Source organism: Eleutherodactylus coqui, chromosome 11, assembly GCF_035609145.1.
Source record: "Eleutherodactylus coqui strain aEleCoq1 chromosome 11, aEleCoq1.hap1, whole genome shotgun sequence".
Lineage (NCBI taxonomy): Eukaryota > Metazoa > Chordata > Amphibia > Anura > Eleutherodactylidae > Eleutherodactylus > Eleutherodactylus coqui.
Window position 1 is genome coordinate 115,916,094 of NC_089847.1, and position 144,179 is coordinate 116,060,272.

Below are 144,179 nucleotides of genomic sequence, written 5' to 3' on the forward strand. Positions count from 1 at the left end.
GGCATGGAAGTATCGTCAGATGCATGTCAAATTTTTCAACCTGATCGGACAGTTCACAGCATCATAGTTCTGCCGCTCATTGAACAGTCACAAATCTGTTACTCTGCAGCCGTGTGAATGATGGGGGTCACACAGGTTCTTTATGGGTTCCCTCCAAGGGCATAAATAGAAGTTGTCCTGATTGGATTTAAGACCATTTCCTGATATAGCCACTTGTTAAAGGGATGAATGGCGCTACGCTACTCCTCTTGTTCAAGCGGTGCGATGGAAATGCTAAACTTTGCCCCCTCTGGCTGGGCAGAGGGAATATCTGTCAGAGGAGCTCAGCGCAACGAAAGGTAATCAAATGGAACCACCAGTAATAAGAATGCTGTTTGCATAAAGTACTGCGAGCGCAGAGGAGGAGGCCCCATGCCCTAAATGAAGTCAGCGGTGAAGCGACTAGTGCATAACCCCTGAGAGACAGCTTCTATACACAAAGTGTACAGGGATAAGCCCCGCCCCCTCTCAAGAGTCTGCCCGAAGGTTCTAGGCACCCTATAAGAGTTGCATAACAAGCAGAGTTTATAAGTGATGCATCTAAATGGCAGACAGCAGCAGCCCAGCAAAGACTGTCATAGGGGTGGCAGCAGTATAGCGGTAGTTACAGAGGCAATTTATCCAGATTTGGGGAGTGTCCAGGGGAGCTGCCGGTAAAAGGGCTCTGATGAATCGGGGGCCGAAGCAGGTGAGGGTCCTGCTGACTCATGGGCTATAGCAGATGAGATTGCCACGGACCCGGATCTGGATAAGCAGAAGCAAACTGGCAAAAGGGTCCCGAGGAGGTGTTAGCATAATAATTTGGGGGACAGTGTTGCTTAAATCCCTGGGCGGGGTGGGGAATGTGGATATCCTGGAACATTGAACGTTAGCGTACAGAATAGGGTGCAGCATATAGATAATACAAAGCCTTGCACAGCAGGTACAGATGATTAGATATGTTGCAGTATAATAAAATGGTATGAAGTGTGATGTGTATTGTTTTGTCACGGCATGGTAAGGCACCTTATGGGTAGAGCAGTACTGTATATTTAGGGTGGTGTGTGACGACCTCTGTGAAGTGATGTCTACAATTTGGGGTATCCTGAGCGGAGAGGACGCAGCTTCTACGGAGTGTTACTGGTTAAGGCTATGGAAGTGGAAGCTCAGGTTAACGGGTGTGCTGCATTCAAGTGAAGTAGAATTGGGAAAGGCCTGGATGTTCATGTGGCTTGCTGCCACCTGGGGGGCCTAAAACGCTGGGTAATTAAAACAACACTTCATTTGTCATAATTAATTGATTACTATCTCTTTAAGAGAGAGTTAACGAGATTTATAATGCAACATTCAAGTTTGAGACAAAATAATATTCCTGTTGTTGTGTAAAGTTATTTTGGATTTTTTAATAAAGTACTCTACCTCCATCTGTCATTGTCACATCATCATAGACCATCCCTTACACACTGAGCCACACGGACAGGTACACAGGAAAGGAGACCTTCAAAGGCCACTGGATAAAAAGTTGGCATGCTGTACTAGAAACTGGGAAATGGGCTTTATTTTCCAAAAACCTCAAACGATATAATGAAAGTGAAGGCTGTGAATAGCAGATGCCACCTTCCTGTTATTGTGCTCATCAGGCATGACCGCTACGGAGGAGGCAATTTATGGCACCAGACGCTGGGAAACCACAAATTGTCTGTTACTTTGTGTTCTTGTAGTAAATAGAGACCGCTCAAACTGAAAGGACCCAAACCGTGGAGCAGACGGAAATATAATCCAGACTCAACCATCTATTGCACAATCGTGCATATATATATATATATATATATATATATATATATATATATATATATATATATACCGTTTCCCTGAAAATAAGACATACCCTGAAAATAAGACATAGCATGATTTTCCAGATTTTTTTGAGGATGCAAAATGATTTTTCAGGCTATTTGAGGATGCTTGAAATCTAAGCCCTACGCCAAAATTAAGCCCTGCTAACAGTTAATTTAAAAAGTCAATTTAAATAGTGTCCAGGCAGCTATACATGTAAAAAAGTTAAACCTTTTTGAACAAAAATTAATATAAGACAGTCTTAATTTCGGGGAAACATGGTGTGTGTGTGTGTGTGTGTGTGTGTGTGTGTGTGTGTGTATGTGTGTGTGTGTGTGTGTGTGTGTGTGTGTGTGTGTGTGTGTATATATATATATATATATATATATATATATACATACATACATACAGTGGTGCCTTGACATACCAGTTTAATCCGTTCCGGGACGGAGCTCGTAAACCAAAAAACTTGTATGTCAAAGCATTCCAATGCATTTCAATGGGGAAACTAACTACAAGTAAAAAAAAATAAAAAAAATCAATACTCGCCTACCGCTGGTGTTCCCTGATAATGTTATTGAATGGCTGTGATTGGTTAACCCAGCACCGGCTTTTATTGGCTGACGCTGCACTGAGTTAACCAATCAGAGCCTAGCTTGCTGGAGGCGGGGAATTCAAGCCCCGCATCCAGAGAGCAATGCTCTGTGGTGGCATGGACGAGGGAGCAACAGCCCCTAGGAGTTGCCACTTTGCTGAAAAACCTAGCCGTGGGCCTGATGTTGGTGCAGCTACGACTAGTAGTAGCTGATGGTGACGGTACGGCCCTTATGCTTTTCTGCGACACCCTACTTGCTGCCTTGGCAGGATGTTGCCCCGGAACGTCCAACTCTTCCTGCTTCGAGCTGCTATCATGACTCTCTCTGTCTATCCATATTGGGCCAAGCACCTCGTCATCTTTCACCTCCTCATCATCGTCCTTCTCCTCTGAGTGGACTCTATGTCACAATGTGCATTGGGAGCTGGCACTTCCGTTTCTTCATCCCGGCTGAGTACACATTGCCTATGGAAGGCTTACTACGTGCACTGACCCACCCTCTTCTTCCTCTTCGGAGTAAAAAATTGGTTGGGCTTCAGTGTATTCAATGTCTTGGTCTTCTCTCTCTGGTTGTTTGGACAGCCCTGTTGCAATCCATGACACTGAATGATGAAACAGCTCCTCAGACTGATCAACTGCTTCAGAGGGTGCGGAGGATTTGGCACAGGGTGAAGTAGATCGGAGATACTTATGGCCGACTTGCAGACTGACTGCTGTTTGCCTGCGGAGGAAGAGAGGTGATGGAACGCACGGACAGAAATGCTAATAAGGAATGACAATGGGCTTGCCTCGTCTCTTGCAGAACGTGGAACTATTACTTCAGTGGGAGACGCTTAAAATTCCAACTTGGCCCATCCTCTACCAACACCACCACGACACATCCTCTACCCCTTGCTTTCTTCATGTTTTTGGGTAATTTGTTAATTTTTTTTAATTTTTAGGCAGCAATCCCAGGGTGGTACCATATGTGAGAAGAGAAGGCCAAAGAGTATATATTGTATATTCTGGATTTTCCCTGTGTTGCCCACACTCCACAGGCAGCTGCATCTCATATGCTAGTAATTTCTATTGGCCAGACTCGTGACTTGTTTGAGAACACAAATAGGGAATAGGAATATTGCCCACCGAACAGCAAAGTTTGTCCATCTGCTGAGGATAGGTCATCAATAGTTGATGGGCTGGAGTCCACTACTTGGGACCCTGGCTGATCACCTGATTGGGCGACCACTGTCATTGCAACTACACAAGGGTAGGGATCGGAAATTTCTGCTCCAACCCCTATAAAGTGGCCGCGAGTTTCACTAGATCCTGTTTTTGGCCATCCACAGTAGTTGCAGCTGTTTTCTAACTACCTAATGCCCACTGTGCGCTGCATTGTCCAGTCCTGATCACATGAGCAGCCCCTGCCAATCAGACAGCAGGTATAAAGCATTAGTAGTCTAACACTACCAATGTACTGTGAGGATTAGGTAGCCTAAAGACTGTCAGCCATCTAGGATGGCCAAAAAGAGGACCCTGAACCATCAGATCAGATGATCTGTAGAGTAGAACAACTGCAGCTAATCCATTAACAACTCCATTCTGGTCTTGGGACACAATTTTGTCCCAAACTGAAGGGTTGCTTTAAATGTTTTGGATATCGTATGGCTGATGAATGGGGTCCATCTAGAGATCTATTTTGTTCCATAGCACCACTTGGACCATAAAAGGGGTATTGATTACATGCTTTTTTTCGTACCATGCTTCCCCGATAATAAGCCCTACCATGCTGTAAATTTCCACGATTCTCCACGGTGAGCCTATCTGTCAGATAGGCTGACCGCGGAGATCCATCTGCCGGCTCCTGCTCCCACGGCAGAGATCTGCCGCGGGATAACGCAACGCCCGTGGACAGGCAGCCTTAAGTCCCCTACAGGAACTTTAAAAAAAATGTGAAAAAAATTATAGCTTAAAAAAAAAAAAAAAATGTAAAAAAGGCCCTAAAACTCTTTTTGCTCACTTTCCCTTCTGTATAATCCCCCATATTTGGTATCATCGAATCCGTAACGACCCTCACAATACATTGAACACACTATTTGGCAAGAACCATAAAAAAATCATCACGAACGAGTCATAGAGCTCCGGCCGTGGAAGAATAAAAACGTCATGGGACTATGAATGCAACAATGTAAAAGAAATTAATTTATAAAAAAGGGGTTTTATTGTAAATGTGGAAAAACCTAAAAAAATAATAATTTTGGTATCATTGTAATCGTACCGTCCTGCAGAAAAAACGTATCATGTCATTTATGCTTAATTCAAAAAATACAGATAGCCCCCAACTTGCGAACGTTCGAGTTATGAACTTCGCAAGATGCGAACAATCTGTCCTGCACAGTATGATGTAATGCTATGGCATTCTGTGCAGGGACCGGACAGCCTTCGAGCAAGCCTGTCCGGTCAGATCGCGGGACGCTGTGCGGTTGCTAGGCAGCCGGGGGCCTAAGGCTGCCTATGCAGAGCGCCTATCAAGCTGTGCTTCATAGGCACTCTACATAGGCAGCCCTGGGGCCTTTCAGAAGGCCCCCGGCTGCAATGACATCCGCATAGCGTCCCGCGATCTTATCACAAGACTCTGTACGGGCCCCCTGAGCGTCAGGCGCAGGCTGTTCTTACAGCGGACACTCGGCGGCAGCAGTTCCGAATACCCCCACGCCACTCGTCAGAACTGTTAACGCTTTAAATACCGCTGTCTATTCTGACAGCGGCATTTAAAGTGTTAACAGTTCTGACGAGCGGCGCGGCTCGTCGGAACTGCTGCCGCCGGGGGTCCGCTGTAAGAACAGCCGGCACCTAACGTTGTATGGAGCGGGATCCACCCGCTATCCCGCTCCATACAACCATTTGTTCGGACATACGAACAAACGGACTTGCGATCAGGCTCCTGGAACGGAACCTGTTCGCAAGGAGGGGGCCACTTATACAATGGCAGAACTGATGTGTTTTCTCTCCCTGCCTTCCAGAAAAGGTAAATAAAAGTTATACATATGTGCCCAAAAATGGTACTAATAAAAACTACAGCTCGCCACAAAGCAAGCCCTCGTACGGCCGCGTCGTGTTATGGCTTTCGAAATGTAGAGATGAAGATCCCCAAAAATTGTTGTCCTTTGAACCTAAATACACGCAGTCTTTAAGGGGTTAAAAAATAATAAACGTCTATTAGGAAATAAAATACTACTAATAATATGTATTATAACAATCTCAGCACTGGTACGACACTGCGTGACACTTTACGGCCACAGGGGAGGAGCCGCGCACGACACGTGACTAGTATCAGTCCGCTGGGGGGTCACGTGGTACTCCTCGGCGCTTCCTTCCTTTTGTGTGGCGGAGGCGGGCGGATGTGACGTCGTATTTCCGCGCCGGAGAGCGACGAGAGGTCTGCGCGCTGATGGGGAAGAAGACGCGGGCGGCCTCGGGCCGGAGACCCATCCTTCAGCTGTCACCCCCGGGACCCCGAGCTGCCGCTGTACGGGAGGAGGCGGGCTCCGGGTCAGACGGTGAGACGCCGGCCATTACTGTGCGGGGGGCGGTAGTAGGCCCAGCCATGGCCGGGGGTAGTTATGGGGGGCAGTTATACCCCTCCTGTGCCGGTTTGACATGTCGGATGGTGTTTGTATGTTGGGGGTCAGTCTGCATTCATTGTGTCTGACCAACCGCAGGGACGCTGCGGCTCGTGCTGACAAGTTCCTGTCAGAGGGGTGCAGCCATTAGTCATGATTGAGGTTCTCCCGCTGCCGCCATCGTGCGTACGGTCACCGCCATTACTCTGTGGATGACATATTAGACGTTTATAGATTGGCGCTTTTGTACGTATTGTCTGTTTTGTGAGTTCTGCGGCGGCCATGAGTCACCGTGTCATCAGATTACATAATCCGGACCGCTGGCAGCGGCTGAGTCACCGCGACATCCAGGTAATGATGCCGTGACTCAAGGCGACCGCGCCCGCGACTAATCTGCGTACAAGAGGCCAAATTATAAGGTGTCAGGCTGCCCTCACAGGCGTTCAACAGCATTTTTTTAAATGCACCCCATCATTACAATGGGGGGTGAGGGGAGCGAAAAATCGCTGAAACGCACCAAAGTAGAGCTGACAGCGTCCGAAAACCGCATTAGAAACTCTGCGATCAAACGGCTGTCTGAGAAGCACCATAGAGCTCAGTGGAGGCAGCTTACAGCGCTGGCAGGCGGTCTGACAATAACATCCTGATGGCGGGTCCATTTAAACAATCTTCCTTTTGCCCCTGAGTGCCCCACGGCAAGAGTTTTTTTGTGGGGGATCCGTCAGTGAGTGACGCAGAACACGGACGTAAGCGTAAAGCGCTAAGGGGGTTCCGCAGCGGTTTACATAGTTTTTACCACTGTGGTCCGGCGTATGGCGGCAAAATTGTGCTGCGCACGACAAGGTATCTCGCACCCACTGTCCAACACGCTGATGTGATCAGAAGTGCGCAAGCAGTGTAACTGATCGCCTGCAAGTTACCGCAAATAACACGAACACGCGGACCCCGCGTAATACACAGAAGACATAACGCCAGCCTCAAAGGGGGTTACCAAAAATGACTTCACCTTTGCATGGGATACCTCTGATCGTTGGGGCCTCCTTGCTAAGACCCCCACTGATTCTGAGAGCGGGGGTCCCATGCTCCCCCTCTCCTCACTACAGGCGCACTTTTACTGTGACGTCAGATTGGTGATGGCATCGCTCCATTTGTTTTAGAGGGGCCCACAGAGATTGCGGGGTCCGCTGTGTGCTCTGCAGTGATATTGATAGTTGTCTGGGGTCTTGTTTTTTTGTGGGACGTCCTCTAGTTTCTATTGCTACCGTCTTGGAGTACATATGACTATTTGATTGTCTTTGTTTTTTTTTTATTACATTTTTTTTTCTAGGAGATTGGGTGATCGTAAAAGTGGAATTCTGACAATATTCGCTGTGCAGGGAAAATAATGCGCTAGATCGGACTTTTATGGACGCAGCGATACCAAATGCTTTTTTTAAATTTAGATTTTGTTTTAATTTGAAGTAAGGTGTTTTTTGTTTGTTTTTTTTTTAAACTTATTACCTTTTTTTTTAAGTAACACTTTAAAAAAAACAAAAACTTTTTCCTTTTATTCTTAAGTTTCCATAAACGTGGGATGGTTTGATTGCTCCTCCAATATGATGTAATACCGTAGTATTACATTATACCGCAGTCTGACAGGCAATCGTATCAAGTCACCCTACAGGCATACCGTATATACCGGCGTATAAGACGACTTTTGAACCCCGAAAAATCTGCTCTGAAGTCGGGGGTCGTCTTATACGCCGGTAATACAAAAACAAAAAGTGTAAAAAAAAAATTCATTACTCACCTCCCCCGGCGTTCTGTCGCGCTCCGGCAGGATGTCGCTCGCTCCTCGTCCCCGGCGCAGCATTGCTTTCTGAATGTGGGGCTTGAAATCCCCGCCTCCAGAAAGCTAATACACACGCCGTCAGCCAGTTACAGCCATTCAATGACAGCATTGAATGGCTGTGATTGGCTGAAGGCGCACGTGTGTTAGCAATCACACCCATTCAATGATGTCATTGAATAGTGTGATTGGCTGAAGCCACGTGTGTTTTAGCCAATCACAGCCATTCAATGATGTCATTGAATGGCTGTAACTGGCTGCCGGCGTGTGTATTAGCTTTCTGGAGGCAGGGATTTCAAGCCCCGCATTCAGAAAGCAATGCTGCGCCGGGGACGAGGAGCGAGCGACATCCTGCCGGAGCGCGACAGAACGTCGGGGGGAGGTGAGTAATGATTTTTTTTTTTCTCCACTGTATTACCGGCGTATAAGGTGACAGTTGGGGGGTCGTCTTATACGCCCCGTCGCCTTATACGCCGGTATATACGGTAGCTTGATAGGCAATCTACAATGGCAGCCCAGGGGGCTTTCCGAAGGCCTCTGGCTGCCACGCCAACCGCGCTGCACCCTGTGATGTCAGCGATGGGCTGTTTTCATGCGAGTGTATTTTTACTTTATATTTGGTCCATGTTTTGCAGACCAACAAGGAGAGAACATAAATTGATGTATCTCTTTATATGTCTGTATCTTTTACAGCATGACTTAATTTTGTCCCTTTTTTTGCCTCAGATGGAGTGCTGATAACATACAATGCTGTGTTATCTCTAACACCTCCACCTTCACATCCCTATTACAGACCTGTGACCGTACGCTTGTCTTAAACTCGTCCAGGGGGTGTTTAGGATAGCGTACCAAATGAATGCCATAATTACAGAATAGGCATCTGGTATTCATTAGGGTATGTTCACACGACAAAATCGGAGGCGAGTTTCAATTAAAAAAAGCCACGGCGGAAATCTGCATATTTAAAGGGATATGTAAACAATATTTGTGGTCTGCCACTCACGACCCTGGCCGATCAGCTGATCGAGCGCCTGCTACAAATAGGAGTACGGAGCCGAAGTTGCTGGTTGCTCCAACTCTGTGCGGTAGCCGATGCTTGTAACTGCAGGCTGTAGTCTCATTAAAATCAATGACAGCTGCACCTGCAATTACCAGCGCCAGCCACTACACAGTGGTCAGAGCAGCCAACCGCTTGCACTCCATACCACTGCGGGTGCCCGATTAACTTGTTGACCTGAAGACTGAGCAGCAGACCCCAGACCATCAGCCAGAATAGGTCCTCAATAGTATTTCCCTCTCGGTGTGGAGTTCCATATTGGCTGCTGCAGATCCGCACACAAACAGTGAAAATGTTTGTGTGCCGTAGGCCTTAGGATGGTTTCACGTCTGGGTTGCAACCTCCGTCCAGAGGTTCCATCACAGCTGAAAATTCCAGAAGAAAAGGGCCGCATCCAGTGCTCTCTTCCGTCCAAAAGCTGGGCGGACCCCGTTATAGTCAATGGAGTCTATTCGGTTCCGTTCAGAGAAGGAACCACTTGGCTGCGGGGATTCTTCATTCGGGCAGCAGGAAAGCAGAATCCCCAGCACAGATGTGAAGCAGCCTGCTGATCAGACCTGTGGATGTGGCATCAGGCCAATGCTATCTATACACCAAGTCACTAATCTTGTATCTCCCCAACAGATGATGCAGATCCTCAGAAGGGGCTCATTCCTCCTGCCACAGCCATGGTGACACAACTGAAAGCTGCTGTAGTGAAGCCTACAGGTAAGGAATGAAGGCATCACCTGCTTACCATCCTGCTGCCACTCAGTGCGTGATGATTGTCATCTAGAAGTCTTCCTTCTCCTTCCACAGGTGGATTGTGTCTACTTGGAGCTTATACAGACAGTGACGACGAGGATGGAGACGCAACAGACAAACCTACATCTATAGCCAACGCGAAAGGAAACGCTTCCACCGATATTGATAGCACTTTGGCCAATTTCCTTGCGGTAAGCGGTGGCCTCGATAGCGGTCGGCTATTCCTTCTTATTCCTATTTCATGTATTTAACAAGATACACATTTTTATCCGATGAGGGGAATAAGTTCTGCTGGACCTGTTTGACAACAGCTTTTCTCCCCAAGGAACTAAGGTCCACGCATCCCAGTACTTCTTTTTCTTGATATCTACTGCTGGGAAGAGTCTGGAGACCCCCTGGACACATTCTATAAGTAGACTGGCTTTCTTGGCTGTAACAGCTGTGCTTTATGGGAGGTTGTCTGGGAGTTTTTACGTTTTTCTGTTTCAATTGATGGCCTATTCTCAGAAGATGCTGTCAATAGATGATTATCGGGGTCTGCCGCTCATGGTTCGCACTGATCAGCTGATTCTCGGGGCTGCTGTCAATTTGGTCAGCTCTGGAAACAGAAAGCATTGAGTCTGTCGCTCAGGATCCTTGCTGATCAGCTGATTCCTGGTGCCGCTACCGATGTGGTCAGCGCTGACTGCTTTGGTACTGCAGTCACAGCCCTATTTCATTCAATGGTAATTGCACTTGCAATGCCAACCTGGGTTGCTGCACTATGGACAAGAGTATCTGCTTTCTCTACTGTGGTTAGTAGCAGCAAGCTCAGGAATCCGCTGATTGGTGGGGATCCTGAGCGGCAGACCCCCAAAGATCGATCATTTATTTATTTACCTGTCCCGAGGATAGTTAGGCAATTAAAAAAAGCAAAGTCCCAGATAACCCATTTAACCGCTTAAGGACCTGGCCTATTGTGGGCATAAGGATGCATCGATTCTTGGAAGATTTTCATATCCATTTTTCAAAAGCCGGAACTTTAAAAAAAAATTTTCAGTCAACGTGGCCGTATAACTGCTTGTTTTTTGCGTGGCGAACTGTAGTTATCGGCGCCATATTTGGGTATGTTGACTGTATTGTAAAACTTTTTTTTATATTTTTTTATGATAGCAGGGAGAGAAAACACATAAATTCTGCCATAGATTATTTTTTTTCTACAGCATTAGGCCTTATTCACACGGGCGTATTTTTCTTCAATATTTTGTGAGCCAGAATCAGGAGCGGGTCCGAAATATGGAAGAAATGCAAATCTTTCCATTAGACTTTCTCTCCACTCCTGATTTTGTCTCACAAAATACTGATGAAAAATACACCCGTATGAAAGAGCCCTTAATCATACAGCATAGACGACGCAATACATTTCTTTTCTGCGGGTCGGTACGATTACAATCCCACAATTCTTTTCTAGGTTTTTCTGCAATAAAACCCCCCTTATTTTTCTTTCTTTCTAAATCGCTGCATTCAAAGTCCTATAACTTTTTATTTCTCCATGGATGGAGCTCTGTGAGGGGCTTATTTTTTGCGGGACGAGCTGTAGTTTTTATTGGTACCATTTTGGGGTACATATGGCTTTTTTGATCACTTTTACGTTTTTTTGGGAGGCAAAATAAAAAAAGGATAAGCATTTTGGCTCAGTTCTTTTTATTTATTTTTATTTATTTATTTTTTGTTTTATGCTTTTTGCCATGCAACATAAAAAGCCCAATTTATTGTATGCGTCGTTATGGAAATATGTGGGATTTTAATTTAATTTTTTTTTTTTTTTTAATGCTAATATGGGTTGTTTTTTTCTAACTTACACTTTTCCTTTTTTGTTTTTACACTTTTTATGTCCCTGTAAGGGACTTGCACCATAGCACCTATGATCCCTATGTCTTAGCGATCATAGGCACTGCCAATGCAGGATGCTGGTATCTTGCGTCCTGTTGCCATAGCAACCCGCTGGCACCCCCCGCAATTTGATCGCGAAAGTCTGTTGCGTCACAGAGGTACATGCCGTGTTCTACATAGATCGCGGCAGGGAAGGGGTTAACAGTGGGGTAGCTGCACCAATGCACCTTCGCTGTTGCAGAGGGAGGCTGGTTATCAGTGACAGCCGGCTCCCGCTGCCGGATAGCGCGAGTTCTCTTCTGATCTTGTGCTATCCACTGGACATAAATGTACGTCTTGTTGCATTAAATACCCCTCTGCCAGGATGTACATTTACATCTTGTGGCGGGACGGGGGTTAACAGGGTTGTTTAGGGACTAAATTCTTTGTAATAGTCTCCGTGACGAAGGTATTAAGCCTATACTCTGCCTCCTTTTCTGGTCTCTGTTCGCTCCTGGGAAGTGTGATTAGTTGCAGTGGTCATACACTTAGGCCGCATCCACACGGGCGACTTTATCGCACAATTTTTTCGTTATGTGACAGCGCTACAAATCGCATGTATGTTAAGCCCATGCTTTCCTATGGGTTCTTCCACACGAGCGATGTTTTGTAGCCTGCGACATTGCAGGACTACAAAATCGCGGCATGCTCTATACAGCCGCAATTTTCAAATTTTTTATTTTTTTTTGTAGCCCATGTTACCCAATGGAACCTTCCTTTCTGCTGCATCGCATGAAAATGTGGTTTTTCATGCGGTGCAACCTTTACAGTGCTATCCTGCTCTGTTGCATCTTCTTTCCAGTCCCCAGCACTGTTCATTTCTTCTGGCCGCGGATTGAAAAATCCCTGCCTTCTGGAAGCACTGCCTCTGATTGGCTGAGTGCTGTGACACTTAGCCAGTCAGAGCCAGCGCTCGATGAACCAATCGAAGCCATCTATTGAGCGCTGACTCTGAATGGCTAAGCATTCAGCCAATCAGAGACAGCGCTTACAGGAGGCGGGGATTTTTCAAACTCCGGCCAGAAGAGATGATTAAAAACAATGCCAAGTGCCAGGAAGAAGATGTAGCGGAGCCGGACAGCTCCTTGGTCTGCATGTAATCACTGACCTCTATGGTACCAGCAGTGCAGGTGAGTGTATAGTTTTCTATTCGCCTCAGCAGCTGTTCTGAAACTATCACAATAATGTTCGTCCCTGGACAGATCCTTCACTGTGTTTGCTTCTCCCTGCTTTCTGATACCCAGCAGAATTTTGACCAACCCCAAGCAGGCGTTATGTGTATCAATGTTTTATTGGTATGTCTTGTGTTTCAATTCCTCAGAATTTTGTAACATTTGTCATGAATGGGAACTCGCTGGTTGATGTTCAAAAACTAATAACTTGTGCATATCTAATTCTTCTCCTAGCTCAGTTTTGCTGCCTCTTTAATCGATCTATATACACTATCTTACCCAAATGAATTGGACACCTGAGCAAGAAACACAAGTAGTATTTATGTCCATGTGTTAATACTTAGTGGGGCTCCTTTGGCCCTAAGGACATCAGATACATTCCATAGCATATTTACTAACGTCTGATACACTTCGGCTGGTGGTTCTCTCCATTCACCCTGCAAGCATCTGGCGGGTTCTATCAAAGAATAGTCCTGTCTATAATGGTGCAAGGAGCTTTGTCATTGGACAGTTGAGCAATGGAAGAACATTCTATGGAGTGAGGAATCGCACTACTCCATCTTCACATCAGATGGAGGTATCTGGGTGTGGGGGATGCCTGGAGAACGCTTTTTACCTGAGTGTGTTGTGCCAACAGTTAAAGTACCTGCACTTCGGAGAACTTGTGCTCCTTTGGCTGTTTTCAGCTCCTTCCAGCAGCTGAAGATGGGCCCCATATAGCGCCATATGGGGCCGTTTTCAGTTGCTGGAATGAGATGAAAATGGCCGACAGAGCTTTAGCGCTGCAAAGTGAAAACGCAGGTACTGTAAGTATGGCGGAGGTTCCATTATGGTCTGGGAATGTGTTACGTGGCATGGTCTCCATCCGTTGGTTGTGGTGACAAGAACCATGAACACTGACTTGACCCTGACATCCTAGACAATAATGTCCTGCTGCTGATAATGTGACAATACTCTGGGAATGGTCGGCCATACTTCTAACAAGACGACGTGCCTTGTCACACATCCAACACTGTTTTACGTTGGTTTGAGGATATGGATGTTCCATGATTAGATCGGCTGCAGAGTCCGACCTGAACATCTCTGAGAAGAACTGGAACCGCGTCCATCTTGTTTGAGAGAACTCGCCAGACATTTGCAGGATGGAAGGTGGAAAATACCAGCTGAAGTGTATCAGACATTAGAAAGTTTGCCACAGAGTCTCTCTGATATCATTAGGACCAAAGGAGCCCCACTAAGTATTTAACATATGGAAACCAATACTACTTTTGATTCTTGCTAAGCTGTCCAATTACTGTTGGTAGGATAGTCTAATCGTTTGCAAGTAGAAGAAAATATCAGCACAAATCTGTCTCTTCTCCTGATATTTGAGATCTTGAAAATGTGAAGAATTGAAACACAAATTATATTACAAAGTTGAGAACATTTTACGGCTATTAAAGGGGTTGTGTCCCCCCCCCCCCCCCCCCCCCCGTTCGGCGCGAGACAAACCTGATGCAGGGGTTTTAAAAAAAAACCGCATAGTACTTACCCGAATCCCCCGCGCTCCGGTGACTTCTTACTTATCTTGCGAAGATGGCCGCCGGGATCTTCACCCACGGTGGACCGCAGGTCTTCTCCAATGGTGCACTGTGGGCTCTGTGCGTTCCATTGCCGATTCCAGCCTCCTGATTGGCTGGAATCGGCACATGTGACGGGGCGGAGCTACAAGGAGCAGCTCTCCGGCACGAGCGGCCCCATTCAGAAGGGAGAAGACCGGACTGCGCAAGCGCGTCTAATCGGGCGATTAGATGCTGAAATTAGACGGCACCATGGAGACGAGGACGCCAGCAACGGAACAGGTAAGTGAATAACTTCTGTATGGCTCATAATTAATGCACAATGTACATTACAAAGTGCATTAATATGGCCATACAGAAGTGCTGAACCCCACTTGCTTTCGCGGGGCAACCCCTTTAAGTGCAATTTACTGGAGGATATGTTTTGGGCTAGGGGCGCAGTATTGACTTTCCACCGCTGCTCAGGGACTTGTGTCTGACATGTTTTGCTGATTTTTCTCAGGAAATTGATGCTATTACTGCCCCTCCCCCTCCTGATGGAAACTCTATTTCGACATCTACTGTTCCTCCACCGACTCCTCCGAAACCAGATCCAAAGGATTCTCACGGCTCAAGTTCTGCTGTGCACAATGGATCCGATCCAAATGCATCTGGAGATCTGTGGCATTACGACACCCAATGTTCTCTGGCTGGAGGTGAGTGAGCGCTCAGATCGGGTGACAGACGTGAGGGAGAATGTAATATGATGGGTTAATGCATTGTTCATACTTGCGATTTCAGTTGGAGTTGATATGGGAGACTGGCAGGAAGTGTGGGACGAAAATACGGGATGTTACTACTACTGGAACACACAGACCAATGAAGTCACCTGGGAACTGCCTCAGTGCCTGGCCTCACAGGTACAAGGTGCACAAGGATTCGGCAACAGGTAAGGAGGTTATATACAGAAATGTTACTCCTGCTATTGCTGTATTGGTGGGTAATAAGAGATTATTATTCACTTGCAGTGTTGAGGCTTCTGTACCATCGGGAGCAGTTACAACAGAGTCTGTGCCGGAAATGAAAGAAGAGGCTGCCACAGTGGCAGCCATCTCCAGTGTCGTCAGCAGCATGCCAGTGCCTGTGAAGAGGGAGCCAAAGAAGGTACGTTTACTTCTGGTCACTAAGTTTTGCATAGTGTGCTTCATATGTAATGCATATGTGCTTCTAGAACTGAAGATCTGGACTAGCATTAATTAGTTTGCAGATGTGCCAAGGGGGAAACGGCACACATTCATTACAATATATGGCATATTGCGTTGTGGCCACTTAATGGATCGGATTGGAGTAGATTGAAGGGGTTGCCCCATGACAACGTAGTTAATTTTATAACCCATTATTAACCCCTTAAGGACCAAGCGCAGTAAATGATACATTGCTTGGTTCTGAGCTTTAATCCCGGCCGATAGCAAAAATACGGCGTGGGATTAAACCTCTGCTTCTACAATCAAGCTGGAGCAGGTCAGGTCCTTGGCTGCTAGTCACAGCTGAGAACCTGGAACAGAAGGGACAAACGTTTTTTTAACTACTTTTGCCTTCTCCTTTCCCTGGTACATAGCGCTCAATCCCTAAGGTGTCTGGTCCTTAAGGGGTTAAGGTGGGTTGTGACCCATGGCACGCTCACTGATGCTGAGAATAAGAGGCCCCCAAATTTCTGTTCTGTGGGAGAGCAGGACCAGCATGAGATAAAGGAGATGCAGAAATAGCTGACCTTGCTTCATACTCTGCTGCTAAGAGCAGGGATGTGGTGGTCTCAGAGGTTGTACCTCCGCCTAACTCGCTTGCCCCTTATAATATGAAGTTGGCACTCGCTAGTTCTTCTCTACCAGAGCGTCCTACAAGGAGGTCTAGTCTATAGGAACTGATGCTTGTATAGCTTTTTGTAGTGTGTAGGCTAAATGACAAGAGAGAAAAACCATTCATCCCAAAGTCTGGCGTTCAGGTTTCCCCATTGGAAAACATCCAAGGCATTTTCTGTGCGTCTGTCCTTGGTTTTTATCCCCGTTCCTTCTTGTAGGAGGTTAATGAAGCCGTTCAGGCCCTTTCCAACAAAGAAGAAGAAAAAGTTGGAGTGGCTGCATCACTCCTTGCGCCACTTTTGCCAGATGAGGTGAAAGAAGAAGAGGAACGTTGGCGGAAGAAGGTAATCTGTAAAGAAGATGTGGTGGAAGGCGCTTCTGAGGATGAGGAGGACGTGGCCACAGCCTGTACAGATGGAGAACCTGCTGTAGACGACCAGGCTCAGGATGATATCTGCAGTACCGTCCAGTCTGGAGAGAGTGAAGAAGAAATGGAGGAGCAGGACACCTTGGAGCTCGAACGGGTATTGGAGAGAAAAAGGGTTTGTGATCCATTCCTCCCTTTTGTGTGCATGACACTTAATTACGAGCTACTAATAAATTACTGCGGTGGTAGAATATACGGTTTGTTATATAGTTGTTAGAGTAGTACTATAAAATGTATTAACGGTTATGGGTAAATGGAGTATCGCCTATGGAAAGAAGGATACAAGATCTGCAGGTACGGTACCAGCAGTTAAGTCACCCTCCAGGCCTGGACAAACAAAGATGGCTGCACTACGTCTGACTATCTGATACACGCTGTGCATTAGTATGCATCATTGGTCTAGACACTATACAATGCTTTGATTGGGCAGTGCTGCTCATTGGGGGAACAGCATGTAGTGTCTTAAGACTGCCGATACATACTATGAAAAATAGTGGAACTGACAAATAAGGGGAGTATGCACAGTTTAATTGAGCTTTTCTTGGGGTGCACTTTTTAATTCTGCATCTCGTGCTGCGCAGTCCGACTCGATTATATGGGCTGTATTGCCTTCCATGTTGATAATATGAACAGTCAGTATTTAGCTTGTGTTAGTCGTGTGGGTTGCTGTGCTTTTGGGTCATTGCGATTACTTTTTATTTCCCATAACAGGCTGAGCTGAGAGCATTGGAGGAAGGAGAAGTGAGTGTGTCCGGATCCAGTCCACGCTCGGACTTCAGTCAGACCGATGAAGCTCAGAAGGCCAAGCCTCTCTCCAGCAAGTGGAAAGTTTTTGTGCCTATAGCCAGCCCTAGCTCAAGCCGCAGCTCCAGCAAAACCGGCCGCGATACGCCTGAGACTGGTAAGTGGTGCTTGTTGTTAATTGACTTTCTTCAGAAGTGCTGCAGATCATTTTGGATTGTAATGTTTCCAGAAATGGGGGCTGAAGCTGCAGAGTGTCCAGTTCCTGCGAAGGAGCCAGAGTGCGAAAGCGAGAAGACGAAGCTACCTCCAAAACCTGCACTGGAAGGACAAGAAGATGATGATTTGAAGGTAATGTTAATCTGTTTGAAAGGTTCTTCCTTCAGTTCTGTGCAGCTAAAGAGATTTTTCCATCAATGTACCTTAAAGGGGACATCCACTTTCATTACACCCTTTTAATGTATATGACGGTCATAGAAGAGGGGTCTCCTGTATGTGCCAGTGCAGAAAACTGTAGCAAAGGGTGGTAGATGTAAAGGGGTTATACCAAGATTGGAAGTTATCTCCTATCCACAAGATGGGGCATGACTTGCTGATCGGGTTGGTCTTTCTGCTGAGACGCCCCGTGGATCATGAGAACTGGCTTCCTGTGTCCCGCTCTGCCTGTCGCTGTGGTGGTCACTTCTGTTCCCCGCAGTGGTGTCAGAATGAGTGGAGCACTAGCTGAATAATTGTATTGTGGCTGAGCGGGTCCGGCTTCCCTATCTCCATAGTCCCAGTGCTTAATTCAGTTTCATTATCACTACATGGTGAGCTGTAGTTTTTATTGGCACTGTTTTGGGACACATTTGCCCGCCCCCCCCCCCCCCCCCCCTTGCTGTTTTTTTTTTTTTTTTTACTACTACTACGGTACTTTTTAGCCTCTTTTGTATGTCTGTAGGGGGCTTTAGCGTGCAATTTAATGATTATCTCTATTCTTTCACAATTCTAGCTATGGTGCACCTGGACATTGCTATGGCAATCATTCAGCCCTCCACATTTGGATGGCAGAGGGCCGATGACTGCACCGAGGGAGCTACCTTCCACTGTTACTGCATACATGCCACAATCAGCGTTGATCGTGGTTAACAGTGAGGATTGGTGTTCGCTCCCATTCCCACTTCTGCAGTGGGATCCAGGCTGTCAGTAACAGCCATTGAGATGCCATACATGTATGACGTGGAAAGCCCTTCCTTCCCATCATAATGTGTGTCTCTGTGGGTGGAAAGGGTTAAGTGTCCATCCATTATACAGACGTGACAGATCTACAGCAGCTGTTTTGTTAGCTATTCCTCTGCTTTAAAAGGGGGGATTATAACTTCTCCGTGTGCCCTAATAATAAGACACCTCTTTCCATAAATACTCAGAGCATTCCTGGCGTTTAAGATGTTCTCTTTTGCGTGGAGAATAGAGAAGCTTTGTACTAGAACTTTTCCCTCTTCACTTAACAGTTCCAGATTGGAGAACTTGCTAATGGCCTCATCAGTAAACTGGAATTTTTGGGCATCAACAGGCAGAGTGTGTCCAATTTCCACGTCTTGCTCTTTCAAACTGAGGTAAGCGTTTTTGTAGGTTCTCCACCCCCCCCCCCCCTTTTTTTTTTTTTTTTTTTTTTTTTTTAAACAGCATTTTTAATTGTTGCTGACCACCTTTTTTTTTAAAAGCCTTGTACCAGAATGGACTTTTATCACATATCCATAGGATAAGTGATAAAAGTCTGATTGGTGTTGGCTTCGCCACTGGGTTCCCCACAAGTCCTGAGAATGGGGGTCCCATGTCTCCCTTTCGATCTTATTGTGGGCTTGCTGCACTCCCTCCCCCGCAGTAACGAAATTGAATGGAGCAGCGGTCGCACGTGTGTGGTGCTGCTCTCTGCTCAACTGCACTGTTGGAGACTGCTGAGCGCTTATACTTGGCTATTTCTGTAAGTTTTATTGAAATGGAGTAGCGCCCTCCATGCACGGCCTCCATATCACAAGACCCCCATTCTGTGTCGGTGAGATGCCCACCAATCAAACGTTTATCAGCCATCCTAAGTATTGGTGATAAGTCTATTTTGGGAATACCAGTTAAAATTAAATCTGCTATTTTTATTGCTTGCAGACTCGAATCTCAGATTGGCGAGAAGGTGCGCTCAGTGGAAGCTACTTGAAACGTAAACTTCAAGACGCCTCAGAACAAATAAAACAGTATGAAATTAACGCCACTCCTAAAGGCTGGGCCTGCCACTGGGACAGGTACGAATCTTCCCCAATTTTCACCTTTCACATCTCAAACATGACTTGTGACATCACCACCTGACCTCGTGACCTCATCTGTCTGGAGACTGAAAGCTGCTGAAATGTAGTTTCTGGGGCGCAATGAGCGCTTGAGACTGCAGATTGGAAAAAAAACAACTTGTTATTTAAGTGTATGCATAGTGTTCATGTAAAGAGGTTCCTGATTGGACGCAAAGTTGGTTAGAACTTCATTCAAAGCGTTGAGCGCAATGCTCTGGGAGGGGAATAGGGGGAAGCGCATGCGAGAGTTCTGTGACCCTTTCAGGATTTCTGGAACCCTTCATTTCCCCCGTGTAACATCGGTGAAGTTTCTACAAGCTTCATGATGCCAAGTGTCAGCGAAGAACAGGATTCTGTCACTCGTGTCGCAGGTCAGATCTAATAATTATTTTTTACATTTGTCTTTTTTTTTGTTTTGTTTTCCTTTTTCTTTTCTCGTTTGTTTCTTTACACTTTTTTGTTTTTTGTATTTTTATGCTTATTGAAGATCTTTGCTCTTTATCTTTCAGCTCTGAGAAAAAATACACAATTACCTAGTTTGTCTCAATGAGTGGAGCTATTAGAGGATGTCATAGATTTGAGCTTGACATTCCCAGAGTGATGCTTGCCTCTCCATTGTTTAATCCTCCCTCCCCCCTCCCCTGTACTCTTGAATTGGTTACCAACTAAGACTTGCCCCCCTTTTAATTCACAAAGTTTGCTAACCTTTCCCTGCAAGCAGATGCCATCCTTGTTGTAGGATGGAGTTTTCACTTTTTTTATTTTTTGTGAATTTCACATCTATTTGTTGGGTTCCCCTCCCCTCTGTGCGCTGGATGCAGCCACAGCGGAAAGGACCTAATGAGGAGACAAGGTTTACAGAAGGCAGGAACTTAAAATCTTTCTCTGTTTTTGTGATTCAGGGATCATAGACGTTATTTCTATGTTAACGACATCTCAGGAGAGTCTCAGTGGGAGTTTCCCGATGCGGAAGAGGAGGAGTCGGCACCCAAAAATAAGTCGGAAGCAGCCTCTAAACTGGCTGAAAGGGACAAAATCCCAGGTGCCCCAGCTCTTCCTCCTGAACCACCAGCACCTATAGCAGGTAATTCTAGATGTCACATTCTAATGTGTTCATTATTCACGTTATTCAGTGCCACCTATGGAACATGACTGTTTGGGTGACTTTACACGGGCCAACCATCTGGTGAAAAATTGCTCAAGTGAGACACATTTTCAGCGATGGTTGTCCCATGTAAACGCAGGACGCTGAGTGTTGAATCGCGAAGTGAAGTGACTAGTAAGCAACTTGCCGTCCAGTATAAATGAGCGTTGAGTTATCTATGTACCACTGCCTGTTCACAGTAAATAAGGCAGGTAGCCAGAAAATATTTTCGGCGCGCTCCGGCTCCATTCACTGATCAACTATTGCTCCTCTGAGAAAGCACAGGAGCGATGGTTGTCCCATATGAAGCCACTCTTACAGGGTGTTCACATGACCGGGACAGAAGGCTCCTATTTACGGACTCCAGATCTTAAAAACTGCGAGGACTGCAGAACGTTTACCCTTTTCTGTGCTAAAACCGTAATCCTATAATGACTTTAAGTGAAATCGGGTTTTGGTTTTAACACTCATTCATTCTTTCTCTTACAGAACCCATCTCTACTAAACCTTCAGTTGCAGCTAATGTGCCAGTTTCTCACTTCTGGGAGTTTGCACAGCCACCTTTGCCTTTAGAAGCACCTCTTCCGCCGCCACCACCACCACCTCCCCCTGAGTCACCCCCTCCTCCTCCACCTCCACCACCTCCTCCACCTCCCCCTTCCTCACCACCCCCTACTCCCCCAATGGACGATGGCGAGATAGAAGAGGTTGAAATGGAAGAGGAAGATGGTGAGGAACCTCCAGTCCCAGGAACAGAAGCTGTGCTTGTGAAATGTGTGAATTCTGAAGTCCCAGCAGCTAAGGTGAGAAGACACGTGACTTAAAGGGGTATAACAGGCATTTACTATTGATGACTCAGGATAGTAACACATGCTTCAGCACTCATGCACACTTTATAAAATGCAAGGTTCTGGATGCACGATGTGATCAAATTCGTTTGCACCTGCCGGCCACATGAAGGCGAACCTTAATGGATGGCTACCTAACCCTTTTTTTAGGCTAAAAGCCTCCACCTAAATGGGAAAGCTGGATGACTAGCTATAGACCACCAGTGAACCAACTGGGACACATGCATGAGAAAAGTGCATTTGTTTAGGAGTGGATGCCTGCAATGCATACAAAAAACAAGTCTGCCCATCCAGCAAATAAATGAAGTGCTAGTGGTCCCTTGCCCACACAATCACATGACTCAGTAGTACATCGAGGTTTCTCCGCTAACTGGGGTCTTTAACATATTGGTATGACAGAAGGGATTTAAAGCGATAGTCCAGACATTTTGCCATTGATGTCTTATCCTAAGGATAAGTCATCAATAGTTGATTGGCAGGGGGTGCGCTGCTCAGTTGATCCTCTAACCCACTGTCAGTGTAGTGCGGCCAGACCTCTGCATTGGTGGTCAGGGCCAAAAGTGTAATAGCCGATTCACTGCCATTGAAATCAATGGGAGTGATGTTTTCTATTACACTTCCGTTTCCTCATTGTGGTCAGAGCCAGAAGTGTAATAGGAGGCATTACACTCTATTTTAATTGGAGTGAAGCCGTCCATTACATTTCTGACTGTGACCACTGACGTAGACGTCTGGCCCCAGTACACAGTCGTCAGGCTGGAGGATCAGCCGAGCGGCAGACCCCTGCTAATCAACTATTGATGAACTATCTTGAGGATAAGTCATCAAATAGCAAATGCCTGGAATGCCCTTTTATCACTCTCCTGCATCCTGCCATACCAGTATGTTGAGGACCCCAGTTAGCAAAGGCACCTTGATGATGTACTATAGAGTCATGGGATTGTGTGGGCATGGGACCACTGGCACTTCTAGTCAATCTGCTGTGATTGGGGGAAAACTGCCACACTAGCAGTTAACATTCTGTGCTGTGATCATGCCTGACTGCACCACTGTACAAGGGGAGGGTAGCCCCTTGTAGCTGTGATTGCCAAGGCGGTTGCAATATGGAGACTCTCTGTCTGAGACCAGATAAAGGTCACCATGGCTGTCTCTTGTTAAAACTTGCTGGAGCATCGAAATATACCTATTAAAGCATAGAGGCACTGACACCATACAGTACAAATAGTGTGGTGTAAAATTAAGTCCTTATGCTTATAGGGCGGGGAATGTGAAGTACAGGGGTGTGCTCTTGTTATACTTAACTTGCTGTCACCCTTGGAAGTTAGCTCTGGGTCTGAGTGACTTTTTTTTTTCTTTCTCTTCTTCAGTCAAAAGTTTGTCAAAGTCACGCTCACATATCCAGTGATGACTTTCACGGGTAATAGTGTAGCAATGGGGAGCCTACTAAGTATAAGTAGTACACCCCCCAGCTCCCAAGTTGCCTGTCCTATAATTTGGTTTATGGTATTTGTAGGACATGACAGGTTCCCTTAAATAGTGCATGTAGAAAGGACTTGTCCCTCAGCAAATTTGACCTCATATTGATGCAAAGATATATAAAAAAAAGCTATTAGTTCTGAAATGAGGAGACGAGAAATGCAACAATTTTGTCATTTTGAGTTGGTTGTGTAGGACTAGAACCAGCACCACGCCTGTTCATGGGCTGTGTCTGATACTGCTGCTTAGCCTGATTTAGGCACTTGTATCACACGCTTGTCTTTTTTTTTCCTAGTCAAAATCAGAACCGGCTACATCCGGAAAAGTCGCCAAGAGGAAGGCCACTGACGTTTTCGGAGAACAGTCTGTGACCATTGGAAGTTGTCCCATTATCTATACTCAGCAGTCCGTCTCTGCAGGTCTGATGTTCTCTACTCTCTTATAGGACAATGATTTCTACATAACCCTTTAATATTACTTATTTTCCAATTTTAACACTTTCAATTCATTGTTCTTCCAGCTCCTGTTCTGGCTGCCATGAGCCTCCCCACAAATTACATGGGACTTCCACTACAAGTCCCTTCTCCTGTCATGATGAGCAGCATAGACTACACCATTCCAAGCACTAATGTGGTGCCCTCCATTCAGCATGTGTTGCCACATACGTCTTTGCCAACTTCTTCAGCTCCAGAGCCTCAGGTTTCATCCTCCCACATCCATGCACCTCCAAGCAAACCCTCACCTATAGAGAAACCGAAAAAGAGCAAAAAGCTAAAGGTAAATGTCACGGATTTGTAGCAGCATTTGAGTTCTTTTTCTAGGCATGTTATGGAGTTCAGTTGGGTCCCGGTACCCATAACAATTCTAGTGAGTGGTCAGGAGTCTTTCATGGTCCGTGTTCTTCATGCTTTCACTTTGCAGGTGAAGAAGAGTAAGGTGAAGATGCCCTCCCTGGTGCAAAAGTGGCAGAACATTCAAAAGGAGTTGGATGAGGAGGAGAATTCTAGCTCCAGCGATGAAGATCGAAGTGTCGTGAACCAGAAGCGCATCGATGAATGGAAGATACACCAGTTGTCCAGGTATGTGCCTTAATGACACCAGTTGTCCAGGTATGTGCCTTAATGTACTGCAAGCTGATGATGCATGAAGTATCCCTGTAGAGGTGTGTGTTGGTTACCGCTGCAGTGCACATCTACAGTATACATTACAGGGACGTCATTCTGCTTTTCAGAGCAAGCGTTCAAGACTACTTGGGTCTCCATCAGACGCTCGATAAAGACCTAAGTAATCTTGTGCTTTTTTTTTTTTTTTTTGCTGTTCAGCTAATATTTTGCTTTCCTCTCTTACAAAAACATTGATAAAGCAAAATATTTTCTGGGCTTTCTGCATAATTACAAAAAAATTACAGACCTACATCTCAAAATAGAAAAGGCAAAACCTGAAAGAAGTTGTAGCTGTCAGAATGCAGTGTGGCAATATGCTGAATCCTCAAAACTAAGGTTTTCTAGTTCAATACTATTGATGACCTTTCCTGAGGAAAAGTCGTCAATAGTAGATTCCTAGGATCCATCTGCTAATTTGAAGGACTGGAAGCCAGCCCGTAGACTCAAGTATCATCTGATTGGTAGTGGTCTGGTACGTTCAGGTACCTTTACACAGGACGGCTGTAAGGAACATAACTGCCCGACAGCTGTCGCACAGCTTTTGCACAGGAGTGATAGTTGCTCAATGAATGGAGGTCGAGTCCTCCAGAAATGGCTGTGGCCGCTATTCACTGCAAACAGGCAGTCTTTGAAAGCTTGAACAACTCCTGTTTGTTGGCCAACAGTCACTTGGTTTTTAGGGAAGCTAAAAACCCAGCGACTTCCAACAAGTGAGCTATTTGCCGCTCAGTACCCTGCCAGCGGCCACTTGTGCACTTTGCCATTGAAGTGAATGTCCCGGGTCTCCCATCATACCACCATTCTGCTATTAATGACCTTTCCTGAGGGTGGGTCTTCCATGGTATTGAACCAGAAAAGCCTTTTTAAGGAGTTAATTCTTCGGGATGCATTATGTTTTACGGGTTCATTAACAATTATGCATTACAAATCCGTAGAGGGGTTCCTTTCAGTTTATGGGGGGGTCGCGATTCTGTAACCCAGTAAACTGTAATAGAAAATGCAAGACTTAGGCCTAGTGCCCACGGCCCACACTTACTCAGGATCCGCTGCCCGACGTCCCACATGATGCTTCGGCGCGCATGCGCAATATGACACTCCCACAGCGTCACATGACGTGGTAGGCGGGGAAGCGTTTTCACGCTATCTTCCGATGTGCTACAGTGGAAGATAGCAAGACGGACGGCTTCCATTGACTGCAAATAGAACATGTCACGGGTGAGGATGTGTGATTTCACACCGTGAGCATTGCGCTATTAGGTACAATAGAACCTAATAGCTGCAGGGCAACGCAGCGGAAATCCGTCCGTGGAAAGGAGCCCTTACACTGCCCTTTCTGAGCAGGTGGAAGCTGCCAAACAGCTGTATGGGGCTCTTGACTATCAAGAATTTGTAGGCTATTGATAGACTTATTGCATATCAGCGCAGCATCTCTTCAATGTTGCCTGCAACATTAATTAAAATTGCATATAACACATTCTAACACAAAAGTTCGTTCGCCTCTGCTGCATTTTGTATAGCGTAAAAAAGTTTCCATCTCTAGTCTGCCCTATAATCGGTCTGCAATACTTTATGATCATCTGGCATGGACCTCAACTGAAATTCATTATGATTGCTTTCTTCTCATTTTAGTGGCATGGCAGAGAAAAATGCTAACTTTGAAGTCCTCCCTGAAGATTGGCGAGAGAGATTAAAGAGGAGGAAAATGGCTTCCGGCACGACGACCTGACCACTACTTGGGATCCTGCACACTTGTCACACAAATGATACTGTAAGAAAAAAAATGACACTTCTTTTCCTTCACCATGGTGGACTTGTATTCAGTTTTAGGAATGTTGAATTTTTAGTTATTTCCCCAGATTACGTGTCTGTTGTGACTTTCACAAGCTCAGCTGTTTTTTTTTGTCCAGCACTTGGTTTAATTTCTTATTCACTTCCCTATGGTAAAGTACATTCCTTCATTGTACCAGGACTATTAGTTCAGTGGTCTCAAACCTGCGCACCCCCAGCTGTTGCTGAACGACAAATTGTGTCTGAGCATGCTGAGAGTTGTAGTTCTGCAGCAGTTGGAGCACCATAGGATGCTGATTGTTCTATGTCTATGTGAATGCAAAGGTTAAAGAGTAACTGCACTCTTAAAAAAAACTTTTTACACGTCAAGTTTTGATCTGGCTGGGTCCGGGTGGTAAGACCCCTGCTGATCGCTGCAATGAAGGGGCTGCAGCACTCACCTGAGCACTGTGTCTGCTTGTCGGCTCCTGCTGGCCACTGAAGATGGACGTATAGATGTCTATAAAAGTGTATGCGTCCGCTGCTGAGAGGAGCTGACAGGCTGCGAAGACAGCCAAAGGAACACCGCTCTAGGGTGAGCGCTGCAATCCCTTAATTTCAGCGATCAGTGAGGATTAGAGATGAGCGAGTATACTCGCTAAGGCACATTACTTGAGCGAGTAGTGCCTTAGCAGAGTATCTCCCCGCTCGTCTCTAAAAATTCGGGGGGAGAGCGGGGAGGAACGGAGGGGAGATCTGTCTCTCCCTCTCCCGCCCGCTTCCCGCCGCAACTCACCTGTCACCCGCGGCGGCCCCCGAATCTTTAGAGACGAGCGGGGAGATACTCGGCTAAGGCACTACTCACTCGAGAAATGTGCCTTAGCGAGTATACTCGCTCATCTCTAGTGAGAATCTCAGCACCCGGATCACCACTGAATAAAACTTTTGACATGCTGCCCTATATGTTCTTAATACGTGCAGTTACTCTTTAAAAGCTATCCAGAAACCAGAAAGGGGAAATACCCTGATACAGCAGTGCTGACACCTCCATTTCCGATCTGGTTCTGACACCTTGTTACGTGATATAGAGCTTTTTCCAGTTTTCCGTGTCCGTACCGTCGCCACAGGTGGCTGGCTGGTTGACTCCCTTCAATACGTAATCTGGCGCCCTTCTCTGTCATGGCCCTTGCAGAGACAATGGGGGGCTGGCATACTTATTGAAATGAGTCAGTTGGTCAGCCCCCCAGCAGTAATATATATCACATATATATCACAGACAAGGACAGCTGGAGGATGGACGCCACGTGACCCAGAATCGGACCTGGGCCAGAAATTGAGGTTCTGTCACTCCGAACCTGACTCTATTTGGTATTTCCTCTCCCTGGAAACCCCCCTTTTGAAGACTGAAGCATTTCTGTTTTCTTGCAATGATTAGACAGTGGAATCCTGCAGAAAAAGTACAAGCTGAAAATTCACCAGCAGGTTTGTGAGCTGAGGAGATAATCATGGCACTGCATATATTAAGAATCATAGCAGCACTTGTCAATAGGGAGTGGTTGTGGTGAAAGCAGCCCGGTCACCTACATACAGTCAAACATGGCATCTAGAGGGGGCAATGCTCCAAAAAGAATTGGTGGTCATACAGGATGACCCGCGATGCGGCTATATTGTCTTTGTGAAGGCGACTGGTCTGCGGCGGAGTGGATTCTGCGCTATTTATTTAAAAGGCATTCAGTTTCTGGTGCCTGTTGTCTGTGTCTCATGCATCAAATGTAAATACAGTCTGGATGGATGGATGAGCTGGATGTCACCATGATGAAGAAAACTGTGTTTTAAATTGTTCAGTTTTTTTCCACTATTCTCTGTAAATGCTGTAAATATTAATAAATGCATTTTTACCGAAAATCAAGCTCTGTCCTTGTATTGCTTTATGAAAAGGCCTTTGTTAGAACAAATGTGCCCACTTATAAACCTGCTGAGACCAGATGGGACAAGTGTAGCGAATAGATGCAGCTGGAGGTGAAGTGCACTTGAGTTTCCAATTCTGTCCATTCAGTCTAGTCCGACTCTTCGATACTCCAGAGGCCCGTCCTCTCCATGCTCCTCTACAGCTGCTTTCAGTTGCCGGATGTCCGTTCCCGTGTCCTCCTTGATGGTGTCTGTTTCCCTTTACCACTGACCATTCAAGTAGCATCTCTCTTTCTAGCGCATTCGCCCTCATCACGTGTCCTAAGTAAGTCAGTCTGTCTCATGATCTTGCCTTTCAGGGACACCTCTGGGTTGATACGTTCCAGAACAGCTTTGTTGGTGAACTTAGCTGTCCGGGGGATTTTGGAGAAGCTTGCTCGAAAGCATCAATTTCTCTTCTGTCTGCTATCCTCATTGTCCACGTCTTGCAGCCATATGTTGCAATCGGAAAGGCAATGGCTGTGATTAACCTTTTTTGAAAATCCACACCAAATCGCCGTATGAATGAACCGTTAAAGACGTCTTCAGCTTTTTTTTTTTTTTTTAAAGCCGCAGGTAACGGGGAGAAATAATGAATGTATAGGCACCGACTCCTGACCAGCCCCTCCCGTCATTCCCTGCCTGCTCTGTTTACATGCTACCATTCATATACAGGCTGACCACTGCAGGCAATAATAGGCCTCAGTGGTGCACCGTGGTTGGCTGCAGCACTCTGCTGTATATGGAACATCACTGAGTGCAGCATGTAAGCAGAGCCGGTGGAGACAAGCGCAGATGCAGCGCTGGAGCCGTGGGGGCCACTGGCTGTGTTCTATTTTTTCTATTTGCCTGCTGTATAACGAGAAAAAAAGTATCTGAGAGCCCTTTAACGTTGGTACATCATCACATCAAACTCATTCTGGTGTACAAAGAGGAGACAAACGCATGACACTTTATAGCCATTTATGTACCGATACAAGGCAGGTGCTGTCACTGCAAACTTCTACAATGTATAACACAATGTGCACATGATTGCAGCGGCTTGCGTCCGTTTGTTCACGATGATGGAAATAAAAAACGGAAGGGATTTTATATATTTTTGGGACTGTATAATTTTCCAGCCTGATTGTCAATTAAGCTTATGCAGATTGCCCAAAAACCTTAGAGGGGTGATCTAGTCATGTGTAAGTAAAGCCTAATCACTGTGCGATGAAAATGTAGAATACTTAATGATACACTTTGCATATTCAACTCCTCACCATTTTCAATATGCTTGCTGTTATTGAATAGCAACGTAGTAAACGGGTCAGCGTAGTTAAAGGGGTATTCCGGACTTGTACTATTTATGACCTGTCCTCAGGATAGTTGATCGGCACGGGTCCACGCTCAAGATCCCTGCTGATTGTCTGGCCTGCTGTCAGTGCAGCGAGCTGGACGTCGTCATCGGTGATCAGAGCTAGAAGTGTACTGAGCCTCGTGTGGCGCAGAGTGTAAGCTCTCGCCTATGACCTGAAGGCTGCAAGTTCGATCCCCGCATGATTCAGGTAGCTGGCTCAAGGTTGACTCAGCCTTCCATCCTTCCGAGGTCGGTAAAATGAGAACCCAGCTTGGTGGGGGGGAATAAGTAATTATTACCTGAAAGCGCTGCGGAATAAGTTGGCACTATACAAATACCAAGATTTAATAGGATGCATTGATTTCAGTGAGAGTGAAGCTATCTATTACACTTCCTGCTCTGACCACCGATGCAGATGTCCGACCCGCTGGACGATCAACTGATTGGTGATTTCGAGTGGCGGACTCCCGCTTATTGATGTTCTATCCTGATAAGTCATTAGTGGTAAAAACCCGGAATACCCCTTTAAGAGCTTGGATTCAAGACAAAAGAGATTTGTGCTGCATTTACAGAAAACTGCTTCTACTGATACTGTAACAAACCCTGAGCTGTGAACAGGAAGGTACATAAAGGTTTTCAGCATCTGCACGTAAACAAGAATGTCCAATTCCCTGAAAGAGACCTCTTTAACATGGTGAGGTAATGAAACGCAAAGCATCATAAGAAGCTGCAGAACTTCTTTATACACACTGCAACAGCGGAAGATGAAAGGAGTCCTATTTTATGGGGTCATTTTTCACCAAGAACATGCAGGGATCCCAGACCCCAGGAACAAGGAAACCTGTGGGAATATTTTTTTCTCTTCTGCGCTCTGACTAGTTGATAGAACGCCTCTCCTGGTCACTCATGTAAATGCAGCTCCAGCGCTCCCATAGGAGGGTCTGCTTTCTGTCGTGAGCCGTTTGGCAAATTTGACTTTGTTCCTTTCACGTTGGTAGATGGTAAGTCTTCTGAAGCGCTTGTGGTGAAGGAGTCCGACTTGCCTACACTTGGTAATACAGAGACACTAACCGGGTCTGAAATAGATTTCTTTGGTTTTGACAGGCAGTTTTCCAAATAGTCTGTGAACAAGAAGAAAATGTTGGTGTGATATCCCCCAGCGAAGATTGCGATCCATCAAATCCCTTTTTATAAAAGGGAACATTTCAGGATATTCGCTTCACTTGTAAGGGGGGCTTCATATCTATGGTGGGGGTTTCGGTTTTCTACTCCGGCGAGCAGGAAAGAGAAATTCCCTGATTGAATGGCGCTGAACGGACCGCATTGACTATAATGGGGTCAATTTGCTTTCCGCTCAGCTGCCCAGGCTGTAAGCCAGAAGAAAAAGTACTGCATGCAGCATTTTTCCTTCTGGTATTTTGTGACCGAGGGTCCATCACATGTGAACCTACCCCAATACATCCCAGACATGTTTGTGTAAAACAGAAGAAACTCTTAAACAAGAAACTTACTTTTTTTTTTTTATTGGGCACATGGTGGGCTATTGACCTGGTTTCAAGTCATGGGGTCAGCCGCCGGACCCCCAAGTCATCGTGTCATTCCATAATGCCCACATCTGTCGTCTGCACAAGTGTCTGAGATCTTGAGCTTGCCTCGACAGCAATAGCCTCCAGTGCATGCGCAGTGCTTCAGGGAACTTGAGATGTAGACGCCCCGACTCAATGCGCATGTGTGTTTAGGACCGGATCAGAGGGCAGCGTGGGGTTTCACCGCACCATGCACTGATATCAGCGGCATGAAGAGGCGGACATCTAGGTTACAGAACGTACATTTTTGGAATGACACGGTAGCCCGCCTCTAAGTTGAAACCAGGCCATTCGGGTAACAGGTACTAAAAAATAGACGTTTTCAGGTTCAAGAGCATTCTTCTGATTTACACAAACATACACTATTCTACCAAAAGTATTTGGATACCCCTATCAGTATTGGAAATATGGGTTATGCCGCTGCACCCAAGCGGCCCATCAAGAGGCGCAATTAATCAGTTTATCTACAATGGTGTAAGGAGCGTCATCGGACAGTGGAGCGATGGAAGAACGTACTATGGAGTTACAAATCACACCACTCCATCTTCACATCAGACGGACGTACCTGGGTGTGGAGGATGCTTAGAGAACACTTTTTACCTGAGTGTGTTGTGCCAACAGTTGAGTACAGCGGAGGTTCTGTTATGGTCTGGGGATGGTGTACCTGACATGCCATTGGTTGTAGTGGCGAGAACCATGAACACGGAGGTGTATCCTGACATTCTAAACAATAAGGTGCTGTTGACAATGTGGTAATATTCTGGGAATGGTCGGCCATACTTCCAATCAGACGACGCGCCTTGTCACACATCCAACGTTATTTTACATTGGTTTGGGGATATCTAAATCCTAGTTCATTCCAAAGATGTTCAGGTTGGCTGGACAGAGTCCCAACCTGAACCCTACTGACCATTTTGGCATGAACTGGAATTTGGGTCAGGAAATATGAACAGCATTTATGTTCTTTGAGAGAACTGGCCAGATGTTTGCAGGATGAATGGAGGGAAATACCAGCTGAAGTGTATCAGACATAAGTAGAAAGTATGCCACAGAGAGTATCCGATGTCTATTGATTCTTGCTCCAATTACTTTTGCTAGGATAGTGTATGTCTGTGGTGGATTTTAGAGGAGGTTTTTGTTCCCTTTGAACAAAAACCTGCTGTAAAATCGGCATGGATCCCCACTATGACGGCCACAGCCTGCTATACTTAACCCCCATGTGCCCTGATTTCATACAGAGAATACCACTGCCGGTATACAGTGAAGGAGCCTACAAGCATTACTTCTGGTGGAGAATACTACATTTCACATAGGCACCATATGGCATTATTAGTTTTTGAGATTTTGAAAGATCCACAACAGATATAACGGAGTCATTACAAGAGTGGACATTTACCTGTAGTCACCAGAGCTATCAGTGATCCCTTAGGGGCCCGGCTGTTCCTTCGGACCATAGGGCTGAGGCTCAGCTGCAGATCATTTGTAGATGTTTCTGCATGCTTCTGTCTGTGCACAGTTGATGCAAAGCTAAAAATGTAACATTTACATAGGAAATGCATATTCAGTAATGATAACCATCCCTTGAAGGTGGAGCAAACTCTACAGTTAAAGGGCCACTCTGGCAAAAACATTTTTCTATCCCTGCCCCCCTCACCTGATTGCTTGTCACACTCTGGACGCCTATTATGTATGTTGTAGTCACTGCCATGCAGTGTAGTCCCTTGTGTGATACATGCTTTGCTAACACTCCCATGATGCACCAGCACAGCATCAAATGAGCAGCTAGAGCTAGTACCATCTCTTCCTGCTGGGAGGACACTGCTATTACCATCTGTAATTATTTAAATAATAAACTATGCACCATAAATATACAGTTAGGAGGATAAGCTGTGATCTCCTTCATTATAACTGTGTGACAGGAGCCTCTAATTATCAGCAGTAACTAACAGGAGTGTCTGTGTTTCCCTATGAAGAGTAGTAAAGTTCATCACAGAGGAATAAACATACAGTTTGGAGGATGTGCTGTGATCTTCTTCACTATAACTGTGTCACAGTAGCCTCTAGTAACTAACAGGAATGTCTGTCCTCCCTATGAAGAGCTTGTGTGGTAGGGTCCATCACACAGGAATTATGCTGACTGAGAAACTGACTCATTTGAGAAAACATAAAGCCAAGTAATTCTCAGGTGATCAAAATGAGATGATATGACCCACCTGAGGAGACGGACTCCAAGAAGTTAAGAAGGCAATGAGTGAAAAAAAAAACACATTGGAGAGGTCCTTTAAAGAAAGATTCCGGGTAGGATAGACTTTCAAATAACATCCACTAGTAAGTTTAGTAGAAGTCACGTCTAATAATTACTTGTAAGCCATTCTGACGGTAATCTTTTTAAATGGGTGCCCAACCAGGATATGCCCTGAAGGCGTCTTACCTATATGGCTTTGTTCCCGCAGCCGGTACGAGAGGCCGAGAGGTAAAGGCTTTTTCTGAATGAGAGAAGAATAGATTTAAATTAGAGCGTTAACAGGATTACTAAGTGTTCTATGGTCTATCCAAGGGCTACACGGAGACTTGTGGTCATTTGCAAGTTGCGTTTAAAGGGGTTGTCCCGCGCCGAAACGTTTTTTGTTTTTTTTTTCGGCGCCCGTTTGGCGCGAGACAAACCCGATGCAGGGGTTTAAAAAAAAAAAACGGATAGTACTTACCCGAATCCCCGCGCTCCGGTGACTTCTTACTTACCTTGCGAAGATGGCCGCCGGGATCTTCACCCACGGTGGACCGCAGGTCTTCTCCCATGGTGCACCGTGGGCTCTGTGCGTTCCATTGCCGATTCCAGCCTCCTGATTGGCTGGAATCGGCACACGTGACAGGGCGGAGCTACGAGGAGCAGCTCTCCGGCACGAGCGGCCCCATTCAGAAGGGAGAAGACCGGACTGCGCAAGCGCGTCTAATCGGGCGATTAGACGCTGAAATTAGACGGCACCATGGAGACGAGGACGCTAGCAACGGAACAGGTAAGTGAATAACCTCTGTATGGCTCATAATTAATGCACGATGTACATTACAAAGTGCATTAATATGGCCATACAGAAGTGCTGAACCCCACTTGCTTTCGCGGGACAACCCCTTTAACCCCTTAATGACGCGGCCCCTTTTTCTTTTTCCATTTTGCGTTTTTTCCTCCCCCCTTCAAAAAAATCGTAACTCCTTTATTTATCCATCAACATAACTGTATGAGGGCTTGTTTTTTGCGGGACGAGTTGTATTTTTCAATGGTGCTATTTAATATCCCATATAATGTACTGAAAAACTTTCAAAAAATTCTAAGTAGAGTAAAATGAAAAAAAAAACAAAACGACATTTTGCTATCTTTCAGTGTGTCTTGTTTCTACAGCGCACAAACGGCAACAGAAGCAACATGATAACGTTATTCTATGGGTCAGTGCGATTACTACCATACCAAACTTCTATAGGTTTTTTTTTTTTATTGTACTCCCCAGTGGCCCCCACGGCTCCAGTGCTGTATCTGCGCTTGTCTCCACCGGTTCTGCATGATGTCCTGTAGTTTCTGATAGTACCAATTTGGAATACATACGACTTTTTGATTGCTTTTTATTGCGTTTTTTCTGGGAGACAGGGCAACTAAAAAAGTGCAGTTACTCTGTAAGCCCCAACATACACTATGGAAGGCAATGTAGCATCGCAATCATTGCAACATGTCAGACCTGATGAGCAACCAAATCTAGCCCAAACCTTACTGCTGCTATGTTATGTACGTCTGACAAAGGCCAAGGCTTCACGGCCCTGACCAACAGTCATGATAAAAGAAATGGTCACAAACCGTGCCAAAAGTATCATGGCTTGTCGCAATTTACGAGAACAGTTGTGTAAAAAGCTAATTTTGGAACGTTTTGCAAATTCTTGCACATGCCCACTTCCTCCTCCTTTCCCTTCCCAGAAGTTGTGCAAAGATTACGGCACCACCTGATTTTATCATGACCACAAATCATGAAGTCCATGCCTTAAAGGAGATGTCCCGCGCCGAAACGGGTTTTTTTTTTTTTAAACCCCCCCCCCCGTTCGGCGCGAGACAACCCCGATGCAGGGGTTAAAAAAACAAACAGCACAGCGCTTACCTGAATCCCGGCGGTCCGGCGTCTTCATACTCACCTGCTGAAGATGGCCGCCGGGATCCTCTGCATCCGTGGACCGCAGCTCTTCTGTGCGGTCCACTGCCGATTCCAGCCTCCTGATTGGCTGGAATCGGCACGTGACGGGGCGGAGCTACACGGAGCCCCATAGAGAAGAGGAGAAGACCCGGACTGCGCAAGCGCGGCTAATTTGGCCATCGGAGGGCGAAAATTAGTCGGCACCATGGAGACGAGGACGCCAGCAACGGAGCAGGTAAGTATAAAACTTTTTATAACTTCTGTATGGCTCATAATTAATGCACAATGTACATTACAAAGTGCATTATTATGGCCATACAGAAGTGTATAGACCCACTTGCTGCCTCGGGACATCTTCTTTAACTAATGCTGTAGATGAAATATTGACCATATCAGCGGTATGTGAACAAGATCAAGACAAAAAGCGACAAGGGTTAATGGCTGCTGTGACATTCTCATCGCAGCCACTTACTGTATACACTGTTCTACCAAAAGTAACTGGATGCCTGGGCAAGAATCAAAAGTACTAATTATTTCCATTTACTAATACTTAGTGGGGTTCCTTCGGCCCTAATGACAGTGGATGCTCTGCTTGGCATACTTTCTACTAACGTCCGATACACTTCAACTGGTAGTTCCCTCCATTCATCCTGCAAATGTCTGACAAATTCTTTTTTTTAAAAATGCATCGGCTCATGTTTTGATGCGCAAATGCGCAGTGAATACACAGGTTTTCTGTGTATTCACTGTGTATTTGCTCTAGCCCATTCCCTTCTATGAATGATGTGTAATACGCATTAAAATAGGACGTGCTGCATTTTTTTCAAGCAACCGAAAAATTGCAGATGTGAACGAACCAACTGAAATCTCTGGGTTCTATTGACTGTATGCTCCGCACGTACTATGCTGCACAATTATGCCCGTGTAAATGAGCCCCAAGTATTAAACATATGTAAATAAATACTAATTTAGATCAGGGGCGTAACTAAAGGCTCAGGGGCCCTGATGCAAAACGTGAGCTGGGGCTCCCCCTCTATCTGTATCTGTACCCGTACCCATACCTAAACCATGCTGCACAGAGGCATAACTTGAAGCTCTTGGGCCCCAATGCAAAACCTGTAACGGGGCCCGCAACTATAATGCTTTATTCATAGTTCTGGGCTCCCTATATGGAGAAGAGAGGCCTTATGGGCCCTCCAAGGCTCCTGGGCCCGGGTGCAACCGCATTCCCTGCACCCTCTATAGTTACGCCCCTGATTTAGATTCTTGCTCTGGTGTCCAATTACTTTTGGTAGCAGTCTATACAATGTAACAGAACAATCCACACATTTTGAATAGTGGGGCATAGGGCTCTATCTGCAGCATACATTAGAGATTCTAAATGCATAGTTGGCCAGTAAGGAATGATTCGTATGTCTCCGTCAGCTATCCCAGAATGATTGTTCTGTGGATTCTGTGAAGCTGAGTTGCATTACCAGACACAACCCATTGACAGATGTGGCGCTGTTCCTGGAATGAAGCAGCCATGTTCTTTTAATCCTGTCCTACCCCTTTAGGCCTATATTCCTAAGGCCGGCGGCACACGAAAGGGTCAGATTCGCATGCGAGAGCCCACAGTGGAATCCAGCCCTGTGCCTGGCCGGGGACTGTGCATACCTGTTTAAATCTGTATTGTGAATGGCTGCAGCAAGCCGCCGTCGGACATGCACAGTACAGTTTTTTTTTCTCAAAACTCTTGTTTTTCCCGCGCCGTTGCTAGGTGATGATATGGGCACCCGCAACCTATCCACAATGTCAATTGCGGATGGGCCGCGGGTCGCACAGCTTCCATTAACTTCAATGGAAGCCGTTCACACTGAATTCGGACAAAAATAGAACATGGTGCGATTTAATTTCATGCGAATGTTCTATTTTTGTAATGAATGAGGAATGCCGCGGATGGATAATGATCGCGGATTCCGCAATTCAAATACAGTCGTGTGCCACCAGCCTAACTGCGAGACTTTCTTGACCAGTAGTTGTGCGTACCTCGTTTCAGAACATGATCAGATACGTTGCTTCGGACATTGTTGTAATCGAGCATGGCGTGGAAAGGCGGAGGGTGCTGTTTGATAGGAGAGGAGTCTTGGGATAAGCTACCTCGCTGGATGACCGTGATAATGAGAGGAAGACGATTTCCACCAGCAGGTTCGCGGGACTTCAAGGTGGCATGACGAGGACAGACATGCTCAAACGAAGAGAAGTCTCCTGAAGGACAAGAATTTTGGCATTTTTGTATTCCGTTATTACCTATATTTTGGCGACCCTACGAGACCTCGCAGGTACCTGGTACTTATGGGCAGCTGACTCACCAACGAAGGAGGTTGGGAGTCTGTTGATCAGCAGGGGCTTCACAGAGACGGACTCTGGCTTGCGGGCGTAGGTCAAGATGGGCTTTTCTAGGAAAGGTACAAGTGAACGTGTTATTTGAAGATGCTTTCTTGAGGAGTCACTTTCTGTTTTCTCTTACCTGCCACTTGCAGTGTAGGTGTCTGCACCACATCAGGTTGGAATAAGGGGCTTTCATGGGACTTTGTCTACAAAAAGGAAATATTATAAGGTAAGCTTAAAGGCCAGCGACACCTTTGGGGGCATGGGTTTTGGACTGACAATCCTTTTTTTCCATAGGGTTTGATTAAGCATCTTGCATCGTTTGTCTTCTGCAGCTTCTACATATCACTGTATATAGACACTGCAGTCTAAGGGTAGTCTTACACGGGCGATAGGCCGAACAATTACTCAAACAAGCGATTTTGACCAATTGTCATCCCGTGTGAAAACGGGACCGGAGAGGGTACTGTGGGAGAAGTCGCTAGTCACTTTGTTTCAGCTCACTGAAACAAAGCGACTAATGAGCGGCTTTTCACTGCTGCTTCACTGTGAATGGAGGTGAGTGGAAGCGATCTTCAGCGCACTCCACCTCCATTTACAGAATGGCTATTGGTCCTTACGAAAGTGCAGGAGTGATAATTGTTGGGACAGTTGTCGGGCACTCATACACCCGATAGTTGCCCTGTGTAAAAGGAACCTAAGTCTCAGTAGGAGATCCGTCAGTGAGGCTGGACTGACAGCTTAGTTTTCCTCTGCTCTTTCTTCTCCTGCCCCTTCTTACTATCTGTTTTTGACCAGAGGAAAGTTTATCTCAAATTAGCTGCTAAAAAGTGTAGGAGAGAAGAGATAAGGACTGAAAACCGAGCCACCAGTTCAGCCTCACTGACTGATCTCCTGCTGAGACTTAAGGCCCATTTACATGCAAAGATAATCTTTCAAATGACTGAAAGATTTTGCAATCTATTTGCATAAAGTGTTAATGGCCATTAACACTTTATCATCTTCATTTGAATGTAAAAGGGCCATCAGGAGCTGTTTGCAGAGTCCAGCGTGTGATTAATCATGTATTGTTCTGCTCACGGTTGCTGGCAAATTACCATGTTATCTACCGACTCCCGTGGAGATAACAGCATGTTGTCTATTGAGAGATACTATTCTTAGGGATTTCCAGACTCCCCCGACAGACCAACGATGGACAGAATGAGCTGTGATGGAAAAAAAAGGACCAAAAAAATGAAAATTATCTGCATGTGTAAACCGAAATTGTTTAAAAGCAAACAACTTGGTCATTGTTCACTCGCTCCAACGATTAATTGCTCCAGGTAGAAGGACCTTTCAAATAGCTTTACACAGGACAACTATTGGCCTTAAAAAAAAACAAAAAAAAACAAAACGCTCAAACCGAGCGAGAACTCATTCAGTAATCACTTCATTTCAGCCCACTGAAATAGAGCAACTAGAGAGCAAGTTCTCCCTCGGGGGAAACAGGCAGCCGTTCATCTTTGAAGGACAGCCTGTTTACAGTGAATGGAGGTGGCCGGAAGAGATCTCCGGATGCTCCGCCTCCAATCACTGAACGAATAGCGCTCCAGTATGAAAGTACAGGAGTGATAAGTCTTGAGACAACTCTAGGCTGCTCATGCGGTTGACAGTTTTCCCATGTAAAGTCACCCTCAGACTGCAGTGTCTCTATAGAGTGATATGCAGAAGCTGCAGAAGACAAACAGTGAAATATTCCTAATCCAACCCCATTATAAAAATGACTGCCAACCCAAATGACATGCATTTAAATTAAAAAAAAAGTGCCCCCCCCCCCTCCTCCTCCAAAGGTGTCCATAGTCCTTAATATTTATATAAAATAATGTAATGACATATTAATGAAATATACCTAGGAGAAAATACATCCTGTACACCATGTAACCAGTGCAGACCCCAGCCCCTTCCTGGGGAACAGCTGTTGCTCTGATCCCAATAGTCAACATGCGGTAGGTCACCGATGGGGGTCAGTCCAACACCAGACCCTATATTGTGCCGGAATGACCTTCATCTCATTGGTTAAGTCTAAGAAGTTCTGCAGGATTAGACAAAAGAAGTCTGCAATGTCTCAAGGAACGGTAGAACTCTTCTCTTGTCTGTTTTGGCATTACATCTCTGCACCATTTATGTGAATAGGGCTGAGCTGCAATACCAGGTACAGCCCATTGACAAGAGTGGTGCCGTTTCTGGAGAAAGAAGACTTTTCTAAACCTGGATAAGCCTGGAGTATTTTCAGAAGCTGGAATCCCTTTAGCATGAAAGGCGAAATATGGTGGATCCCTACCTAAAGTGATGACAAAGAAGGCCAGCATGTAGAGGTGCTCCTTGTAGGCAATATGGGGAGAGGACCAAAGTACATGATAGACATCTACGAGCTGCCTGATTACTCACCTTGTGTTTTCTTTTCTCTACATCCACTTTGCCAGAAGTTTTTGAGGGTGTGGATTTGGCCGTTTGGCTAGATGGCTCGGTGATGTCCTATGAGAATGGAAAGAGACAAGGGGTTCTTAAAACATGGCAAAAAGAACGGGACGCCAGATATGTAAGTCACCTGAGAAACTACTGCCTTCTCTCTTATTATGTTGGCACATGGCGTCAGAAGCGGATGGTGGCGGTATGGCACTAGAGTTTCAACTTCCCTCTGCTATGTGATAAATGTTGTTGCTGTGCAGCAGAGGGGCAGTTTGACCAAATGCGTCTGACTACGAAATGCAGAGCATCTCAATCAGCTCATCCGCAAGAATCGGTGGACCATCATTTCCAAATCAGTGAAGCCATCACTGATATTCAGCTCCTTACACTGCCGTAGTGCACACATGAGCTGATCGAGACGCCCTTTATTTCATGGTGGGCATGGCCATCCTTAACGTGGCTTCTCCTTCACGTCACTGTCGCTACTTTTGAAATGCATTACCCACCGCCTCCCAGCGCTAACGTCCACTGCTTGTGCTCTATAAAAGTTCAGAAAGCGTCAATGGGTGGAGGAATTCAAGGACACATCTTTGTTTTATACGCACTTTCATGTCAGATGCAATTTGCCAGACTGACCCTCTGCTGCCATCTGTCAAAATGTACAACATATGAGCAAGTAGGTTCAAACTCTATTGCCAAACTGCCAACGCCCACTTCTGACGTCGTGTGCCAACACAATGTGATAGGAGGCATTAGATTCGGAGTGACCCACGTGCAATAATTATGTCATTTAGTGTTGATTTTGAGGTCAAGGTATTTAGATTATGAGCCCCACTGAGGACAGGACCGTAAGTGAGACCGATATATATGTTGGAGCTATATAAGCAAGAGATAAATTGATGGCTTCCTTAAACCCTAGGTATGTCCTGGGTGCGCGGGGTTTGTATGGAGCAGGATTGGGCACGGCGCCCACTCCATACACGGCCAATATAAGCAATCTGACAGTTGACAGCCACGATCAACATTCATGTCGATCGGGGCTCTCAACCCTTTAAATACCCCTGTCAATGGCATTTAAATGCCCCGATCAGTGTTCAGTTGTCCTGAACAGCCCCCCTCGCAATGACGTTCAGTTGTTAGGGCAACCCAGAGTCTTCTGATGGCCTTCAGGGCTGTCATGTATTTTGGCCTATTAAAACGGGCCTGTGGCTTGTCTTAATAAAATACCTGAAGAAATACCTTATATTGCAATACTAAAGTATTGCAGTATGTGGTAAGCGATCAAACAATAGCAAGTTCAAGCCCCCTATAGGGACTAAAAAAAAAATTGTGAAAAAAAAGTTTTTTATATTATTATAAAAAAAAGAAAGGATATTAAAAGTAACAAAAATCACTTTCCTGTATTTATAAAAGAAGAATCAAAACATTTTTGGTATGGCCACGCCTGATCTAGTTAAATAACGCATTATTTATTCCACAAGGTGAATGTTGTGAGAAAAATACACAACACCAGAACTGCACTTTTTTTGGGGGGGCACTCAGTCTCCAAGAAAAAAAAATGTATAAAAAGGAATCAAAAAGTCATAGGTACTCCAAAATGGGATAAATAGAAAGTACAGGTTATCCTGCAATAAACAGACCCTCAAATAATCCCATCGACGGAAAGATGAAAAAACGAGAGAAAAAAGATTTTTACCGTATTGTCACGTGACTTTGGCTTGTGTTTGGAACTGCGTTTCTGATACATGTGGTTCCTTTCCTTACGAGACCGCAATCGTTTTTTCTTCTGGCAAAACTGAAAAGGAGGAATTTAAGCAGGTTACTTTCAATGAATGCAAAACCTTTGTAAGTAAATGGATGATATAGGTCAACACTCACAAAGTGATAATAAAGTGAGAAAAGATAGCGTTCCTGACTCACGTCACAGGCTTCTCACTAGCCAAGCCAGAAACTTACTGCACATTGGTGAGGGGTAAACACCCCGAAACAGCTGTCTGTGCATGGTATTCTGGCTTGGCTTTCAATTCCCAGTCATTGTTACAGGGCTTGTATAAAGAGTCTAACATTGACTTGCAGGAATGCTGCCTTCCAATAGGTGGAGCTGCAGAGGTATTGTTCCATCTCCCTTATTTGAATAAATCACCAGGATTATCTCTCCGCAGGACCCTCCTATATTTTTCATTTCCAGCTTGCATTAGCTGTCAGCAGAATACAAATGCCATTCAGGGCAGCCAATATTTAGTCAATGTGGACTGTAGGCATAGGCTGTCATATACTGATGACTATATATATATATATACTGAAGCTATAGGAAAGTCTTAAGACATGAAACTAAGGCCTCATGTCCATGGGCTTAAAATCCGCAGCGTTTCTCCCGCACGCGGATCCGCGCCCCATAGGGATGCACTGGACACCCGCAGGTAGTTAAATACCTACGGATGTCATTTTTCCTGTCAGGCGTGGATCCGCATGCGGGGAAAAAAATTGACATGCTCCATTTTCGTGAGGGTCTCCTGCGGGGACGGCTCCTGCAAGCTTCTATTGAAGCCTATGGAAGCCGTCCGGATCCGCGGGAGACCCGTACTAGAATTAAACTCACCTGCTCCGGGCGATGCAGTTCTTCCCTTCTTCGCGGCCGGATCTTCTTTCTTCGGCCTGGCGGATGTACCTGGCGCATGCGTGAGGCGCGCCGCCGGCATGCCGAGCACACCCACTGGGCCGAAGAAAGAAGATCCGGCCACGAAGGAAGGAAGATCCACAGGAGAGGTGAGTTTATTCTGATTTTTAGGCCTCATGTCCGCGGGGCAGGAGGGACCCGCCACGGATTCTACATTAAGAATCCGCGGCGGGCCTAATTTTCCCCGTGGACATGAGGCCCAAGTTGTCACCAAAACAACTTATTAAATGCTTTATAAGAAAGACTCTGGCACTCTTAAATGAAAGAACTTCAACGCTCCTTTCAGAGACCCCGCTGGCAACGCAGTTTCACTACCTGAATGACCCCAGTACATGGATATGAAAATGGACCCCCTACCACAGTCACTACACCCCTGAACCTTTTTTTGTGGCAAAATAAAAAAACACTTGTACCCACCTAGCGCCAAGTTTCTCGGCTCACTTCTAGGTTCAGCAGTCACATGCCTGTCGAAGCACATGACTGCTGCGGCCAATCCATGTCCTCAATAGGTACTGAGACCAATGACTAGCTGCAGCGGTCACGTGCTGAACCCAGAAATAAACGGACACCAGTGTGGTGGCGACACACATTAGGCGAGTATAGTTTTTCTTAACAATATCTGCATCCAGAGGACATGAATATAGTTGGATCTGGTGCCGCTGCCAGGAGAATCTCTGCAAATGCACCAGACTGCTTCCCATGGCCACCTCTCTCCCAAAGACTGCTCCCCTTTACCTCCTCCCTTCAGACCCTCCAACATATGGTCTCCGATCTCCTCTCCGCAGCATGTGCATGCAAATGTTTGCAACAAATCTGTCTCATGCAAATTCATGCTAAGGCTGGCTCCACACGGGCGAGAAAATCACGCAATTTTCGCGTGCTTCGATGGTCAGTAAAACAGCAGATTATGAAACCAATGATTTACAATGGTTTCATTCCCATCTGCGATGTTTTCACTGATGCGATGTTGAAGAGGGTAAAAAAATCGTGGCTTGCTCTATTTTTCTGCGATGTGCGATTTTTAAAATCTCCCATGTATTCCTATGGAGGCTTCTTTTTAATCGCATCGCAACACTGCAAACATGCATTGCAATGCGATTTTAACATTACAAGGTCCCATTGACTTCTATGATAAAAACAATCACGCACTTTTATCGCAAGTGGCAACAATGCGAGATTATCCTCCAAAAAAAGCATCGCTGACGTTCACAAATCGCAGGGAGTTAAGATGCGATTTTCATGCGGCAAAATCGCAATCACCCATGTGGAATTAGCCTAATTGGTTGCACAGTAAGCGTGCATTCACACGAACGTATATCGGCTCGGTTTTCACGCCGAGCCGATATACGTCGTCCTCATCTGCAGGGGGGGAGGATGGAAGAGCCAGGAGCAGGAACTGAGCTCCCGCCCCCTCTCTGCCTCCTCTCCACCCCTCTGCACTATTTGCAATGAAAGGAGGCGGGGCTAGGTTCTGAGAATTAGCCCCACCCCCGTCCCGCCTCTCCCCATTGCAAATAGTGCAGAGGGGCGGAGAGGAGGCAGAGAGGGGGCGGGAGCTCAGTTCCTGCTCCTGGCTCTTCCATCCTCCCGCCCCCTACACATGAGAACGAAGTATATCGGCTCGGCGTGAAAACCAAGCCGATATATATTCATGTGAATGCACCCTCAGATATAGGATAGGTGGCACTGGAGACAATTGTCTTCCTTCTGGAGGAGAACTAATTTGCATCATATGGATATTCCTATGGTGCACTCACATTGCAGGAAAAACATCTGGCAGCCAGACCTTTTATTACTTTTCATTTGCTGGGCAGTAAAGCCCCATTTACACGCAACGATTATCGCTCAAAATTCGTCCAAACGACGGCTTTTGAGCGATAGCCGTTGCGTGTAAATGCACGCCCATCGTGCACTTACCTCGCTCTCTTCGTTCATCGCTGACTTCAAGTCAGCATAAAATCCTAGTCCCTGATAAGAGGGATCGCATGCTGTGTTCTCAGCGGGCAGCGCTAATAGCATTGTATGCAGCTGACAGCCCGCGGCAGAACAAAACAGATGTAGTTAGAGAACAGACCACCTGCTGTTCTCGAAATACATGCAAATGAAGCTTGTTAGCTGTTTATGGGCTGATTAGCTCATTAGTCACTAATGCAAAATGATCGCTGAAAACGGTCAGGTTCAGACGAATTTTGAGCATTCATCTTTGCGTGTAAATGGGGCTTAAGGGTGTATTCACAAGAAGCCACAATATGACCAAAAGATGTGAATACGCTTTAACGGAGTTGCAGTTCATCCTAAAACATAGTGCTCACCTTACTGGCCATATGCAGTAAATGTGCAGGAAGTCCATCTGATTCAGAACTATTAGATCCACTGGTGCTGTAGGTTGGCAGAGAGAAATTAATATCATTATAGACTCCTTTTTGGACAAGTCAGCACTATTGAAGAGACTGATTCAGACATTCTAAGTAACATATTCCTATTTAGTAATCTACATCTACACAGTACAATGAAGCAACTAATTAAATGAACACCTACACTGACATGCCAAAAATCATGGGACAGAGTAATATCACGTAGGACTCCCTCTACCCTGGAAAAGTGCAGCAACTCGACCTTGCATCAATTCCACAAGAAGGATGTCTGCAGGGATATTCAGCTATGCCGTCTGGATAGCCGCCTACCGCTACATGGTATTTGTAGGTGCAGGATCTCAGGTGCGAATGGACGTCTCCACCACAACCCATAAATGCTTGATCGGGCTCATGTCTGGAGAACGTTCCTTGAACCAATTTTAGACAACTGGAATCCGATGGCACAGTGCACTATCCTGCTTTAGTATTCCATCACTTTGGGCGTTCATGAAGGGCTGCAAATATTCACCAGGCAATGAAATGTAGCAAGCACCTGTCGGTGATGTGTTTAGGTGGACCAGTGGACCCAACCCATGTCATGAGAACACCCAACACCAGTATGGAGCCACCACCAGCCTACACAGTGCCTTATTGACAACTGAGTTCCATGGCTTTACGGGTCTGCGCCACACACAAACCCCCCCAAAACAATTGGTATTCTGACTATTTGGACTATGCCACATATTACCAGTCCTCTAGGGTCCAGTTACAACCAATCGAGTCCAGGTGAGGCGCTGCGTCCAGTGCTGTGGGGCTAACAGACATATTCTGGTTGGTCTTCTGCTACCATATCCCATGAAAGGTAAAGAACGTTGCACTGACCAGCGGGATACGTGTCTTGCATTGAATGTAGTTGTGATTTCTGCCGGAGTCACTTCTCTGTTCGCATGGACAATACTAGCCAGACTCTACCAGTCGCGATCATTAAGCACCCATGGGCGGCCATTGCACTGTCCACGGTGGGTGGTAATGCCTTCTATGACGTATTCCCGGTACACACGTGACACTGTGTATCGATGAATGCTAAAGTCTCGCACAACTACAGAAATGTAATGTCCCATAAGACTGGCACCCACTATCATCCTCGTTCTAACCCCAATAATTCATGTCACATTGCCATGACCACATGTTCAACCTCACACACAGGGTTAAACCTCACAAACTAAACAGGTGTGGGAGTTTGTAAGCTATCAACTTCATAATCAGTTTACACACTGCTATCCCATGACTTTTGGCATGTCGGTGTATATCCCAAGTTACACTATGAATGTTTTAGGATAAAAAAAACCAGTTCTCCAAATTTTAAGTTTGAATCACCTTCCTGCCCCCCACAATATCTATTTGTGATCAGATCACTCATAAATTCTTGACTTGCATTGAAGCTACATTCTCCAACCTGCGCCTTTTCGGCTGTGGTGGAGACGCAGCTCCCGGCAGGTCTTTACAGCCACAGGCTTACAGGGTATGATGGAAGTTGTAGTTTCACCACAGCTGGAGAGCCACATGTTGGTGAATATTACAGAAAAGCTGATCTAGTCTTGAGAGCTTGCAATCTAGAAGGGTGTGTGTACTCACCTTGACTCAATGTCTGATAATGAGATGTCGCTCAAATTCACATTTGAATCAAGATCTCTTCCAAGACGTTTCAATTTCTCTTTAATCTCCTCCTGAACAAGAGTATGGACCTCGGACAAGCAGACCTCGAACTAGAGGAGAGTAGATATTCCCAGGACATAACTCATCAACAACAATGTATTGGCGCAAGACTGGTTTCTAAAGGGGTTTTCCAAAATATTTTTTTTTCAAATGTAACCCCTTCTCCAACCCAACCTAAACCTTAAATGTCCAGTGGTCATCAGAGCTGTAAATGTACCCATTCTGTTCTCCAGTATGAAGTAATGTGACTCGTTATCTCATCAGGTCTTCTGGCCTCAGTGACGACCTGTATACAGGTCACATGGCCTAATACTGGCGAAGCCAAAGCCAGTATACAGACGTCACCGGTGGGCCGGAAACCAATTGCCGTTTCCGCTTGTGGATGAAAATTCATAGCATGCCCCATTTAACTGCGGTTCCCGCATGGACGGCTTCCATTGACATTGTGGACGGGCCGCGGATTCCGCGGGAAGAGCAGGAGAAAAAAAATTTTGTACCGAGTATGTGCGCCGGCACACCGGACGACACTTCCGCACACATCCGCAGTACAGAACTTCAAGACATGGACAGGTATGCAGGGTCGCCGGCAGTGGGTATGGGCAGATTCCATGCAGAATCCGTGCATGCCCATGGACATGAGGCTTAAGGAGACGTCATCAATAGTATTTTCCCAGGAATACCTCTCTAAGGCACAGACCGTCTTCAGCAGTAAGGGGTTAATAGATCTTCAGGTAATCTGTAACTATGTTGTATTTTCCTGTGATCCTACCTTACTGTTGTCGGGATCGCAGTAATCCAGCAGTGTGTCGCAGAAGTGGTGGCCCATCGACTTGAGGTCTCCTGTTGTAAAATGAGTGCCCTTCCTGTCTCCTGTAATATTATTACAAACAATTATAAAATAAGGCAGAATTATTAAAAACCAACCAGTCAGACAAAGCAGGATTTGAACCGGAGGCACCGGTGTCTCAGGAAGAAGCTTTTCCTACCGAGCTATTGGTGACCCTAGATAGCTCCTTTGCTGAACCTATTGGACAAGTTGCTTACCTCTTACTAGCCTCCCAACTCTAGACTTCCGAATTCTGGCCCTCGAACTTCCTCCTTGCCAGATTACTGTTCTTCCTGCCTCTAGTCTAGGTTGTTACTACTGTTGTTGCCATAGGGTGGCGTTACACGGGACAACGACCATCCTGAATAGTCTCTTGATAGAGCGAATGTAAGCTGCGGTGGTTCCGCGTAAACACACCCACCAACGGGTGAGGAGCGAGAATCCGCTCACTAGTTGCTACTGCAGTTGCTTTATTTCCGCTCGCCTAAAAAAGTAGTCGCTAGTTGATCAGTAATCGTCTGATGTAAACAGGCAATCCTTGTCTTTCAGAGACCGTAAAATTGAAAAAGTGAACAACAATCGCTCTGCGCAAAAGCTCACATACAACAGTCATTTCGTAACGAGCGTTTTGAGCGACTGACTATGTAGACGATAGTTGTCCAGTGCAAAGTCACCCTAAGGGCCCTCTTACACAGGACAACCTGTCGGGCGCATATGCCCAGCAGGTCATCCCAGAGATGATCGTTCCTGTGCTTTTACACAGGAACAAGTATCGCTGACTAAATGCAGGCGGAACGGGCCGGGGATCGTTCCGGCCCACCCATCTCCATTCATGGTAAACAGGCAGTTGTTCATAAGTGAGCAACTGCCTGTTAATACAGTGTTACGGCACTCTGCCCCCCGAGCGCCAGTTGGGGTGCCCTGATCTCCTGCACCCCACTGTCCCTGCCTACTTGCCTCGGCCCTGGCTAACCCCAGGCGGACAACTGGGCGGCAGTCCCTGCACTGGCTAGGGACCTGGCGACTGCCTAGCTGGAACTACTAACAGGGGACAGAGTGCCGACAGAAGAGGCAGGTGTAACAAACCAACAAAACTTACAAGTACAAGCAGGGCTGGAGATGGAGCTCACAGGCAGATAGACAGGACCCGAATAGCAACTAGTGCTGACTGGGACAGACCAGACTAGGGGCTAACAGGACCAACAGAAACAGGCTGAGAAAGGATAGCAGGGCTGACAGACAACTAGTGACTGGCTGAGGTAAACTGCAGACAGACTGACTAGCTGAAAGCAGAACCAATAACTGGCAGTGAGCTCACATCACTGCCAGTCTCTTAACCACAAGGTTCCGCCCCCGGGCGGAGAGTGGAAGGAGGCAACTCCACCCACTGCTGTATAAGACGAACGGAGGAGTGCGGGCGGCACCCTACGGGTGGACACGCCCATGCCGCCGCCCACCGGCCGTCCCAAGCTGCTGGGATAACCTCGACACAGGGCTCCAGGCTGCTGGAGCCGACGCCGGAGCGACGCGCGCCGACTGCGGGATCCCGTGCCGCGCTGTATGGTAACATTACCCCCCCTCTGACGGGGGACCTCCGGGCCCCCGGAAACTCGACCAGGCTTATCCAGGAGGCGGCTGCGAAAACGCTGTACCAACCCGAGAATGTGACCCACCTGGGCGGTCACCATGGGCTGATCCTCAGGTCCATGACTTCGGTAGTCTGTGGCTGCCCCATTTCCTTCAGGGCCAGCCGTTGACATATCGTCATGTTTCAGGTCGTCTTCCGAGTCAATGTCCAACCATTCACCACTGTCTTTTGACCCATCCTCGCTACCAATGACGCTGCCTTCAAAATCTGAGGCATCTCCAACTTTAAAATCACTGTCATCTGAGCTATCATACTCCAAAAAACTCTTCCGGGCCCCCAAATATTGTAAGGTTCCTGTAGCCCGGCGAGAATCCAGGATCTCCTGGGCCTCGTATTCAACTTCATCACGGACCGGGGTGGGCGGCGGGGGACCGGAGGTGGGCATCACCGAAGGGACAACAGGTTTCGACACAGACTTATGGAACCCCCTGCGACCCCTCCTTTTGCGATTTCCAGAGGACCGGTACCCCTTCTGTCCCGCCCTGTACGGCTCAACCACCGACAGACTCTCCTCACAACGCAACTGCATACGAGACCCCACCCCTTTCTTCCGTCCCCCCTGCAGGGCATCGGTGGCGACATCAGCAGCAGGGCAGGCGGACGGGGTGTGAAGGTAGGTGGGACCTCGGGGACTGAGTGCGGTCTCGACTGAGCAGGGAGGATGGCTATGGCAGAACGGGCCCCACTGGGTTAGCTCCCCAGTGGCCCAATCGAATTGGGGGTTATGCAACGCCAGCCACGGCATCCCTAGTACCATGTCTACCGACATTTTCTCCATCACCAGGAATGATAGACCTTCCGAATGGCGACCCCCCACAGTGAGTTGTAACACTGGGGTCCTCCATCGTACCAAGCCCGAAGCCAGAGGAGTAGCATCAATGCTAGCAAAACGAATTGGCGTCTTCAGCGCCAAAAATTCCGCCCTCAGGGGCTCAACAAGACGCATGCTTACCAGGTTAGCGGCTGCTCCGGAATCAATAAATGCCTGCCCTAGGCGGGAGAAGTTCCGGAATCTAACCTGGCAGGGTATTAGAAGTCTAGGACGTACCTGTCAGAACCGGCAACTCTCGGGGCCTCCGTGCCCGCACCACCGGTCCGGCCACCCGGGGTACAGGAGCGCGGCGCAGAGGTACCCCGGTTCTTGTGATCTCCCCGGGCCGCTGTAATACTGGTCGCCGCCGGGTTGCTAGGGAGGCAGCTGGTGCTTCTAGTCGCTTGACTACCAGGCTGGCTTCCCTAGTAACTGTCTGTGCAGTGAGACTGGGGGCGTGCCCCCAGCACCGCCCTGATTAGCCCTGCTGCTGTCAGGCTCCCCGCCCCAATCAGCTTCTGGGGCGGGAGCGCTGACAGCATTTAAATAGGTGTGTTTTCCTCTCAGGCCTTGCCAGTGTTAGTTTGGTTCTCCAGCTGCACCCGCGTTTATCCTGACTGCTCTTGTGACCTCGGCTTTTCTGACACCTGCTTTTGGACTTGACTACGTTTTTGCCTGACCCCTCCGTACTGCGTACCCTCTTGTTGCCTACCCGGATTGTCTGACCATTCTACCGTTGCTTGTCTCAGTGTCTGTTTGTCTCCCGTGTCCCGCTTCCCTAGTGAGGGTAGGGACCGTCGCCCAGTTGTCGCCCTGGGGGTTAGCCCAGGGGGGCAAGTAGGCAGGGACAGGGGTTGCGGGATATCTCAGGGAACCCCATATCCCGGACACTGTCCTGACAGTAACACTGGCCGAACTAAGGTCAGACCCTTGCATCCGCCCGGCAACTTTGAGCCCCTCGATGGAGGCCGTGGCGGCTGTAGCGAACCAGGTCCAGGTCCTTACGACCCTTGCCCAGGACCTAACAGCCCGCTTGCAGCCACGGGAACAAGTGGCAGCTGCAGGTCCCATGCAGCCCTCGTCCGCTCCAGGAACGATGTCAGAACCTCGAGCCACGCTTCCGGATTGCTTCTCCGGAGAGAGAGATCAGTTTTTTGCATTTAGAGAGAGCTGCAAGCTCTACTTTGATCTCCGCCCCCACTCCTCTGGTACTGAATACCAGAAAGTGGGAATCGTAATTACCCGCCTGAGGGGAGAGCCCCAAAATTGGGCTTTCTCGCTACCAGCTGGCTCTCCAGCCCGACTATCCCTTGACGCCTTTTTTTCCGCCCTGGGTCAAATTTATGACGAACCCGACCGGGCGGGCTACGCAGTCTCCAAACTTCTGGCCCTGCGCCAGGGTTGTAAGATGGCGGAGGACTACTGTTCCCAATTCCGTCAACATTGTACGGAATCCCGGTGGAACGATGCCGCCCTAAAAGACTTATTTTTGACCGGTCTGTCTGAGGGTCTCAAGGACCTACTTGTGGCCCACCCAGAGCCTAGAACCCTGGAGCAAGCCATGTCGCTGGCTATTCGAGCCGACCGACGTTTGAGGGCCAGACACGCCGCTCGGACCACCCCACTCCCCACGTCTACTTCTTCGACTGACCCGACCTTTTACCCTCCCACCACCGAGGCCATAGAGCTGGGAGCCGTGAACCCCAAGCAACGACGGGAACACCGCCTGAAGAAGAACCTCTGCTTCTACTGTGGGGAGCCGGGTCACCGCATTGCTACCTGCGCTAAGAAGCCACGGCAGGAAGAACTCCCGCTCCTAGGCAGTTGTCGGGGGGACTGTCTAGGAGCCCAGGTACTCCCTGTGTTGTCCAAAATGTTAGTGCCTTGCACCCTAGAATTTCATGCTTTCCACCGTACTGGGCAAGCCTTTGTTGATTCGGGGGCTGCGGCTAATTTCGTTAACTTTAATTTCGTTGCTCAACTGTCCGGGGTTTTGTTACGTTTAGAAACTCCGATTCTGGTTTCAGGAGTGGACTCCACTCCTTTGCAAGCAGGGGTGGTTAATCTGGTGACCCCTGAAGTAAGGTTTACTATAGGAGCCTTACACGTGGAAACCTGCACCTTTCTAGTGATGAGAGATTTGTCTGTGGACGTCGTCCTAGGCCTCCCCTGGCTCCGGGAGCACAACCCGGTAGTAAATTGGGACACGTTGGAACTGGTAAAGTGGGGTCCCCGCTGTGCCAATCACCTTTGTGCGGTGAAGGTGGGAATCTCCACCTGCGAGGGGAGCCCCCTACCAGAATACCTCTCCGAGTTTTCTGACGTGTTCTCCAAACAATTATCTGAAGCTCTGCCCCCTCATAGGGAATGGGACTGTAAAATAGACTTGATTCCTGGGGCCAAACTTCCCAAGGGCCGCATTTATAACGTTACGGTTCCAGAGAGAGAATCCATGAGGGACTACATCCAGGACAGCCTGGCCAAGGGGCACATCCGGCCCTCAGAATCCCCGGTGGGTGCCGGGTTTTTCTTCGTTGAGAAGAAGGATGGGGGTCTCCGGCCCTGTATTGACTATAGAGAGCTAAATAAAATCACAGTCCGAAACCAGTATGCTCTTCCACTCATTCCTGACCTCCTCAACCAGGTCGCTGGTGCCCGATGGTTTTCTAAACTTGATCTCAGGGGAGCATACAACCTCATCCGCATTCGGGAGGGGGATGAGTGGAAAACCGCCTTCAATACGCCCCTCGGGCATTTTGAATACCTAGTTATGCCTTTTGGATTGTGTAACGCCCCCGCCATTTTTCAGGGGTACATGAACTCAGTGTTTCAGGATATCATGGGGGTGTTCGTGGTTGTATATCTAGATGACATTTTGATTTTTTCCTCCGACTTGCCGAGTCACCATACTCACGTTCAGACTGTGCTAGCTCGACTCAGACATAACAAGCTGTTTGCTAAACTCGAGAAATGTGTTTTCGGGGTACAAAAGATATCATTTTTGGGGTATATCATCACGCCATGCGACTTCCAGATGGATCCTGAAAAGGTGAAGGCCATCACGGAGTGGGCCCAGCCAGGGTCGTTGAAAGCCCTTCAACGCTTCCTCGGCTTCGCCAACTACTATCGCAAATTCATTAAAGACTTCTCCGTGGTGGCTAAACCTCTAACGGACCTCACCAGAAAGGGGGCAGATGTGAGGACCTGGTCTTCTGAGGCTCTGAGGGCCTTCAATACCCTAAAGGCGGCGTTCTCGTCTGCACCTGTCCTAGTACAACCGGATCTGTCCAGTCCTTTTGTGGTGGAGGTAGATGCCTCTGAGTTTGGTGTGGGAGCGGTACTGTCCCAAGGTCCCTCCACTCTCACCAACCTTAGACCGTGTGCCTATTTTTCTAGGAAGTTTTCGTCCACCGAACGGAACTATGATATAGGCAACCGGGAATTGCTGGCGATTAAGTGGGCTTTCGAAGAGTGGAGGCATTTTATGGAAGGAGCCCATCACCAGATTACTGTACTCACTGACCATAAAAACCTCACTTATCTAGATTCCGCTAAGAGGTTAAATGCTCGGCAAGCCCGCTGGGCCTTGTTTTTCTCTCGGTTCAATTTTGTTGTTACCTATAGACCCGGTTCTAAGAATGTCAAGGCTGATGCCCTGTCTAGGAGTTTTGGTTCTCCGGAACCTTCCGAGCCGGAGCCTGAGAGCATTCTCTCCCCTGGGGTGGTCCTCGCTGCTGTCTCCTCCGACCTTTCACCTCTCATTCACGCCGCTCAACAATCTGCTCCTGAAGCCCTTCCGGAAGGCAAATTATTTGTCCCGTTGTCACTGAGATTGAAAGTGTTAGAGGAGACACATGCTTCAGTCCTTGCTGGACACCCCGGTATCAGGGGTACTCTGGAGTTAGCGGCCAGACTCTATTGGTGGCCGCACATGGCCAAGGATGTACGGGTATTTGTGTCCGCGTGCCCGGTTTGCGCAAGGGGGAAGAACCTCAGGAGACGTCCTGAGGGGCCTCTTCTGCCCTTGCCCATTCCGTCCAGGCCATGGTCCCATTTGTCCATGGATTTTATTACTGATCTGCCATCCTCGCTGGGGAATACGGTCATTTGGGTAATAGTTGACCGTTTCTCCAAAATGTCTCATTTTGTTCCACTTGGCAAGTTGCCTAACGCCAAACTTTTGTCTGAGATGTTCATCAAGGAGATTGTTCGGTTACATGGGATCCCCGAGGATATTGTGTCTGATAGAGGGGTTCAGTTCGTCGCTCGCTTCTGGCGAGCCTTCTGTAAAAATCTAAACGTTAATTTGTCCTTTTCCTCCGCTTTCCATCCCGAGAGTAACGGACAAACGGAACGGATGAACCAAGAACTTATCCAGTATCTGCGACTGTTTGTCTCTGATAACCAGCATCAGTGGGCCAACTACTTACCTCTCGCCGAATTTGCTATTAACAACCATGGTAACTCGTCGACCCAACTGTCACCTTTTTTTTGTAACTATGGGTTCCATCCCCGGTTCTCGCTTTCTACTCCTTTGGTCTCGAACAATCCGGCCGCCGACATATCCGCCGAAGAACTGTGCACAGTTTGGGCCCAGGTTCGTAAGAACCTTCAGGGTTCCCAAGAGAAACTGCGTAAATACGCAAATAAAAGACGTACTATCTCTGCACCTTTTGTGGTCGGGGAGCAGGTTTTATTATCATCTAAGAACCTGAGACTTAAGGTTCCCTCCCTGAAACTTGCTCCTCGGTTCATTGGCCCATTTACGGTTTCTCAGGTTATCAACCCGGTGTCATATAAGTTGGCACTTCCTGACCCCTGGAAGGTCCACAAGGTTTTTCACAAGAACTTGCTTAAGAAGTATGTGACTCCAGTTCTCCCCACCCAGAACCCGCCTCCTCCCTCTCTGGTACAGGGGGAACTGGAGTATGAAGTAGAAAGGCTTGTGGATGCCCGACGGGTTAGAGGTGGGCTGCAGTACCTGGTCCACTGGAGAGGATTTGGCCCTGAGGATAGGACGTGGGTCCCTGCCAGGGACGTTCATGCGCCACGCCTAGTCCAGGCATTCCACAGGGCTTTCCCGCTTAAGCCCGCACCTGGCCATGGGGGTCCGGTGTACCCCCGTAGAAGGGGGGGTACTGTCAGAACCGGCAACTCTCGGGGCCTCCGTGCCCGCACCACCGGTCCGGCCACCCGGGGTACAGGAGCGCGGCGCAGAGGTACCCCGGTTCTTGTGATCTCCCCGGGCCGCTGTAATACTGGTCGCCGCCGGGTTGCTAGGGAGGCAGCTGGTGCTTCTAGTCGCTTGACTACCAGGCTGGCTTCCCTAGTAACTGTCTGTGCAGTGAGACTGGGGGCGTGCCCCCAGCACCGCCCTGATTAGCCCTGCTGCTGTCAGGCTCCCCGCCCCAATCAGCTTCTGGGGCGGGAGCGCTGACAGCATTTAAATAGGTGTGTTTTCCTCTCAGGCCTTGCCAGTGTTAGTTTGGTTCTCCAGCTGCACCCGCGTTTATCCTGACTGCTCTTGTGACCTCGGCTTTTCTGACACCTGCTTTTGGACTTGACTACGTTTTTGCCTGACCCCTCCGTACTGCGTACCCTCTTGTTGCCTACCCGGATTGTCTGACCATTCTACCGTTGCTTGTCTCAGTGTCTGTTTGTCTCCCGTGTCCCGCTTCCCTAGTGAGGGTAGGGACCGTCGCCCAGTTGTCGCCCTGGGGGTTAGCCCAGGGGGGCAAGTAGGCAGGGACAGGGGTTGCGGGATATCTCAGGGAACCCCATATCCCGGACACTGTCCTGACAGTACCTGTGGTCCTAGGCGACCCTCCCTGCAATCGCCTAGGACTGGGAGACTTTCTGCCGATTCGGACTGTGGGCGCTGAGGCCTCAGGGGGCAGGTTATCACCCGATGTCCAGCTTTCCCGCAGTAGAGGCAGAGATGATGCAATAACCGAACTCGGCGTCGCTCCTTGGGGTCCAGCGGGTCCAGTTCCATAGGTTCGGGAACAGAGACTGGTACGGAAGAGGAAGGAACCGGACAAACGACCTCCCTGACTCTACTGGTCTGCCTGTCCTGCTTCCCAGCCCTGAGCCTCCTATCTGCCTTCACCGCTAGCTCCATGGCCTCCTTTAAGGACCTGGGAATGGGATGGGAGATCAACAGCTCTTTGACCGCGTCCGAGAGACCCTGCAGAAAAACGTCCTTCAGGGCACTCTCGTTCCATGCAGTGTCGCCCGCATAGCGTCTGAAACTGGAGCAATAATCCTCCACACAAAGCGACCCCTGATGCAGCGCCAGCAACCGTGAAACCGCCAACCCCACTCGGTCCGGCTCATCGAAGATGCCCCCGAGTTCCTGAAAAAAGGAGTCCACCGACTGCAGGGAGGGGGAACCCTCGGGAATAGAAAAGGCCCAAGTCTGGGCAGAGCCCCGCAGCAGGGACATTATAAGCCCGACCCTCTGGGCCTCTGAGCCCGAAGAACGGGGACGCATCCGAAAAAACAGGCGACACGCCTGTTGAAAAACGAAAAACTTGTTCCTCTCCCCAGAGAACACCTCGGGGAGAGGGCACTTGGGTTCGGGACTGGTAAAGGCGTTCTGCCCCTGCGACAACGCCCACTGCTCCTGGGCCACCATGCGAGCTGACAAATCCCGGATCACCGGCACCAGGTCTTGCAGCTGGTTTGCAAGGGCGCTGATCGCCGCCATGAAAAAAAAGGTATTTTAAGGGCCAGTTATTATGTTACGGCACTCTGCCCCCCGAGCGCCAGTTGGGGTGCCCTGATCTCCTGCACCCCACTGTCCCTGCCTACTTGCCTCGGCCCTGGCTAACCCCAGGCGGACAACTGGGCGGCAGTCCCTGCACTGGCTAGGGACCTGGCGACTGCCTAGCTGGAACTACTAACAGGGGACAGAGTGCCGACAGAAGAGGCAGGTGGAACAAACCAACAAAACTTACAAGTACAAGCAGGGCTGGAGATGGAGCTCACAGGCAGATAGACAGGACCCGAATAGCAACTAGTGCTGACTGGGACAGACCAGACTAGGGGCTAACAGGACCAACAGAAACAGGCTGAGAAAGGATAGCAGGGCTGACAGACAACTAGTGACTGGCTGAGGTAAACTGCAGACAGACTGACTAGCTGAAAGCAGAACCAATAACTGGCAGTGAGCTCACATCACTGCCAGTCTCTTAACCACAAGGTTCCGCCCCCGGGCGGAGAGTGGGAGGAGGCAACTCCACCCACTGCTGTATAAGACGAACGGAGGAGTGCGGGCGGCACCCTACGGGTGGACACGCCCATGCCGCCGCCCACCGGCCGTCCCAAGCTGCTGGGATAACCTCGACACAGGGCTCCAGGCTGCTGGAGCCGACGCCGGAGCGACGCGCGCCGACTGCGGGATCCCGTGCCGCGCTGTATGGTAACATACAGGCCGATCCGACGTTCAGTTTTATGCATACAGAAACTGAACAGTGAACAAAATGCGAATGAATTCCCGTTCGTCATGCAGTCAGGGCACGCATTTACACTGAAAGATAATCATTCAGATTTTCACTGGATCTATGTAAAAGGGGCCTAAAAGGTGCATCTATACCACAAAGATGATCGCTCAAAAGATGGCTTTTGAGCGATCATTTTGCATAAGCTTCTACTTGGTACTAATATCTATTAGTACCAATTAGTAGTGTGTGAGCCACTGGGAGCTGTATTCAGGGAACAGACCACCCGCTGTTCATTGATTACTTTTGCTTTGTTCTGCCAGAGGGGCTGACAGCTGTTTACAGCTGAGACAAAGCAATCAGCTGTAATCAGCTCTCACACAGCTTGCGGTCCTGCTTATGAGCTGTTCTGCTGAAGGATGGTTTTCAGGTAGAACTGAAATTCCTCGTTCAGCTGAACAGTGAAGGATGGGAACATTTACACACAACGATTATCACTCAAAAGATGGCTTTTGAGCAAATTTTGAGCGATAATCGTTGTGTCTAAATGGGCCTTAAGTCCATGTTCACACCTGCGTTCTCTTATCCGTTAACGAGATTGTTATTTTAGCTTTTCAAAATCTAAAACAAAAACAATAAATGTCTCACTGATGCGAATTGAAACAAATAGATTCAGTATTTCACCGGATCTGTTAAATAGAGCCATAAAAAAACAGTGTTAGGTTCCACTTGGATCAGTGTCTTCTCTGTTAGGATCTGCTTTTAACAGGTCTGCTTTTTCCCCCATTTTTTAGCTCCAGTTTCACAACCGCACCTGTACATTGTTACTTGACTGATCCGTTAAATGGAAGCCCAAAAGGATACAAATGGAATAGTTTCCATTTGTGTTCGCTCCTCATTGAGTACAATATACCTCAATCTAAAAAAAACCCCAACCAGATGGAAGCAAACCGAAACAAAATAAGTCCCGCTGAAATCAATAAGGATTTTACAGGATCGATCCGTTTAGGTTTTTTTTTGTTTTTTTGCTGATGAAATCAAAAAACGGAAAAATGAAATGCGAACGTGAATTGAGTCTTATTCTACTTAAAGGGGTTGTCCCGAGAAAGCAAGTTGGGGTTATACACTTCTGTATGGCCATATTAATGCACTTTGTAATGTACATCGTGCATTAAATATGAGCCATACAGAAGTTATTCACTTACCTGCTCCGTTGCTAGCGTCCTCGTCTCCATGGCTCCGTCTAATTTCAGCGTCTAATCGCCCGATTAGACGCGCTTGTGCAGAAGGGTCTTCTCCCTTCTCTTGGGTCACGGCACGAGTGGCGTTCTGGCTCTGCCCCCTTCTACGCGTCATCGCGTAGCTCCGCCCCGTCACGTGTGCCGATTCCAGCCAATCAGGAGGCTGGAATCGGCAATAGACCACACAGAGCCCACGGTGCACCATGGGAGAAGACCCGCGGTGCATCGTGGGTGAAGATCCCGGTGGCCATCTTGGTAAGGTAAGTAAGAAGTCGCCACAGAGCGGGGATTCAGGTAAGTACTAAACTTTTTTTTTTTAACCCATCCCTTGTGTTTGTCTCGCGCCGAACGGGGGGCCTATTGAAAAAAAAAAAAAAGCCGTTTCGGCGCGGGACAACCCCTTTAAGGATGTGGCCCTATTTTTTCCATTTTCAATTTTTCCTTCTCACATTTAAAAAAATCGTAACCCTTTTACTTATCCATCAATGTAGCTGCCTGAGGCTTATTTTTTATGGGACAAGTTGTATTCACAGCCCGATATCGCACTTTCCACCATGTGAAAGCCCTGTGGATGTGAGGCGCTTTCATGTGAAAATAGGCTTGCATAACTGCTTGCATCCCGCAGGGATGATGGGATTTCCCCACCATGGCTGAAGGGATTCCCCCGCCAGGGATGAAGGAATTCCACTGCCGCGGCTGTGAGATTGTGGAGTTCGCCCATTGCTTTTAATGGGGCCAGCGACAGTAGGGCAATACAACATTCTGCAATTTTTGTTTTTTCCATGCAACATTGCATCAGTGAAAACATCACAAATGGGAATGAAGGCATTGAAAATCATTGGTTTCATAGTTATAAATTTTCACTCACTCTTACACCGGGCGAAAATCGCACATTTTTAATCGCCAGTGTGAAGGCACCCTAAGTGAGGTGAAATGGAATAAAAACTAGTTGTGTGAGGGCTTGTTTTTCGTGGGACGTCCTGCAGTTTATATTAATATCATTTTGGAGTTTATATGACTTTTTGATTGCTTTTTATTACACTTTTTTCTGAGAGACAGGGTGACGAAAAAAGCTCAATTCTGATATTGTGTAGGTTTTTTCCTGACGACGTTCACTGTGTGAGGTTATTTGATAGATCGGACTTTTATGGACGCAGCAATACCAAATATGTTTTTGTCTTTTTTTATTTAGATTCTTTTCTTTTTCACTTTTATTACCTTTTTTTTAATTAAATAAAACTTTTTTAAACAGATTTTTACATTTTTCTTAGTCCCCCATAGAAAACCTGAACTTGAGAAGGTTTGGTTGCTCCTGCAGTATGATGTAATAGCATAGTATTACATAAAGGGACCAGATTTTCCCAGGGTCAAAGCAGGACAGAGGGGTGTGGTCAGGGGGAGGGGCTTATCAGGATGTATAATTTTACCTCCATCATTATAAAAAGAACAGGGTCGTTTCAAAAAAAGACAGTGAGGAAGGCCCTGTGGTTTTTTCCTAGCCGGAGCACTGGAAAGGCTATTGATATACACGTATAGCATCACATAGGCTTCTCTATAATTCTGCTTATGATTGTATGTTGTCTCCCAGTACACTGAGGTATATTTAAATGGCAAATATATATCATAAAAAAGATCAGTCGAACCTTCCATAAAAAAGTGGATGTTTTTCCTTTTGATGCTTTAAGCGTGAGCAGACGATAGACCTGCAGTAGCCGTTGTACTCTCATTTTGTAGCATTTCTGCATTGTGTAAACATACCCTTAGTAGTAGTGTCCCCTATATCAGCTCCAGTAATAATAGTGACCCAAACAGTAGCCCCAGTAGTAATAGCGCAACCCTGAAACCAATATACTTACCTCTTTCTTGTCTTCAAAGCGCCGCTGCTCCTCTGTTCGGTGTTGCTGTAGGTGGAGGTGTGTGCGCACGGACTCCTCCTTCCTTTTTCCTCTCCTCTTGTGGAACCAAGGAAGAGAGGTCAGGGGACGAAAAACCTGGGAGCACACACTGTCGCCATTGCATGCACCCATAGCAGTGCCACTGGCCATGGCACCCCAGCTGGTAATCATTTCATGGTGACCCAACGTCCCGAAAGAATGACACACGTCCCAAAAGCAGGTCTAAAGGCTGTCCCGATTAGGGGCCCTGGGGACACTGGGACACAGGGTCTCAAAGTGGGACTGTCCTGCCAAAATCAGGACGTCTGGTCACCTTATATTACACTAGCTGTTATACCTGACTTCCCCCGAGTTAACTTTGTACAGGTGTTGACCTGTTGTTGAAGTCGTGGTTACTTCATAGGAACCGAGGAATAAAATATGTATACACATAGAGGAGCGTTAGATTCTCCTCAGACTGCATGTACCGATGTCCCTCTGCAGGATGTGCCACCCATCCCACTCTCCTCACTTTATACCCTTAAAAGGTAACGCCCTTTTTAATCAAATAAACCCCCAGACTGGAGGCTGCAGCCCCTTCTTAGCCTTAAAGGCATGCTCCATCCCTGCAGTCCATGGCCGCTTCCTTATGTACTTTACAGCCTTTCAGTATATTTTCCTCAGTATATACAAACAGAGGCGAGGTACATTCTTCTCAGTATATGCACATAGAGGTCAGTTATATTCTCCTTAGTATATACACATAGAGGTGAGGTAGATTCTCATCAGTATATACACACAGCGGTCAGTTAGATTCTGCTTAGTATATAGACATAGGGGTGAGGAAGATTATCTTCACTATATACACAGAGGTGGGGTAGATACTCCTCAGTATATACACAGAGGGGTGAGGTAGATTCTCCTCAGTATATACACACAGGGTGAGGTAGATTCTTCTCAGTATATACACATAGAGGTGAGGTAGATTCTCCTCAGTATATACACACAGAGGTGAGGTAGATTCTCCTCAGTGTATACACACAGAGGTCAGTTATATTCTCCTCAGTATATACACATAGAGGAGCGTTAGAGTCACCTCTATATATACACCCAGAGGTAAGGTAGATTCTCTGAATAATCGAGTTGTGACCCCTTTACTTTTCCTATTTACGACCTAAAGAATGGTCGTGCCAAATTTCAAGTTTGTACAACACCGGTGAGTTAGGGAATTAGTGGCAAGTCAGTGAGTGAGTCAGGGCCTTTACTCTGACAGGCAATCTATCAAGCTACGCCACAGCCATGGCTCGATAGGCAATCTGCAGTGCCAGCCCTGTGGGCTTTCAGTAGGGCCATCGCAAGCAAACAGCACCCCAAGACCTCATCAAGCCCCGATCCCACTGCATACAAGTCCTGAACCTCCATGATGTAACTGTACATCATGGAGTGTTAAGAGGTTAAATTGGTTGTTGCATCTCTTGCTGCTTTATTACAGGAAGCAGACAGCTCTGTACATTGCGCAGTGGCCCATTTTGGTACAACGGCTGAATCCAAGTAGCAAACTTATCCACTGCGTAATGTACAGAGTCGTCTGCTTCCTGCAGAAAAACATCTAGAAGTGGGACAACCCCTTTAACAACATCCATCCGAATTCTTTCAGCCATTACACTGTCATCATGAGAGGCTTGTGATGTGAGCCTAGCCGAAAGTAACACAGCCTCATCACCTTTTACCATAAAGTTCACTGTATACTAAAAATGATCCAGATTTATATTCTATGGTACCCATGGCCTTCTGTGGGGCAGGTATATGCAAAACACTGATACTCTATTTGCAGTACTTGGGCTCTTATGCCGTTTAGAAACTAAAAATCATGTACTTTTTTTTAATTAACGAACATTTCTTAAAAATGGCGCCTAGAGATGAGCGAGTATACTCGCTAAGGCACATTACTCGAGCGAGTAGTGCCTTAGCCGAGTATCTCTCCGCTCGTCTCTAAAGATTCGGGGGCCGGCACGGGTGACAGGTGAGTTGTGGCGGGGAGAGAGGGAGAGAGAGATCTCCCCTCCGTTCCTCCCCGCTCTCCCCCGCCGCTCCCCACCGACCCCGAATCTTTAGAGACGAGCGGGGAGATACTCGGCTAAGGCACTACTCGCTCGAGTAATGTGCCTTAGCGAGTATACTCGCTCACCTCTAATGGCGCTCTTTTCAATTGAAATTAATTTTTCCCGAAACCGAGGCATCCATCCCAAAGGTGCTACGGACACATCTAGGAGACAATACTCTACAAGCTTCAAAAGAAGTAAGAATGTTGATGTTTGGGAAGACACACTGACCGAGCGTAGAGCCGCAGAACGTAGACTCCATGGTGTAGCTGTTCCTGACGCCGTGCCTCCACATCACGATTCGGCCTGTTCCTTCTTTGCTCTTCTGTACTTTGAACTTACAAGCCTTAAAAAAGAACTGCAGAGAATGGCAGGAGGTAAAGGAAAAGTCATTGGTTTTGATAAATAACATTGACACCACATTCGCTTTTCTTTCAAGACTAGTAAATGATAGTAATGAACACCCATCTCTTTGTAATCCATCTTATTTACAGAAACAGCACAGGAAGTTGAATTATGGGAAAAAGCAGATGTATACCGCATCGGGTTTACCTTGTTTTTTACAACTAATTAGGCCGCCTGCACACGGGCGGATTTGCATTGCGGGCATATACTGCCAATAACATGCTATTGAAAATGCCTTTTCCTCTACACGAGCGGAAATCAATTGCAATTTTCCGCTCGTGGAGAAAAAATATATATATATCGCAGCGGGGATTCCGTGTAGAGGGATTCTATTGAAGTCAATGGAAGCTGTCCGATCCGTGGCCCTTCTGCAATGACACTGCGGAAAGGTCACGGATTCTGCGTCATCGCAAGGCAATGACGCGGGAAAAGCTGACGTTTAAAAAAAAATTCTGTACTGCACATGCCCAATGGCTCGCCGTGCGGATCATCCGAGAAGATAAAAGAAAGGTAGGTATGCGCGGACGCCGGCTGGGCGTTCCTTATTCCTGCTGGTCTCCACACACAAAGGCTGAAGTTCCTTTCTGGGATGGTAACAATCCTGCAGTGTTGGGTGCTGTACGCTACATGAGCAGATAATTCCCTACACTCTCTGCTCCAACCCTACACTGTATTGACCCATACAGGGAATGCAAGGTCCTACATTACCTCCCCTTCCAGAAGCTGCTAGCATCTTCTGGCTCAACCCCTCCTCTGCTAATGTAAGGTAACACAGAGGAGCTGACTAATAGTAGGAGATGTTCCAGTTGTGAGGCCAGATGGAGATACAGCTATATACTCAAATACAGTACATTACATGTATATGGTGACAGAGTCTCCCTTAGAAGTTAATATGACTCAGTAGTACACATTCTTCTTCCAACTGCAGAGGTGTCATTCAATCACAGGGACACGTGTCCGCTGCAGCCAATTACCGGCTTTATGTAACTCAGTATCAGCCAGTCATTGACTGCAGTGGTCAAATACACCATCGCTGGAGCCAAAAGGAGAGTGACGTGGGGACCAGGCGGTGTCAGAACAGGAGCGGCACAGGATCGGGTGATGGCGGTATAACTTTTTCTGTTTTTATACAGCACGGAGCAGTTTTCAGTTTCTTATCCCCAGACTACCCCTTTAAAGCAGAGTGCAGCGGTACCTTGTCGGGGGCATTTTTGCTCAACATCAGAGGGAAGACCCTCTCTTGCAGCTTTGATTCTGGTCGACCTCTGTTGTTACAGCCGTACATGAACACGTTGTTCTTACGACTGTGCCCGTGGAAATCGCAGTACAGGAGAACCTCTCTCTGCGCTAGAAGTCTGGTGGGAATAAGACATTAAGAAAGGCCTATGAAAAGTGGATTTGATGAATTACAGATCTTGTATTCTGCTTTTTGCAGACAACTTTGGGGAGGACAATTTTTTTTTCCACTTTAGTGCATGTATTTTGGGCTGATCATTTTTGCAATAGGGTTTGATTAAAAATTTTGCTTTGTTCTGCAGCTTCTACATATCCCTGTATATAGACACTGCAGACTAAGGTTCAATAGGAGATCTGTCAGGAAGGTTGAACTAATGGCTTAGGCCTCCTGCTCACAGGCGTTCGGCAAAGCACCGCAATTTTAATCATGGCGCTTTGCCGGGATTTTACTTTCACTTTCGGCTGCGTCTGACAGCAAGCTGAAAGATCAGCGATCAGTTATCAGGAATTCACAGCGGTATACAGCTGATACTATTGATTCAGTTGTATCCCGCTCCCGATAACAGGCTGGGTATGAAGAACGGAGCAGTCCAGCTGTGTTCTCCATACCCCACGTGGAGCGCTCAGTTGTATAACGGACAGATATTGCAGCATTAAAAAAAAACAAGTGGCTACAACCCCAAAATTGTACCAATGAAAACTACAGCTTGTCACACAAAAAATAAGCCCACACAGACCTCCGTCCACAGAAAAATTTTAAAAAGTTACGGGACTTTGAATACAACAATGCAAATAAAATAATTTCCAAAAAAATGGGTTTTTATTGTGCAAAAGTGGAAAAATGTAAAAAAAAAAATTCTGGTATTGTAATCATACCAGCCCGCAGAAAAAAAATGTATCATATCATTTATGCTGCATGATTAACACTGTAGAAAAAAAACGGCAGAATTCATGTGTTTTCTGTTCCAGCCCTCCCTCAAAAAATGAATAAAAGTTTCACAATATATTATATGCAAACGGTACCAATAAAAAGTACAGTTGGCAAAGCAAAAAACAAGCCCTCATACGGCCATGTCGACGGCAAATTAAAAAAGGTACTGCTTTTGAAAAGTGGAGATGAAAATCCCCAATAAATCGTTGCGTACTTCCAGACAAAATAGGCCATGTCTTTAAGGAGTTAATTCACGTATTTGAGATTTAATAAATCTTTAACCCTTTCCAATCCACTGTCTGACGTCTTCAGACATTCTGATTAAAGGCTGTACAGCTCCAATGTCGGAAGACGTCCAGCATGTCCCATACAGCAGTACTGGCTTTAGCCAGCAGATGGCGCCATTGTATAATGGCAAAAAGAGAAAGCCCCCTAGGAAACCCTGACTCTAAAAATTGGATTGCAAAGGGTTAAGAACTTTAAAAAAAAACCACATAGCTATGGCCATTTGACCAGCAGATAATCCGACGGTCCCAATAAAGTGAATAGAGAGGAGTTGCGCATGCACATCCTCCGCTGCCCTTCCCTTCGGGATGAGCCACAGTTGGACTCACCAAATGACAGGTAAAACCCCTTTAACGAACAGTAACTACTACTTACCTTTTAACCATAGCCCGAGTGTGCCATATACATGGGAATGAATCTTTCAACATACTCCTATAGTTTCTATTCAGGTCCCTCCCAGATAGGGAGCAGCGATAATTTCCTACAATTACCCCATCGGGGTTCAGTATGGGAATGACTTTAAAAATAAAGGTGTTCCTGAGTAGCTGCGCATCAAGAGAGTCACTGAGAATGAAGTCCAGGAATCCTTTCATCATCCATGAGCCATTGGTTTCTCCAGGATGCACCCTTGCCGTCACCACCACAGCTTTCTTACTGACTGCCAATGCAGGGTTTACAGAGGGCGATGTGATGGTCAACAAGTAGACAGTGTTACCAGCCAAACTTCTACACAATGCCCGGAGCTTACAATACTGGGAGCGTGCAGGATCAGACATCCACCCTTGAAGATCCCTACTCAGATCAGAATATGTGTACGGATAGCAATGCGCAAAGTAGCATGTGTCCTTATCATGAGGGAACTCGAATGTCCAAGTCAGGCAGTAGAGAGTGGCACCATCCTGAGAACGAGAACTTTTATAGTACTTTATATTGTCCCCTCTCCTTCTCCATCCTTCTCCCCGTATTACAGCATCATGCTCCGAGTACATCAAGGGCTTCATTCCTTCATTGTAAAGACTATTTCTTTTCATCAGATTAGTGATGGTAAAACGATAAGGAACGCCCCTCCTGGTGTTCTTCACCTGGAAGTAGTACCACTGAGTGTGCTTGCTGGTGTAAAGGTCAGTACGTAGGGTCAATTCATACTCGTAAGTCCCCCTGAGTGAACAATAAAAGAAATGTAGGTAAGATAAAGGTGTACTAAACCACACCACCAAACTGTGCATCCTTAAAGGGGTTGTTCATCTTTAATGGCCATATACACCTTTGCCAGCGGATGGCGGAGGAAAGCAGAGAAGAGAAAACTACTATGACTGAGGGCTGTAATTTACTCCCAGTGAAAGATCTGCTCTTATCAACAGTGAGAAGGAACAGGACCACTAGCTACTTAGAGAGAGGATAAAATAGAAGAGGAGACAGCTGTGTAGTATTGAGTGGGTGTGTTTATGCTACACAGCCTCTGAAAAAGGAAAGGGGAGTGGGAGCGGAGCTGAATAGGGAGCTGTTCACGAGAGAGACCGGCTGATCAGTGCTGGGAATTACCTCCCCCCAGCCAGAAATTTGAATGTAGGATAAACTGCAAACTAAGTATGAGGATTTCTAAATACATGAGAAGGAAAATGCAATGTAAAAATCAATAGGTGCATAATTTCTTTTTGCAGGGACTTTCCATAGCCTTTAAACTATTGATGGCCAATTCTCAGGATAGGCCATCAATAGTATATCGTTAGGGGTTCACTGCCAAGGACCCCCACTGTTCAGCTGTTTCATACATTAATCTGATTTCTGCAGGAAGCAGACAGCTCCGTTTTCACTGCAGTGGCCAGGCTTGGTATTACAGACAAAGTTCTCATTCACTTCAATGGGAGCGTTACATGTAATACCAAGCCTGGCCATGTCAGTGGGAAAGGAGCTGTCTGTTTTTTAAACACATGAGCCCCGTGCACAAGCGCACCTACATGGCGAACAGCTGATCAGTGGGGTTCCTGGGCGTCGGCCCCCCACAAATCTACTATCGATGGCCTATCCTGAAAACAGACCATAAATAGTTTAAAGTTTGACAACCCCTTCAAAGTTTGAATTTACAAATGTCCTAATAATGTTGTATTAGAAGATGCCCATTAAATGGCCTTCAAAGTGTCTTAAAGTAGGAAATAAGAGGTATCCATTAATAAGACAGTAGCTCTGCCAAACGTTTTGATGCCGATATACCATTTTTAACTGTTTGTGGACTTCCCACCATTTTTAAGAGTCCAACTGGTCTGCATGTAACTTTGCAGAGATGTTTCTAAACATCTATGCAAAATCTGCAGCTGCAAAAAACATAATTCAGCGGCACTAAACAGGAACTTGCTATGAGAAGAGGCATAAACAGTTTATAACCATCCCTGCCTTTCTGATCACTATATAAAGGTTCCTTTATGAGCACCATCTGTACAGTTCAGGAAGCAGCAATATTGCTTACTCCTGCAGTTCCAGCAATCATGTGAGCGCCAGCTGCTAGGTAGCTGCAGGAGCCCTTAGCAGACCCAAATGAGTATTACCGTGCAGGCTGCATTTGCCCTATAACAGCACGATCAGTCACCAATAGTTAATCACCGAAGATACGCTGCTCAGGATCCCTGGCGATCAGCTGATCATCCGACCCGCTGTCAGTGCAATGGGGCTTGACGTCGTCATCGGGGGTCGGAGGTGGACGCTTCATAGAGGGCTTCACTCCCATTGAAATCAATGGGTGCTGAAGCCTTCTGTTACACATCTGGCTCCAACACCGTGGCCGGATGCAGACGTATAACAGGAGGCAGTGCTCCCATTGATTTCAGTGAGAGTGAAGCCCTCTATTACACTTCAGTCTCAGACACCAATGATGACATCCAGCCCTGCTGGACTGACAGTGGGCCCGGTGATCAACTATTGATGAGAGGAAAGGTCATCAATAGGATTTGCCTGGAAAACCCCTAGTGGCAGAAAATGTAAAAATTGCGAAAAGAAAAATTTATTTTAATACATCCTCTGATGTCACCAAAAAACTACTAATATAAAAACTCTATAGAAACAGTACTTGGTGCTATGAGGTCACTCACACTTTTACAGCTTTTTGCAGATTACCGCTTTCAAATCGGGATTCAAATTGCAAGTCATTGTTGTTCTTCCCATCCACATTTGCTGGCGCATCAATGGCGCAACGACGTCCACCACTCCGAGAACCAGTGAAGTAGGAGCCCTTGTAAGCTGCAACACAACATTTCCTTTCACTGGGATCCATTTCAAATGTCTTATCTTCAGTAATAAATCATCAGACTGTATTTCAGTACATAGAGGGGCAGATTTACTATTGAAAATTCGCCTGCGCCAGAAAACCGTCTTATATACTTTGCACTATATTTATGATGTGTTTTAGACACTTTTTTTGCTGTGTCTGACAACGGGGGCATTGTTTTGTAAAAAGGCAGCATGGCCTAAATATGTCCCGTGTGGATGTATCCTTAAAGGGGTTTTCCAGGAAAATACTACTGATAACTGATCTTCAGGATAGATCATCAATAGTTGATTGGCTGGGGTCCTCCACTTGGGACCCCGGACAATCATCTGATCGGACGCCCGCTGTTAGTGCCACAATACACAGGGGTCAGAGCCCAAGCTGCTACTCCAACCCCGATGTAGTGGCTGGTATGACTTTCATTAAAATTGCAGTTACAAGAGCCACCACTACACAGGGGTCGGAGCAGCTGCTTCCACCTGTCCCCTGTGCGTTGCAGTGCTGAAAGCAAGCACCCGATCATCTAAGGTCCTGAGCGATGGACCCGGCCGATCAACTACTGATGACCTATCCTGACGATAGGTCATCAATAGCATTTCCCTGGAAAACCCTTTTAAAGATGAATTTAGATTTTGAACCCTGATGGGGAGAAGGATTGATATCAGTGATGGTAATTTCTGTAAAGTACTGTGGAATAGGTTGGTGCTATTTAAATACTTAAAACAATCATTAATAAGTAGTTAAAAGTATTATAATATTCACAAAAAGCCTGCATCCAGCACACACAATAACCATTACTGGGACCGGAATACCTGGGCTGATTTCATAGACTACTTTGCCTTCCCCTTCATAGGAGATGAACGGCATGGCTTCCTTCCCCGTGTGTCTGTAGAACGGCTCTGGACATGGCGGTTCCCACTCTGTGGAACCACACAACGAATATTTACAAAAATACACAAGAATTCATGAGTGAAAGAATTACAATTCTGATTTAACCCCTTAAAGACCAGAATGTTTTGCTCCCAAAGGACGGGACACTTCTTAGGGATTTTACCCATGTGGGGGTTTTACTGCCCTATTTTTTTTTTTCTCTTCAGCTACCAAAATTATTTTTGCAGCATTTTTTTTCTGTGACATATAGGCCTAAAAAAAACCCCATTTTTAAAAATTTATAATTGTTTATTTTAAAGTTAGTGTATTTCTGCCACAATAAAGTATGGGAATGGGTTCCTCATTTTGTTTCGGATGTTTAGATACATAAATTTGTATAGTGTTAGGGCTATTCACGCCGGCCGATATAGGGCGTCCCTCTCTGCAGGGGGAGGAGGCTGGAAGAGCCGGGAGCAGTGCTCTGAGCTCCCACCCCCTCTCTGCCAACTCTCCACCTCACTCTCCGCCCCTCTGCACTATTTGCAATGAGAGGAGCAGGGATGGGGGCGGGGCGGAGCTAAGTCCCGTAACTTAGCCCCCCATCCGTCCCGCCTCCTCTCATTGCAAATAGTGCAGAGGCGCGGAGAGGGGGTGGAGAGGAGGCGGAGAGGGGGCAGGAGCTCAGAGCACTGCTCCCGGCTCTTCCAGCCTCCTCCCCCTGCAAAGAGAGATGCCGTATATCGGCCAGCGTGAATACCCGGCCTTAGTCTCAGGTTACAGGGCGCATACCGCGATGGTTTAGGTTGGTGTTTCTTTTTTATGTATATATTTTTATTTTAGTCTGTATTATTTTTTCCTTATCGTTGTAACTATTTTTTTAACATCTATGTTCCCCGTAAGGTCTGATATGACCTCTGGGTATCATTCACATTGTCTTTTAATTTTTAAAATTTTACACTTTTCCCCTGTAGCTGAAGCATCCATAGGAGCCCCAGTTACAGGGAAAACGTCCCCCTGTAGTAACAATAGTCACTAAAAGGGATGATCTGGGTCTGCTAGGACACCAGGCGGTAACGGGATTCCCAGGTCGAATAGCGGAAGTGACACTTCGCTTTCCTTCATCACTACATAGCGCTCATTGAGCTTCTCATCCGGGTCCTCAGCTGTGACTAACAGCCGAGGACCTGCCCTGCTCCTGCTAGATTAAAGGAGCAGGAGCTTTAATACGTATTTTTACTATCTGGCTGGGATTAAAGCCCAGGACCAAGCACCGTAAATTGACTGTGCTTGGTCCTTAAGTGGTTAACGCGTAATTAACAAGACATTCAGTTGCTCCACCTGAAAGGGTGAGGTCTCACTTACCAGCCAAGGTACAAGGAGAAATTACCATAAAGCGCTGTAGTTTCATGTGGCCTTACCCTTAGGACTTGTTACAAAGTATATACAGGAACATCTAGCAAGGAGAATTCAGTGAATATAATAAAGCTGCACTGACATGCCAGAAGTCATGGGACAGGAACTAATATTGTGTAGGACCCTCTCTAGCCTGGCAAAGTGCATCAACTCGACACGACATTGATGCCACAAGTGGACAGAAGACGTTTAGAGGAATGTGCAGGCATGCCATCTGGATACCCACCCACAGCTCCAGGGTATCTGTAGGTGCCGGATCTCATGTGCAAATGGACCTCTCCACCACATCCCAAAGATGCTGAATTGGGCTCATGGTGGGTAAACGAACAGGCCACACCAATTTGTGTCAACTCTCCAGATTGCTCTTTGAACCAATTCTGGACAACTTAGGCCTGATGGCACGGTGCATTATCCCATCATTGTGGGGCCTGATTTGGTCCATGTAGGGCATATATATGTCAGCTGGAGTAACTAACAAATATGTCATGTCCCACTCCCCACAGTAGACATAACACAGTGTACGTCTCTTGCCCGGCATGTTCCATTAGTCGTCTAGTTAGTAGTCATCTCATTATCCATACTTACCAATATGACTGATCTCCTCAGAGATAACTTCACACTCCGTGGGCCAGCGTGGTGGTCTTAGGAGACCATTCTTTTTGGAGGTGGAAAACAAATCTCTTGGTTCGCTGAGACGTGGGATGACCTGTCCCTCTTGCTTATCAAACACAATCTGCCTACTTTTAAACACGGCGCTCTCCAGCAGCAGCGAATCTTATGGAGGAAGGAAATAAAGATACAAACATATCAGCGGACTAGAAGTTGTCTGGAAAAATAGAGGGGTTCTCTACTTTAGACAATCCTTTTAAACTTTTTAGAAGTGTACCTCAACAATAAGCTGATCACAGGATGTATATGGTGAGACCCCCAGCAGTCAACAGTAAACTGTGGGGAAACCCCCACAGCACGTGTTCAGTTCTCCTGCAGCACCTCCACAGGAGAAATTAAGTATTACACAGTTCTCAATTCCAATAGGCTGCCCATGTAATGCACAGACAACCCGGATCTTCCAAAGGGAAATACGCTCTTTGTAGCTGCTCAACAATGATGGTCAAAAACGATTGTAACCTCCTGTATTGAATTAGACCTCCTGAATAGGGAATGTAAAAATGGGTTTTCTAAAGTGGAAAGACCCTTTAATCACTGGTACTTAGTTAAAGGGGTTGTCCAACTTTTAAAGTTATCCACAAGATAGGGGGTAACTTAAAACTTTAAAATTGGGAATGTGGGGTGGGGGTGGGGGGTGGGAAGAATGAGACCACTGGGACCTCCACCGATGACAAAAACAAGGGTCCCAAAGGTCCTCACTAGAGATGAGCGAGAACGCTCGGTAATGGCAGATACTCGAGCGAGCATCGCTCTTCTCGAGTAACTGCATACTCGTCCAAGCAAATGTGGAGGGGCGAGTGAGAGAGATCTCTCTCTCTCCCCGGCTGCCCCCCGCTCGCCTTCCCCCGCATTTGCTCAGACGAGTATGCAGTTACTCGAGAAGAGCGATGCTCGCTTGAGTATCAGCCTTTACCGAGCGTGCTCGCTCATCTCTAGTCCTCACATGAATGGAGCAGCGGTAGCGCATTGACATTGCCACTGCATTGATTTGGATGGACTGCCAGAGATAGTCAAGTTCCAGTGCTTAGCTATCACTGCCAGTCGCATTAAAATGAATGGAGCGGTGGTGATCATGCTCAATCGCTGCTCCATTCATTGGAGACCTTAGGGACTTCCATTCTCAGGTTCGAGGAGGGTCCCAGCCCTGATGGCAATGTTGAATAATGACTGTCACCCAAAAATGGACAATCTACTGGAATATTCTAAGGGTTACTATTCAGTCTTCGGTCTTTCCTACTTAGGGAGATATAGTATACCGAGATGAGTGGATATCACTAAGACAAGGAAGAAAGTCTGGTGTGAGTGGTATCTCCACCTACATGGACAATCTGTATTCTGCTACTCTATAGGCAGGATACAGGCTGTCATTGCATTCTACTTATGGCCCGACGCTCTATAATCTGATTACCAGAAAACCCCTCCTTATAAATAAGGTTATTCCATTCCAAGTGACTTAGGGCATGGCTGGCTGTGCAGTTTCTGATATATATGAATCGGCTCAAGTCATGTAACACCAAAGCGTTCGGCCAGCACGGAATTACTCAGCTACACTTTATTCAGTACATACAAATCAACTTTTTCTGGTCATCCAGAGCGGATTGTCGGTCGGAATCACTGTCTGTAGCTTCTTGTTCTTTTCTTCTGGTCCTCAGAGCCGGGTGCAGTAAAATATCTTCTTCTTTAGTCTTATTTTCTAAAGAAATAAACATATATGTATAAAAAAAGTAAAAAATGCCTATCATAACCCACAGGCAAACTTGAATCTCTCGAGTCCTAATGAGAAATCTAACATGGACCCCAACGATCAGTACTGGTTGCTTCATATAGGGCAGAGGTAGCTATGGACCCCCTCAATCTCCAGGCCTCGGGGGCAACAAAAGCCTCTATATCCTGTATAGTTACATTACCTCCACTGCAAACACCTATATATATATATATCTTTCTGATCTTGTCCCCGTTTGATGTTAGATACCTCATTATGTCCTTACCTTTAAAGTACCCGTAATATCTCAGGTGACGTCTCATGAAGCTCTCATACGGATCAGTTAGGAGCTTCAAAGATAAAATTCATGCCATTAGATTAAATTTCCTCATACATGGTCACATTACTATTCTAAAACACAGGAGTCCTCCGCCTTGACGTCACTTTACAAAAATATGCTTGGCTGACTTCATAATGCCCATAAAAATGATTGCAGAGAACCGTGAACATGTGTGGCCACCTCTCCATTCACTGTCCACCTGGATGTGGTACCGTGTTTCCCCGGAAATAAGACACTGTACCACAGACTCAGTACCACAGCCTCAGCCAATCATAGCCGGCGCTTGATGAGCCAATCACAGCCATTTAGTGAATGGCATCATTAAATGGCTGTGATTGGCTCATCGAGCACCTGAAAATCAGGGTAGGTCTTATTTTTGGGGAAACACGGTAGTGACGGTTGCCTCACCAGGTAGCAACGGGGATGTATGACAGGGAATCCCTGTTCTCCACATAGGTGCCGGCCTTAGGAGGTAGAAACTGCATCTATTGGATCCTGAGTTACACCCTGTATTATACCCCAGAGCTGTACTCAGTATTCTGCTGGTGGAGTCACTGTGTACATACATTACTTATCCTGTACTGATCCTGAGTTACATCATGTATTATACTCCAGAGCTGCACTCACTATTCTGCTGGTGGAGTCACTGTGTACATACATTACTTATCCTGTACTGATCCTGAGTTACATCATGTATTATACTCCAGAGCTACACTCACTATTCTGCTGGTAAAGTCACTGTGTACATACATTACTTATCCTGTACTGACCCTGAGTTACATCCTGTATTATACTCCAGAGATGCACTCACTATTCTGCCAGTGGAGTCACTGTGTACATACATTACTTATCCTGTACTGATCCTGAGTTACATCATGTATTATACTCTAGAGCTGCACTCACTAGTCTGCTGATGGAGTCACTGTATACATACATCACTTATCCAGTACTGATCCTGAGTTACATCCTGTATTATACTCCAGAGCTGCACTCACTAGTCTGCTGATGGAGTCACTGTATACATACATCACTTATCCAGTACTGATCCTGAGTTACAGCCTGTATTATACTCCAGAGCTGCACTCACTATTCTGCTGGTGGGGTCACTGTGTACATACATAACTTATCCTATATTGATCCTGAGTTACACCCTATATTATACTCCAGAGCCGCACTCACTATTCTGCTGGTGGAGTTACTGTGTAAATACATTACTTATCCTGTACTGATCCTGAGTTACATCCTGTATTATACTCCAGAGCTGCACTCACTACTCTGCTGATGGAGTCACTGTATACATACATCACTTATTCCGTACTGATCCTGAGTTACATCCTGTATTATACTCCAGAGCTGCACTCACTAGTCTGCTGATGGAGTCACTGTATACATACATCACTTATCCAGTACTGATCCTGAGTTACATCCTGTATTATACTCCAGAGCTGCACTCACTAGTCTGCTGATGGAGTCACTGTATACATACATCACTTATCCAGTACTGATCCTGAGTTACATCCTGTATTATACTCCAGAGCTGCGCTCACTAGTCTGCTGATGGAGTCACTGTATACATACATCACTTATCCCGTACTGATCCTGAGTTACAGCCTGTATTATACTCCAGAGCTGCGCTCACTATTCTGCTGGTGGAGTCACTGCGTACATATATTACTTATCCTGTACTGATCCTGAGTTCCATCCTGTATTATACTCCAGAGCCGTACTCACTATTCTGCTGGTCGAGTCACTGTGTACATACATTACTTATCCTATACTGATCCTGAGTTCCATCCTGTATTATACTCCAGAGCTGCACTCACTATTCTGCTGGTGGAGTCACTGTGCACGACATACATTAAGGCCCATTTAGACACAACGATTCTTGCTCTAAATTCGTTCAAAGACATCTTTTGTGCGATAACCGCTGTGTCTAAATGCAAAGACATGATGCAGTTTTCATGCACGATTCGTTCCTCGCTCAATTCTACTTTTCTAGAATTGAGCGATAAACTCTTATCAGCGGTGGCGGCTGTTATCACAGACAGCAGCGCTGATAAGATTCTTTCAGCTCATGTCCCAGGACGCGAGCTGTAAGCCCGGAGAACAATGCAGCTGTTTGCTTATGCAAAACAGCTGTATTGTTCGGCAAGCAATAGTGGCAGTGTCTCGCTCAGCTTGCATAGCTCTTTAGTAGCTAATTAGCTCTATAGACTATGCAAAGATGATCGCTCAAAACTGTCACTCAAACTGTCGTTTGAGCGATCATCTTTCAGTGTAAATGGAGCTTTACTTATCCTGTACTAATCCTGAGTTACATCCTGTATTATACCCCAGAGCTGCACTCACTATTCTGCTGGTGGTGTTACTGTATACATCCATTACTTATCCTGTACTAATCCTGAGTTACATTCTGTATTAAGGCCCATTTAGACACAACGATTATTGCTCAAAAGCCGTCTTTTGAGTATTAATCGTTGTATCTAAACGCCTGCCCAGCGTACACTTTTCGTGCACTGTTCGATCATCGTGCACTTCTAGTTTTCTAGAAATGAGCAGTGATTTTTGTTACCAGTGCAGGCTGATATCTCAGCCGACAGTGCTGATAAGATTATCCCAGCTAGTATCCCGCTGGCAGTTCTCAGCGGGACACCAGCTGAAAGCATGAAGAACAATGCAGCTGTTTGCATATGCAAAACAGTTGCATTGTTCTCGCAGTGGTATCCCGCTCCACCTGCATTAACTCTTTAGGAGCTAATTAGCTACTTATGCAAAGATGATGGCTCAAAACTGTCACTCAAACTGTCCTTTGAGCGATTTCTGAGTGATCATCTTTCAGTATACATGAGCCCTTATATTCCAGAGCTGCACTCACTATTCTACTGGTGGAGTCACTGTAACAATACATTACTTATCCTGTACTGATCCTGAGTGACATCCTGTATTATAGACCAGAGCTGCATTCACAATGCCTTAGGCTGGAATTCTCGTGGTTTTTCAGTGCAGCCATTCTGTGAGAATTCTGCTGGAATTCCTTCCTGTGTGAGGGGTTGTGCCATATACAATATAGAACCTTGTGATTTGTGGGACCCCCACTGATTACAAGAACGGGGGTCTGTTTCAACTGGACTGCAGGACAAAGCAGAGTGTTTGACCTCAACTATCTCAGGCAGTACCATTGAAATGAATGGAGAGTCAGCGCTCATGATGCCACTCTTTTTATTTGGGGAATTTTGAGACCCCTGTTGTTATTATTATCATCTTTATTTATATAGCACCAACATCTTCCGCAGCGCTTACAAAGACAGGGGGATACAGAAAGACAAAAGTACAAAAAATACAGAACCACCGTAACATGTAGTAATCACTTGATGGAAACAGTAAGGCTGAGGGTCCTGCTCTAACGAGCTTGCATACTACAAGTAATGGGGTGATACAGAAGGTAAAAGGGGCTGGAGATGTGCACGGTGTGGCGAGGTGGAGAGTGAGGGATGCTATACACATAGATAATAGTCAGGCTGTATAGTGGCTGAATCGGCATGACTGCAGGGGGTGGTTGGTTAGGAGTAGCAGGGATTGCAGTCAGTAGGTCAGGGAGCATGTTATCAGGCGGAGTACAGAGGGGTTTGGTTTAGGGGATGCGGTACGCCTCCCTGAAGAGGTGTGTTTTTAAAGTACGCCTGACGCTTTGTGTGCCAGGGATTGCCCGGATAGTTTGGGGTAGCGCGTTGCAAAGGACTGGTGCTGCTCTGGAGAAGTCTTGGGGGCAGGAATGAGAGGTTCTAATTAAAAGGGCACTCTGATTTTATTAGCGGAGCGGAGGGCCTGAACTGGGTGGTGGATTGAGATGAGGGAAGCAATGTAGGGCGGTGCGGCGCTGTGGAGGGCTTTATGGATGAAGAAAGTCAGTTTAAATTGAATTCTATATTTGACAGGCAGCCAGTGCAGTGACCGGCACATGGCAGAGGCGTCCGAGTAGCAGCTGGACAGGAAGATGAGCCTGCTGCTGCATTCAGGATGGATTGGAGGGGGTAGAGTCTGGCGCGGGGGAGGCCGATCAGCAGAGAGTTGCAATAATCGAGCCGGGAGTGGATGAGGGCAAAAGTGAGCATTTTTAGCGTGTCCACGGTGAGAAAGGGGCGGATTCTTGCGATGTTCTTGAGGTGCAGCTGACATGTTTGGGTGAGAGATCGGATGTAGGGGTCAAAGGAGAGATCAGAGTCAAATATGACCCCAAGGCAGCGGGTGTGCTGGGAGTTATGGTGGTGCCACACACTGAGATGGAAATGTCAGGATGAAGTCGGTTAGTGGAGGGTGGAAATACCAGCAGGTCAGTCTTTGAGAGGTTCAGTTTTAGGTAGAGAGAGGTAACAGTGTTAGAGACAGCGGACAGACAGTCGGTGAGGTTTTGGAGGAAAGGTGCAGAGATGACACTCAGTTATACACCTCTACCTGTGACGTCAGCATAGAGGTGGTATTGGAGGCCAAATCTCGTGATGGTCTGTCCAATGGGGGCTGTGTAGATGGAGAAGAGGAGGGGGCCGAGGACTGAGCCCTGGGGGACCCCAACAGCAAGGGGAAGAGGAGGGGAGGTAGAGCCAGCAAAGGAGACGCTGAATGAGTGGTCAGATAGGTAGGAGGAGAACCAGGAGAGAGCTGTGTCCTTTAGGCCGATGGAGAGAAGCATACTAAGAAGGAGTTTGTGGTCAGCAGTGTCAAATGCAGTGGAGAGATCGAGAAGGATCAGTAGGGAGTAGTTGCCCCTCGATTTGGCTGTCAGGAGATCCTTGGACACCCTTTCAAGGGCAGTTTCTGTCGAGTGTAGGGGGCGGAAGCCGGACTGTAGGGGGGGGGGGGTCGAGAAGAGAGTTTTCTGATAGATAGCTTATAAGGCGAGAGTAAACCGGGCGTTCTAATAGTTTGGAGATGGGGAGATTTGAAATGAGTCGGTAGTAGGCAGCATTAGTCGCGTCAAGAGTCGGCTTCTTTAGCAGTGGGGATATGATGGCATGTTTGAAAGAAGAGGGAAAAATGCCAAAGGTCAGAACGAGGTTGAATATAGTGGTGAAGTTGGGGATAACAACCTATGAGAGGGACCGGAGGAGGTGTGAGGGGAGCGGGGCGCTGGTGCAGGTGGTGGGGCAAGCAGAGGAAAGCAATTTGGAGACTTCTTCCTCCTTCGTTGGTCTGTTCTCATGATCGGCAGATGTCCCAGTGGTCAGACCCCCACTGTTCACATAGTTAGCCCCACTATTTATTGTTGTCACATTTCTCCCATGTTGGTAGGGTCCTCTGGCATTCTAATAAGTATGTGAGCCTCTTGACTGTGTCCCGTTGGTAGAAGTGGGGGCACTGAGTATCAGGATGCTGGACTTCAATATGCCGATCTCCTATTTCAGAGAGGATACTTTTTCATTAGAATGTAAGCTCTTCTTCTTGTGGACCCACAGGTTTCAGTACACTCTGCTTCTTTGAGAGTCTCGTTACAGTTTGGTGAAGGGTTTCTGGAGTTCTATGGAGTGAAGAATTACGCTTCACATCAGATGGGTGTACCTGGGTGTGGAGGAAGACTGGGGAACACCTTTTACCCGAGTGTGTTGTGCTAACAGTTAAGTACGGCAGAGGTTACATTATGGTCCGGGGATGTTTTATGTGGCATGATGGTCTCAGTTCGTTGGTTGCAGTGACAAAAAACATGAACATGGCGGCGTACCATGACATTCTAGACAATACTCTCAGAATCGTCAGCCATACTTCCAATAAGACATCGTGCCTTGTCACAAATACAACACCGTTTTATGTTGGTTCCACGATTGGACTGACTGCACAGAGTCCTGATCTGAATCTACAGAACAACTTTGGGATGAACTGGAACTTTGGGTCAGGAACTATGAACAGCGCCCATCTTCTTTGAGACAACTGGCTGGGCGTTTGCAGGATGAATGGAGGGAAATACCAGCTGAAGTGTAACAGACTTTGGTAGAAAGTATGTTACAGAGTACCCAATGTCTTTAGGGCCAAAAGAGCCCCACTAAGTATTAACATATGGAAACAACTTGGGATGAACTGGAACTTTGGGTCAGGAACTATGAACAGCGTCCATCTTCTTTGAGACAACTGGCTGGGCGTTTGCAGGATGAATGGAGGGAAATACCAGCTGAAGTGTAACAGACTTACTTTGGTAGAAAGTGTGTTACAGGGTACCCAATGTCTTTAGGGCCAAAAGGGCCCGACTACGTATAAGCATATGGAAACAAATACTACTTTTGATTCTTGCTCAGGTGTCCAATTACTTTTGCTAGGATAGTGTATGTGTACTTAGAAACGATAACAATCAGAAGTAAATGCCAACTTTGACTCGCTAATAAAACTGTTTCAACAAAGCAATATAATACTCCAGCAATGCAACGTTCATCCTCTATGGCAGGAGTTCAGCTACGGATCTACTTGGATTTCTGGCTGTGTACATTAGTGATCTGCGGTTACAGTCTTCACTGCACTTTGTTTGCCGTAGGTGTGTAGGTCGTCTGAAATTGTATCACACACAAACGGCCCATAACTGGATGAAAAGCTCAAGCCGTTCCCTGTCCCAATGCCCCAATGTGCTCAGGACCCCTCTACTAGCCAAGGATGCTAAGAAAGAGCGACACCCGCTGCGGAGGACCCGGACCATTACTGTACTACATGGTCATCCGTTCATTTAAATCAGTGTTATGTAAAGTTTATGTGCTGGACCAAACTTTTTTGGGGGGTTCCAGGAGGCGGATCCATGGTGATCAGCTGATTAGCATACCCTTAAGGCCTTGTGTGCCACCGTTCTTGTTTTGAGATGTTTTTTTTTTCTTGCACACGTGTGAACACGTAATTCCTATATACCTGAGTAGCATAGACTTTATTAATATTCCAATCTGGACCGAAAGTATGCAGTCAGAGCAATCTGATAGCAATGTTGCCCATCCGCGCGGAATCCGCGGCAAAATGGAGCATGCCGCGTTTTTTTCTCCCACGCGTGAAAAACGCAATTCTTTTAAAATGCCATCCGCGGGTGCAAAAATCAATTTAATGGACCACGGATGGCCAATTATTCCCTATGGGCAAAATCTGCTGCGGAATCCGCAATTCCATTTAGCTAGTGGACATGAGGCCTGAGGAGTCGGTGTACGGTCTGTGCGCAGTCACTTGCAAATACAGCGAGCAGACAGACATGAAAGTCACCCGTATGAATAAGTACTAAGTGATTGCGGGTCAACCCTGTAGAAGTTATCTCAGCCAGAGTGCTGATTTAGGGCTTATTCACACCAGCATATTTTCGGTCTGTGCGGACGGATGGTCTGTTTTTAAAAAAAAATTGCACCATTTCTTATTTTTGTCCAATCGCCCATTCAAGTCCAGGGGCACGCATGAAGGACGTTCGAAGGTCATTAGTTTTAAAGCGCTGCTCATCCAATCAATACGGTGCTTGATTAACCAATACGATGGCTGTGATTGGTTTATTGAGTGCTGCATTGATTGGCTGAGCAGCAGGATTTATGAATTGGCCAATCAATGCTGCGCTCAAGGAAATTCATAAATCCCACCTCCATGAAGCGATGGCCGTGATTGGTTCTTCAAGCTCTGCTCAGCCAATTAATACAGCGTTTGATAAACAAATCAGAGCCATCGCATTGGTTCATCGAGCACTGCACTGATTGGTTTTCGAGCACTGCTCAGCCAATCAGAGCCATCGCTTTCTGGAGGTGGGGTTTATGAATCCCGTAACCAGGAAACGATCTTCTGTGGGCGGCCGAGGTTTGCAAGAAGCGCATTGCAGCTCCAGAAAGCAGTGGGAGGGACCTGGATTAATATAAGACAGTGTCTTATTTTCAGGGGAACACAATATATTGCTTGAGAGTTTTTGCTTTTTTTTTTTAATGTCACACTTTATATTTAAAAAAAAAAATCCTAAGATCCTGCAGTTCTCACTCTGACCACTAGGCCTAAAAATAGTCTGATACTTCCTGTTCTGCAGTCATCTCACTAACATCACAGGCAGGATCACAGTGAGAGGTGACACCTATATAGGTAACACAGGATCGACCATTCACAATAAATGATATCACAGCTCACCTCCTCCCCCGCCCTGCAAAATAACCTCTGGCAAGGTCACAGAGCGTGCCCGTAACACTCTCCCACAGAAGTCAGTGGGTTTTCTGCTGTCTACATCCCATGAGGCTGCTGTAAATCATCTCTCTAAATGTTGCTATGGTAATTGCAGCTCTGGGACAATGGCCGCCCCTGATAATCCCTATATCCAATTAGCCTATTACCCCAATATACCGCTATGTCCGCGCTGTCATAACGAACCCAACGTTACCTTCATCTTTCCCAAACTTTCTCCAATCCAAAGATATCGGCCAATAAGATTCTCTGGTTCCATATGCTAATTAGCCTGATGGGCACCTACCAGCGGTCCGGCTCTCTTTGCTAAAAACCACCCCCTTTCTTGCGGAGCGACGCTCCCAGCTCTTCCCGCTAGGGATGTAATACGTTCCAACTCCAATGAACTTGCGCCACATTGATGACGATGCATGCAAGAGACTCATTGGCCGTTTTCTTCGCATAGGAGGCAGTTTGGCGAAAGCAAACGGTGACGCTGCGCTCCCTGTGAGGGTATATTGGGGGACTAAGTCACATTTAGGGGACAGAGCTCTTTTAAGACGTCTTCAAGACTTCTCCTGAGCTGCAGAGGTCCTCTGGAATGCGCTACCCAGGACGACCTGGCTCACCTGCAGCTGTAAGCACGTCCTAAGATCACGTCTCTTTAGGCATGCACTTTATGGAAGCCCCCCGGGCACTGCCCCCCTGTGCCCCCTCACCTGTGGCTCCATGCCGGCTTGCAGGGCAGGACACATAGCGCTGGAGCTGAGGAGAGATGGAAGCTTGTAGATTAGAACAGCGGTATAATGTGTCCCCTCTCCCGGCCAAACTCTTCCCGTTGCCTGGCAACGCGGGTCACGTGCTCCCTCTGCACTTCCGGCTCGTAGTGAAGGTTTCTCCTTGAATTCGCGACCCGGCTTCCGTGACGTTTCCAACATGGCGGACACGGCCAGTCAGCTGCTGCTGGGCTCCGGCCTGACCGTCGTGTCCCACCCGTTAATGTACGTGAAGATGCTGGTGCAGGTGAGAGCCGGGCGGAGCCGCCATGTATGAGGGGGGAGGGGCCGGCTGTGCGCCAGGCGCTCGTCACGTGTGCCAGGGCGGCTGCCGCCATATGCCCACAGTCCCGAGGCTGCCACTATCTGCCCACTGATCTGAGCTGTCATTAGATGCCTCATGATGTCCAGGGGGCGGGCGGTCAGTGGGAGATGCCTTATGATGCCCAGGTGGCGGGCGGTCAGTGGGCGCCCCCCAGTACCAACAGGTTGGCTATTAGATGCCCTCCATTACCCAGGGGGCGGGCTGTCAGTGGGTGTCCCCAGGTGCGGGCTGTTAGATGCCCTCCAGTACCAGGGACGGCCTGTCAGGTGCCCTCAGGGTTGGCTTTTACTAGATGCCCTCCAGTACCCAGGGGCGGGCTGTTACTAGATGCGCTCTGGTACCCAAGGGTGAGCGGCCTGTCGGGTGCCCCCAGGTGCGGGTTGTTGGATGCCCTCCAGTACTATGGACGGCCTGTCTGGTCCCCCCAGGGTTGGCTTTTACTAGATGCCCTCCAGTACCCAGGGGTGGGCTGTGGGTGGGTGCCCCCAGGTGCGGGCTGTCAGATGCCCTCCAGTACCAAGGGGCGGCCTGCCGTGTGCCCCCAGGGGCAGGCTGTTACTAGATGCGCTCTGCTACCCAAGGGTGGGCTGTCTGTGGGGGCCCCCTCAGGTGCGGGCTGTAAGATGACCTCCAGTACCAAGGGGCGGACTGTCGGGTCCCCCCAGGTTTGGCTGTTACTAGATGCCCTCCGGTACCCACGGGCTGTCAGTCGGTGACCCCTGTTAGTTGAGGGCAGGCTGTCACTAGATGGTCTTCGGTACGCAGGGGTCGGCTGCTGCCACTATATGCCTCATGGTTTCCCTGTGTGTGTTATTACTAGATGCCCCCTGGGGTGTGCTGTCACTCTGTGCCCCCCAGTACCAGGCTGCCACTAGATGCCCGCGGGTAGGCAGGTTCTGGCTGCCAGTAGCTGCACTCTGGTATCTGGTAGCACAAAGCTGCATTACCAGTCTCCAGTATCGGGACCCCAAGCTGTGGGGGGTCTGCAGTATTGGGGGTTCCGGACCCTGCAGTATTTGGTCTTGGCATCCAGGCGCTGGCTGTCATCAGTCCTTATTACCCCCTGGTCCTGGGCTGCCATCACTATCCAGAGTGCGGATCTCACTACCTCCGCTGAGCCCTTGGGTGAGATTGGTGATCCCTACAGTTCTGGCATCTTCCGATTCTCGGAGGAGTTGTGCCCGCCATTTGTGGAGGGGGTGAAGTTTGCTACGGCACCTTACTAACGACGCCATGATTTAATTTGTGACGCTGTGGGACGTGACAAGTTCCCTTCCAGGTCAAATGGCGAAATATTGTACCCGGTCCATAGTGATAAAGTAAGTGCGCCAAATTGTAAATCACCCGCGGCCAACGAGCGGATTCTGCAGCTCTTCTCTTCCATCTGCACAGCAGTGGGTCTTGTTGCAGATTGCAGGCCGCCACACGCTACATACGGGGATCGGCACACGTGTGTACGGGCTGTGGGCGTGGAGGGAGTTGGGTGCTGGCCGAGTGCCAGAGAGTGCAGGAAACTGGTAAATCCGGCCTGTACCCGAGAGCTGCGGATCAGGAGTCTTCAGCGGGCACGGGTTAATGATTACCTACATGGGTGAAAGGTCACCCGCAGATACTGTGTGCAGAGGCGAAATATCCTGCAGCCGCTCCCCTCGTGTGACCCCTCAGCCACCATGGTGATGTGTAATAAGTCTGCCAGCCTCCACCTGCAGTCATAAAGCCGGATCCGGCACCGGCGTCCTGTAGTGGGGTAACAATGGCGCGCGTGGATGAACTACATGATGGGATGGCGTGCGGACCGGATCATGGATTTCAATTTGTCTTGCGCCCCCTATGTGAGAGAGAGGGTAAAACCCAATTGCAAAGTTGGAGAGTAGCGTGTGAGAAGCAGAAGTCCACTTTCCGCCCGCCTGTAGAAGCGCAGCGCTTTACTGCGTGTAGAGGTGCGGATTTTCGTGTGCGTTTACGTTTTGCGCAGTAACCACGCAGGCAAACAAGCTGATGATGTCACAACTTTTACCCCCTCCCGGCGGCACAGCAACCTGCGTGAAAAATGCAGTATTACGCACATGATCGCTTATTTACTACGTATTTTATGCAACCCATTCATTTCAACGGGCGATTCAGTGCGTTAAGTACGTGCTGAAATGGCGAAAATAAAACACGTAGGGCGTGGTTTACACAAGGCGTTAAACACAATGCGCAAAACCGCTGGTGTGAGCGGCCCCAGTGAAATAAATGGAGGTTTAGTGCTACGTATTTTGCGTGCAGGAAAAAAAAAGTTTGTGTGAGAGTGGCCTAATGCTAGCGTCCCGCGGACAAGTGCCATATCGGGCTGTGAATCGCGGCCCAATATTGCGCTCACCAACGTGCGTTTTCACCGTGGATGCAATGCGTTTTTATCTCAACCGCCTCGCATCACTTCGGGGAGCCGCAGCGGAGGATTGCAGAGTTTCTTCTATTGTTTTCAATGGGGCGACCTTGCATGGCACCGCGTGGTGCGATGCTGCTGCCGGCCCCATTGACATCAATGGGAGATGCAAGGGCGCACCGCGATTTGTTTCCTGTATCGGGGATTCAAATTCATGCAAGATTTGCGCGTCTCGCAGCACACAAATCTCACGTGATTTTCTCGGCCGTGAGAGTGGCGTAAGTCCCATGTGACCGCAGTAAGGAAGGTGAACTGGAAGCGCCATCCTGCTATGATGAGAGCCGATCAACCCGGAAGTCATCCGCCATCATCTGCAGGAGATTCAGGTACCGAGACTCCTTGGAAGGAACACCGATCCAACGAGACGATCGGGCCAAATTCTACCCCCAACGTTCACGCCGAAATTTATATGGTCTTCTGATTGGCTAATGCTCTTACTAGTAATCTGCATTGCACTGAATTGGCGCTTCGCCGTTCACCACTGCGGTACCACAATGATGGCGTCCACCCTGGACTGCGCTGTCCAACGGCTCCACGCATGTATTATAGAAGGCGGCCATGACAAATACACTTACCTCCTGTCAGTCCCAGCAGCGGTCCCACGGGGCACAAAGCGGGTTCCTGATTCTCACACGCTACTCTTCAACTTTTTGGGTTTTGCTCTCTAACTCTTACAGGGGCCACAAGACAAAATTGAAATCCATGTTCCGGGGGGCCCATGCGTCATACCCCCACGTAGCGCACCCATGACTTCCTATTCAAGTCCGCCATTGTTGTTTCACTATAGGACACCAGTATTGGGATGTAGCCCCGCATCTGTCTTTTTGACTCCCCACTGTAGAAGTTGTACTTCACAATAGGATCCGCTCCCCAGTACAGGTGAAGAACCTTAAAGGGTCAGGAACGGTATCGTCTCTCCTAGAAGGGACCTAGATGTGAGGAGACTTCTATTCCATCCATGCTCCTCTGGGAAATATGCAAATGGGAAGATGGAACAATGCCTCTACAGCGCCATCTATTGGAAGGCAGCATTCCAGCAAGTCATTGTCAGACTTTTTAAACAAGTTTTATGACAATGGATGGAGCATGGATGGCCTTATAAGTCTCCACACACCTTTTAGGTGTCTCCTTAAGGAGAGATGTTGCCCTTCCTGACCCACGTCTATAGGCCAAGCCAAGCCAAAAAGCTGCCGCACTCTGATGAGGGGCGATCACCCCGAAACAGCTGTCTGTGTATGGTTATTCTGGCTAGTTGGTGTGCATGTAGCGTTATTTCTGCTGTCCATGTTGGGGTCTGGAATGAAGCTTTCACTCCGGATGTGAACATGGCTTTACTAAAGGCCCCCGGTAACAGCAGGGCCGCACATCGCTCTAGTGTGTATGGGCTCAACCATGCTGACCGCGTCCCTTTACACACGTGAACACTCGGCTGAACTTTAATATTCATGTGTTGGGGACAAAAGGATCAGACGTTCAAAGATCAACATCCTCGATCCTTCTTTCCCCCTAACATTCTGTCACCGGAAGGTTGACCCAGCCCCATACGCAATATAGGGTCATCCGCCCTACTAAACGCTGGGGTCTTTTATGTGTATGGCCTGCCTTGTAAGTCAATATTAACCCAGGGCTGAGTGGATCCCCAAAGAAAAGCCGTTCCCAATTGGAACCAGCGGGGCTCTTTCGCAGCAAATCGCCATAATAACATGTGCGCCATAATGACATCACTACTGTGGAGCCCGTTGGATGACCCGTTGTCCCCATGGAAGACACAACATCGCAAAGTCACATGGAAATGGAACAAAGTTTATTAGCATTTTGGTTAGAATGAATTTTTGACTTTTTTGGTCCCCTTTCGGCTGCCCATATACAGTACAATATAGACCTCCTAATCATGTGACACCTTGAAGATGTATTAACCCTTTCCAATCCAATTTTGGATTCAGTGTTTCCTAGGGGGCTTTCTCTTTCTGCCATTTTACAATGGTGCCATCTGCTGGCTAGAGCAAGTACTGCAGTATGGGATATACTGGAGAGGCCCCCGACAACAGAGCGGCTAGTAATATACAGTAAGAATACCCTGCCGGACATCTTTTGACATTGAAGCTGTACAGCCTTCAATCAGAATGCCTTCAGACGTCAGACAGTGGATTGGAAAGGGTTAAATATATATTTCGAAAGTATTAATTTATCTAACTCCGCATTACCGTCTTGACATCTAACGCTTCATGCATAATATTAGTTAGAAGGACCAAGTTCCTGGAGATTGCTGGCCTTACGTCCACAACGGAGACCTTCCAACGGTTTTCTTCTTCTCACTCTTGTACATCTTTCTTCTTCTCCATCTCTTCTTCCTGCTCCGGGCTGTGCCAAGATCCGGGTCGGACATGTTCCTGGCATACTGTGCTATAGCCGTTATGTGTGGGTGAAGTTCTGGGCAGGCATCATGGGGGCCAACGCACAAGTCCCTCTTGTTGTAGAAGAAATGTTTCCTCTTGGGCTTCACCTTGGTCAAACACTCCGCAAACTGCTTGTCGCACTCGCATGCCATCCTGCCACATAGGGTCGACGACTGACATTGAGTCTGGGCCGGGCCACACGTAAATTGATAAAACTGCCACTTGATCTTACTGTGGCACTCCAAGTCAAGCCTGGAATAGCGGTAACAACAGTCGTGCAAAAGGCAACAGCGGTCAACGTCATCGACTGGTGCGCCTGCCCCTCCGGTGCCGCAGTAACAGCCGTAGAGGTTGATGCCCAGCAAGGGCACTTTAAGCCGGTTTCTGTAACACCACAGGGTCACCACCAGGTCCAACACGCCACGCTTCTGACGCACATTGGCGCCGCTGCAGGTCGTCCGATACTGGAGGTAACAGGTGTAGACCAAGACGAAGAGCACAAGTTTGTTCATCTCCGATCGTTGGATCAAGACTGGAGACTCCTGCGGAGATAAAGGGAATTTTCTCAGAGAATTGACTCAATGCCATATTTTTGGAACATTTCAGTTCATTCATTCGTACGGTCCTTTTTCCATAGCCTCTATAGAGGTACCAATACACCCCTCCCCGCCGCCCGTGACTGGCACGGTCAGCATTTTTGTTTTTCGGCAAACCCCCTGACGGACTCCCTTTTAAGGTGTAAATACACTTTATACTAACTTTTGACATATTAATAGAGCAACACGTCAAAAGCTTTGATCATTAAAGGATCCGAGACCGCTGCTGATCTGAAGGGGCTGCGGATCTTGCTGGAGAGCTGTGACCCTTCGGCTGTCATCGTTGCCTTTTACCGGCATTCGAAGACTGACACAATGGCCTACCGTTGATATCTAGGCATATGTCTTCAGGAGCTGATGGGCAACGATGACAGGCAAGGGTGCGCAGTACTTGGGTGAGCGCTGCAGTCCGTTCAGTTGAGCAAGGGTCTTTGCACTTGAACCCCCAACTTTTGACATGTTGCTCTGGCAGGTTAAAAGCTTTTAAAAAGCGCAGTTACTTTTTAAAGGGAGCCTGTCATGGGGTTTGCCGATTCAAAACCGCTTATAGCGCTGGTTACAGGCAGTGAAGAAAGGTGTGTAAGTACCTCTATAGATGGTTTAGGGGGCTCAAGCAGTCAGAAAACTAAAGCTGCCACAAGTGCTCTGGTGATGGGACCCGTCGCTCAAGGGCTCCTCTGTCCAATGAGTTGCTCTACAGCGCTGTTTGGCTGTAGTGGTCTTATTCGACAGAGGGGCGCACTTGAGGGAAACGTGCTGAAGACCCTATAAGTATCTACAGAAGTGCCTATGCATCCGAAATTGTCATATAAACCATAAAAAAGCCACCGTGAATATAGATGGATGTATCCGAATGCACATCCCAAAGACTATAGTGGCCAATGCATAAGGGCCAGATCGCCCGTCGAATGACGACTGTGTATTTAGACATGCATTTTTTGTGACCCAATATTGTATACCCCCGTGTGAATGACCCCTAAAGGAGATGTCCAAGCATTCTGTGACATCGGGCGTAGAGGAACGCAACTGTACACTGGTCGGGGCGACCAACCAATGTCCAGTGAGTGCTGTGCACATGCATGCGTTAAAGGGGGTTTCCAAGACTAACATATCAATGACTTCTCCTCAGGGTAGGTCATCAATATCAGATCAGTGGGGGTCCACCGCTCGTGCCCCCTGCCAGTGAGCCGTCTGAAAAGGCATAGTACATATTGGGTACAGCTCCCTACATTGAGTAGTGGCTGTGCATGGCATAGCAGTTCAATCGCATTCACTTGAACTGGACTGAGCTGCTCTCATGGCATGTAACTGATGAGCGTGACCTTACAGGCGTGAGAAGAGACCGCAGCACTCGCGTGAGCGTTGGCCCTCCCACAATCAAACCCTTAGTCACAGTAAACCCCTTGAATTAGAATAGGATCCATGTACGATACTCACTGGGCAATGGACGGCTGTCGTAGTTGTCTCTCCATACCCAAGGGCAGGTCAGACTAAGCGGCCACTCTTAAGCTCATTGTACATGAATTTGCCCCGAAACCTATCCCAATGGCGAACAAACCACTTGGGGCAAAACTATTGAGCTCTTTCCCTGTACCCCCCGGTCTACCTGCCCACCTGTACACCCACATCATAATACATACTGCACCATGAATGGCCGCCCAGTACCTACGTTGCTCTTGTCGGAGTCGCTCTCAGATGAAGCTCCCTTCCTTGCAGCGTGTCGGATTCCTTCTGGCCTTTATACATGTATTATATGTTTACGTGTTGGAACGTAGAAGAAGTCCTCCTCTCGCCTTTAACTCTTCTCGCCCCATATCCATTGTGCAGATGTCTAAGCTTCAGCCCCCATCCCTGTTGAGCTTGCCTTGACGTTCCTGTCTACCGTAGCACTTCACCGTTCCTAATACCCCACATGTTAGAGTAAATAATTACAGGTTTGGGGGGCTTTTATCATCTAATTGTGACCTCCATTCCAGGAACGGGTTACCCAGAGAGGTTGTGTTGCACTGTGGTCTATCGGAGGGTCCCAGAGCATCCCTAAATATAACACGTTTGGTTTTCATACCCATCAATTAAATCTTTCTTGGCAGGGGTTCCTGAACAAAGTATGTCAGCGTCTTGGAGGAATCTTGTCTTATGTTTTCTTTTCCTACTCTGTCTTACGAAGTGTCTTGTAGAGGTAAGGAGCACCGTGCGTGTCCTCATCAGAAGGTTAAGTGGACACTCCAGACTCCTTAAAAGAACCCATTAAGGAGACAGACCCCTATAGAATCAGAGTGATACCCTAAGAGAGTTGTACTACAAGGTGTAGTAGAATCTACTAAACCGCCTCTAAATTTCCAAAAAATGGAAGTATTACCTAAAAAACACAAGCCCTGCCTTTGGGGTGGTCATCAAGGACCCATTGCCTTTCATGGGGTTCATCAAGATTCCTCCGTTGGGGTTGCTGTAGTTTGTCAAGAATAGCAAGCAATTTGGATGCCAATTTGAAGGGTTGTCCTGTATTTCTGGGTTAGACCCCATTTACACTGAAAGATGATCGCTCAAACGACAGTTTGACTGACAGTTTTGAGCGATCATCTTTGCATAGTCTATAGTAGCTAATTGGCTACTAAAGAGCTACGCAGGCAGAGCGGGACAGCTGCATTGTTCTCCGTGCTTTCAGCTCGCGTCCCACTGAGAACTACCAGCGGGGCATGAGCTGAAAGAATCTTATCAGCGCTGCCGACTGTGATAACAGGTGCCGCCGCTGATAAGAGTTCATCACTCAATTCTAGAAAACTAGAATTGAGCAAGGAACGAATCATGCAGGATGTCCGTGCATTGAGACGCAACAGTTATTGCTCAAAAGATGGCTTTGAGCGAATGTTGAGCGAGAATCCCTGTCTAAATGGGCCTCTGGGCTTCCATCGCTACTCTCCCTACTAACGATTCTTTTAAGGCCTGGCCTACATGGACATAATACTTTCGAGCACAAGTTACAAGTAAAATTGCAGTCAACTACAAGTTTCTGAGTAGCCCGGGCCTAAATGTAAGGCAATATGCTTTATACACTGATGTGCCAAAAGTCATAGGATAGCCGTATGTAAAGGGATGGTACCTCCGGTGATTTTATTTGGGAACTCCCACACTTGTATAAGTGGTGAGGGGTTATATTGTGAGTGAGGTTAAACACTGGTCAACGTGCTTATGGCAAGGTGATGTGAATTAATTGGAGTTGGTACGAGATGTGATAGTGGGTGCCAAACGGATGGGACATTACATTTCCAACGCTGTGTGGGCATTTAACATTCCTCGATCCACAGTATCGTGTGTACTGGGAATGCATCGTTGAAGACATTCCTAGCCAAAATGCACCATTCAGTGGCCACCCGTGAGTGCTTAATAATCGTGACTGGGGCATCTGGCTACTATTGTCCATGCTAACCAATTGTTTCGGGCTGATGGTAGGGTTTGTGTGTTGCCTATGAAACTATGGATCCCAGCTGTCAACAAGGCACTGTGCAGGCTGGTGGTACCATACTGGCATGGGGGTTGTTCTCATAGCGTGGGTTGAGTCCGCTGGTCCGCCTAAACATGTCATTGACCGGTATACGCTACCTTATACCGCTTGGTGACCATTAGCAGCCCTTCATGGACATCATGTTACCCCCACAATGATGGGATATTCCAGCAGGATAATGCACCGTGCCATCAGGCCTAAGTCATTCAGAATTGGTTCAAGGAGCATTTTGAACAGTTCCTATGGATGGTGCGGCCTCCACCTGAGATGAGCCCAATCAAGCATTGGATGTGATGGAGAGATCCATTCATACCTGACATCCTGCACCTACAAATACCACGGAGCTGTGGGTGACTATCCAGACATCTCAATGTCCCTCCAGACATCTCCCATCCACTGATGTCATGTCCAGTTGTTGCACCTTGCTGGGGACCTACACAATAGTACTTCCTGTCCCATGACTTTTGGCACATCAGTGTACGGTACAGCATGATGCATTTATGGCATTTTAAAACAGTGTATGGGGTGACCTACCTGACGGACGCCCTAGAGGTGTCCTTCGGGCTGCTATACATTAGTATACCCTTTATTTTACTGTATGGAAAAGTTGTCTGTTACACTATAGCGTACAGAGACATGAATATAAAAGAAAGTATACCATGCCATATGTGTTTTGTGCTCGCCTATGGGCGATATATGCCATACGGTGTCCCCCACTAGTGGTTTGCATTGGTAATTCCTCCTGATGTATACCTTCTCCGGTTGCGGCACAGTGTGAATGTAGCCTTCAGCTGTCATATATTGTCTCTAACCTGTAGCAGGCAGTATGCATGGCTTAGTGTTGATGACCGACAGGACTGAATCCTAATATTCATGGACTATGTTGCTTTTGTTTTTTAGGTGGGACACGAGCCACTGCCACCTACATTAGGAAGAAACATTTTTGGGCGTCAGGTGTACCAGCTCCCTGGATTTTTTGCATATGGTGGGTGCCCGGTGATAACGTTTACTTGTCTTCTACGGTCTATGATTCACTGGTCGCTTCATAGCCCAGTTCTATCCAGAGCTGCATTCACAATTCTTCTGAGCTTTCATCTCGCACAACATCCCCTGCTTGTTCAGTGTCTGTACAGAGCTTGTTCTCGTAACTTGCGTTCTGGAGTAAGCTGTCTCTATACCAGGCGCTGCACATTAATTTGATGTTGGAAAGTCTAAAGGTGCTCATAGACCCTCAATAGCTGTCAGCTGTACATTTCTTTACCCAACAGCTAATTCCCACAGCTTCCCCTTACAAATGAAAGGGGTTGTCCAGTTGTAAACTATTGATGGCTTATTGGTAGGATTGGCCATTAATAATAAAGCGGCAAGGGTCTGCCACCCCCAGACCCCTGCTGATCAGCTGTTTGGGTCACTGTGCTCATACAATGAGCTCATTTCTACAGGAAGCAGACAACTCTGTTCTCACTGCAGTGGCCAGGCTTGGTATTACAGGTCAAGTTTCTATTCACTTAAAGCGGTTTTCCGGTCAAAAACTACTATTGATGACCTATTGTCAGGAATGTTCATCAACAGTTGATCAGAAACGGTCCGCCGCTCGGGATTTCAACCGATCAGCTGTAGGAGGTAGGCGCGGAGACTTCCGCTCCACATAGAGGTCAGAGAGGAAGCCCCCGCGCCAGCCTCCTATGTACTGGCTGGCACTGGTAAATGCAGGCACGGCTCTCATTGATTTCAATGAGAGCGGTGCCTGCAGTTACCAACGCTGGGCACTGCATGGGAGGTTGGCGCGGAGGTTTCTGCTCTGATCTCTATTACGGCGGCACTGACAGCTTGCGCTCACATAGCTGATCGGTAGGGGCCCCGAGTGGCAGACTCCGGCCAATCAACTGTTGACCTATTCTGATGATAGGTCATCAATAGTATTTTTGACCGAAAACCCCCTTTTAAACGAAAGCTGGATCTGCATTACCAAGTCTGGCCACTGCAATGAGAACAGAGCTCTCTGGTTCTTGCATGGGTCCAGTGAACAGCTGATTGGCAGGTTTCCTCTCATTGGAACCCTGTAAAACAAAATGTATGGAAAGCAGCACAGCCAAAGTTTTCAAAAGGCACAGCCCGGCCACGGGTGCACGATCCCAAAACAGATCCAGACCTGAGGATCCAAGTGTAGCTTCTTAGAAATTCAATAAGCAGATCGGCACTCCCGGGTTTTCTTCATAATAAACTACCTTTATTCCTCACGACATAAAAACTGCAACGTTTCGATCCGCTCCGGGTCTTTTTCAGGCATGTCATGGGAACCCTGTCAGTCAATCTACTATTGATGACCTATCCTGCTGATAGACCATTAATACGTTAAGTTTACAACTGGACAACATTCTTAAAGTGACTCTTCGGTTTTGGGACAAAATTCTGTCCCTGGACCATATTTTGTGGGTGGTGTATTACTTGCAGTTGTCCTTCTCTACTGTCCCTGTGATCCGCCAGTTTGGGGGCTCTTTTTTTGTCCATCCAAGATGGCGGTCGCAATTTTCAGACTACCTGATCCCCACGGAGTGTTAGCCTACCAATGCACTTTACCTGCTCACTGACTGGTCAGAGCTGCTCATGTGATCAGGCATTGAAATTCCACATCCTGTAACCCTCTCATCAGGCACCCATACACATACAACAGCCTCTTCGGTCACCTTATTTCTATGTACAGGGGCTTTAACTCCTAGATTCTTCCAAGGGGCGCTCCCCTTGTGCTCATACTGTAATATAGTGTATGACCATAGCCGTGGCGGTCATACAGTGCTCTCTGTGTGGTTGCTGGTCGTGCAACATATAGGTCAGGGCAACCCTGCTCTTCCAATTGGTGGGTTAGGGTACCCATGGATGTGCTGTGAATGTCTATAGACATTGTTAATCAGCTTGCACTACTTATCTCCTTTACCTGATGTTGGTCAATAACCATATACATTTATGTATTTGTAGCAAAACACATCATTCGTATTGATGGCAAGCGAGGACTCTTCAAGGGCTTGACTCCCCGTCTGTGCGCTGGAGCGGTGGGCACTGTGGTGCACAGCAAAGTTTTACAGGTAACTTTTCAGAATGGCGCGGACTGGTGGCTTCTAAATGACCAGCGGCTCACGTTTTTGGACCCAGAACCATGAACAGGGAAGTATGTAGTACTTGGCCCATGTAAAGGGAAGTATGTAGTACTTGGCCCATGTAGAGGGAAGTATATAGGGGGAATTTACTAAGCCCGGCATTTCCTGCATCGGGCTTAGTACAATTCTCCCGGTGAGCCGAATACATGAAGAGGCGCGTTCTTCCTGGGATCCATTTCTTAAATCTTTCACAACTGTTTCTGGCATAAATTATACATTAATCTGTCGGTCCTGGACGGCCACACCCCACCCACTTTTTGAAAAAGTGGCAAGTCTGGTGCAGAAAGGAGGAAAGTCGCAAATTTTAGCACAAATACACATTTGATTGAAAAAAAGTGAAACTTTTTTACACCAAAAACTAGCGTAAAACTTCTCATGAACGCGCCCCATAGTGCTTCATGACTTTGGTTAATGCAATTTCCTTCTCCTTCTTTTAGTGCTACCAGAATCAGAATCAGATGGAGGTAAGCCGAGTGTACTTTGCACAATTGAATTAGAGTGTCTGCTTTAAAAATAAATATCTATAGATGTAGCGCTCACTAGGAGATTCTCAGTTAACCCTCTAACTCCCAGCCATTTTTCCGGCTTTTGTTTTCACTTCATCCTCTCCTTTTGAGAGCAGTAACTTACATATTCTTCTGCTGACACAGCCGTATGAGAGCTTGTTGTTTTTGTCACAAGTTGAATTTTGTAATGCTACCATTTTAAGGCACGGGGAAACTTTCAACATTTTTGGGTGAAATGGAAAGAAACCCAATTTTACAGTTTTTTTGGGGTAAGGCTTTTCCTTTCCGGTGTTTGGTATAAATTACATGTTAACTTCATTCTTTGGGTCAGTACCATTACGAAAATACTAGGTTTACAGATTTTTTAAAAATGTTTTATAACTTTGAAACCTTTTTTAAAAATGCTTTTCTCATTATATTCAGAGTCCCATAACCTTTTATTCTTCAGTGGATGGAGGCGTGCGAGGGCTCGTTTTTTGCAAGGCGGGCTGTAGTTTTTATTGCTGGCTTGTTATTGATCACCTTTTATTCCATTGTTTTTTTGGAGACCCAAAAAACCCCAGCAATTCTGGAATTTTTATTCATTTATTTTTTAACAGCGTTCACCATGCTTTTTTGGATGCGGCAATACTCATTGTTTCTATTTTTTGATTGTTTTGTGGGAAAAGTGTTTGGTTTTTTTTGTGTTTGTTTTTTTTTTTTAATTCCAAAAATTATATTAGACGTTTTAATCTTGCATTTTCTTAGTGCCCTTAGAGGTCTTGAACCAGCGATCATTTACTTGCTTCTACAATATACTGCAGTGCTTCAGTATTGCGGTGTGTTGTGGCTTTAATAATAGCCTATTTGCCCCGCTACGGGACTTTGCTATTAATTGGCAGGGGTCCACCGCCTGAGGCTCCGACTGATCGCCAATCTGTCATGTTAGAGTGCGGAGCCAATGTGTTGCCGGAAACGCACAGCTCTGTATACACCGCAGGGCCGGGATAGTATTACAGGCACAGTTCCTTTTCACTTAAATGGAAACTGTTCCTGCAATACCATCCTGAGCCACAGCAGTGTGTACAGAGCTGTGTTTCTGGCAACACATCAGTCCTGTACGGTCCAGCAGTTAGCTGATTGATGATTGATCCCGACCAATCAGTCGTTTAGTCATGGAAAACCCCTTCAAGGTGTTGTAGTTAAAGGAAGGGTCTTCATCTTCTTCACCATCCAAAGCCGATAATGCCGGTCAGTGCTTGTTTGCAATCTACAAGTGCAGTTTGACTGACCTCCTATGATGTTGTGCATTGTGAAATACGTAGTTTTTTTTTTTTCCGTTGTTTTACATTTGCGCACTATGCTGCGCCTCTTGAAAGTACTCCCTCTCCCACAATGCACACATCAACACGTGCTCTGTACAAACACTAAAGGGGTCATAACAAGACAAACGCCCATCACCTCGCCATAGAATAGGTGATAAAAGTCTGATCTGTGGTGGTCTCACTGCTAAGACCCCCACTGATCCCATAAACAGTGGTAAAGTATTCTCCTCGTCTCGTCGCTTCTCCCACCCACAGTGACTTCAGGAGTCATAGACCCCCCCCCACCCCCCACCTCTCCCCGCCAATCAGATAATTGTGACCTAACTTAAGAATAAGCCTTTGGTATAAGGGTACAGGGAAACCCCTTTAATTACACAACTTAAAGGCATAACTAATAAGGCAAAGGATTTGCAAAGTTCAGAAGTGGAGCGGTGATGTAAACCGTCTGATCTCTGGCAGAGAGATATTAGAAAAGTCATTTATTTATAGGGTTTTCAATCGATTCCAGATATCTCAGTACATTAATGGATTTTCTCCATTTGCCTGCTTCTAGGGGTGATAAGACGTTCATATATTTCTTTGCTTGTCCTCTAGGAGTCTGGCAGTAAACAAAAAGAAAACCCCTGCCTTGAATTTGTTATCAAAGAGGTAAGTGCTCCCTTATTGTTGCTCCCCTCCCGGTATGTCTCTATCTGACGGGTCTTTGACCTGTGTCTGATTTCTGTTTTTCAGACCACTCAGGAGATGGTTGCCCGCTCAGCTGCTACCGTAATCACACACCCCTTCCACGGTAGGTCAGGCTTCTTGGGGATCTTCCACACCAGCAGAATTTGACCACAGCGCACATGGAAACTCAGCACCAAAATCTGCGCCACTCCGTACGGATTTTGATGTAGAATTGAAAATCGCTTAATTCTGCTGGCTTTCTGCATCAAAAGCTACATTTACCCTAGCAGATGATTACGACTAATAGAACCAATGGTTTCCTATGGAAACCTTCAGATGAACGATTTGTAGCTGCGTCAAAAAATCGCAGCAGAAAAGATAAGACATCGGCGGCGGAATTCAGCAACGGAAATTCCCTGCTGTGTGAAAAAATAGGTTTGGCAGGGAATTGCAGAAGCCTCCATAGACTCCTATGGGAGACTATGCGAGAATAGGGAGTAGAATAAGGGGAGAATAAGGAACCCCCAGCAGCAGGGGAATTCCTTATTCTCCTGTAGGGGAACCCCGGCATCACTCTGAGATGAAGGGAGTCCCCGGCAATGAAGGGAAGCCCTGGGGGAACCCCTTCATGGCGGGGCTTCACTTCACTGGAGTGCGAGCGAGCGAGAGATATATATGAAGGGGGTTCCCCCAGGGACTTTGCCCATCTCTCTCTTCACCAGTGCATCTTTTCGGTCAGGCCGGCCAATGTGAATGAGCCTTTACTGAAAGGAGGGGCAGAGAAGATTGGTTGGGAATACCCCTATATCCTCTACAGATAGCAGGCAGGAGAAGGTGCAGTGACAACAGCCGGCATCGCGAGGACTCTTGTTGTACTTCCAATTTTAGGGTGACCAAATTGAGAGTGCGTATTGGATTGTCTAACATATCTACCGCTCTTCATTTGCAGTGATCACGCTACGGTGTATGGTCCAGTTCATTGGGAGAGAGACCAAATATGAGTATGTGTCCACGCCCTACACCATCACAATGTACTTTAATGCCGGTGACTACCGCTGTGCTGCTTCGAGGGATGTAACTTACATGATCTTCTTTTTCAGTGGGGTGTTCACGTCAATAGTGACGATATACAGAGAGGAAGGAGTGTTGGGATTTTTTGCGTAAGTTGTACTTTTTTTTCGAATCGATCGTATTTATTTCCTTGCTGCCTGTGAGTTTCTGTGTTAGTCTGCTAGATCGTCCTGCTTGCTCACTGCCAGCTGGGTATTATACATGGATGCCCAGGTTGGCATGGCTGGTGTATCAGGGGCCACTACTCCTGTCGTAGACCTTTTCAGAATAGGCCATGGGTGTATAATGCTGTTTATGTAGGCGATATTGTTGGGCTCCCTAACTGTAATAAGTAAATTGGTACTGTCATGGCACTACCCAACACAACGTCCCTCTGACCCCTGTGACCGCATTCACTCCAAGGGGTTAAGGTGCAGTAAAGGATGGCTGTATCGTGCATTGCAGCGAAGTCAGCGTGACAGCCAACACTATGGAAAGCATGCTGGTGATTGCCTTCCCTCTTCTGCAAAAATAGCCTTTTTTTTTTTTTTTTTTTTTAAAGGGGAGCTGTCAGTATACCTGTGTAGAGTATTTGGGGGTGATGGGCTTCGATCAGCTTTCTTTTACTGACCGCAAACCTGAGCTCTCAGCTGAATGATGTTAATAAGATTTCTTTTCCTTCCTTTCAGTGGTCTGATTCCAAGACTGCTTGGAGACGTGTTCTCCCTGTGGATCTGTAACATGGTGGCTTACCTCCTCAACAAATACGCACTGGAAAACGAGGTAAGTGTGCAAAGTCGTCTCCACCATGCTCCGCGGAGGAAGTGTCTGCAGTAGATCGACAGACCAGCTAACTTCCATTAATTTTTCTCTTTCTAGGCCATGGGGGAGATGAAAAGCTACTCTCAAGCTGTCACTGGGGTGAGTGTAATACTGCTCTGTACCACCAGGTGGAGCACTTGAGCTTTTAGTATTCCAGAACTTTTACTATGGATAACATCTCCTCAGGATGGGCTATCAATAGCTGATGGTCAGGGTCTGCCACTGGGGATCCTCGCTGTCAGTGCACTGACCCGGACATAGTCATCAGTGGTCCAGGCTGGAAGTCTAATAGCCGGGTTTCTTTTCCATTGAAATCAATGGGAGGGATGCCTCCTATTACATACACTGAGGATGATGTCCTGAGGATCGGTCACCAATAGTAAAAGTCCCGGAATACCCCTTTTAAAGAGAAGAAGAAATGCTGATTTTATGTTAAAATGATGGCGCATTGCAGATCATCGCTTCTAGTGGTCTATGGCCAGATTCATTGCAATGGTCTGTTTTAGGTTACGTAGAGATCTTGGTAGTTTTGAGGGTGACTTTGCTTATTATCTACTTGATGCTCTTGTCTCTGCAGTTCCTGGCCAGTATGTTGACATATCCATTTGTCCTAGTGTCAAACCTCATGGCTGTGAATGACTGCGGGTGAGTATGGTCTACAGGGGCTGTCTGTCCCCAACCTGCTTCCCTATATTCTTCTAATGGATGCTCATTCCTATGTGTTACAGGCTGGCTGGTGGCTGCCTTCCCTATGCCCCTGTGTACTCTTCATGGACAAACTGCTGGAGTCAGCTCAGCAAAGAGGTAACGACAGGCTTGTTTCACTTAGATTTGGGCAAGTCTGAGTTGGTTTAGTGCACCTTCAGCTGGGGCTACATGGAAACCTGTTGTAGCATGACTTTTCCATCTTAAGGATAGTTTCACACGGGCGAGGGCGATATCGCCCATGAATCACTGTCCGATATCACTTTCCACCATGTGAAAGCAATGGGGAACTCTGCGATCCTCTGTGACAGCATTGGCAGGGGCTTTATCCATCGCTGCGGTTGAAGGGATTTCCCCGCCGGCATGAGGGAATCCCCTGCCGCTGCTGTCACAGAGGATCACGGAGTTCTCATTGCTTTCTATGTGCCGCCCCCATTGACAACAATGGTCAATATCGCAGGAAGATAGAACATGCTGCAATGCATTTCTCGCCTAGTATCACATCGCGGTGCTATGCAGGAATAAATCGCTCATATGTAAGACCCCATTCATATTTGTGCATCTCACAATGCACAGATCTTGTGCGATTTTGTCGACCGTGTGAAACCGGCCTAAAAGAAAAGGGAGAAAGTAGTGTGCAAATAGGCAACTAATGCGAGAAAATATGTATTCACCATGTGAATCTAGACAAAACCAAAGGGAATCTGTCAGCTACTTTAAGCCCTATGGTCTAAGCTTATTGGCTTAAAGCAGCTGACCTGCTGACTGCGGGGATGTAAGTTTTATACTTGCCTTTCCTCTGTTCCCCAGCGCTAAAACTTGCTGCTGAATGCATTGAGCTGTGTGCCAAGTAGTCCTCCCATTCTATGCATAGTATGGCAGGACTACTTGGTGCATACCTCAGTGCATTGCAGTAGTGGGTTTGAACGCTGACAAAGGGGGAACAGCAGAGTTCCACAGTCTCACTGCTCTTACAGTAAAGAACCCCCTTCTATGTCGGTGTAGAAACCTTCTTTCCTCTAGACGGAGAGGGCGCCCCCTTGTTACAGTCCTGGGTATAAACAGATCCATATTCATGTGTATAATATGTATTTTCTCGCAATAGCTGCCGATTTGCAAACTACTACTTCTGTTTTCTTCATATTTTTCATGCAGTACATGTATATTTGCTGCGGATGTTAAACCCCCATATTGGTGTGTATTATGTGCCAAAATAACTGATGCTGTGTTTTAGATATGGAGGTGTGAGTGCCCCAATAAAAATCAATAGGCCCCCTAGCACCGTGTATTACATATGTAATATGTGGGACACATACGCCCGTGTGAATGAGCCCTTAGTGTCTGGCCAGTCTCGCAATTCATCACATATTGATACCATCCATTTTTTTCACTTTGCTGTCCTATTTTATCGTTGAGTGACAGCCGCTGTCCACAGGGGTGCACTTGGTTTCATACTACTTAGGCTGCTTTCACACGGGCGAGATCTGTGTGTTGCCAGACGGGTAAATTGCACGTTGGCGAGCGCGATATCGGGCTGCGTTTCATGGCCCAGTATCTCGCTCGGCTGTGTGTAGGAAGCCTTACAGTATTCCCCCAGACTGAAGCTTGATAATTAAAATTGGAAGGTCTCCGTGTAGCCCCAGCCGCAGACTTCGAGGTACCTTCTAGGAAAAAGCTAAAACTGTGCTATGCCTAGTGCTGGGCATAAGGGGGCAGTGCATGACTTCTTCCTGAATCCTGCTCCTCTCCCTCAGGCACTGGATTGGGCATAGCGCAGTGTATCTGGAGCGTTCGTTTAAAGAAGCTATGCCATTGGGCTGAACACACTTCAGAATGCTGTGCACTGGCCAAACGGCTAACCCCCTCTGGTCCGAAGTGGGGGACCCTGCATTAAAACATTAACACGCCCTGATAGGACATAAGAACAGGGATTGTTTTTTGATACAACTTTTTTTTTTTTTTTTTTAATGATTTATATCAACTTTCAAAAAAAAAATTCTGCAATGTCTGTGAGACCGATCCAATGGTAAGATCGGCAGTGGTCCGGTGCGGAGACTTGCACTGTTGGCTAGAACAAAGCACTTGTTGGCCACAGTGCCCTCGGTTTTAGGTTGCTGCTTCCCGATATAGTGCCAAGTTCCATGTGGTTCCCATAGCATATAGCCATGTCGAGATATACCTGGGACATCTATAGGGGCCCTGGTTGCAGGGGAAAATATCCCCTTATGGTGACAGAAGTCACTAGCAGAGCTGATCTCGGTCTACCAACACCCAGTAACTCTGCTGTGCAGGGAGGCACCAGGCAGTCACATTATCGCCAGGTCGAATAGCAGAAGTAAGGATTCAGCTTTCTTTCTTCACTACGTAGCCTGTAAAGGAGAAGGCAGAAGCTGTTAAAAAAACACTTCTCCTCCGGGTCCTCTGTTCTCATTTACAGCTGAGGACCAGACCTGCTCCTGCTATATTGCAGGAGCTTTAATCCTGCACTGTACTTCTGCTATTGGCTGAGATTAAAGCCCAAGGCCAAGCGCCATAAATTTACCACTCTAGGTCTTTAAAGGGTTAAAGTTGTATTGGCACATAACGTATGGGGCAGGCTGATACATTCTATAGCTGTGTTTACAACATGTTCTCTTTTTGTTTTCTTTAAGGGAAACATGAATCGGGGAAACAGCCTGTTTTTCCGCAAGGTTCCTGCTGGAAAGAGCTACGTCTACGAACAGAAGAGATTTTATTAACATGAACTGCATCAGGGTCCCAGCCTGCATCTGCCGCTTTTCACTCTTCGGGGGGATCGGGGAGAGTTTAATTTGTACACATTTTGTTTACAATTCTATATGATTTTCCTTTTTAATAAACATTCATTATTGACAGCTCAAGACTGCGTATGACTTCCTATTAAATGATGGGATACACCAAGTCTCCTGGTCCCTGAGATACCCTTTATGGTATTAATGGGTGCAACTGCACCTACTTGATGCCCCCTGATAACTCCTGTGTATATGATTAACAGAGTGTGATTGTTCTCAGTAAGGGAAACCAAGTAATCTTGTAGATATGATAGCTTTTAATGGCCAACAAAAATACATGATGTTGTAGTGAGCTTTCAGGATATCCCCTTCCTCAGGCTAATGAATGAAACTAGTTTGGTCGGCACATAATTATAACATACAGATGCGGGGGGGGAGGGGGGACACCCCTCTTGATCTAACTAAATGTTCACACACACAAATGTGAGGCTTAAAAAAAAACAAAAAAAACACAAGACGGTCTGAGCAGAGAAACGAGTACTAAATCAGTCAACTGAGCTGAGGAATGCAACAGTTTTATGATGTCTCTTATCTCTAAATGTGATTGTTCCCAGCAAGAGAAACCACGTAATTTTGTAGATATGATACCTTTTAATGGATAACAAAAATACATGATGTTATAGTGAGCTTTGGGTCCTCCCAGGGTTCTTCCTCAGGCTTATGGAATAGATCTGAAGAGGCATGAATAGTTATACATACTTATGACAAGGCACAGACATGGATGTGATTGGTTTGCACTTAAAAGGAATACTGTTTGTGTACCTGTTGCAGTATTCCTGGCCTGGCGACCCTCCAAACAGTAATTCAGGGACCAAAAAACTTTCACTCTCTTATCCGTGCCCAGTTAAAAAAAAAAGTTTCTCTGTTGCAGTATTCCTTGCGCGCATCACATGTCCAAAAAAAGAGAGCCCCTGTTTGATGATTTTGCCCTCTAGTGATAAAATCCTTGCTTTTCCAATCTTTTCCATTCCTCGTATTACATTCCTACCAAGTATAATCCGTCTCTTGATCTCGGGTCCAGATTGCCCGTTGCAATCGACTTTGGATCCAAGGAAGTTTGAAATCTTGGACCGTCTCAACTTCTTTGTTGGCTTATTTTTATGTTCACTGTACCGTTGCCTACCGTGCTCATGACTTTCATTTTCTTGTGGTTGAGGTTGCATATCGGAGGTCGTTGACATTTCTGTCCCTAAATTTGACTCCGATTTATGATCCGTCCAGATTGCATTGCCTCATGATCGTTTCTGTGTACAGATTGAACAGGACTGGTGATTAGAGATGAGCGAACGTACTCGTAATGAGTACTTACGCACCCGAGTACCGCCATTTTCGAGTACTTCAGTACTCGGGCGTAAAGATTCGGGGGGCGCCGGGGGGCGGGGAGAGGCGCGGCGGTGCGGGGGGGAGCAGCGGGGAACACTCCCCACTGCTACCCCCCCCCCCCCCCGTGCCGCCACGGCGCCCCCCGAATCTTTACGCGCGAGTACCGCTGTACTCGAAAATGGCGGTGCTCGGGTGCGTAAGTACTCGTAACGAGTACGTTCGCTCATCTCTACTGGTGATAGAATGCAGCCATGTGCCTTTCTCGATTCCGAACCAGTCCGTGTTTCCATAAGCTGTCCTGACTGTTGCTTCTTGGATGTTGTAAAGCGACCTTATAAGCTGTTCACTATGTTCTGGGACGCCCATTTATCTCAGACACTTCCAAAACTTGTCATGTTCTACACAGTGAAAAGCTTTGCTGTAGTCGATGAAACACATGTACACGTCCTTCTAATACTCTCTGGTCTTCTCCATGATCCAGCGCAGGTTCGCAATTTGGTCTCTTCCTTTGTGGAAGCCAGCTTGAACATCCAGCAGTTCCTGTTCAATTGTCGCAATGCGTTTTTGTATGATCTTAAAAATAATTTTGCTGGCGTGAGGTATGAGGGCGATGGGGCGGTAATTGGAACATTCTTGAGCATCACCTTTTTTTTCGGACGTGTGACACAGACAGATCTTGTCCAGTCTTTGGGCCACGATTTGGAGCTCCAGATGTTTTGACATAGCTCAGTTAGGATCTTGACTGACGCTGGTTTGAGCAGTTCGACTGGTTTGCGATCAACGCCCGGAGCTTTCCTGATTGGTAGTTTTTTCAGGGCTCATGTGACCGACCCCCTTCCTCCAGACTGCCCAGTTCTTGTTCTACTTGATGTATGTAATACAGCCTACATATAGGTAATTATTGAATTGCAATTACTTTTGGGATAAACTGATTTATCCAGCAGAACGTTCTCCATAACCTTGTTCTTTCATTTGTCTAGTATTCAACATCTTAAAGACACCCAAAGATAAAGGAGAACAATTCTAGTACACATACCTTAAAGGGACCCTGCGGTCAGAAGTTCAAAATTGATATGCAAGTTGGTACCTACGGAGGATGATCACTTTATCTTCGTTTTCCTCAGATCTTGCTGGTTGGCTGCCTTTTAGCTCCTCTCTCAGGGCAGAGCTGTGTTCTGTAAGGATAGTTTAGTTACAGGCCCTAATCTGAAGTGGTCTAGGACACACCCCCTACTGCCTGAACCAATGACGACAGGGGGTGTGTCTCAGACTCCTTCAGATTGGGCCCTGTAGCTAAACTATTACAAATCACAACTTTGTTCGGAGAGATGAGCTAAAGAGCAAGATCTCGGCAAATCTAAATGCAGTAATCCTTCCCTGTAGGTACAGACTTGCATATTAATTTTGAGCTCCTGGCCAGAGGGTCGCTTTGAAGAGGTAAGCCACTCGTTCAATGACTCTTGTTTGAGAAGTGAGAGGCAGCAAACTGGTTAACTTACCAACATATAAGAAGTTCTGCCCTGTTTTCTTGCTACAGAAAAGCCTTTTCCCAGTCGGTAAACTATTCATGCGCATAAAATGGCCGAGGCTGAAGGTCTTGTGACTCCACATGTCCGTAACTGATCTGCACATGTGCTATTTTCCTGATCGGCTCAGACCCCCTGAGGAAGCCATCTGCCCAAGCACAGGCCTGGCTCTAACTTGCTGGCTATTTATATGCTATTGAACAGCACAGAACAAGACTTTTTCTCTAGTCTGGCTGAGGATCCCTGTAACGTTGCTGAATCCACCATCTGTCAGGTTTTGACTATTAGGAGAATACATCTCAGAACGGTATATACCTAGATGTATAGGAGCTGAACCTGCCTTTCATCCAATGTGTATTAAACCTTCTGGCTCTCTCCTGATGGCAGATGTTGGGGAGGAGGTGGAGATGGGAAAGTTGGGTTTGAGCTTCGCCTGTATTGTTGACCTGTAACTTTTATATGGTTCTTTACATGCAGATTTACATTGAATGGTCCCTTTATGAAAGCCCTGCCCTCTCATGATTGGAGCTTCCTTGTATGGAAATTAGAGCCGAAGTGCAGCATAAAATCACATAACAAGTGGATCAGTTTGTGTGAATCCACATTAGGCCTCATGTCCACGGGCAGATCGGATTCTACATGTGGGAGTCCACAGTGGAATCAGACCCTGCCCACGTCCGAGGACGCTGCGGGTCTTCTACCTACCCGTCCAGTCTTCATTTTCTTCACTGCGGAAGTCCCGGCCGGGGCGCCGCCCCACATGTGGAGTGGAGGTTTTTACTACTCTTCTGAAGGCCAAAGGAGGTCCAACGTGCTACTAGATGGGGGTCTCTAAGAAGGTGGCCATTCAGTGTATGTCTGCAGTACAAGGTCCATTTCAGACAAATGTGTTATGGGTGCATTTATGCACCTGTAATACAGACACCTCTTCTGGCCTGGCGCTAGGTCTACGGACTCGAACCCATAGATGATGCTGTAAGTTCTGGTGTTCCGGGTGGGAAACTCATCCTAAAAGTACCCATAATCCACTCATCTGAAACCGCCCAGTTGTTGGAGAGGAAACACGCTCCAGCTATACAGCAAGCATCAGTCAGACATGTCGGATGGGTTTATGTTGCCACTTCACGCGATCGGTGGACATAAATCTTTATGACACGTCTTACTGGTTTGAGATGTCAAGGCCATTTAAAGACCACCTTTAAGGCTCATTCACAGGAATGTAAATACACTCCATATCACGCATGGATTTCTTAAGTCCGTCATACGCAGTGAATAGTGCCCATTGATTTCCACAGGTTCATTCACAGCTGCGTTCTTTTCATGTGTATTTCGGCTGCGCAAAAAACAAACGCAGCCCAGTATAACGCTCCCATTGATTTCAATAGGGCCTCGCAGACATGCGCTGGAATGTGGCGTTTTCTAGCGCCGCGATTTTTAAGCAGTCCGTTCTCTTTTGCCGAGTTTTCGTGAATTTTACTGCACCTCATCACCCATCACAATGATGAAGTGCGTTAAAAAAAAATATCGCACATTGGCAAGCAACATATTGTATCGATATTGCACTCGCTAGGAGATACGCTGTAGGAAAGAAATACGCTTCAGTCGGTGCGTATTTTATTGGCACACGCAAACGTACATGCCTCATACATGGAAAAAGTGCCGGAAAATATGCTAAAGCGCACGCAAAAAAAATCGTTCATTCCGCAAAAATGCGCAAATACATATACAGTCGTGTAAAGGAGCCCTAGAAAAGCAGCTCTGTCTTCGCTGTAGGGAGATATACACAATGAACTACAAACATTGCTTTTTGAGCCTTTTTTCCTCCGTTTTCATGTTTTCAAAGCTCAGCATGATCTCGCGTTGGCGTCTTTTCATTTTCCCATGGGCTTCTTTAAAGAAAAAAAAAAAGACTGGAAAAAAACCCAAATCAAATACTTGTGAGCGTACAGAGCGCAATAAATTCATCATAATAAGCCAGAATAACAACCACCCTGAAAAAGGGGCGAATGAATGAAGTCAGAAGGTTATCACTTAAAGGAGTTTTCTCACCGCTTTAAAATTGCTTCCTGGTTGCAGCTGACCAGAACATGTGACTGCTGCGGCCAATCATTGACCACAGCAGTGACCTCCTATAACCAGTGATTGGCTGCAGCAGTCACATGTCCTGATCAGCAGCAATCAGGAAAGACAAGGTGGTTGTGAGGCAGTTTTAAGTGGTGGGAAAACCCCTTTAACTGTTTGGTACATGGTGGTTATGTGATTCTGTTATCTAGACATTTTGAGGCAACAGATAGAGCAGAAATCAGCGGAAAGCCCATTATTGTGTTCTGGAAGACTATTCCTATCCATTGGTGCCGTACAATCTGCTTACGTTTGCGTTTATGGTTTCAATGGCCTATTGGGTATTTTTTTACAGCAGAGTTGGAAGGGACCTCCAGGGTCATCGGGTCCAACCCCCTGCTCAGTGCAGGATCACTAAATCATCCCAGACAGATATTTGTCCAGCCTCTGTTTGAAGACTTCCATTGAAGGAGAACTCACCACCTCCTGTGGTAACCTGTTCCACTCATTGATCACCCTCACTGTCTAATATCTAATCGGTGTCTCCTTTCTTTCAGTTTCATCCCATTGCTTCTAGTCTTTCCTTGTGCAGATGAGAATAGGGCTGATCCCTCTGCACTGTGACAGCCCTTCAGATATTTGTAGACAGCTATTAAGTCTCCCCTCATCCTTCTTAGTCTCCTCTCAGCCAACTGATCTGGGCTGCATTTCTCTTAAAGTGACCCTCCAGGCCTTGACAAACAAAGATGGCTGCACGGCTTCTCTGATTGCCTGATGTACACTTCACTACCCTGTTTCCCCAAAAATAAGCCCTACCCTGATTTTTCGGGGGGGGGGGGGGGGGGGGGGGGATTGAAACATAAGCCCCACCCCAAAAATAAGCCCTAGCTGCGTTACATAAAACAAAAAACAATACATTACCTAGCAGGCTTGGTCTGTGTCCCGCCCGCTATTCTTTGTAGCTCCAGCAGGCTTCATGAATCCCGGCTCCAGGAAGCGATGGCTCTGATTGGTCCTTGAGTGCTGCTCAGCCAATCAACGCAGCGCCCAATAATCCAATGCGATGGCTGTTATTGGTTCATCCAGCGTTGCATTGATTGGCTGATCAGCGCTCGAGAACCAATCAGAGCCCTCGCTTCCTGGAGGCGGGATTTATGAATCCCGTAACCGGGAAGCCATCTTCTGTGGGTGGCCAAGGACTGCAGGAAGCCTGCTGGAGCTACGGAGAGCAGCGGGAGGGACACAGACCAAGCCTGCTAGGTAAGTATAATAAGACAGGGTCTAATTTTTGGGTAAACACAGTAGTATGCCTCATTAGTCTAAGCTGCCGGCCAGTCAGAGCCGCCAGGTTCACACGGGCGTATTTGTGCTGCATAATACTCAGGGAATAGAACCCATTGATTTCAATGGGTTCACGGACATGAGCGCATTTTTTCACACAATGTGCGATTTCATGAAAAAATATGCAGCATATTCTATTTTGATCGCATTTAAGCAGCGCAAGAGCCTATTGAAATCAATGTGGAGCTTACGTAAATATGCGCGACATACTCAGGAAATTGCGTATTCACAACACATACACGCAAAAATCATGTGATTTTGTGTCCGCAAAGATGCGGTCTGTTTAGGCACACAAATACACGGAGGAGCAGGCAAAATACGAGGGCGTCTTTGCGCAGAAGAAATACACTCACGCCGTGTGAATGACGGGCGCTTACACGCTTAGGGCTCATTCATACAAATATAATTCTCAAGCTGCTAGCGGCGCACAGAATGCGCTTCTACTAGGAATCAATAGGTTCCTATAAAAGCGTTCACATGCGAAAATGTTAAGCACAGAAAACGGCGCGCACCTAACAAATATGGGACATGCGAGTACATGTCACATGTAGCTCCATGGTGTGCACATGTCCTATCTTTGCTGCGCAGGACTTTCCATTGACTTCTATCGCGAGCTGCTATCGTGGGAACGGGCTACTTCACGTCCGTCCGTCTGAATGAGCCCTTAAACTACCAATGCAGTGTGCATCAGGTAGTCAGAGAAACGGGACGGCCATTTTTGTTTCTGCAGGCTTGGAGGGTCGCTTCATTCCCCACAACCCTGAAGGTGGGTTCACACAGGGCGGATTCCCGTCGGAAATCTCGCGGTTTGGCCGCAGCAAAAACTGCGAGATTTCCGCCGGGAGAACCGCCGTGGCGGCTTGGAAGCGGCTCGGCCGCATGCTTTTCCATTGCGGCCGGCGCTCCATAGAGGAGAGCGCGGCCGCGACGTAAATAAACAAAAAAGGAAAGGTAAACAGACATGCTGCTTCTTTTGAAACTGCGGCTGTGGCCGTTTCAACCGGATTTACCGCAGCGGATTAGCCGTCCCATGTGGACGAGATTTCTGGGAAATCTCGTCCACATGGCTGGTTAATCCCGAGATTAGCGGCTGTGGGCGGTTTTGCCGCGGGCGGATCTGCTGCGGCAAAACCGCGGCAAATCCGCCCTGTGTGAACCCAGCCTAAATACTATGTGGAGCTAATTAGGCTAATTAGTCATGTCGATGGACGAGACCGTGGCCGCATTGTTTTTTTTTGCAAATTCTAAAGTAGAAAACGCAGAAGGGCGTGCAAAAACGCAAATGCGCATGTAAATGCTTATGTGAACCCAGCCTAACTTTTACAAGTTGTTGACGGGATCAATTATACTGATCCCCCCGGTTATGTGGGGGTATTTCTACTGTATATTATACACATATTCTAAGTACAACCCTGGCGGGTGGATCTGCTCGCAGGAAGACGGTTCTCAAAGTATTGTTTTTCTTTATCTCCATGTACCTGTCAAAAAAAGTCTGTTCTGCTTTAATGGGATTGAGACGTTCAGTTGCCATGGTTACTTGCAATTTCCAGAGCCTGCATGTTATGATGCTGCTGAGGGTGAAATTGTCTTTTGGCGCGTCCGCCTTTGCTCTGGGATTTGGAACGTCTCCAGTAAGCATCTTGTGTTTATGTCTTATTGTGTGAAATTGTCAGGTCACCAGCTTTGCCTGTAAGTACCTCGCTCCTCCGGGGACGCCGCGTGTTTGCAGAGGGTTATCTGAAGGTACAACAAGACGTTATAAAAGCCCCTCAACTGACAATGTAAACACATATGCAGACTATATATATATATATACTGCAATTCTAAATCTGTAATGTGCGCTACCTTGGCCAAACTCAGGCACCACCAGGACCAACTGCTACCTCTGTACCCACCTCTTGACTGGATAAGGCCGCCTTGTTTGATTAATTTATATAACATACATATTCTGTAGCAATGTACAGAGATTGCCAGTGGCATGGCTATAGGGGTCGCAGAGGTCTCAGTTGCAACTTGGCCCCTAAGTAGGATGGCCTACAGGCCACCCTTGCCACAATGATAGCAGGCAATGCTGCTCCTGTGCTGTATGCCGCACGCCACTCCCTCAACAACACTTAAACTTCCCAACCTACTTACTTTAAAGGGGTTGTCCCGCGAAAGCAAGTGGGGTTATACACTTCTGTATGGCCATATTAATGCACTTTGTAATATACATCGTGCATTAATTATGAGCCATACAGAAGTTATTCACTTACCTGCTCTGTTGCTAGCGTCCCCGTCTCCATGGTGCCGTCTAATTTCAGTGTCTAATCGCCCGATTAGACGCGCTTGCGCAGTCCGGTCTTCTCCCTGGTGAATGGGGCCGCTCGTGCCGGAGAGCTGGTCCTCGTAGCTCCGCCCCGTCACGTGTGCCGATTCCAGCCAATCAGGAGGCTGGAATCGGCAATGGAATGCACAGAGCCCACGGTGCACCAATGGTAGAAGACCCGCGGTGCATCGTGGGTGAAGATCCCGGCGGCCATCTTGCTAAGGTAAGGAAGAAGTCGCCGCAGCGCGGGGATTCGGGTAAGTACTAAACGTTTTTTGTTTTTTTTAACACATGCATTGGGTTTGTCTCGCGCCGAACGGGGGGCCTATTGAAAAAAAAAAAAAACCCGTTTCGGCGCGGGACAACCCCTTTAATATAACCCCCCTCCTTCCCCATCTCCAGTGCTTCCTATTCTCTGAGACATGGAGATGGCGGGAGGAGTCAGGCTGTGTTAGAAATGCTGGCGGCGGCACTGTGTGTGCTGTCAATCAGCAGCAAGAGGGTAGGAAGAAAAGTTTATGGGATGTCGTAGTGGCAGGGGAGTTGGAGCACAGAGGGGGCATTAAAGAGGTATTCCCACCTCAGCATCTCATGGATGGGTAAGCATGTTTTTTGACTACCTCATCACATATTACGGAAACAGCCAAGGCGGCAGCGTTTTGCAGTTTCTGTAATTACCGTTCTATTCAATTGGGTTACAGAAATAGTGTAAAGCTGCAACCACAACAGTTTCTGTAGCACCCATGGAGATGCTCGGGAAATACCCACGGTTTCCCAACTCAGCCATCCATGAGACGCTGAAATGGGAAACCCCCTTAAAGGTATGTGGGGCCACAGAGGGAACATTAATGCTATGTGGGGGGCACAGAAGTATTATTGGCATGAGAGGGTTCTGAGGGGGTATCATTGGTTCGTAGGGGGGCATGAAAGTATTACTTTTTAGGAGCATAAAGTTGACATTTTTATTGAGTGGGGGGCACAAAGGGGAATTTTTGCTGTGTGGGGTTACGCAGGATGCATTATTTCTTGTGGTGAATACTAAACTGGGCACTATTGATATGGAAAGACACTGAAGGGATGGAACAGCAGCAAGATGGGGAGAGAAGAGTTGTGGCTAGAACAAGTCTTCATGGTGGTCTGGACCCATATAGAGGAGAAAAAGAAACGTGAACTATTCCAATCAGAGGAGACATCATCAGTGATCACTGGAGGTAACTACAATGTAATCACTATGTGCTTAGTTGCCCACACGAACGTGACCTGAAGACACAGGTTAGGGAGAACTGACCCTGCGCTGAAGGGAAGATGACTTGGCCCTACCTACAAGCAGAGTGATCGGCTCAATAAGGCCTCATGTTCATGGGGAAAATCAGGCCCGCTACGGATTCTCCATGGAGAATCCGTAGCGGGTCCCTCCTGCCCCACGGACATGAGCGCTGAAAAGAAGAATTAACTCACCTCTCACACGCTCCGGATCTTCCTTTCGTCGCGGCTTCATCTTCTCTTCGTCGCGGCCGGATCTTCTTTCTTCGGCCTGGCGGATGTGCACGGCACGGCGGTTGTGTGCCGCGTGCATGCGCCGGCCCGAAGAAAAAAGATCCGGCCGCGACAGGGAGAAGATGAAGCCGCGAAGAAGGGAAGATCCGGAGCAGGTGAGTATATTCTGATTTTGGTCTCCTGCGGATCCGGACGGCTTCCATAGGCTTCAATAGAAGCCTGTGGGAGCCGTCCCCGTGGGAGACCCGCACGAAAATGGAGCATGGTCCATTTTTTTTCATGCTCCATTTTTTTTAAAATCACTTTTATTGACCATCCGCGGGTATTTATCTACCCGCGGGTGGTCAATGCATCCCTATGGGATGCGGATCCTAAATCATATTTTGCCCGTAGACATGAGACCTAAAGGAGGCTCCATGCTGGAACCTTGGCCCTGCTTTCTCTGAAAGGGTGACACTTGCGACGCATCGTAGGGGGCGGGGCGCCGCGTCAGGTGAACAACGTGATGACGTCATCACGGCGGGCGTCGCCGGACGTGAGTGGGGCGGGGCTTGGCGTGAAAGGAGCCTGAGAGAAGATCTACTACAGGTAAGCATCCTTATCTGCAAAACTCTGTTTGTCTGCCAGGGGGATAAAAGAGACGCCCCTCCCAGAGCGAAACCAAAAAAATGTGCGGAGTGTAGATCGAGACTGCCAGCTACGTATGAGAGGCCTCTATGCAAAGCATGCATAGCCAGGCTGGTTAAAGAGGAATGGGGAGGATTCCTAGAGGATGTCAGGAAGCTGGTCAGGGAGGAGGTGCGGTCAGCTCTGACGCCACAAACGAGCACATACCACGTATCATGCACAATTGCCATATGTAACAAGATGGGAACGGGATATTGGTTATACCTTAGATGAAGACGAGTGGTCTCAAATCTGGAGATTTACCAACGGCAGTGCCAGAAATACACTAATGCTAGAAACATCCTCTAAAATACTCCTACGATGGTATTTGGTCCCCACAAGAATAGCACACGCAGTACCAGGTCACTCTAAAGATTGTTTCCGAGGTTGCTCCTCTCCGGGAGACATGTTCCGCATATGGTGGTCATGCCCTTGAGTTAAAAGGCTCTGGATTAGAACATATTCCCTAATATACTCAGTAACCTACCATAACCTACGGAAAGATCCATGGGAAGCCCTGTTAAATAAACGGATTGAAAATTTGCCTCCTTCTTCTAGAAGACTGATTTCGTTCTTTTTCCTAGCTACAAAGCAAACTATAGCTCATTCTTGGCGAAGAGCGTCATTAGAATTTTCAGAGGTTAACCCTTTTCAATCCACTATCTGACGTCTAAAGACATTCTGATTGAAGGCTGTACAGCTTCTGATGTTGGAAGACATCCGGCAGGGTATTCTTACTGTATATTACTAGCCGCTCTGTTGTCGGGGGGCCTCTCCAGCACGTTCAATACCACAGTACTGGCTCTAGCCAGCAGGTGGTGCCATTGTATCATGACAGAAAGAGAAAGCCCCCTAGGAAACCCTGAATCCAAAATTGGATTGCAAAGGGTTAAACGCAGAATGAACTGGTACATGATAAACGAAAAGTTAACCTCAATAACAGAAGACAAATAGGACAAATTTCGGAATATCTGGACCCCATGGATAGATTACGCACTCCCTGATTGATTGAATAAATAAAAAAAAACAAAACACAACACCAAAAACATAGCCTTGAAGCATATCCTCCCTTCTGGGTGGTGGTCCCAAGAGAGAACCCCCCCCCCCTCCCCTCCCCTCCCCACCCCACCCCACCCCTAAGACTCCCCCCTTTCCCCTTCTTTCCATTTTAGAACTGTTATTTGGCCTTGGCCAGGCCACTGTGTTTAGCAAAATATTCCTGCATGAAAAGCACTAGCAAAAAATGAGAAATTCTTACTAATGTACTTTGCATAACACCTAAACAGAATTAGTTTTGTGATCACTTAAAGGGGTTGTCCCGCGCCGAAACGTTTTTTTTTTTCAACCCCCCCCTCCCCCCCCCCCCTCCCCGTTCGGCGCGAGACAACCCCGATGCAGGGACTGAAAAAAAAAACAGCACAGCGCTTACCTGAATCCCCGCGCTCCGGTGACTTCTATACTTACCGGTGAAGATGGCCGCCGGCATCTTCTCCCTCCGTGGACCGCAGCTCTTCTGTGCGGTCCATTGCCGATTCCAGCCTCCTGATTGGCTGGAATCGGCACGTGACGGGGCGGAGCTACACAGAGCTACACGGAGCCCCATTGAGAAGAGAAGAAGACCGGGACTGCGCAAGCGCGGCTAATTTGGCCATTAGACGGCGAAAATTAGTCGGCTCCATGGAAACGAGGACGCTAGCAACGGAGCAGGTAAGTAAAAAACTTTTTATAACTTCTGTATGGCTCATAATTAATGTATAGACCCACTTGCTGCCGCGGGACAACCCCTTTAACTAAGATATGCTTGTACAACTTTTTCTGTTGACATATTCCTTGTAAATTGAACATTTCTCAATAAAAATTAATGTTTAAAAAAAAACAAACGCCACAAACGGGGGCATCCAGGGCTAAGCGCCAGAGAAGGGCGTATAGCCCGGAAGAGTATTTAGATTCTGAAAGGAGCTCGATTGGGACAGAGCCGGAAGATCCAGTGCCCAAAGAATCCTCAGAGGAGGAGGATTACAAAAAATACCTATTCCATCAGGAGGACTTAGAAGAGCTCATTAAGTCAGTTAGGGCCACTCTCAAGATGGAGAAACCCAGAGAGCCTCGCACTATACTGGACGAAATCTTTGGGGGATTAGGGGAGAGACGCAGACATACCTTCCCAGTCCATAGCAACATCTCCAAGATGATTCAGAAAGAATGGAAAAAGCCCGACGCGCAGATCTTTCTCTTCTAGAGGGGTTAAAAGGTGATACCCATTCGAAGAAGAGGTGTGCGCAAGCTGGGAAGAAATACCCAGAGTGGGCGTCCCGGTGGCCAAGGTGGCTAAAAGAACAACTCTGCCCTTCGAGGATGCCACGCAGCTAAGAGACCCGATGGATTGGAAGGCGGACGGCCTCCTGAGAAGATCCTGGAAAGCGGCAGCTAGTACACTCAGACCGGGGGTCGCAGGCACGTGTGTCGCCAGGACTCTAGGAGTGTGGCTGGAGCAGCTGGAGCTCCATATAACTAATAAAACGCCAAGGCAGCAAATTATAAACTCTCCCTATCCTTAAGATGGCCACAAATTTTCTGGCGGACGCATCGGCAGAGACAGTGAAACTCTCGGCAAAAGCGACGGCCTTGTCCAATTCCAACAGATGAGTTCTATGGCTAAAGTCCTGGTCGGGCAATTTAGCCTCAAAAAACAAATTGTGCTCACTTCCATTCCACGGCCAATTTCTCTTCGGCCCACATCTCGACAGAATTCTCGAGAAAGCATCTGACAGGAAGAAGGGATTCCCAGAGGAGAAACAGCAGAAGGAGAAGACCTTCTTTCGGACCCCAGCGCAGCAGCCAGAGTCATATAGGGGCAAGGGCAAGACAGGCCGCTGGAGTTACCCCAAGGGGGGTAAAGGGAGGAATTTCCTTTCCAACCCCCACGAGGGGAATCCAACAAAACAGAAACCCCGACGCCATCCCAGTAGGGGTGAGGCTGGGGAACTTTGTGGATCGATGGGCCGCGATTTGCGAGGGCTCATGGATCCCGGAGATCCTACAGCAGGGATACCAGATCGAACTGGTGTCCCTCCCCAGGAGGAAATATGTTACCACAGGAGGGTCAACGCAACAACTACGCCTACTCCCACAGAGTGTTCGGGATCTACTACATTTAAATGCAGTATCCTTTGTGCGTCAGAACAAAGAGAAGCGGGGTCACTACTCCAGACTCTTCCTGATAAAGAAACCATGCGGGAAGTCGCGCATGATAATAAACTTAAAGCCCCTCAACGCCTTTATCAGATATCGGAAGTTCAAGATGGAGTCGATCTCTACAACAGTAAGGCTAATACCCAAGGGAGCCTATATGGCGTCTATAGATCTAAAAGACGCATACTTTCTTATGCCCATCCACAGGGATTCTCAGAAGTACCTGAGGTTCGCACTAGATATTGGCAGAGGGACGAGTCATCTTCAGTTCAAATGCCTTCCCTTCGGGATTTCCTCAGCATCCCAAATTTTTACAAAACTGGGAGAAGTCCAGCTTAGATCCTAGCAGAGAAAAGATATTCCTGGGCATAACGCTCGATTTGGAGGCTCAATGCTCCTTCCTGAGATAAAAATACAGAAGATCCATCAGCTAGTAAGGTCATTTCTGCGAAGACGGTCATGCACAATCCGGGAAGCCATGTCCCTCCTAGGAAGCCTGACATCATGCATCCCAGGGGTAGCATGGGCCCAAGCGCATACCAGACCCCTGCAGATCCTTTGAGCCTGGGACAGAAAACAGTCCTCATTAGGAACAAAGATGCGCATCAAAAATTCAGCGAAGATATCTCTGCGCTGGTGGACACCCCCAGTGAACCTGCGAAGGGGAGTCCACTGGATACAGAACCCAGCCACACAGGTCACAACAGACGCAAGTGCCTGGGGGTGGGGGGCGCATGTGGGAGACCAACTCCTACAGGGTCCCTGGCCGCAGGAGATAAGGGGCCAATCCTCAAACTACAGAGAACTCTAGGTGGTTTAAAAGGCCCTCCAGCACCAGGGGGACTTAGTAAAAGATCAGCACATTAAAAAAAACTGTCGGACAACACCACGGCAGTTGCCCACATTCAGCGCCAAGGGGGCACAAAGCCCCCAGCCCTGCAGAGCATTTCGCAAAAAATTTTCTGCTGGGCAGAGGGCCGCGTCCTCTCAATCTCGGCAACGCATCTGAAAGGATCCCTGAACCAGAGGGCAGACTTTCTCAGCCGAAAACGTATAGACCCAGAGGAGTGGTCTCTATCTCAAGAGGCATTCCGAATCCTGACTGACAGGTGGGGACTCCCACAGCTAGACCTGTTCACAACCAAAGAAAACGCCAAGGAAGAACTTCTTCTTCCTCAGACCGGAGGACCGGCAAACAGCCGTGGACGCCCTGAGCCAGGATTGGGGAAGAAAACTGGTGTACGCCTTTCCTCCAATTCTGTTAATCCCAAGAGTGTTGCAATACTTCAGGTCACAGACATGCATGCTGATCCTAGTGGCTCCCTTCTGGCCAAGGAGAAGCTTTTTTGGACTTCTGAAAATTCTGAGCATCCAGGACCCAGTCATCTTCCCTGCTCAAGAGGATCTGCTGACACAGGGGCCTCTGAGCTACCCAAATATAGGCAGGCTCCACTTAACAGCCTGGATCTTGAAGAATCCAAACTGAGAGGAAGGGGGTTCTCTGAGAGAGTAATGAGTACACTAGTGTCAAGTAGAAAGAAAACAACCAACCTTATCTATCATGAGGTCTGGAAGAGGTTTATCTCTTGGAGACAGGGGAAAGATTTCTTGAGCTCCAGCACAGACATCCCCTTAATCTTGGAGTTCTTACAGGTGGGCCTGGACATAGGTCTCTCCCCAAGCACCCTAAGAGTTCAGGTTGCAGCCCTTAGTACTCTATTTGACACCAAGCTATCAGAGAGCAAGTGGATCAGTAGATTCCTGACAGTGGTGGATAGGCTACGACCTAGACCCACAAATATATGTCCAGACTGGAATTTAAATTGGGTCCTGAGAGCTATGTCAGCAGAACCTTTCAAACCAATCGAGGGGATCTCAATAAGAATGCTCACAATCAAAACAATTTTCCTGGTAGCCATTACCTCAGCAAGACGGGTTAGCGAACTACAGGCCCTATCTATCCGCCACCCGTTCCTTAAAAATTACCGACACAAAGTTAGTCTTCAGAACAGACCCAGCCTTTATGCCAAAGGTGATGTCACGATTCCATAGGGCTCAGAATGTAATAATCCCCTAGTTCTTCAATAAACCCAAAGACGAGAGAACCCTAAACTGCTTAGACGTCAGAAGAGCGGTCCTGAGTTATATTGACACCACAAGTCACTGGAGGCGGGACAACAACCTGTTCATCCAGTTCTTGGGCCCAAACAAAGGGAACAAAGCAGCTAAAAGCTCCATAGCCAGATGGATTCATTTGGCTATTACAGAATCTTATAGGGCCCTGGGGAAAGATATCCCTTCGGTTCTTAAAGCCCACTCCACAAGGGCAGTAGCGTCTTCATGGGCTGAGCATAGTTCAGCGTCCGTTGAACAAATATGCAAGGCCGGAGTTTGGAAGAAGCCGCACACTTTTGTTAAACATTATAGTGTAAAGGTGCAGCTGGACGAGGACAGGACCTTTGGCCGCAAGGTCCTCTCGGCGGCAATCCAACCCTAAATAACCTTTTAGTTGGTACGTTTCAGATGGTGCTGTCGTGGAAACGACTTGGGGAAAAGGTGATTATACCTACCCGATAATCGGGTTTCCAGGAGTCTCCACGACAGCGCCCGTACATTCCCCCTCCCCCTCAAAAAAATTATATATATATATATATCGGAAAAAATACTAGGAAAAAGTTACGGGATAGAATTCCCTTAGTAAAAATGTAGGTTAAAATACCAGTTGGGTAAAGATTTAGGTTAAGCTCCTACCCCGGCAATTCGTTAGAATCCACTGAGGAAGGTGGGAAAGGAGGGAGCTTTTTAACCTCTCGGTGTGTTCCTGTCCAATCAGGAGGAGGCTATTTCTGAGATGGTGCTGTCGTGGAGACTCCTGGAAACCCGATTATTGGGTAGGTATAATCACCTTTTTCAACAAGGTGTAACTTCTGTTAGTGGGTATATAGCAGAAGACTTCTAAAACCCATGCTTGGTGGATACCTTATCTGCAGATAAGGTTTTTTTGAACCAACACACTTTGCTAACATACTTGGCTTCATTCCATAGAAAAGCACAGAATACTTAACCCCTTCCCGCTCCAGGACGTACATTTACATCCTGGAGCATCGGGGTATGTATGCAGAGAGGTCGCGGGGCACCTGCGGGCAATAGCTGCTATCGGCCATTCACGGCTATTAACCCTTTAAATGCCCCGAACGATGTTTGGGGGTCCCGCACGGTCCCCCTGCGGTGAGATCGGGGGAGTCGTGCAGGTGTCATGGCAGCCGGGGGCCTTCTGAAAGGCCCCAGGGCTGCCTTGAGAGACTGCCTATCAAGCCATCCTCGTGGGGTGGCTTGATAGGCTGCCTGTGAAATTGCAGTATGACGTAATGCTGTTGCATCGCATATTGTAGTCCCCCAAGGGGACTTTAAAGTAAAGCAAAAAAAAAAGATCAATAAAGTTTTTCTAGTTGTAAAAAAAAAAGTAATAAAAGTTTAAATCACCCCCCTTTTGCCATATCTTTAATTAAAAAATCTAAATAATAAAATAAAAATACATATCTGGTATCGCCGTGTCTGTAAAAGTCCGCTCTATCAAAGTAGCACATTATTTACCCCACACAGAGAACGTTGTCCGAAAAAAATAATAAAGAACGCCAGAAAGTAACTTTTTTAGTTACCCTGTCTCCCAGAAAAAACGCAATGAAAAGCGATCAAAAAGTCGTATGTATTCCAAATTAGTACTAACGGAAACTACAGGACATCCCGCAAAAAATGAGCTCTTGCTCAACTACGTTGATGGAAAAATTAAATAGTTATTACGCGCACAAGATGACGGCAGAAAATAATTGAAGAAAATTAAATGTCTGTGAAAAAAAAAAGTAGTATAGTAAAAAAAAAAAACTATACAAGTTTGGTATCGTAGTAATCGTACCGACCCATATAATAAAGTTATCATGTCGTTTTTGCTGCAGTTTGTGTGCTGTAGAAACAAAACGCACTGAAAGATGGCGGAATGTCGTTTGTTTTTTTTCATTTTACTCCACTTAGAATTTTTTAGAAGTTTTTCAGTAAATTATATGGTACATTAAATAGCACCATTGAAAACTACAACTCGTCCCGCAAAAAACAAGCCCTCAAACAGTGACGTCAATGGATAAATAAAGGAGTTACGATTTTTTTAAAGGGGGGAGGAAAAAACGAAAATGGGAAAAAAAGGGGCCGTGTCATGAAGGGGTGAAACATTTCAATTTCATATATCTCCATTTTGAAATGGCAAGCCACTCCAAATCCCCTTGTGACCAAGCACCTGCATCACCTGTCTATACTTTTGAAGGTCTGTGGCGTATAACCATCGCAGCCTCCAGACTCTGCAAGCAAATCCAGCCCATAGCATGCAATGTTAAAAAGCAAATTCCTGCCCACGAGCGGAAATCGATTGCGATTTTCCGCTCGCAGAGAAAAAAATCGAAGCATGCTGCGATTTTGTGCAAGTCAATGGAAGCCGTCCAAACCGCGGCCAGTCTGCAATCATCATTGCAGAATCGCCATGGGGGGCGGGTCATCACCATAGTGACGGCACAGCCTCCTCTGTACATTTGGGCTGGAGCGCAGGCTGGCACATTTGCAGCACAGAGAAGAAGACACCGAAAAGTTATGTAGGGGGCCCCGCCTGGGCACCAGGTCGAACTCCGCTGTGGGATTCCGCATGCGGGGTCTGACCTGCCCATGAACTAGATCCCTAACACACCATAGGTGCAGCAATCTATCTCAGTGACTGCACAAAATAGCAGATCAACACTTCATCACTTATGTCTCATGGAACTTCTTCTTGGTGCATAATATGTATACAGCAATATGTATGCCCCGCCACCCCGGTATGTGTATTTGACTCTTTTACACGTCGCATCATTTGCTACTACTAACACTTAACTCCTGCCTAAGTAGTAGAACGTATCTACACACATCACCACGGACATATTGGCAACTAGGCCCTCGAGGCCCAGTGCCTAGGGTGGCTCCTAGTGGAGGGGGAAACCTGGCTCCAGCAAATGGAGAACCCCTCCCTTCCCTTTTTTAATCCTTAATTTTATGCATTTTAACAATTATTTTAAAAAATAGAAAACCAGAAGAACAGATCATCTGCAGCGTCTGAGGAGCAGGCCCTCAGCCGAGGAGACAGTGGGGTAGAGATGTTAACCTTGTCACGGGGCTCTACCATCTCCTTCCAGTAGGGAAGCTAAGGAGCGCTACCTCGTTACTGCTGGTGGAGTTCACAGGGATAGTAACTGGGGATTATCTTAAATCCAGTTGTCACTCGTGACACCATTGTTTCTTCTCCTGGCGTGGATCTCTTTGTAGAATAAAATAGTCCAACACTGGAAGGATATATTTGGAACAAAACTGGGAATGGTTGACCTTGTTCATTTACTTAAACTTCTTGTAAAGTAAAATAACAATCTCAGTACAACAGTATACGGAAGTATCTCACGGCAAAGCTTCATGGGGCATTTAAAGGAGATGTCCCGCGCCGAAACGGGTTTTTTTTTTTTAAACCCCCCCCCGTTCGGCGCGAGACAACCCCGATGCAGGGGTTAAAAAAACCACCCGCACAGCGCTTACCTGAATCCCGGCGGTCCGGTGACTTCAATACTTACCGCTGAAGATGGCCGCCGGGATCTTCTACCTTCGTGGACCGCAGCTCTTCTGTGCGGTCCACTGCCGATTCCAGCCTCCTGATTGGCTGGAATCGGCACGTGACGGGGCGGAGCTACACGGAGCCGCTCTCTGGCACGAGCGGCTCCATAGAAGAAAGCTGAAGACCCGGACTGCGCAAGCGCGGCTAATTTGGCCATCGGAGGCCAAAAATTAGTCGGCTCCATGGAGACGAGGACGCTAGCAACGGAGCAGGTAAGTATAAAACTTTTTATAACTTCTGTATGGCTCATAATTAATGCACAATGTACATTACAAAGTGCATTATTATGGCCATACAGAAGTGTATAGACCCACTTGCTGCCTCGGGACATCTCCTTTAAGCAATCCACAAGCCAAGTTATCTGCAGGTTCATCACTCCTGGTAATCACTTTCTCCACCGGCAAAAACACTCACTCTTTCTCTCTCGTTCTAACTATATAGCGGTTCTCCTCTCCTTGTAGTCAGCAGTGGTACGTAGAATCCCTGAGATGACTGAGCCCAGGACGAGCGGTAGGCAATCGCTCGGCTTCCTCCATTCCTCCACACATAGACCGATCTGACGGACTCTCTCCTCTGTCTCTCCCTTGTGTGTGTCTCAGAGCCCCTTCTCTAACTTTTGCAAACACATACATAACATGATATCACGTGCACACAATTGCTACACACAAAACGATACATTTTCCAGACATCCTCGTGTAGTGTCCCAGAACGTCATCCTGGTCCCCTCCATAACTGTCATACATGTATTGTCTTATGTGGATGCACTGTGCAATGCTGTCATGTCATTTTCTGTATGTGTGTTGCACAGCTGCAGCATCTGAGGGGTTAACTCCCATAAAATTATTGCTTGACAGCTCTGCTGCTGAATGGATCGATCCTACTGTGTCATGTGGTACAAGAGAGGATATAAATGTGAGTGTCTGAGAGCGAGAAAGGGTCCATCCATCTTCAGTAGGAGAGAGTGCTAACACAGAGCCACATGGTAGCACCTTTAGCTTCGGTGTTGGTGAAGATGGAGGAAAAGGATCAACCGTAGCGTCTGGAGAGTGGATGTGAGAGGAGTGAGTCCCTTCCAGATAGAGAGTGCACGCAACCCCTACTTTACTGAAATAAGCACCCGTTCACAGCACAGGCATTTTTCCTGTGTAGCCGTCCGCCGTTAAAGGGGTTGTCCCGCGCCGAAACGGTTTTTTTTTTTTTCAATAGCCCCCCCGTTTGGCGTGAGACAAACCCGATGCAGGAGTAAAAAAAAAAAACGGATAGTACTTACCCGAATCCCCGCGCTCCGGTGACTTCTTACTTACCTTGCGAAGATGGCCGCCGGGATCTTCACCCACGGTGGACCGCAGGTCTTCTCCCATGGTGCACCGTGGGCTCTGTGCGTTCCATTGCCGATTCCAGCCTCCTGATTGGCTGGAATCGGTACACGTGACGGGGCGGAGCTACGAGGAGCAGCTCTCCAGCACGAGCGGCCCCATTCAGAAGGGAGAAGACCGGACTGCGCAAGCGCATCTAATCGGGCGATTAGACGCTGAAATTAGACGGCACCATGGAGACGAGGACGCTAGCAACGGAACAGGTAAGTGAATAACTTCTGTATGGCTCATAATTAATGCAAGATGTATATTACAAAGTGCATTAATATGGCCATACAGAAGTGTATACCCCCACTTGCTTTCGCGGGACAACCCCTTTAAGATCACCACACAGGGGTACTTAATTGTGACACCCACGCGGATGTTGTGCGGGGTGCATCTAGGCTAAGACGCATTTCTGAGTAATTCTATCTGCCAGAGTGTTTTTGGAGTGACCTCTACCCTTTACCTCCTCCAGAGTACTGCCAATTTCCCTCGACTGGTGACATATAGACAACGTGGACCATAGGGCCGTAGTGTTCCTGTGTATCCTCCAAACCTCTGAGCCCTAACCTGTAATTGCTGCAAGTGAATGATACCTGTAACTACCTGTTTATTCAAGTAAAGTTTTACTGGGCCTTTACTGTTCCTGAGGACCCGAGGTACTACACAAGTCTCCGTGTTATTTACTCCGCCGCTTAGATTAACGGTATGTCGGAACGGTGGCGTCATGACGTGATATCGACTACAACCCCCCTCATCCCCTTTATTGGCACTCCCAGCCAAAGGAGTGTCGAAGCTTGGCTGCAATTTACACTGGCCTTGGCAGCATGTCATCCCTCCGGGACCAGAGCATGGTAAGTGCCACCATGACACGTCAGCACTTCACCCTCCCAGCTCTTCACGTTAACCAGGTGCCCAGGGGCACCCATCTGGGGTGTTGCAGCCTTATAGCTTTTTCTGGCGTCACTTGGCACAGGATCTGACCTGATGTGCCCAAATACAAGTTAATGGACTGCCACTTTAATTTCAGCGGAGCCACCCATGATGGCTCCCATGTCTCAAAAATGCTCTCGTCTTTGACTCACTCCCGCCAAAGTTGCTTGGTCCCAAACTGGCAACGCCCTGGCTTGGCGCAAAGTAGGAGGGGGGACAACTACCCCTACTGAATGGGCTTGCTGGTGCCCAAAGCGGGAGGAGCTAACTGCGACTGCAGACTCCTGGGCTCAAAGCACGATTGGCCACTGCAAGAACAAATAGGCTGTGCAGAGTTCCAGTGGTAGCAATCGAGCCAGTTCCTCAGAGATTCCTGGATACTGGGAGGAGGACCCACAGATCACTAGGCTGCCCACGTTTGCAGCATTTGAAGATGTGGAGGGCTCTACAAGGCCAGCCCCAACGCAGCATATTTTCCGGAGCAACGGAGTGACTGCTCAGGCATCCCACCCGGTATGAATCTTGATACATCGGGGTAACTGAGTCGTCCGGGAGTATATCCCAGAACGTTTATGTCCGTTTATACTCATGTACGGAGATGCGAACTTTAGCTTTCACTTCATAGGAGGAAGGCAAAGTCCAGCCCATTTGCTTCCACAGACACTGCGGAGGAGACCCACTGTGTCTCCAATGTTCAGTATGGACAACGCTTCCACTTCATCTGCAACCGGTCTCTCAGAGTTGGAGGATGATAGGGAGCTGCTGTCAGGAGGCGCTGCAGCAGCTGCGGGTGGGGAAGAAAGGAGAGAACAGCACTGGCCCGAAGTTGGAAGAGCGCTGTTGCCACAGAACAACTTCCATGTCTCATAGGACTCTTTATGTAAGAGACACTGCTCCATTTTGCATATTTTTCTTGTTTTTTATGTTTTTGTTGCAAAAGACTCTAACGCACCAGAGACTGCAAAGTGTTTTTCATGTTGAAAAGTTTTTCATGCAAATCCATGTACAGTCACCGTGTGTATTAGACAGCATGTATGGAGGGATGGCGTGATAGTTCAATGTGTATGACTGGAGGTCTCTCGTGTATCCTTAGTCCACTTTTTTGTGTTTGCAGACCGTTATCAGCCTGTCTCAGGGGGCGGGGCCTTCCTACCACTGTGTTCTTTGTCTGCCAGTCGCCTCTTCTAATTCTTGCTGTAGGTCACACAGTGTGTTTCATTCTCTTAAAGAGATAGTGATGTTTATTTCACTGATCTGATTTTTTACTAGTATTTGGAGTAAAGAGTTATATATGACGCTCCATAGCAGTACTAGAGTTCAGAATTCTGCTCAACCTAGTAGATTTTTCACAAGTAATTGCAAGTCAATTTCTTACACACTGTCATAAACCCAAAGTCTTACACGAAAATGACACTTCCTTTAGCACTAGTACACTGGGGGTGGGTTAATCCTTACGCATAGGTAACCAGAGGATGGAATTGTGTTTACAAGCGTCGCCTTGCACACTCCACGACTGTGCAGAATCTTTACCAGTGATAGTGAAGTAATACACTTAAGATGGTACATCTCCGGATGTATACACTCCGTTTTAGAGGTGTCGGGGTCGACTTATTTTTAAGTAGGGGGGAACTGTAGTGTCCCAGAACGTTATCCTGTAGAGTGCGGGATGGCGGCAGTCAGGGACAGAAACCAGGGGATACAGTCCAAGTGCAGGCGTGACCTGCGTTTATTTTAGTCCAGGATAACCAACACAAACATAGCCTTAGCTTCAGGCAAGAAAATAATAGTCCATCAAACAGATATCAGGCTGTCCCTGCCTGTCCAGGTCACACTTCAGCAGGTGCACCACACAGCAGGCTTTTATCTCTAGCAGGTCTCACAGGCTGCCAGAGTTCAGCAGCCATCTCAATCTCCCTCTGTGTCAGTGCACACTGCTATTTATGCACACTTCCTGCTGGCTCAGCCTCAGCTGTGATAGACATGATGATTATTTATAAAATGTCTATCGATTTATATAACCCAAATGTATTTTGCTGTTGTAATGACTTTCAGCTCAGGAGTTTAAAGGACACACACACAATCTAATCATAGTATTTGCTAGACAATGGATGTCTGATGTAAATGTTAGTTAAGTACATAGAAGTTACACAAGAGACCTCTAAGAGTTAAGGGCCATAGTGTCGTGTATATCCTGTGTTTAACACTGAGTGTTTACCTAGCCCCCTTCCACTCTTTCACACAAGCTAGTTAAACAATGATTCATCACTACACGGAGCTGACTTCATGCTAAAGAAGACAAAGTCCATACTATGGCGGACGTGAGAGAGGGTGGGCAGAGAGGTGGGGGATTCTATATGATCCGACAAATGAGAATCTTATATGTTACTGATGTAATCTGTTGCACGCCCATTGAAGGGCGGTTGTCATGTGTTATAATAAAAGGCTTGAGCCTCTACACATTGTAGAGACTCTCCCGGTTTTAGACCAGCATTTGTGTCTGATTCTGGTCGACGATGTGTGCACACAATACTCAATTTGGAAGCGGCAAAATACCCCAAAGCCTGCTGGAGAAATCATATTCCAGATCAGTGGCGTCCCTGGGTGGGCGAGTGGATCTGTGAGGTCACAGCCTGGAACGTACAGAGAACGGCAGATGGCACGCAGAACTCAGGGGCCCGAAAATCTACAGAACACGGTAAGATTGCTTTATGTAAATCTACCGATGTGAGCTGGGTTCTGACTGCTTTTCTGCCTGTTCCTGATCCAGACTGGACCTTCACTGAAAGACAGGTCTGTCCACTCGAAAAATCACCACGTTACCTGTCTAGGGGTATTTTGTACGCTGTGTATGCTGTTGTGTCTGAGACGGTTAAAAATTGTTTATGCAAGACCAAGAGATAAATTCTGTGAGGGTTAGTGTGTCGGGAGGGCGGACTCGGCTGTTTAAGTCTGAGGGAACACGCCAGTGACACGTGCTCCTAGGTAAACTAGTGTGAGGTTAGGAAGATTTATGATACGTATACTTACCTTTATGATTGAGCGTGTTATGTTCTCATATGTGGAAAGGTATATACGCGGGAATATAGCCGTGGTTTCTCCAGAATATTATTGAGGTTTTGGTCATTGAAAATAATCGTCAGTCTCTGTGTATAGCTAAATGTCCTGTCTAGATCGTGTACAAGGAGTGCTCTTGGGGATTACTAGACGGTGGGCTGTTATAAAGGTAGATGAGATATATACCTTGAGCCGTTGTGGGTATTCTCCAGTAATCCCGTCTGTCTGGTATTATAGAAAGAATGTGCAGTGTTTATTGTTGGGGGGAGGGCTGCTGATAAGAGTGAACTGAAAGCTTTTTCCAATTAACCCTTTCTGTTTACTTTGTCGTTCCCTGTGTTTTGTAGAATTAATGTGCATTATAATTCTGAGTGGGGAAGAGAGGTTATATGGGAAGGATTTGAAGAAAGCAGATTTTACAAGAGAAACACTACTGTGTCTTCGAATAGAATGAATAGAAACTTCGAATAGAATAGAGTTGAGCAAAGTGAGCAAGGACAAAGGTCATAGAGCTTGTGATTTGGTTGCTGATGGGAAAGGATCAGGAAAAGTTGCAGAAAGAAATGTCAGGTCATGGACAGGTAAGATAGACTGTAGAAAGTTTACAGAAGATGAGCAGGAAGCCTAGCAGAAAGAAAGGTGTTTTTAGATTGCTAGGAGGAGGTATAACGTAGTTAAGAGATTGAAGAGGAGAAAGCATGTAGGGGGGTATGTGTATTGCTAATGAACAATGTAATGCCTTTGTGTTGACCACAGCCCCTCCCTGTAATGGCGGCCGCGCTTGCAATGTTTACTATCCAACATAGTGTGACTCTGCAGTAAATGTAGTGAGGCCTGCCCCCACCCTGAAGTTACTTCCCCCCATGTGCTCACTTTCAGGGTGTGTGATGTTACTTCCGGTCCCTCCCCATCCGGGACAGGACCTGGTCCCGCCCCTTCCTCCTCCAGCGGCCATTTTGCCTCACCTGGAAGTGCTGCTACTCCTGAGCCCGCCCATTCCTCCAGCGGCCATTTTTGCCTCACCTGGGAGATTTGTAGCCCCGCCCCTTTCTGCCTCTGGCAGCCATTTTGCTGCACTTGGGAGGCCTATATTCCCCAATGCCACTGTATCCAGTGCTAACATCATGATTGTCTGAAGTAAGGTTTTGTTTGACCAGACTTTGTTACGCTCCAAGATGTGGCCACTTTGGATGTGTGATAAGTTCAGGGAAACAAACTTTTGTGAAGATGCAGCTTGGGACATAGTAGATGACTAAGCTGGTTTATAGTGCATGGAAGATTGGAGTTGATGCATGGGGGGCAGAGACCAGGAATACATGACAGGGGACGCTCTCTCATGTTCCCAGGGGCTCTGTTTTCCCACTGCCCGCTTCTCCAATGGATACTCAGACAGATGATGTTATGGAAGGCTCCTACAGATGAAATAATTTCCCTATAGTCACCCAGCAAACTTTTTTTCATGCAATTTGGTGAAGTAATTTTACTTTTTATGTGAAGAAAGAGGGACTGAATTGCCCAGAGTAGGATGTTAATTCATCCGTATTCTTTAGTTTTTCTTTAAGTCTTTTGTATATTCTAGTGTCAGTTTACACTGAAGCTATAATTATATTCCAACAGGAGAGTAAAAGCTAAACGCTGGCCATACCCTGAAATACTATTACACTGGGTGACGTAAAATTTGAATTGTGTGGCGCCCCCTTGTGTTAAAAAAATGCTAACTGCGACCTGAAAGGAAAAAAAACAAACAATTTTTTTGTAAGGAGCTTTTCGCTCAGACTTCGTTGCATACAATGTCACCTTGACCTACAAAGTGCTTGTTTTTGTGCCTCTTGGTTTACTAGTTTGAACGCAATGACTCTTTTTCCATTGAGTATTCCTGTTCAAAAGGGGGGAGGCAGAGGTGATCTGGGCCATAGATGATCTAGGTGTTGTAGATCAGCGATTGGGTTTGAAAAAAAATAAATAAATAAATGGAATAAGATAACAAGATTCCGAGCCATGTGAAATAGAACATCAGCACGATTATTTAGTACTAATTCGGTAAGAAACTGCAGGTATGCAAACAGTTATCAGAACCCCTGTTGATAATGCATATGTTGAGCTTTTTGCAGATGGTACCAGGGTGAGGATTGATGACTCCACATCGGATATGCAGTGGTCACACAACAAGATGTCCTAGAAGCAGAAGCTCTGCCTCCGCATGTCTCAGTACAAGAAGCGGAATTAAAGGCCATCAGTAAGGCGTGTAGAGTGGCGAGAGGTAAGACCGGCAACCCTTTACACTGACTCCTGGTATGCATTTGGCACAGCTCATGATTACGGCCCAATATGGAAGGCCAGACAGTTTTTTTACCTCAGCAGGACAACCAATTGAGTATGGTGCAGCGGTGCAGAGTCGCATGGAGGCCCTACTTCTACCTGACAAAGTTGAGAGTTCACACCGATTCCTACACTGGAGAGGCGAGAGACGACACCCTCGCTGACAGCGCAGCAAAGGCAGCGGCCCTCAAGCCGTGGAAGAAAGAAGAAAAGATACTGACAGCATGAGTCAGTGGTAAAAAACTTTGGACATTGACAAAAATTTGGACTTTGATATGCTAAAGACTTTTACAGTTACAAGCCAGCAAGGAAGAAAAGAATAAATGGACTAATATGGGAGCAGCAGAAACAGGACAGCGTGTGGTGAACGGTCAACAGCACTTGCCCACCACAGTTCCTGTATCCCATGATGGCCCAGCTGATGGACGCAAAGACCCACCTAGTAAAGCAGCACTGACGACGACGCTTGAAAGAGGTTGGGCGACTTCTGGGTTCTCTGTAGCTGCTGCATCATTTGTCCGGTTTAGCATGATCTATGCCATGGGTAAGTCAGGGCAGAAGTAAATTTGCCACACCACACTTGCCTGGACCACTCTACCCATTTCAGGGATTGCAAATTGACTACGTTCAGCTCCCACTTGTTGGGAAGTATGAATACGTGCTTGTTGTTGTTGATGTCTTTGCAGGTTGGAGGCTGACCCTGTTACCAAGGCAAACAAGTAGGTAACCGCAAAGAAGCTCATGAACGAGGTAAACTGTGAATATGGGGTACCAGAAGTGATTCAGAGTCAGACAGAGGTATAAACTTCGCAGGTGAATGTAACATGTCATGTCTGCTCTGGGTGTATCCCAGGCCTTTTACATACTGTACCACCTTTAGAGTAGTGGAAAGGTGGAGAGACGTAGTGGCACGCTAAAAAGTAAGATACTTAAAAATGACGCCACTTTGGAAAGACTGTCATCCAATAGCCTTATACAGTGTTAGATATGAACCCAGGGGGGAATATACATTATCTCCCTACGAGATTGTTTGGGCTAGCCCCAAGGCTAGGTCTTTACTATCCTCAGTGGTTACAATTACAATCTGATGTGTTGACTGAGTATGTGATTTCCGTTGTTAAAGAACTAACCAAAGCCTATGCACAGGTGTTCTTTTCCAGACTCAGAGGCAGACACTGGGACACATATCTTGCAGCCTGGGGATTGGGTGTGCGTCAAGAAGTTCCTCAAGAAGCACCCTCCTGAGCCCCGATTTGATGGCCCCTACCAGGTGCTTCTGACTACTGCCACAGCTGTGAAACTAGCCGAAAGACTTACATGGATCCATGCTTCATACTTCTGCTGTGTTATCCCCTGTGTCAGAGAGACCTGTGAAACTGATGCTGGAAAAGCCGCCCCCACCATGAGTTTGCTGAATGCATCCCCAGAAGGAGTGGACAAGTCCTACACCCCCTTGAAGACTCTAAAACGAACCTTCAACGCGCTCCAGTTATAGGCTCATGCGCAGAAAACTGTGAAAATTAGATAGAGAATTAGAGGATAGACATTTTAAGGGGGGATTGTGATAGACATGATGATTATTTATAAAATGTCTATCGATTTATATAACCCAAATGTATTTTGCTGTTGTAATGACTTTCAGCTCAGGAGTTTAAAGGACACACACACAATCTAATCATAGTATTTGCTAGACAATGGATGTCTGATGTAAATGTTAGTTAAGTACATAGAAGTTACACAAGAGACCTCTAAGAGTTAAGGGCCATAGTGTCGTGTATATCCTGTGTTTAACACTGAGTGTTTACCTAGCCCCCTTCCACTCTTTCACACAAGCTAGTTAAACAATGATTCATCACTACACGGAGCTGACTTCATGCTAAAGAAGACAAAGTCCATACTATGGCGGACGTGAGAGAGGGTGGGCAGAGAGGTGGGGGATTCTATATGATCCGACAAATGAGAATCTTATATGTTACTGATGTAATCTGTTGCACGCCCATTGAAGGGCGGTTGTCATGTGTTATAATAAAAGGCTTGAGCCTCTACACATTGTAGAGACTCTCCCGGTTTTAGACCAGCATTTGTGTCTGATTCTGGTCGACGATGTGTGCACACAATACTCAATTTGGAAGCGGCAAAATACCCCAAAGCCTGCTGGAGAAATCATATTCCAGATCACAGCACCTGTGCTGACTGGCCTCGCCCATACCCTGGAGTGGAGGAAGTGGAATGGATGGCCCCACTACCAATCTGACATCCATTCCAAAAATCCAGGCCCAGATACTTTTAAAAAACAGATCTTCAGCAACTACTTGCTGGAGACCACATTGCGCTCCTGGCTTTTCACGTCTCCAACAGCGGGACATGAACTTCCTCCAGTCCCCTTATGCATAATACCGGAACCTAGGGGCGATGTAGCGACCATCCACTACTACGCCCCTCAGTACCTCACAGTATGTATATTTGTTTTGCAGCTGTATGCTGCGCAGTTTAGGTATGGGGGGGTAGGGGTGCCTGAGCTGCACTTTTGCACCCGGGCCCCAGGTCCTTTAGTTACCCCCCTGTCCTTAGGGATTGCGAACTGAGAACCGTGGCAATAAATCACAGATAAAAAATCTTCTAATTTTATATAATTATAAGTTTCAATGAAACAGAATAAAATGTAAATTATCTGGCTCGCGGCGCCGTAGTAACCTGCAGCCTCGGGTCATTGCATCAGTCGATGTGTCCTTAATTCCACCTTGAAAACTTCCATCGAGCTAATAAAGCATCTCTTCCTTCACTGCTCCTGATCATCAGCTTCCGCTCATCCCCTGTGTTGCAGTCCTGACAGCAGGCGGACGATCACCTCCTGACCGACCTGAGGATAGTCGGTAGTAGTCAGTAGTATTTCCCTGGAAAACTCCTTTAACTTTCCTCGAACTGAAAAATAGAACGTGCTCTATTAAAAGATGTTTTTTGCGGTGCCCACCACTGTGACCCCCCCCCCTACCCCTCAGTGTCTGTGCTCCTGCATGAGGAGCAGACAACGCCAAGGCGAGAGGGGTGGAAGGTCAGGGGTCATGGTCTGATTACAACAGCAGTGGCTGACAAAAGGGAGCTGCAGTTGAAGTGAGTTCGGTGCTTGCGAGGTTGCTGCCCAAGGTCCACTACGAGGGGCACTATTGCTACTAAGGTAACTATGGGGGTCTTTATTACTACTAGAGCCACTATGTGGGGTCATTATTACTACTGGGGCCACTATGTGGGGTCATTATTGCTATTGGGGCCACTATTTGGTACACTGTTACTACTGGGACCACTAAGGGGGCACTATTACTACTAGGGTGACTATGGGGCGCTATTACTACTGGGGCCACTATGGGGTACACCATTACCACTGGAGCCATTATGAGGAGGTCATTATTACTACTGGGGTGACTATGGGGTGCTATTACTACTGGGGCCACTATGGGGTACACCATTACCACTGGAGCCATTATGTGGAGGTGGTAATTACATCTAGGGTCATTATGAGGGCCATATTCCTAATAGGGCCCCTATGGGGGATACTATTACTATGGGGGCCACTATGGGGGGTAACTATTACTACTGGGGCCACTATGGGGGCACTTTTACTATTAGGGCCACTATGGCGGGGTCATTATTGCTACTAGGGCCACTATGGAGTTCACTATTACTACTGGGGCCACTATGTGGGTTCATTATTACTACTAGGGCCACTATGGGGGCATTATAACCCCTAGGGACACTATGGAGAGTCACTATTACTACTAGGGCCACTATGGGGTCACTATTACTACTAGGGTAAATATTACTACTAGGGCCACTATGGAGTCACTATGACTGTTGGTTTCCCTAAGGTGGCATTATTACTACTATGGCCACTATTACTACTAGGGCCACTATGGGTGACACTATTACTACTAGGCCACTAAGGAGGCACTATTACTACTAGGGCCACTAAGGAGACACTATTACTACTGGGGCCATTATTACTATTAGGGACACTATAGGGTCAGTATTACTACTGGAGTCACTATGGGGGCACTATTACTACTAGGGCCGCTATGGAGTCACTATGACTGCTGGGTCCCCTAAGGTGGAACTATGGTATTACTACTGGGCAAATGTTGTCCCTATCTTCAAAAAAGGAAAGAAGGTGGATCCAGGAAACTACAGGCCTGTGAGCCTGATTTCTATACCGGGAAAGATCTTTAAACAAATTATTAAACAGCATGTATGCAAGTACTTGGATAAAAATGGATTAATTAACCAGAGCCAGCATGGGTTTGTAACAAACAAGTCATGCCAGACTAATCTAATTTCCTTCTATGATAGTATCACTGACTGGGTTGATCAGGGAAATGCGGTGGATATAGTTCTTCTTGACCTTAGTAAAGCATTTGACAAAGTATCTCATACTATACTTATTGAAAAAATGACCAAATATGGGATTGACAAGGCAACTGTTAGGTGGATTCACAAATGGCTGAGTGATCGTATATAAAGAGTGGTCATAAATGGCTGCACATCCAAGTGGAAGAATGTATCAAGTTGGGTACCACAAGGCTCTGTCCTAGGCCCAGTGTTCAACATTTTTATAAATGATCTGGAGGAGGGAATTGATGGGAAACTGATCAAATTTGCCGATGACACAAAGCTAGGAGGATTAGCTAACACTAGGGAAGAGAGGGAGAGTATTCAAAAAGACCTAGACAAGCGTGCACAGTGGGCAGCGACTAATAGAATGGTATTTAACAAGGAGAAATGCAACGTCCTACATCTGGGCAAGAAAAATGAAGAAAGCACATACAGAATGGGAGGAATTGGGCTAAGCAGCAGCACATGTGAAAGAGACTTGGGTATACTAATAGATCATAGACTGAACATGAGTCAACAATGTGATGCAGCAGCCAAAAAGGCAAACACAATTCTGGGATGTATTAAGAGAAGCATAGACTCCAAATCACGTGAGGTCATTATCCCCCTCTACTCTTCCTTAGTCAGACATCATCTGGAATACTGTGTCCAGTTCTAGGCACCCCGATTTAAAAAAGACATCAACAAACTGGAGCAAGTTTAGAGAAGAGTTACCAAGATGGTAAGCGGTCTGCAAATCATGTCCTATGAGGAACGGTTAAAGGATATGGGAATGTTTAGCTTGCAAAAAAGAAGGCTGAGAGGAGACTTAATAGCTGTCTACAAATTTCTGAAGGGTAGAGGGATCAGCCCTGTTCTCATTTGCACAAGGAATGACTAAAAGCAATGGGATGTAACCGAAAGGGAGGAGACACAGATCAGATATTAGAAAAAACTTTCTGACAGTGAGGCTGATCAATGAGTGGAACAGGTTACCACAGGAGGTGGTGAGTTCTCCTTCAATGGAAGTGTTCAAACAAAGTCTGGACAAATATCTGTCAGGGGTGATTTAGTTATCCTGCATTGAGTAGGGGGTTGGACCCGATGACCCTGAAGGTCCCTTCCAACTCTACTATTCTATGATTCTATGACTATTCCTCAGTCACTTCAGACAAGTCTCAGTGGTTTAAATATGTATTGGGTATCTCATGCATTAGCGCCCTTAATACCTGTAAAATAAGTGGGTGTTTTTTGCTGAACAGGGAGAAGGAGGTATTTCACAATTTGCCTCAGGTGTCATAAAGCCCTGGGACACCCCTGCTAATTCATAATTTAATTAATTAGCAGTTACAAGACCCTACTTTCCTAATTGTACTCAGTCTGGCATCACCAGCACCATTACACTTTACAGGCAGCAAAATCTCAGGGGCGTATTTAAATACGTCCGTAATACGGATCAGTATGATGGATGCGCTACAGATGACTTACAACCGTATTTCATCTGTATTTGAATCCATATATTTTATTTTTTACTGATCCGTATTTACCCAATAGACGATAATAGCAAAACGCAGGCAAAAACGCAAAAAATAGGTCATGCTGCGTTTTTAAAAAAATAGCCGTGAAAAATACGGCCATGTGAACAGATACATAGATTTATATTACCTCCATATTACGGTCGACCAAATACGAAGCTCCTCTGAAACCGGCCTTATTAATGTGTCCCATCCCAATCACATAGTTGCGTTGAGATGAGGGCAGATTGTCGTATTTTTTAGCCAACTCTGCACGTTTAAAAATATACATTTTCACATTTCGCTTTACAATCCTACAAATTTTTCTACCAGGAACATTTGGGACTAAAGAGCCTCCTGAGAAGTAACGCTTCACTACCTGTCCATGATTTTGTGCCCTGCACATGTGGATCCCCCCTCTCTGCACCCTCCCCCCTCAGCTCCCCCCCTCTCAGGCTGCAGCAAATCCTTCTATGTGACACCAAGTAGAGAGACAGGAGGCAGACAAGTGACAGGCAGCAGCTGAGCAGGTAGGTGCAGGAGGAAGGTGGGGGGCATCAGAGGGGGTGGCGAGGGGCACCAAAGGAGGCACAGGTGCAGTATTACCAGGTGATATGTCTGTAGGATGGCCGGGGGGCAGAGAGGTATAAGGATGCTGCAAATGTATCACACGCTTCTGCTACACCTGCATAAGAGGAGACCCCCAGTTGGTGCCCCCACATCTCTACGTCTTTCCAGTTTTTGCATCCTGGCATCTGCTGTACCCGCTCTCACCCTTTCTGCACCCTCTCATCATCCTCCTCGGTCCCAGCTTGCTAGAAAGACATTTCCTCCGCATTGATGTGGCATTGATTTGGGTCACCCTCCTGCTTTTCCACATGCCATCTCTCATCTGACATTACAGAGAGGTCTGCCCGCTGGGGACGGGGGTCCCACATGCTTCTCTTTCTAGCAACGTTTTCCTAATGAGATATGGGTCCCTGCCACAGTATGGCATTTAGAAAGCAGATGTGTGGTGGCGGTAAGGGTTAAATTGGTCTTCTCTGCTTCTGTATGGCTACAAAGACAATATGTAACATTATTGTTTACTAACAGGTACAGCAGATGTGTTACATAGTATTTGTTATACTGTAGATGGAAGGCGTAGCAGAGTTGAGTTTGTCATTTTGCACAACCCAATCTATTATCAGCAGGTATACCATATGCTACGTTAGTTGTCGCGGTGCACTGGAATAAAAATACAATGAGCGTAATTACACGCGAAAACTTTGCACATGCAATACGCAGAAAATAGAACCCATTGAACGGGTTTGTTCATAAGCAATTGCGTTGCACAAAAAACCCCAAAACAATGTGGCACGCTCTAATTTTCTGCAGATTTGCGCAGGTAGAGAACACATCTCATTAAAGAACTTGGCCTTTTTAGATTCAATTAAATTTAATTGATTTTACATGTTAAACCAAAATGATGCATTACAATAAACAGTAATCTTTCGCTGGGTCCATCTTAACATTTTGTCTTTGCTTCGCATCTTCTTGTGCAGTGGGGATAATTAGACCGACTTTCTCTGCATCACATATAAATACTACAAAACAAATAAGTGTATTTCAAACTATAACTAACTAACGGGGTGGGGGGAGGGGAATGGGTAAGGCTAGGAGTGGGGGGGTAGGTGGGTTTTAGGGGGTATTAAATCACCTCGCCTGTTTGTATCGGTATTCTTCACCCTTCGAGTTGACCTGATTCCAGCCAGGTTTTGAACGTGTCCGAGGCTCTTATCGATATCCACGGGCTCCATAGATTATGTATCCCAATTCGTTCTTTTTCGCTTTCAGCTCCTTCCTCCTCATATCTCATTAACATATTAAGTTTCTCTGACCACATTATTCGTGTGGGTGGAGATCCTGATTTCCATAATTCAGGTACCGACATTCTTACAGCTAGGATAACCAGCCTCAACAAGTCAGCTCTAATTCTAGCCATAGATCCGGGCAGTATCAGGAGCAGGGCCATCTCCGCTGTTATGGACACTTTAGACCTGGTCATGTCATTATATAATAATTCCACGTTACTCCACAAGGTCCTGATTGGGGGGCAGTCCCACCATATGTGGGTCATTGTCCCTGGACCGTTTTGGCACCTCCAACATATCGGAGGTATTCTATTGTCAATTTGGTGTAGTCTTGACGGTGTCCGATACCATCGTGAGAGGATCTTAAAATTCTGCTCCTGTAGTCTGCCGTACCTGGTGCTTTTGTGGCACATGAGGAAGGCCCTCTGCCAGTCTGATGCAGAGCGGTTGCCGCCTAACTCATTCTCCCACTGACCCGTGTAATTTGGAAGGGAGTCCCCCGTCTCACCGTCCAGCAACAGTTTATATATTACTGATATGCCGTGCTCCATAGGCCCCGGCGACATGCACATCTCTTCGAATGGCGTCAGCTGTCTATTAACACACTCCCCGGGCGTCAGGGACCCCACAAAGCCCCTCACCTGAAGGTAGCTCAACCAGGCTCCTGGGGGGGGAAGCGAGTTGCCATAAAACTCTCTCAGGGGTTTCATCCCGTCTTGATTTACTACGTTTACGACTCTAGGGATTGGAGTGTCTGGTATGGTCAGGATTGTGTTCTTGTCTCTCGCTGGTGGGAACTGTGGGTTGGCTACCAGTGGTGTAAGCGGGCCTGGTATTGATATCAGTCTCGCTCTTGTGGCCCATGCCACCCATTTCTTGAGGACCTTTATGAGGTATGGTGGGAGGCTCTCTACCTCCTCGAGGTACTGTCTAGGGATCCAGGGGGCTCCCTGGACTATCCTGGAGTCGGCTGCATGTTCCATTTCTACCCATAGTTTAGTTGCTTTCACTTGTAACAGCGAGAGGACGAAGTTAGCAATACAAGCCTTGTAGTAGAGTGAAAAGTCTGGGAGCCCCAGTCCCCCCTCTTCTTTGGTTCTTGTTAGTAGCCTGTGACTAAGTCTAGATTTGCGGTTCATCCATACAAACTTAATGATTAAAGACCGGATATTTAAAAGGTATTGCCGGTTCAGGGCCACCGGGAGGGTCTGGCATAAGTACAAAAACTTTGGGAGGGAGTCCATCTTGACTGCATTTATCCGCCCTGTCCACGATACATACAGCGGGCGCCATTTGCTCAATTCCGCCCTCAGGCCCTCCAGGTATGGGAGGAAGTTTAGTTCGAATATCTGTGAAGGGTCTGCTGGAATCTGCACCCCCAGATACTTAATGGCCGAAAGTCTCCACATGAAGGGGAAAGACTCCGAAAGGGCCTCTACCTCCGTCTGGGCCAGTGTTACGTTTAGGATTTCCGATTTTTGTAAATTGACTTTAAAATTACTTACTCTCCCATATCTATCGAACTCCTTCATTACCACTGGCAGCCCTACTCTCGGGTTCGACAGGAACAGGAGGAGGTCGTCCGTAAAAAGCGCCAACTTATGTTCGAAGGGGCCCTCCGTCTGTCCTCTGACTGACCCGTTTTTTCTAATGGCGTTGACCAGAGATTCCATGGACAGGACGTACAGCAGGGGTGACAGGGGACACCCCTGCCGAGTTCCATTGTTAATCGAGATGGAATCTGAAAGGGCACCATTCACCCGAATTCTGGCTGATGGTCCCTTGTATAGGGCCATGATCCATTCCCTCATTCTCTGGCCGAGGCCTATCTGACGGAGGGTCCCCTCCAAGAACCTCCACCTGACCCTGTCGAATGCCTTTTCTGCATCCACTGTCAGCAAGCACAATGGTTTGTTTGCTGCTCTTGCCCTGGATATTAATGAGATCGTTTTAATCGTATTGTCTCAGGCTTCCCTCCCAGAGACAAATCCCACCTGCTCTCTAAGTATCAAGTCAGGGATGTGCTTGCTGAGTCTGTTTGCTATAAGTTTGGCTAGCATCTTAACGTCTAAGTTTATCAGGGATATCGGTCTATAGTTTGCGCAGGAGGTAGTGTCTTTCCCCGGTTTCGGGATTACTACTATATGCGCCTGGGGGGCCTGAGGTGGAATGGGGCTCCCCTGAGAAATCTCATTAAACACCTGAGTAACATGGGGGATAATTCCTCTCCAAAGAGTTTGTAAAATCTGGCCGAGAACCCATCCGGGCCTGGCGCTTTACCTGTCTTTAGGTTTTTGACTATTTCCCCGACCTCTTCACATGTGAAGTCCTCCTCCAAGGCTGCTGCCTCCTCTATCTTTAACGGGCCCGGGCCATGTTCTTCTAGATATGTCCTTTCCTCCTCCCCTTCTCTATCTCCTGCCCGTGAGGGTTGCTCTATATTATACAGTCTTTCATAATATAGGCGGAATTCCTCCAGGATATCCCTTGTGGAAATCGCTGGTGTCTTCCCTGCTCTCTGTATTTTGGGTACGAATGTCACCGGGGTTCAAGGGTGTAGCGCTCGTGCCAACTTTCTTCCACATTTGTCCCCTGCCTCATAAGCTTCCCTACGGATCTTGTCTCTCAGAGCCAGCGTCCTCTGATCTAATATTGACAAGATCTTCTGGCGTAGTGTTGATATTTCTGCCCGGATGACATCGTTTGGGTTTTTTTTGTTGGCTGTCTCTTTTTCTTGTAATGTCGTCAGCAGGACTCCCAGTTCCCTTGCTCGCTCTTTTTTCAATCTTGCCCCCAGGGAGATCATGGTACCTCTCAGCACACATTTTAGTGCTTCCCATTTAACAGTGGGCCGCGTGCTATCGTTTTGATGGTCGTTTACAAAATTGGCTATGGTCATTTTAATCTCTTGGACACATTGGGGGTCTTTTAGTATGTTGTCATTAAGTTTCCATGTTCTAACTCGTAGATCTTTTTGAAATCCGTCAAAGTCAGCGTATACTGGGGCGTGATCAGACCAAATAAATGGTCCGAATTCGCATACGGGTCTGTAATCTAGGAGGGTGTGTGAGACCCATAAGTAATCTAATCTGCCATAGCTATTATGGGGGATTGAGTGGAACGTGTAGTCCCTGACGCCCGGGTGTAGCAGACGCCATATGTCCACTAAGTGCATGTCCCCTAGTTCCCTCAACAGGGTTCTTGTTGCTGCCCGTGAGACAGAGGACTTACCTGACGATGTATCTTGTTCCGGATCTATGGCCAGGTTAAAGTCGCCTCCCAGGGCAATGGTAGAGCCGTCCGTGAACTTCGCCAACTCTCTCAGGGTGGCCACACCAAAGGATATCTGTCCCTGGTTCGGGAAATATAAATTTGCGAAAGTGATCACCCTACCAAAAACTTGTTTTGACAAATAGATATCTACCTTCTGGGTCCTGTAGAACGCCAAGGGGTTGCATCTGTAATGAGTTATGGAATGCAATAGAAACCCCTCCCGCCTTCCGGTTCGGGTTCGGGCTATGGAACCAGGTAGGGAATGATTTTGTGGAGCATGAGGGAATCTCGTCTGTTTTAAAGTGGGTCTCCTGGAGGAGAAGCACCTTCCTACCTTTTTTTTGCATGTGGTACAGGATCTGACCCCTCTTGGAGGGAATATTCAACCCCTTAGCGTTGTATGAGGCAATCGTCAGGTTACGAGGTTTAGGGTGGGTGGGGTCAGGGATAGTGGGGAAAGGATAACACATGGGGTTAGGGGGACGGGGGGGGGGGGGGTAAAAAACATAAAGCATCTACAGGCCTCTCACTAGGCCTCACTCTTCGGCACTGATCACTATTAGTCGCTATAGACTAGCTTCAAGCGCAGCTTAAGAGCTGCCTACTCTAGGTGGGGGAGGGGAGACCACCAATGGAGGCCTGCCCCCGCCTTCGCCGTCGCTTGGTGAAGAAAAGAGAAGGAAAATTGAAACAGAACAGATAAAGAGATTAATTTGCAAATGGCACTGATCTCGCCCTCTGCCGGGTCTGTCATCACAGCATATAACAGGAGAAATGAGAGAAAAACAGGTAGGTGAGGATATGGAAAGCAACAGGTTTTCGTTAGGAGTTGGTCTTGACACATGAAGGGACCGAAATGGGTTGGTCTGGTCAGTTCGTTACACCGGTCTTCATGTGGGAAGGTCCTCGGGGTTTCTGTGTCTCCTCTTTCAGCCTTTGTCTTGGTTTCTTGGGGATTTATTCCTCGGTTCCCTTCGCGGATTTCCAGCTTTCTGCCACTCCATTCTGGGTGGGGGAACCGGCATCTCGCCGATTTTGGGCCAGTCCGGTATTTCAATCTGTGGTAGCTCCAGGGTCCCAAGGAATTTGGGTAGGTCTCCCAGGTGTCTAAATACAGCTGATTTCCCTCCTTTTCTCGCGTGGAGCTGTAGGGGGAACCCCCATCTATATGGAATGTCTCTTTCTCTCAGAGCATTTAGGAGGGGCCACAGGGCCCTGTGTAGCTGTAATGTACGTTTGGATAAGTCCGGGTATACACTAACCGAGCGGCCCCTGAACTGCAGAGTATCCAGCGTGCGTGTTCGTAATATTTGCTCCTTTTCTCTGTAAAAATGGACTCTGCAGAGAACGTCCCTGGGTCTGGTGGGATCTGTTGACTTCGGGCCCAAGGCTCGGTGGACTCTGTCCAGTTCTAGGGCGGAATCCGTGGGTCTCTGCAGCAGGTGGTTGAAAAACTCGGTGATCCAGTCTTCCAGCTGGTCGTTATTTATCTCTTCGGACAGACCTCTAACCCTAAGGTTGTTGCGTCTGTGACGATTTTCCAAGTCGTCGATATGATTGGTCAATTCTTCTATCTGGTGCGCTTGTGCTTCCAGGATGTGCGTGTGTTCTACTATAGTGTTTTGGAACTTGTCTTGCACTTCTTCAACTTCTGCCACTCTCTGTCCCACTTCTTTGATATCTTTCTGTAGGACCGCTATATCTTGCTTGTGGGCTGCATCCAGTTTCTGTAGAAGTTCATTCATCTCCCCTTTTGTGGGGATTGCCTTCAGGTGGGCTCTCCAGTCCCATTCTTCGTCGTTTGTTTGTGGGGCCTGGGGCCCTTTGTGGCTTGTGTGGTGGGCTTCCGGGTTGCCTGGGGCCCGTGGTATTGCGAATCTTTTGTTTGACTGTGCAGGGGGGATTTCAGGTGCTTTGTCCTTGTTTGTTTTTACCCCCCTCTCTGTCTCCCAGGACTTATTGTGGGTCGATGTTCCCTTCACCCCTTGTGTGGGGCTTTACCTGGGGGGGGCAGCGTCAGGGTCTGGTGCTTGATGGCTTCCTGGCTCCCCCTTGTCTTTCCCCTTCTCTTCATTCCCCCTTCCCCCTCTCCTTGTTTGGGGCCCTTGGTCTTTTGGGCTTCTAGGGGGTACTTGTGGGGTTATAATTCGCCCTGAGGGCTTATTGTCTGGGGAGTGCTGTCTCCTCCGGTCGGGCTTCCTCCTCAGTTGTTTGTAGTCCTCCGGCCCGGGACTCCTCTTCTTCCTGCGCCCGCGGCTGCTCTTCTTCATTTCTGACGGCTTCCCGCGCCGGCCGGCGCGGCGCCATCTTTGTTCTGCCGCTCTGTGTCGGGGCTCCTGGAGAGCGGAGGAAACGCTCCATGCTCTGGACCGGGGACTTCAGCGGCTGCCTGGGGGCTTCAGATGTCCTCTTCTTCCCCATGGAGGCTGTTTCTTTCGGCGGCGGCGGCGGATCGGCTTGCTGAAGCGACGGGTCAGGCAGGAGCTCCGGCAGGAACCGAACTTGGCCTTTTTAATGGCTTGGAGCATCGGTGCCTGTTTTCTTGCGCGCGCAAAAAGTTCAGCAAAATACACTAAACCGTACGCGAAGACAGAAAGAACATTCTGCAAAAATGCTTACCCCCCTGTGACACAGGCCTTTGGCGTATGTACGCGCGTATTTGTGCACGCAGAGAATAGAACCCACTGATTCTATATTTTTTGCGTGCGCATTTCAGTCACACTAAAAATAATAGAACATGTTCCATTTTTCTGCGTATTTGCACACCAAATATCTCCATAGAAGTCAATGGGGGGTACAACTGTGTGCGCAAGGAGATGCGCGATATGGTGCGTAATTCCTCTGGAAAAAGAACACATCTGGAACGCATTAGACTAATTAGCCATTTCATTCAGTGCGTCTTTATTTGCCGCGCGCCAATGCACGTGCCTCGCGGGGCCAAAAAGTACAGTAAAATACACCAATGTGCAAGCAAAAAGGCATGGTTCATTCCGCAAATACAGAGCGCTCCTGCATGCGCAAATGTACTTACGTTTGAGTGAATC

General features: G+C 47.1%; 4 protein-coding genes across 7 annotated transcripts; 2 read left to right on the forward strand and 2 right to left on the reverse strand.

The window, feature by feature from the left end:
• Positions 1-5,826: 5,826 nt before the first annotated feature.
• Positions 5,827-27,949, forward strand: FNBP4 (formin binding protein 4). The gene is made up of 17 exons (XM_066583296.1): positions 5,827-5,988; positions 9,561-9,644; positions 9,735-9,871; positions 14,825-15,017; positions 15,103-15,250; positions 15,330-15,465; positions 16,379-16,702; positions 17,299-17,488; positions 17,561-17,679; positions 18,819-18,923; positions 19,471-19,604; positions 20,549-20,730; positions 21,280-21,593; positions 23,410-23,533; positions 23,635-23,891; positions 24,036-24,193; positions 25,907-27,949. The coding sequence occupies exons 1-17, from the start codon at positions 5,880-5,882 to the stop codon at positions 26,001-26,003; spliced, it is 2,811 nt and encodes a 936-aa protein (XP_066439393.1). The 5' UTR covers positions 5,827-5,879; the 3' UTR covers positions 26,004-27,949.
• A 2,101-nt stretch (positions 27,950-30,050) lies between these two features.
• AGBL2 (AGBL carboxypeptidase 2) lies at positions 30,051-82,775 on the reverse strand. 4 transcript variants are annotated; one of them, XM_066583298.1, is made up of 20 exons: positions 82,557-82,775; positions 73,648-73,711; positions 73,227-73,352; positions 71,576-71,764; positions 69,520-69,627; positions 68,532-68,679; positions 65,824-66,606; positions 64,192-64,351; positions 62,823-62,949; positions 47,417-47,517; positions 46,567-46,697; positions 44,890-44,956; positions 41,597-41,695; positions 39,880-39,966; positions 37,592-37,658; positions 37,434-37,520; positions 37,111-37,329; positions 33,345-33,399; positions 32,310-32,440; positions 30,051-30,448 (listed from the first exon to the last, which is right to left on the reverse strand). In XM_066583298.1, exons 1-20 carry the CDS (start codon positions 82,773-82,775, stop codon positions 30,228-30,230), a joined length of 3,189 nt encoding a protein of 1,062 aa, XP_066439395.1. In that variant the 3' UTR covers positions 30,051-30,227. The 4 variants fall into 4 exon arrangements, with proteins under 4 accessions (XP_066439395.1, XP_066439396.1, XP_066439397.1 ...); XM_066583299.1 differs by lacking the exon at positions 69,520-69,627; XM_066583300.1 differs by lacking the exon at positions 32,310-32,440 and having other exon boundaries at positions 30,265-30,448.
• On the forward strand, positions 82,732-102,947 carry MTCH2 (mitochondrial carrier 2). Its single transcript, XM_066583302.1, has 13 exons — positions 82,732-82,860; positions 92,761-92,845; positions 94,837-94,943; positions 95,453-95,479; positions 97,420-97,473; positions 97,558-97,615; positions 98,441-98,492; positions 98,592-98,651; positions 99,231-99,324; positions 99,421-99,462; positions 99,941-100,008; positions 100,092-100,167; positions 102,720-102,947. The coding sequence occupies exons 1-13, from the start codon at positions 82,774-82,776 to the stop codon at positions 102,804-102,806; spliced, it is 897 nt and encodes a 298-aa protein (XP_066439399.1). The 5' UTR covers positions 82,732-82,773; the 3' UTR covers positions 102,807-102,947.
• Positions 87,182-90,081, reverse strand: LOC136581657 (phospholipase A2-like). Its single transcript, XM_066582280.1, has 2 exons — positions 90,028-90,081; positions 87,182-88,304 (listed from the first exon to the last, which is right to left on the reverse strand). The coding sequence occupies exon 2, from the start codon at positions 88,272-88,274 to the stop codon at positions 87,639-87,641; it is 636 nt and encodes a 211-aa protein (XP_066438377.1). The 5' UTR covers positions 88,275-88,304; positions 90,028-90,081; the 3' UTR covers positions 87,182-87,638.
• Positions 102,948-144,179: the final 41,232 nt, after the last annotated feature.

Bases quoted from the DNA above. Each gene is read 5' to 3' on its own strand.
- LOC136581657 (XM_066582280.1), bottom strand. From the start codon at position 88,274: ATGAACAAACTTGTGCTCTTCGTCTTGGTCTACACCTGTTACCTCCAG.
- MTCH2 (XM_066583302.1), top strand. From the start codon at position 82,774: ATGGCGGACACGGCCAGTCAGCTGCTGCTGGGCTCCGGCCTGACCGTC. The intron at 95,480-97,419 runs GTAAGCCGAGTG...CTTGTCCTCTAG, and splicing joins AGAATCAGAATCAGATGGAG to GAGTCTGGCAGTAAACAAAA. The intron at 98,652-99,230 runs GTAAGTTGTACT...CCTTCCTTTCAG, and splicing joins GGAGTGTTGGGATTTTTTGC to TGGTCTGATTCCAAGACTGC.
- FNBP4 (XM_066583296.1), top strand. From the start codon at position 5,880: ATGGGGAAGAAGACGCGGGCGGCCTCGGGCCGGAGACCCATCCTTCAG. The intron at 20,731-21,279 runs GTAATTCTAGAT...TTTCTCTTACAG, and splicing joins ACCACCAGCACCTATAGCAG to AACCCATCTCTACTAAACCT. The intron at 23,534-23,634 runs GTCTGATGTTCT...TTGTTCTTCCAG, and splicing joins TCAGCAGTCCGTCTCTGCAG to CTCCTGTTCTGGCTGCCATG.
- AGBL2 (XM_066583298.1), bottom strand. From the start codon at position 82,775: ATGTTGGAAACGTCACGGAAGCCGGGTCGCGAATTCAAGGAGAAACCT. The intron at 37,659-39,879 runs GTGAGTAATCAG...TCCTTTTTGTAG, and splicing joins TAGAGAAAAGAAAACACAAG to ACAAAGTCCCATGAAAGCCC. The intron at 32,441-33,344 runs GTAAGACGCCTT...TTACATTTTTAG, and splicing joins GCGGGAACAAAGCCATATAG to CTTTGCATCAACTGTGCACA.